Genomic DNA, 137,612 nt, shown 5'->3' with positions numbered 1-137,612 from the left:
GACTCTGTGCTGATGTTGTGACGTGGATAAGTCCCTAAGACCCAAGTTTCTGTTGACAGTTAGTGAAATAAGTTGCTAACCCAGAGATAACCCCAGAGAAATGATGAAACTGATGCAGTAGTGAAGAAAACAGATTTGTTTTCACAATTAGCCTATGATCTGCAAAATATATTTGTCAGTAGACGGAATAATTATTTTCTTCCAAAATAAAATGATAAAAATTTGTCATTTCATCATTTCTGGTAGCTACCTTCACTTTGTATTGCATGTGAACTGACACAACCAATATAGCTATGCTGTCCACCAACGCATTCCAGTGTCTCCTGAAATACATGTAAAAGTTAACTGTTGTCCTAATTTAGTAAATCCATTTAACTCGTTTCTATGAAGAGCATCTAAAAAGGAACTCAAGCGGGCTGTAATTGTAACTGTTGCAACTGTGGTTGGCTTTGGGCCTTTGATAAAGACAATGGCTGCCAGCCAGGATGCCTGCAGTAGGCCTGGTGGTTCCATGGCAAATTCAGGCTACAATTAGGCTTGATTGGGTGCTTCTGAGCTCAGATTTATAGCATCAGCAACATTCCACTGCTTGGCAGCATACTCATTTTACATGGATTTTTCTCTGCCCTCCGTAGCAGGACTGCAGAATGCGTTAGTGCATGATTTGTGTTATGATTGAATTTCATAGTTCTTAAACATACACTTTAAAATATATACAGTGCTATCCAAAAGTTTGGACACACCTACTCATTCAAGGGTTTTTCTTTATTTTTACAATTTTCTACATTGTAGAATAATAGTGAAGACATCAAAACTATGAAATAACACATGTAGTAAGCAAAAAAAGTGTTAAACAAATCAAAATATATTTTATATGTGAGATTCTTGAAAGTAGCCACCCTTTGGCTTTATCACAGCTTTGCACACTCTTTTTTTGTGTAATTTCTTTCCTTCTTAATGCGTTTGAGCCAATCAGTTGTGTTGTGGCAAGGTAGGGGTGGTATAAAGAATATAGTCGTATTTGGTAAAAGACCAAGTCCATATTATGGCAACAACAGCTCAAATAAGCAAAGAGAAACGACAGTCCATCAAGGTCAGTCAATACTGAATATTTCAAGAACTTTGAAAGTTTCTTCAAGTGCAGTCGCAAAAGCCATCAAGCTCTATGATGAAACTGGCTCTCAGAGGACCACCAATGGAAAGGAAGACCCTGCTGTAAAGAATAAGTTCATTAGAGTTACCAGCCTCAGACTTTGTAATTAACTGCAGATAGCACCTCACAGAGTTCAGGTAACAGACACAGCTCAACATCAACTGTTCAGAGGAGACTGCGTGAACATTGCTGCAAAGAAACCACTACTAAAGGACACCAATAATAAGAAGAGACTTGCTTGGACCAAGAAACAAAAGCGATGGACATCAGGCTGGTGGAAATCTGTGATGAGTCCAAATGGGAGATTTTTGGTTCCAACTGTTGTGTCTTTGTGAGACACTGAGTAGGTGAACGGATGATCTCCACATGTATATTTCCCACTGTGATGAATTGAGGAGGAGGTGTGATGGTGTAGGGGTGCTTTGCTGATGATTTATTTTGAATTCAAGGCCCACTTAACCAGCATGGCTACCACAGCATTCTGCAGCAATACTCTGTCCCATGTAGTTTGAACTTAGTGGGATCATCATTTGTTTTTCAACAGGACAATGACCCAACGCACCTTCAGTCTGTGTAAGGGCTATTTGATGAAGAAGGAGAGTGTTGGAGTGCTGCACCAGATGACCTGTCCTCCACAATTACCAGACCTCAACCCAATTGAGATGGTTTGGGATGAGCTGGACTGCAGAGTGAAGGAAAAGCAGCCAACAAGTGCTCAGCATATGTGGGAACTCCTTCAAGACCGTTAGAAAAGCATTCCAGGTGAAGCTGGTTGAGAGAATGCCAAGAGTGTGCAAAGCTGTCATCAAGGCAAAGGTTTGCTGCTTTCAAGAATCTCAAATATAAAATATATTCTGATTTGTTTAACACTTTTTTAGTTACTACATGATTCCAAATGTGTTATTTCATAGTTTTGATGTCTTTACTATTATTCTACAATGAAGAAAATAGTAAAATAAAGAAAAACCCTTGAATGAGTAGGTGTGCCCAAACTTTGTACTGGTACTATATATCTTTATTTTTGAGAGTTACGGTAATGAAAGCTGATGTTTATAGTTTATTAGGCTGTTAAGTGTCATTTTGTGTAGGAACATTTGAGGGCTTGAAGTCATTTGTGGGCTCCCAGATTGGGGTAGAGAGGAAATCCGCTGAGAGAGTGAGGAGGGTAATTAAACAAGCAGGAGCAGTGTCTTTACTTTCCCATAGTCATGTTTGCCAGAACAAAACCATTGCCAGATTTGCTCTGAGTAAAACATCGGAAATTATTCAAAATCCCTTATGAGAAATATTCTATTCCAAATCGTATCTCTTTTTATATTTAATGAGGGAATGTATGGCAAGATCATAATAGTTTTACTCATTATGTTGTGCCCCTCCAATCAGCATCAGGCTTCTTGGTGCTTTGTTCCTGTATTGAATTCTGGTTCTTAGCGATGTTGAGTCCTCTCAGGTTGGAAATCTATTCCTAGGGGTAAAAGTTCTCTCATGGTCTGTCAGAGAGATGGCCGATATAAGATGACTATGTTTCCACAGTCAGTGTATCATTGACCTTAAACTGTAGTGCGTGTGTAGTGTTTATGTGTAAGAACTAAGAACAAAGCCAACAGTCGTGCCTCTGATGTCTTCACAGGGGCTGAGTCACTGGCTTACTGGGGCTCTCTCATACCGTCCCTGGAGGGGGTGCGTCACCTGAGTGGGTTGATTCACTGTTGTGGTCATCCTGTCTGGGTTGGCGCCCCCCCTTGTGTTGTGCCGTGGTGGAGGTCTTTGTGGGCTATACTCAGCCTTGTCCCAGGATGGTAAGTTGGTGGTTGAAGATATCCCTCTAGTGGTGTGGGGGCTGTGCTTTGGCAAAGTGGGTGGGGTTATATCCTTCCTGTTTGGCCCTGTCAGGGGGTGTCCTCGGATGGGGACACAGTGTCTCCTGACCCCTCCTGTCTCAGCCTCCAGTATTTATGCTGCAGTAGTTTGTGTCGGGGGCTAGGGTCAGTTTGTTATATCTGGAGTACTTCCCCTGTCCTATTCGGTGTCCTGTGTGAATCTAAGTGTGCGTTCTCTAATTCTCTCCTTCTCTCTTTCTTTCTCTCTCTTGGAGGACCTGAGCCCTAGGACCATGCCCCAGGACTACCTGACATGATGACTCCTTGCTGTCCCCAGTCCACCTGGCCATGCTGCTGCTCCAGTTTCAACTGTTCTGCCTTATTATTATTCGACCATGCTGGTCATTTATGAACATTTGAACATCTTGGCCATGTTCTGTTATAATCTCCACCCGGCACAGCCAGAAGAGGACTGGCCACCCCACATAGCCTGGTTCCTCTCTAGGTTTCTTCCTAGGTTTTGACCTTTCTAGGGAGTTTTTCCTAGCCACCGTGCTTCTACACCTGCATTGCTTGCCGTTTGGGGTTTTAGGCTGGGTTTCTGTACAGCACTTTGAGATATCAGCTGATGTATGAAGGGCTGTAGAAATACATTTGATTGGATTTGATTTGATTCACACTCAGAATGTTTTCTGCCACTAAGGGCTTTCACAGTCCATCCTAAAGCAGATGAGCCATAGAGGGTTTGCAGGCTCCCTAAGCACACCGCTTGCATTGCACAACCCAGACTCACAGGAGCTTGCTTTTAACCACTGAAAACCACTTAATCACCAAAACAAAAATGTCAACACAATAAACTCCACCAAAGGCACAAAATGTCAACGATTTATAAACATACTATTATTAACTAACAAACCATTCTCAGTAGCTTCATAACCATATCCATTGCAGATGTACAATATTTACTTTTGTTAGATTTGGGGATTTTAATCTGACATCTGAAAACCACATGTTACATGTCTTGTGTAACTTGGTCTTGCTGCACTGAGATTCATGTCTAATCCAAATAAAAGTTGATCAATAATGATGTTTCATATGATATTTTGTGACACAAAAAAAAACATGTGACTCACCTGTCACCTCACACATTCTGTTTGGGCCACCCTAGAACAAGAACATGTCTCAGACAGTTTTTTCATTGTTCAGCAGTGCTTTGCTGCCCTCCCCTGGTGCCTCTGTCTGCGCCCTGTGCCTGCCTCCAATACTAAGTCAGAATACCGTTGTGTTGTGTGCTCAGCTACTCCATTGTAATTGTAAGATTGTTTTAAATAACCTTTTGAATGGAATGGATTACTGATGGGTCAGTTATTTTCAAAACAAACAATCATTCCCTTACGTATAATGATCTATGAACTGCTCCAAATACAGGTAAATGCCACCAAATCAAAGGGGTTGGGTTAAATGCGGACACATTTCAGATGAATACATTCTGATGAAACTGACCAGGCTGACCAACTGACCCTTTCCCTTTCCCAAAATGTTAGGTGTTATTGTACACTGCATGACCAAAAGTATGTGGACAATTGCTTGTTGAACATCTCATTCCAAAATCATGCCCATTAATATGGTGTTGGTCCCCCCTTTGCTGCTATAACAGCCTCCACTATTCTGGGAAGGCTTTCCACTAGTTGTTGGAACATTGTTGCGTGGACTTGCTTCCATTCAGCCACAAGAGCATTTGTGAGGTCGGGCACTGATGTTGGGCAATTAGACCTGGCTCGCAGTCGGTGTTCCAATTCATCCCAAAGGTATTTGATGTCAGGGTTCTAGACAGGCCGATCTTGACAAACCATTTCTATATGGACCTCACTTTGTACACAGAGGCATTGTTATGCTGAAACAGGAAAGGGCCTTCCCCAAACTGTTGCCACAAAGTTGGAAGCACAGAATTGTTTAGAATGTACCCCCCCCCCCCCCCCCCCCCACCACCCTCTCTTCAATCTGCTATGTCTAGTGGGGTTGCTGTATCATTAAGATTTTCCTTCACTGGAACTAAGGGGCCTAGTCCGAACCATGAAAAACAGCCCAAACTATTATTCCTCCTCCATCAAACTTTATAGTTGGCACTATGCATTTGGGCAGGTAGCGTTCTCCTGGCATCCGTCAAACCCAAATTTGTCCATCGGACAAACGTTGAAAGTCACTGAGCTCTTCAGTAAGGCCATTCTACTGCCAGTGTTTGCCTATAGAGATTGCATGGCTGTGTGCTCGATTTGATACACCTGTCAGCAACGGGTGTGGCTGAAATAGCCGAATCCACATACTTTTGTACATATAGTGTTTTTTTGTGTTGTTTGTCTTAATTGGCTACTTTACCATGATATAGTCCTACAGTAGTTAATAGATCACCAGTTAACTTCATAATGTTTATATCAATGATCTAAGCTGCAGGTGTATCAGTGATACAGGATGTTTGGAGTTTGCAGTAAATGTGATAAGCAAGCCTAGTCTGGTTTCCAGACAGTGATTAAGCCTAGTCCTGGACTAAGAAGCTATCTTCACTAAAGGTGCATTTTAGTCCAAGACTAGGCTTAATCTGGGACCAATATATGATAAGCTTACACAGTAATAACACCATACAGTGGCCTGGGAAAGTACTCACCTCCCTTGGCATTTTTCCTATTTTGTTGCCTTACAACCTGGAATTAAAATAGATTGTGGGGGGATTGTATCGTTTGATTTGTCAAGATTTACACAACATGCATACCAATTTGAAGATGCATGCATAACTATTCACCCCCCCCCACCTTTTGCAGCAATTGCAGCAGCAAGCCTCTTGGGGTATGTCTCTATAAGCTTGGCACCTCTAGCCACTGGGATTTTCGCCCATTCTTCAAGCCAAAACTGCTCAAGCTCAAGTTAGATTGGTCCCGCTGGTGTACAGCAATCTTTAAGTCATACCACAGATTCTTAATTGGATTGAGGTCTGGGCTTAGACTAGGCCATTCCAAGACATTTAAATGTTTCCCCTGAAACCACTCAAGTGTTTGTAACGGTCGTCGTAGGTGGAAGAAGGAGAGGACCAAGGTGTGGTGTGGTAAGTGTTCATGTTATAAATTTGATCAAAAACTGAACACTAAACAAAATAACAACGAGGAATAACGAGAATGAAACAGTTCTGACAGGTGATACACACAAAACAGAAAACAAATACCCACAACTCAAGGGCGAAACCAGGCTGCCTAAGAATGGTTCTCAATCAGAGACAACGATTGACAGCTGCCTCTGATTGGGAACCATATCAGGCCAAACACTTAGAAATAGAAACATAGAATAAAACATAGAATGCCTGCCCACATCACACCCTGACCAAACTAAAAATAGAAACATACAAAGCAATCTACGGTCAGGGCGTGACAGTACCCCCCCTCCCAAAGGTGCGGACTCCGGCCGCAAAACCTAAACCCATAGGGGAGGGTCTGGGTGGGCATCTGTCCACGGTGGCGGCTCTGGCGCGGGGTGTGGACCCCATACTCCTTACCATAGTTTTAGCCCACTTATAATGTTTACATCAATGTGGCGCCTTTGGAGCGGCAACCCTGGTTTCGCCGCCGACCTCGGACTGGGGACCCTTTCAGTGGGCCCCCCTTGGCATTTTTCCTATAGATGGGAGACTCTGGCAGCGCCGGCAGTGAAGGCGACTCTGGCAGTGCCGGCAGTGAAGGGCGACTCTGGCAGTGCCGGCTCAAGTGAATGGCGGCCCTGGCAGCACCGGAGTGAAGGGCGACTCTGGCAGTGCCGGAATAACGTGAAGGGCGAAAACTCTGGCAGTGCCGGCTGCCTAGTGAATGGCGGCCCTGGCAGCCATATCAGGCCAAACACTTAGAAATAGAAACATAGAATAAAACATAGCCTGCCCACGGAGGTGCGGACTCCGGCCGCAAAAACCTAAACCCATAGGGGAGGGTCTGGGTGGGCATGAAGGGCGACTCTGGCAGCACCGGAGTGAAGGGCGACTCTGGCAGCACCGGAGTGAAGGGCGACTCTGGCAGCGCCGGAGTGAAGGGCGACTCTGGCAGTGCCGGAGTGAATGGCGGCCCTGGCAGCACCGGAGTGAAGGGCGACTCTGGCAGCATCGGAGTGAAGGGCGACTCTGGCAGTGCCGGAGTGAAGGGCGACTCTGGCAGCACCGGAGTGAAGGGCGACTCTGGCAGTGCCGGAGTGAATGGCGGCCCTGGCAGCGCCGGAGTGACGGGCGGCTCTGGCAGCTCCTGACTGACGGGCAGCTCTAGCAGCTCCTGACTGATGGGCGGCTCTGGAAGCGCTGGACAGGAGGAAGACTTTGAAAGCGCTGGGCAGGAGGGAGAATCTGGAAGCGCTGGACAGGCAGGAGCACCTGGAGGCGGAGAGACAGCCTGGTGCGTGGGGCTGCCACAGGAGGCCTGGTGCGTGGAGGTGTCACCGGATGGACCGGACCGTGGAGGCACACTGGAGGTCTCGAGCACCGAGCCTGCACAACCTGTCCTGGCTGGATACCCCCTGTGCTGTGCTGGCGAACCGGGGACACCGTGCGTAGGGCAGGTACCACATAACCAGGGCCGAGGATACTCACTGGAGACCAGATGCGCTGAGCCGGCTTCATTCCTTCTGGCTCGATGCCCACTCTAGCCCGGCCAATACGAGGAGCTGCGATGTAGCGCATCGGGCTATGCCTTGGCACTGGGTGCCTGCCCGGTCAACCTCTCTCCACGGTAAGCACGGGAAGTTGGCTCAGGTCTCCTACCTGACTTAGCCACACTCCCCGTGTGCCCCCCTCCAATACATTTTTTGGGGCTGCCTCTCGTCCCTGTTGCGCTGCTTTCCTACCTCCTCATATCGCCGCCACTCGGCTTTATCTGCCTCCAGCTCTTCTCTGCGGCGGCAATATTCCCCAGCCTGTGCCCAGGGTCCCTTACTGTCCAAAATCTCCTCCCATGTCCAGGAGTCCAGAACCATCTGCTCTTGGTTACTACGCTGCTTGGTCCGGTTATGGTGGGTAGTTCTGTATGGAAAACACAGACACAGAAAACAACTACCCACAACTCAAGGGCGAAACCAGGCTGCCAAAATATGGTCCTCAATCAGAGACAACGATTGACAGCTGCCTCTGATTGGGAACCATACCAGGCCAAACACATAGAAATACAAACATAGAACAAAACATAGAAAACACACCCACATCACACCCTGACCAAACTAAAAATAGAAACATACAAAGCAATCTACGGTCAGGGCGTGACAGTGTTGCTTTAGCAGTATGCTTAGGGTCATTATCCTGCTGGATTACACACCCCTACACTCCACATTATAGATAGATTATAGATATAGATAGATTACAAACCTCTACACTCCACATTATAGATAGATTACACACCCCTACACTCCACAAGTGGCACCTTAATTGAGGAGGATGGACTCATAGTAATGACTGAAATGGAATGGGATCGAACTCATCAAAGACATGGTTTCAATGTGTTTGATACCATTTACTCCATTCAAGACATTATTATGAGTCGTTCTCCCCTCAGCAGCCTTCTGTGCTATACTCCTCTGACACTGGCCTCCTCACCATCTAACATTACTATGTTAGATGGTGAGTGATGTTCCTGAACCTTTGTGATGTTCCTGAACCAGTAGTTGTGTATGACTGTTGTTCATGACACTCTGTTATATCATTGAACTGAACAAGCAACACATGCAGAGCTGATGCAGATTTTATCCTTAAACCACACAATACACAGACTCCAGTCTTTGAGACCCTGTGGGGGTTAGGCACCCTGATCAGTGGTGTATGTATTAGTTGGACACTGTAGCAAAACTTTTAGAAACGGAAACCGTTTGAAATTAAACGTTTCTTTTGGACAAGTTAAGGTAGATTCTGCCCTGTTTTGTTCCGTTTGGTTATGTTTACTTCTGTTTAGTTTCTAGTGAATACACCCCTGTCATGTGGTGTCGGCAGCAGGGCACCATGGTTCAAGTTGTGATGCAGTGGGGAAATCAGATCATTCTCTGTGCTGAAGCAACGGCAGATTGATGCTTTAGAATGTCACATGGAGCCGTATTCACAAAGTATCTCACAGCAGGAGTGCTAATCTAGGACCAGTTTTAGCTTTTAAATTATAATGAATAATAGAGGGGAGCTGATCCTAGATCAGCAGTCATTCTCAGAGAGGCTTTGAGAATAGGGCCCTGGGCTCTGATTACCATGGCTACATAGACCAGCTTCCTGTTCATACAGCACAGAGAGACAGCAGAGCAGACTATTCATTCACAACACAGCAGAGAGAGAGACAAGACACACACAAACCCTGGAAAAGAATAGATCTGGGAGAAAAGAGGCCTCCAACTGATTGCTTTTAATTTAATTTGATTTGTTGAACATTGAGGACGACGCACCTTCCATTTAGAGAACCAGGCGCTGCTAAGCACTGTCATCAGACCGTACTAGTACGAACTGATACACTTACTATCTAATGGACTATTTTAAAGAGCAACTCAACTGGAGTATTTTGGTTCTACTCACTACAATTTACAGAACCTCAAACAAGATAGATGTTGATGTGAAATGTAGGACTTGTTTGCAAAGGAACCACTCTACCACTCTGCCTGCTAAAAGCTCAGATAGTCTCCTGGAGAGAATGAGTTTGAAACCTTAGAGTTTGAGAAGAAGACTAGCCAGACATCCTGTCCTTTCCTCTCCTCTCCATGTACACCAAAGACAGTAAAGGTCGAGTCCAATAGTTTGTCATTCCTGCAGCCTAAACATGTCTCCAGTGGTCAGTCTGTTGCTGTTCAGTCCTCCAATGTGCAGTTCATTGCTAGTCAGTCTATGGAACCTCTTCCCAGGGGGCAGTCTGTGGCTGTTCAGTCTGTGGATGGTCAGTCTCTCTTCACTGGGCAACAGTATATGCCTGTTCCTTTTCTGTCCAGTCTGTCTATTGCTGGTCAGTTTGAGCCTGCTCTTCTGTCCATCTCCTTTTCTGGCTCTGGGTTCCAGGTCACATACCAGTTGGGTGTGGCCGAGAGCATGTTGGACTGGGCCCTGTGGGTGCTACAAGGGGCCCCAAATGTCATGGGGGCATCGTCGGCTCCATAGTAGCTGCTGCCCTGGTCTGTAGATCCAGTCTGGGTGAGAAGGTTTATTTGGTGATGAGGTTTTAATGTTGGATGAAGGTACATGTAATGAGAGATGCAGTGATTCATGTTTGAATCATATTGCAAGTGTAGCCTACATCTGTGCCATACCGACTGTGTGCCATGCTAACTCTGTCTGTGTCTCTCTGTGTGTGCCATGCTGACTGGGTGATGCAGACATGGTGATGAGATGCTGAGGTTGGAGCGGCTGATCAGGGAGCGTGTCCTGGGGCTCCTGCATCTGGCGAGGAACGTGTCTGTGTGGATAGAATGTCTGCTGCGCTGCTCTGTAGGATAATAATAATTGTAATACACTTTCACTTAATACACACCCTCAAACATCTTTACACCTGTATCCAAGACACACTCCAGTCAGGCTATCAGCAAACGTTTTATGATTTTGTTTCAGCCCTGAACTAGCACACCTGACTCAAGTAGTCGGGGGCTTAATTAATTTGTTAACAAGTTGAATCAGGTGTGCTAGCTCTGGAATTGTTCAAATTCATGGAACTGCTGGGGTCCCTGAGGAGAGGTTTGAAAGTGACTGCTATAAAGGTGTCTGTGTGTGTGTGTGTGTGTGTGTGTGTGTGTGTGTGTGTGTGTGTGTGTGTGTGTGTGTGTGTGTGTGTGTGTGTGTGTGTGTGTGTGTGTGTGTGTGTGTGTGTGTGTGTGTGTGTGTGTGTGTGTGTGTGTGTGTGTGTGTGTGTTACGTGGATGGTGGTTTGTCCAGGATCCAGCCGACCCGCTCCTACCCCTCTGTCCACACCCTCACTGTGTCGCAATTCGCTGGCGAGGCAGACATCTGCCCACCAGCCCATGCCTCATTGTGTGACATCGTGATAAGTGGAGCGCCCCTCCACTTCTGTCTGGTCAACGGTTACCGGATACTAGACACGCTCTAGCCCTACAACTGGGAGGTAAGACCCCCTCCACCCAGCACTCTACTCCTACCCCCTTTCCCTAAACCTCAAAACAACCTCTACCCCCTCCACTCAGCCCTCTACTCCTTCCCCTAGACCCCGAAACAACCCCAAAGCCCCATCTTAATCTCAATATCTTCCTCTGGTGCAGGACTTAGTTTGCTATAGTCTGCAGATCTGAATTGTGGGGCTCGGTGGAAACAGTATGGTGAAAGCTTATAAGCCTATCAGAAGGCTAGGAGAACCATGGAGCCACTTCCTACAAACCAGTGGTGGGTCATGTCATCTGATCTCTGTATAGATGAGTCTCTTTATGATGGAAATTGTCTCTTTTGGTCTCTTTCTTTCTCTTTATCTCTCCACTTCTTGTCTTTTGCCTCTGTTTGTCTTGTGCTCCCGCTCTCTCAATTTCAATTCATTGACATTTTCATTAAAAACAATTATTTCACCTTTATTTAACCAGATAGCCCAGTTGAGAACAAGTTCTCATTTACAACTGCGACCTGGCCAAGATAAAGCAAAGCAGTGCGACCAAAACAACAACACAGTTACACATAAACAAATGTACAGTGAATAACACAAAAGAAAAGAAAAATAGACAAATCTATGTACAGTGTGTGCAAATGTAGAAGAGTAGGGAGGTAGGCACTAAATAGGCCCTAGAGGCCTATTTAGTGTGCAGATGATGAATGTGCAAACAGAGATACTGGGGTGCAAAATAGAAAGAGGGTAAGTAATAATATGGGGATGAGGTAGTGGGGTGTGCTATTTACAGATTGTCTGTGTACAGGTGCAGTGATCGGTAATCTGCTCAGACAGCTGATGCTTAAAGTTAAAGAGGGAGATATAAGACTCCAGCTTCAGTGATTTTTGCAATTCGCTCCAGTCATTGGCAGCAGAGAACTGGAAGGAAAGGCGGCCAAAGGAAGTGTTGGCTTTGGGGATGACCAGTTGCTATGGTGACCAGTGAATAAAAATATTTTACCTTTATTTAACTAGGCACTTTGGGGATGACCAGTGAAATATACCTTCTGGAGTGCGTGCTACGGGTGGGTGTTGCTATGGTGACCAGTGAGCTGAGATAAAAAAATATTTTACCTTTATTTAACTAGGCAAGTCAGTTAAGAACAAATTCTTATTTTCAATGACAGCCTCTGAACAGTGGGTTAACTGCATGTTCAGGGGCAGAACGACAGATTTGTACCTTGTCAGCTGGACTGGGGACAGCAAGGAGTCATCATGTCAGGTAGTCCTGGGGCACGGTCCTAGGGCTCAGGTCCTCCGAGAGAGAGAAAGAAAGAAAGAGAAAATTAGAGAGAGCATACCAGTCAAAGGTTTGGACACAACTATTCATTCAAGGGTTTTTCCTTATTTGTACTATTTTCTACATTATAGAATAAAAGTAAAGACGTCCAAACTATGAAATAACACATATTGAATCATGACGTAACCAAAAAAAATGTATTTTAGATTTTTGTAATTTAAAAGATATTCTTATCCAGAGCGACTTAGTGCATTCATCTTAAGCTAGTTGAAACAACCCATCATAATCGTCTAAAGTACATTTTCCCTACATTATGTATCAGCAAAGTCAGTTCTAGTAGGAAAGACAAGTTGTTATTTTATGGAAGAAAACAGTTTTATAGGAATTTCCCGTGCTGATACTCAACTGCTCTATGTACAAGACAGTCTTCACCAACATCAGCATAGCCTACTATTAGAGTGGTACTGACCACTCTAAACAACACAGTAGCTTCCTGCTCTTCCCTGTGGGCCTAATTCAGACTTAGGAAATCATGCCTTCTTTACCAATGCCTTTCCTACACACTTCTCAGTAGTTGGTATTCAGACTTACCTTATGAAGGTGCGTACCTGGATTTGCAGGCGTGGTTCCCTTGCGTTTTCTGAATAAAAATACCTCCCACTTGCTGGCCAAGAGATGTTCTTGTGGAATTTCCATTCAATAGGGTTTTCAGTACATTTTTCTTACGCCATCCCTTTAAATACGATGTACATTTTAATTCGAGAACGGAATATTAGGAATCAATTAAAGAAAGTAATCTAAATATAGGCATATTAGTCTGTTTCAGCACCAATTGGTAGATTTAAAAATACTCTCATATTTAGGGTTAGGAAAGTATTTACTCACAAAAGAAAGAAAATGGTTTGATTCATTCTGAAAATTGGCACATTCAGTTCTTTAACCCATAGTAATGTTGAAAGAGTAGTGTACATAGAATTATAATAGGGAGAATGGTGTACAATAGTAGACTATACACTCATCTATTGCCTGCACTAGCCATGGAACTGTGTGATGACACAGCAAATTATTGCACCATGTGTCGGGTTTGTGGCTTGGTTTGTGGTTTGTGCTCTGCTCCATTACGATTGAATTCTTTTTTATATTACCAACTGTTACTAACAATCCTCAGCAACAACACCATGGTCATGATGGTGTGTAAGGAAGAAGCAAATGAAGGTAAACTAAAAAATGGAATTGAATGATAATGTATGCTATACCAACTGAAGAGAAATAACAGGGTAATACAGTATTTAACATGATAGAAATAAGAAACAGTGAAAGTGGGGGTAACATAAATTAAAGATATTTGAGAGTGCCCATCCGTGCAAGTTAGAAAGCTGTACAATTTAAATTCTGCATAATGGCACAGCATTTCATAATCTTTACTGTGAGAAAGTTTATATGTTGAAATGCTTCAGTTTGCTGCAATATGACTGATTTCACATTTGTCTCCAGCAATTATAAGGTAAAATATAAATATATATATATATATATAAAGTGTCATTTATATTCAGAATTCCCTTATCCAAATCGATTACTAATTTACCTAGCTCTTATCAATAACTCTTAATACGCTGTAAATTACAGTGCATGGAGAATGTCGTTATTTCTATTGGAAAAAATGAAGTAGATGCTACCTGGGCTCAAACCAGGGACCCTCTGCACACATCAACAGCAGCCACCCTCTAAGCATCGTTACCCATCGCGCCACAAAAGCCTCTGCAAGGGTAAACAACTACTTCAAGGTCTCAGAGCGAGTGACGTCACTGATTGAAACACCATTAGCGCACACCACCGCTAACAAGCTAGCATTTTCACATCGGTTACACCGGCACACCTTAATCTCTTAGATCTCCACCCAAAACAAATAGCAGGTGAGTGGCACACTATTCTCATGCTTAAGTTCAAGGTCAGAATATGTGTAGAGGGAAAAGTGCATAAAAATACAATTACATTCCATTTACATGTGCTTAACTCGGGTCGGAATCGGGCCCTTGTGAGGTAATGATGCTTACTGATGGAAGCAGTTTGGTGCTGAAGCCTCCAATGTTCCCCTCTAACCAATAAAGAAACATTTTTAAATGCAAAATGACTCTCTTTTGTATCATTCTACCATCAGTGACATAAACATATTATTGGATATGTTAAAGTTTTAATTTGATGTATTATTTCTGTGAATGTGGGTGACCGTCTTAGTCAGTTGCAAAAATCCCCCAGCCAACTTCCCCTAAATATGACTCAGCTCAGTGGCTCTGTTTCCACAGTCTAAAATAGTTTAGCTAATGCTCTCTCTCAACATAGTCATAAGTCTCTGATAAACAGTGATATACCGTAGGTATAATAGCATCAGCCAACGTTCATAAATACCTATATTAGATCTTAACAGCATCTGCATGAGGTGTACTTTGTATGTTTGGAGAGCTTTTAATCCCCATTAACTCTGTCAGAAACTTCAAGTTAATTGCAGTTAAGAATGTTATTTACATGCCTGTTGTAAGGCTGCTTGTCATGTTATTTGTGAATTGCCATAAAATAACCCTCTTGGCTCGGAGTCTGGGTTCAGGAATTCCATTGTTATAGCAGACTGAAGACAACATGTGGCAACACAGATACACACAGACACACAGAAGCAGCAGACATACAAGTGACAGGGCATGACTTGACCTGCCCTGCCCCCAGTACTTAAACTCTGCTGCTATAAATTGGGACACAGGCTACTCTTATCCAATATAATCTAATATATACATTTATATCAGTGACCATATGTGAAATACATATCCTGTTCTAGGTACGCACATCCTGTTCTGCCAAGGTATGTGGTAAATCATATTAGGTTGTATTTTGAGTGGATTTTCCCTTTAACTGATTTCTCTATGGCCACCAACTGTCATCCTCTGTCTTACTCAAAATAAAATGGAAGTGTATCACAGTCATGGGTGTCTGAAAGTTTTACAAATAGCATGTGTACTCATCGACATGTATGCATGCACATTACCATTTAAAGATACCGTATTTAATTAACTTTCTTAAGTAAAGCTCAATATATTTTTTTAGTTATAGAGGAATTTAGAGATATATTCATCTTTGGAAGAACATAAAATAGTGTCACAAAAGTTCAGATAACTGGTCACTTGCCATATGTATTCATTGAATCTTTAAAAAAAATGTCATGAACATTTGGTCAAAACAATGTGACATCACTGCTTATTCAGGTGTGTTCAAAGCAGTTTACTAAACCACAAGCACTCTGTTTTCTGAACTACCAGCAGTTTTAGGCAGTCTGAGGAGGAAGTGGCATGAATCACAGACATTTAGAAAAAGAAACACTCAGTATAAAAACAGACTTGGCTCCTGGACCCCAGTCAGTCACTGTGCTGGATGCCACCAAGACAAGATGGAAATCACAGGTTTACTGCTCCTTGTGGTGATTGCTCAGTCATTTGCTATGCCTCTGTCATCACCGGTGGAGACTGACAAGTGGCTATTAGCCGAGGTAAGCCAATTAAAGCTGTGGTTCTGATGTCCTTTTGTTTATCAATTTCTGTTTGGTGCACTGAATATTTATGTTTTTAATATTGATTTTACAGTTATCCTCATACTCGAAATAAGGATAAATGCGATAATGTATAGTATAAACAAAATGAGGATTATTTTATTTAAACAAAATTATTAATTGCATACAATATGCCAGACGTTGCTGAAATAATATAACCCCTCAAATTGAACCCTGTGTTTCTCTTGTGATCTTGCTCCTTAAATGACCATATTTAAATGACATCCATTTCATATGACCACGCTTAAACAGCTACATATCATGAAGGTGTTAACTTACGTTATTGTTTCCTCTTCAGAAATACCTCCGCAGGTTCTACAACCTTCGAGCTGGACTTCAGGGAACCCCGACCCACAGGTCGTCAGACGCCATGCAGGCTAAGGTCAGGGAGATGCAGTCCTTCTTCAACCTCCAAGTGACGGGGAGCCTGGACACTAACACCCTGGAACTGATGAGCATGGCCAGGTGTGGTGTCCCTGACGTGGGGGAATACAACCACTTCCCCCGACACCTCAAATGGCAGAACACCAATGTGACCTTCAGGTGAGGCTTCTCAAACACTCTGGGTCATATTTATTTTATGGTATTGGTGTAATAATGTTAATTTACTCCACATACACCACATGACCTTGGAATCAATGGATATTATCAGCTTTCATTACTTTGGATAAAACTTGTCAAGTTTCTCTTAAATGAAGACATGTTTCCTCTCTCTTGAAATGCCCTTCAGAATAGTGAATTATACTCCTGATCTGATGAAGGCAGATGTGGACAGAGCTATTCATAATGCCTTAAACATCTGGGCTGATGTCACGCCTCTGACCTTCAAGAAACTGCACGAGGGGAAGGCTGACATCATGATAGCATTTGGGACAAAAGGTAGACCAATTTCTTTATTCTGGCCTACAGTTGATAGACTATACAGAATATATGGAGAATATCTTGATAATTTTTAAAAATAATCTTACTGTTGTTTTGTTCAACATTCAGTGAACATCGTTTAGAGTTGTGCAAGACCCTGTCATGGAATAAATTGATTGAATGCTGGCAACACTTACTGAAACCATCCTCAAACACATTTTTTCCCCTGGCCTTTCTTTGTGTTTAGAACATGGAGACTTCAACCCTTTGATGGCCCTGACGGTCTCTTAGCCCATGCCTATCCCCCTGGCAGAGACATTGGAGGAGACACACACTTTGATGAAGATGAACATTGGTCAATAGACTCAGACGGTAAATATTTGGTACATTTACGTGGGTGATCAAGGAAAATGTATGACATTTAATCAATGATTACTTACTGACATGTTTCCTCCCCTGTAGCCTACAACCTTTTCCTGGTCGCCACTCATGAGTTTGGCCATGCCCTTGGCTTGTCCCATTCTTCTGATCCTGGAGCTCTGATGTACCCAATCTACTCCTACAGCCAGGGTTATCCACTGTCTGAGGATGATATCACCGGCATTCAAGCTCTTTATGGTCAGTGTTCCACTTATTAACACAAACAGAAAATAGTTTCAGATAATTATGTCAAAAGAAAAGTCAAAAGTTTGGACACACCTACTCATTCCAGGGTTTTTCTTTATTTGTACTATTTTCTACATTGTAGAATAATAGTGAAGACATCAAAACTATGAAATAACACATATGGAATCATGTAGTAACCGAAAAAGTGTTAAACAAATAAAAATGTATTTATATTCGAGATTCTTCAAAGTAGCTTATCTTTACCTTGATGAGAGCTTTGCACACCTCTTGGCATTCTCTCATACAGCTTCATGAGGTAGTCACCTGGGAATGCATTTCAATTAACAAATGTGCCTTGTGGAATTTCTTTCCTTCTTAACCTCTCCGGGATCGCTAGCGTCCAACCCCGCCAACAGCCAGTGAAATTGCAGGGCGCCAAATTCAAAATAACAGAAATCTCATAATTAAAATTCCTCAACCATACAAGTATTTTACACCATTTTAAAGATACACTTCTCGTTAATCCAACCACAGTGTCCGATTTCAAAAAGTATTTTCGGCGAAAGCAGAACATATCATTATGCTAGGTCAGCAACTAGTCACAGAAAGCATTCAGCCATTTTCCAACCAAAGAGAGTTGTCACAAAAAGCACAAATATAGATCAAATCTATCACTAACCTTTGACGATCTTCATCAGATGACACTCCCAGGACTCAACGTTACACAATACATGTATGTTTTGTTCGATCAAGTTCATATTTATATCCAAAAACCTCAGTTTACATTGGCGCCATGTTCAGAAATGCCTCCAAAACATTCGGAGAAATTGCAGAGAGTCACATCAAATAACATAAGTACTCATCATAAACTTTGATGAAAGATACATGTTTTACATAGAATTAAAGATAAACTTGTTCTTAATGCAACCGCTGTGTCAGATTTTTAAAAAAGCTTTATGGCAAAAGCACAATATTCAATAATCAGAGAACAGCGTACAGCCACACAAGTAAGCCATGCAGTTACCCGACAAATTGTGATGTCAACAAAAGTCATAAATAAATAGCATTATAAATCTTCACTTACCTTTGCTGATCTTTGTCGGAATGCACTCCCAGGACTCCCAATTCCACAATACATTTTTATTTTGTTTGATTACGTCCATATTCATGTCCACATACCTCCGTTTTGTTTGTGCGTTTAGTTCACTATTCCAAAGGCACAATGCGCGAGCGCAAACTCCAGACCGAAAGTCAAAAGAGTTCCATTACAGTTTGTTGAAACATGTCAAATGATGTTTACAATCAACTTTAGTCTTTTTATAATAAATCTTCAATAATATTCCAACCGGACAATAACGTATTCATTACAGAGGAAAAAGAAGGAACGGCGTGACCTCGCAGTAAACAACTTATTGGCCTCAGCCTAGTCCACTTGTTGAAACAGCTCTTATTCGACACCCTTCCACAATAGAAGCCTCAAACAACGTTCTAAAGACTGTTGACATCTACTGGAAGCCTTGGGAAGTGCAATCTGGCCTCATAGACACAGCATATTGGATAGGCAATCACTTAAATGAAACTACAAACCTCAGATTTCCCACTTCCTGGTTGGATTTGTCTCAGGTTTTCACCTGCCATATGAGTTCTGTTATACTCACAGACATCATTCAAACAGTTTTAGAAACTTCAGAGTGTTTTCTATCCAATACTACTAATAATATGCATATATTAGCATCTGGGACAGAGTAGCAGGCAGTTTACTCTGGGCACCTTATTCATCCAAGCTACTCAATACTGCCCTCCCTGTCACCAATAAGTGTTGTGACAAGGTAGGGGTGGTATTCAGAAGATAGCCCTATTTGCTGTAGAGGATAAGTTCATTAGAGTTACCAGCCTCAGAAATTGCAGCCCAAATAAATGCTTCACAGAGTTTAATAACAGACACATCTCAACATCAACTGTTCAGAGGAGACGTGCGTGAATCAGGCCTTCATGGTCGAATTGTTGCAAAGAAACCACTACTAATGGAAACCAACATGAAGAAGAGACTTGCTTTCGCCCAGAAACATGAACAATGAGATTCTTCGAAGTAGCCACCCGTTGCCTTGATGACAGCTTTGCACACACTTGGCAAATTTGAGATTTTTGGTTCCAATGGCCTTGTCTTTGTGAGAAGCAGAGTAGGTGAACGGATGACTTCCGCATGTGTGGTTCCCACTGTGAAGCATGGGGAGGTGTGATGGTGTGGTGGTGCTTTGCTGGTGACATTGTCAGTGATTTTTTTTACAATTCAAGGCACACTTAACCAGTATGGCTATCACAGCATTCTGCAGCGGTACTCCATCCCATCTGGTTTGTGCTTTGTTGGACTATCATTTATTTTTCAACAGGACAATGACCCATTTCACCTACAGGCTGTGCAAGGGCTATTTGACCAAGAAGGAGCATGATGGAGTGCTGCATCAGATGACCTGGTCTCCACAATCACCTGACCTCAACCCAATTGAGATGGTTTGGGATGAGTTGGACCGCAGAGCAAAGGAAAAGCAGCCAAGAAGTGCTCAGCATGTGGGAACTCCTTCAAGACTGTTGGAATAATATTCCAGGTGAAGCTGGTTGAGAGAATGCCAAGAGTTTGCAACGTTGTCATCAAGGCAAAGGGTGGTTACTTTGAAGAATCTCAAGTATAAAATATATTTGGGTTTGTTTAACACTTTTTTGGTTACTACATGATTCCATACATGTTGTGTCATAGTTTTGATGTCTTCACTATTATTCTACAATGTAGAATGAGTAGGTGTGTCCATCTTTTGACTGGTTCTGTAATTCCACCCACTGGAGTCATATGTTGAAACGCTCATTATGCGGTTCAATCCTTTAGGCCCGAACTCCAATGACAGCAAAGTGAAGCCCAAGCCAGATGCCCCAAACAAATGTGACCCCATGTTGAGTTTTGATGCTGTCACTGAGCTCAGAGGAGAAACAATCATCTTCAAAGACAGGTAGGGAGTGTGTTCATTCATGAGAACTTTTCTGCACAAACTATAAGGTTAAAATTGACAAAATGTACGTGTTGATGTTTTCTATTTGATGACAGGTTCTACTGGCGTCTCCATCCTCAGTTTGCAGAGCCTGAGCAAACCCTGATCAAATCCACGTGGCCCTCCCTCCCCAACAAAGTGGATGCTGCCTATGAGTACCCCGAGAAAGACAGGGTCTTCATATTCAGTGGTGAATTACATGCTGGCAACACTGTTCGCATAGTCCTCTGTCATTTTGAATATGCAATTACAGTTCTACTTTGCTCATTCCCATCACATATACAGTAGATATCTAATCAAATTGATGTCGGTGCAAGAGTCATAGGTTCATTTCGTTGACAAATTTTAATATTTTTCCAGGTATTAGAATGTGGGCCCTGAACGGCTACAGCCTAGTGGAGGGCTACCCCAAATACATCCACAAACTGGGACTCCCCAAGACCGTGCGGAGGGTGGATGCTGCTGTGTACATCCCAGACACCGGCAAGACCCTTCTGTTCTCTGAAGAGCAGTTCTGGAGGTAGGACGGTATGGTCTGGACTGGTCTGGTCTAGTCTTGTTGAGAGATGATATCTGCAAACATAACCGTTCATTATAGGTTATAGTCTTGGTTGTGTCTTATTGACAGTTATGATGAGAAGACTAACACAATGGACAGTGGCTTCCCAAGATCCATTGAGATGGATTTCCCTGGAATGGGAGATGAGGTGGATGCTGCCTTATATAAATATGGTATATCACAATCACTCATTTCAATAATATTCTTATGTAGTTTCCGTTGCATTTGCTTTGAATATATAATAAATAGCTCTCTCTAACAAATTCATCCTTTCTTTCTCCTTGCAGGATATTTGCATTTCTTCCATGAACATACACAGTTTGAATACAGCTACAGTGCAAGGAAGGTCATTCAGATTGTTAGGACAAACTCCTTTCTCAACTGCTGATCCACTGGTGGAGAACTACTGTTATTTTATGGGAAACGTACCAATAGGTCATTTGTGCTGGACACCTGTGTGTTATTGTTATTTGTAACTCATCTCAAAGTACGCTGGAAAACTGCATGTAAAATGCATGTCTGAAGACTAAAGTAGGTGTAATATTTATTGGGAATGGGAAAACGGTTGGCTTATGCATCGAACAAATGAGGAAACCACTATGCAGGGTCTTGCTTTAGGGTATCAGAAAATGTGCATCATATTCACATGACTTGTTATAGTATTGAAGGGTGGGATAGAAACCACTCTGATATACTTTAGAATACTGTAATTGCATTTCTCTCTGTATGTAAATGTTACTTGGGGAAGTAATGTGTTGCAGATCCACCAATAGGTGGCATTCAAGGACACCAAATCTAGAGTACGAGCTAATGCTTTTTATGGACTGTGAATGTTTTTACTACTAATTTTAATGACACATTTTCATGAATAAAATAATACGTGCAAATGGCATTGTCTGAGTGTTTGTGATTTAAATACTCTAATAGCAACATTTAGTGTTCGACGTGTAGGCCCACATCATACTCAAAATACGCTTTTTCTGTAACAAGACTAAATGCATCTGTTTGGAAAAAATATGGTAAGAGACATGGGAAGAGATGATACGTTTGGTAAGAGATGTAGGAAAATAGATATAGGGATGGGAAGAGATGATACGTTTGGTAAGAGATGTAGGAAAATAGATATAGGGATGGGAAGAGATGATACGTTTGGTAAGAGATGTAGGAAAATAGATATAGGGATGGGAAGAGATGATACGTTTGGTAAGAGATGATAGGAAAATAGATATAGGGATGGGAAGAGATGATACGTTTGGTAAGAGATGTAGGAAAATAGATATAGGGATGGGAAGAGATGATACGTTTGGTAAGAGATGTAGGAAAATAGATATAGGGATGGGAAGAGATGATACGTTTGGTAAGAGATGTAGGAAAATAGATATAGGGATGGGAAGAGATGATACGTTTGGTAAGAGATGTAGGAAAATAGATATAGGGATGGGAAATAGATGTATAGATATAGGGATGGGAAGAGATGATACGTTTGGTAAGAGATGTAGGAAAATAGATATAGGGATGGGAAGAGATGATACGTTTGGTAAGAGATGTAGGAAAATAGATATAGGGAAGAGATGATGGGAAGAGATGAAAATAGATTAGGGATGGGAAGAGAGATGTAGGAAAATAGATATAGGGATGGGAAGAGATGATACGTTTGGTAAGAGATGTAGGAAAATAGATATAGGGATGGGAAGAGATGATACGTTTGGTAAGAGATGTAGGAAAATAGATATAGGGATGGGAAGAGATGATACGTTTGGTAAGAGATGTAGGAAAATAGATATAGGGATGGGAAGAGATGATACGTTTGGTAAGAGATGTAGGAAAATAGATATAGGGATGGGAAGAGATGATACGTTTGGTAAGAGATGTAGGAAAATAGATATAGGGATGGGAAGAGATGATACGTTTGGTAAGAGATGTAGGAAAATAGATAGATAGGGATGGGAAGAGATGATTTGTTTGGTAAGAGATGTAGGAAAATAGATATAGGGATGGGAAGAGATGATACGTTTGGTAAGAGATGTAGGAAAATAGATATAGGGATGGGAAGAGATGATACGTTTGGTAAGAGATGTAGGAAAATAGATATAGGGATGGGAAGAGATGATACGTTTGGTAAGAGATGTAGGAAAATAGATATAGGGATGGGAAGAGATGATACGTTTGGTAAGAGATGTAGGAAAATAGATAAGAGATAGGGATGGGAAGAGATGATACGTTTGGTAAGAGATGTAGGAAAATAGATATAGGGATGGGAAGAGATGATACGTTTGGTAAGAGATGTAGGAAAATAGATATAGGGATGGGAAGAGATGATACGTTTGGTAAGAGATGTAGGAAAATAGATATAGGGATGGGAAGAGATGATACGTTTGGTAAGAGATGTAGGAAAATAGATATAGGGATGGGAAGAGATGATACGTTTGGTAAGAGATGTAGGAAAATAGATATAGGGATGGGAAGAGATGATACGTTTGGTAAGAGATGTAGGAAAATAGATATAGGGATGGGAAGAGATGATACGTTTGGTAAGAGATGTAGGAAAATAGATATAGGGATGGGAAGAGATGATACGTTTGGTAAGAGATGTAGGAAAATAGATATAGGGATGGGAAGAGATGATACGTTTGGTAAGAGATGTAGGAAAATAGATATAGGGATGGGAAGAGATGATACGTTTGGTAAGAGATGTAGGAAAATAGATATAGGGATGGGAAGAGATGATACGTTTGGTAAGAGATGTAGGAAAATAGATATAGGGATGGGAAGAGATGATACGTTTGGTAAGAGATGTAGGAAAATAGATATAGGGATGGGAAGAGATGATACGTTTGGTAAGAGATGTAGGAAAATAGATATAGGGATGGGAAGAGATGATACGTTTGGTAAGAGATGTAGGAAAATAGATATAGGGATGGGAAGAGATGATACGTTTGGTAAGAGATGTAGGAAAATAGATATAGGGATGGGAAGAGATGATACGTTTGGTAAGAGATGTAGGAAAATAGATATAGGGATGGGAAGAGATGATACGTTTGGTAAGAGATGTAGGAAAATAGATATAGGGATGGGAAGAGATGATACGTTTGGTAAGAGATGTAGGAAAATAGATATAGGGATGGGAAGAGATGATACGTTTGGTAAGAGATGTAGGAAAATAGATATAGGGATGGGAAGAGATGATACGTTTGGTAAGAGATGTAGGAAAATAGATATAGGGATGGGAAGAGATGATACGTTTGGTAAGAGATGTAGGAAAATAGATATAGGGATGGGAAGAGATGATACGTTTGGTAAGAGATGTAGGAAAATAGATATAGGGATGGGAAGAGATGATACGTTTGGTAAGAGATGTAGGAAAATAGATATAGGGATGGGAAGAGATGATACGTTTGGTAAGAGATGTAGGAAAATAGATATAGGGATGGGAAGAGATGATACGTTTGGTAAGAGATGTAGGAAAATAGATATAGGGATGGGAAGAGATGATACGTTTGGTAAGAGATGTAGGAAAATAGATATAGGGATGGGAAGAGATGATACGTTTGGTAAGAGATGTAGGAAAATAGATATAGGGATGGGAAGAGATGATACGTTTGGTAAGAGATGTAGGAAAATAGATATAGGGATGGGAAGAGATGACACGTTTGGTAAGAGATGTAGGAAAATAGATATAGGGATGGGAAGAGATGATACGTTTGGTAAGAGATGTAGGAAAATAGATATAGGGATGGGAAGAGATGATACGTTTGGTAAGAGATGTAGGAAAATAGATATAGGGATGGGAAGAGATGATACGTTTGGTAAGAGATGTAGGAAAATAGATATAGGGATGGGAAGAGATGATACGTTTGGTAAGAGATGTAGGAAAATAGATATAGGGATGGGAAGAGATGATACGTTTGGTAAGAGATGTAGGAAAATAGATATAGGGATGGGAAGAGATGATACGTTTGGTAAGAGATGTAGGAAAATAGATATAGGGATGGGAAGAGATGATACGTTTGGTAAGAGATGTAGGAAAATAGATATAGGGATGGGAAGAGATGATACGTTTGGTAAGAGATGTAGGAAAATAGATATAGGGATGGGAAGAGATGATACGTTTGGTAAGAGATGTAGGAAAATAGATATAGGGATGGGAAGAGATGATACGTTTGGTAAGAGATGTAGGAAAATAGATATAGGGATGGGAAGAGATGATACGTTTGGTAAGAGATGTAGGAAAATAGATATAGGGATGGGAAGAGATGATACGTTTGGTAAGAGATGTAGGAAAATAGATATAGGGATGGGAAGAGATGATACGTTTGGTAAGAGATGTAGGAAAATAGATATAGGGATGGGAAGAGATGATACGTTTGGTAAGAGATGTAGGAAAATAGATATAGGGATGGGAAGAGATGATACGTTTGGTAAGAGATGTAGGAAAATAGATATAGGGATGGGAAGAGATGATACGTTTGGTAAGAGATGTAGGAAAATAGATATAGGGATGGGAAGAGATGATACGTTTGGTAAGAGATGTAGGAAAATAGATATAGGGATGGGAAGAGATGATACGTTTGGTAAGAGATGTAGGAAAATAGATATAGGGATGGGAAGAGATGATACGTTTGGTAAGAGATGTAGGAAAATAGATATAGGGATGGGAAGAGATGATACGTTTGGTAAGAGATGTAGGAAAATAGATATAGGGATGGGAAGAGATGATACGTTTGGTAAGAGATGTAGGAAAATAGATATAGGGATGGGAAGAGATGATACGTTTGGTAAGAGATGTAGGAAAATAGATATAGGGATGGGAAGAGATGATACGTTTGGTAAGAGATGTAGGAAAATAGATATAGGGATGGGAAGAGATGATACGTTTGGTAAGAGATGTAGGAAAATAGATATAGGGATGGGAAGAGATGATACGTTTGGTAAGAGATGTAGGAAAATAGATATAGGGATGGGAAGAGATGATACGTTTGGTAAGAGATGTAGGAAAATAGATATAGGGATGGGAAGAGATGATACGTTTGGTAAGAGATGTAGGAAAATAGATATAGGGATGGGAAGAGATGATACGACGTTTGGTAAGAGATGTAGGAAAATAGATATAGGGATGGGAAGAGATGATACGTTTGGTAAGAGATGTAGGAAAATAGATATAGGGATGGGAAGAGATGATACGTTTGGTAAGAGATGTAGGAAAATAGATATAGGGATGGGAAGAGATGATACGTTTGGTAAGAGATGTAGGAAAATAGATATCGGGATGGGAAGAGATGATACGTTTGGTAAGAGATGTAGAGCGTCTGCTAAATGACTTAAATGTAATGTAAATGTAGGAAAATATATAGGGATGGGAAGAGATGACACGTTTGGTAAGAGATGTAGGAAAATAGATATAGGGATGGGAAGAGATGATACGTTTGGTAAGAGATGTAGGAAAATAGATATAGGGATGGGAAGAGATGATACGTTTGGTAAGAGATGTAGGAAAATAGATATAGGGATGGGAAGAGATTATACGTTTGGTAAGAGATGTAGGAAAATAGATATAGGGATGGGAAGAGATGATACGTTTGGTAAGAGATGTAGGAAAATAGATATAGGGATGGGAAGAGATGATACGTTTGGTAAGAGATGTAGGAAAATAGATATAGGGAAGAGATGGGAATTTATGGGACCACATTCTACACTGGGTGCTTTTTTGCAGGCGTTGTCATACTACCACATAATTTGATCTTGGATCATCTAAGGTTATTGTGGTCAGGAAGTATACAACATAGATAGAGCAGACTGCATAAAATACTGCTTATGAATCACAAGTGCACACAAACCACCTACACAGCACCATGCCACGGTATTGAGTAACCAGCCACAACTGCCAAAATAATCCTCTTTGTCATCAATACTGCAACAGGGATGACTTGGCAGCTGAGTTGGCATAGCTCTGCCATTCTGTTGTAGGTATTGACTTTCCCAGCCCTCCCTACTTGTTTTTACATGGACACATCCTTGTATTGCCATTGGCCAAACTGCAGTTCTAAGTTTACACCACAAGAGGGTGCTACGTCAACACGGTTTCCTGCAAGCTCAGTCTGAATCAGAGGAGGCTGGTGGAAGGAGTTGTAGGAGCACAGGCTCATTGTAATGGCTGGAATGGAATTAATCCAACACATCAAACACACAGAAACCGCATTCCATTCCAACCATTACAATGAGCTAGTCCTCCTATAACTCCTTCCACCAGCCTCCTCTGGTATGAACGGTTGTTTACCATGAGCTCAGTCTGAATGGTGGTTCACTTTGAGCTCAGCCACCCAAACAAAAATGGGATACTCTGAGTAACATGAGTCGCTCATTAAATGCTATGATTCTTCCAAGGAAAGCTCTACGTTTTAAGATGCAGCCACAGACCCACATTTAATTTTACCTTTATTTAACCAGGCAAGTCATTTAAGAACAAATTCTTATTTTCAATGACGGTCTAGGAACAATGGGTTAACTGCCTGTTCAGGGGCAGAACGACAGATTTGTACCTTGTCAGCTCGGGGTTTGAACTTGCAACCTTCTGCTTACTAGTCCAACGCTCTAACCACTAGGATACCCTGCCACCCCGATACTATGCATCTTAGCTCAACTATGAGAAAATGTACAACCCTATCAGTGCCAAACTGTAGCAGCTTATGTCAAATGTTTTAGTTCGTTCTGTCAAGCCTTCCAAAAAGTATAAATCAAGTCCATTGATAAAATCATGTATGTTAGAGTGAGCAAATAGAGTAGTTATGTTCTTAGTACATGTTCTTGAGCTGAACTGATCAGAATGGTATCTATGATGCATCAGTGAGTCAGCATGAGGCTTCTGAGGTCCAGACAGGCTCCGAGACTCTCCAAGGTGGAGCAGTTGCGATCCAAGACTACCAACAAAAATAGCGATGAAGCTCGTGAGTTTAAGAAACTTCATCTTTGGGCCGGACAATGTGGATGCAATTACATGGCAGGCCCCTAGTCTTCTGGTTTCCTCGTTAGCTGCGTCACTGATTTCTCTGGAACAAGCTCTGTTGTTGGCCGGTGGTATGTCCCTCTCCCCCGACCATAGGTAGGAAGATATAGGAAAATATCCATAAGGTCTCAAAATGATACAAAACCGGGCAATGTTTCATATTGTTACCATCCTGATTCTTACTGATATTGGACATTTACTGTCTGTCAACGCACCCAATGTAGTGTGGAAATGTAACATGTAGCGTGATAACACAATGAAACACCTAAAGAAAATAACTTCAAATGAAGGAATGAGGTGTGTTAAGAAAATACCTCAGGCAGAGTAAAGACCCACAAATAGTTAACTGCATGGAGGTGCTCTATTGTGTCCTGCTGGAAGTAACTCCAGTCTTGGCACCTCTGATGGAAACCAGATGGGAGGAAAAGAGAGAGAGAGAGGCCATACAATCTCAGGATGTGTCCCTTTTCCTTAGGAAAAATCCCATCTCAAACCACCACTACTGAGAGTGATGCAAGCTCTTTAAACTTCAACCCCCTCCCCACAAACAACACAGTTGGTGGAACTGATTCTTTTGACAGTGAGTACGCATCAGGCCTGCAAGATTAGATAGGGTTTGGAAAGAGGGTATGGCTGAGTGTGAGGAATTCCTAGACAACAAACCAACATAACAACCACATAATAACATGACTCGCTTGTGTCATCCATTTGTCTGAACTATTAAATCACCCCCTCTTAAAATACAGTACATGTTTTGTTCACGTTTCTGTCGTCTATGTTGTTTAGTGTTTTCTATGTAACAATCTTTCACCACACATCAAGTTCCATATCAGGAACTAAATACCTGGGGTGGCAGGTAGCCTAGTGATTAGAGCGTTGGACCAGTAACCGAAACGTTCCTAGATTGAATCCCTGAGCTGACAAGGTAAAAATCTGTCGTTCTACCCCTGAACAAGGCAGTTAATCCACTGTTCCTAGGCCATCATTGTAAATAAGAATTTGTTCTTAATTGACTTGCCTAGTTAAATAAATAAAAATATTTAGATAATGGATTTGAATAAAGCCTGCCGGATTACAAGTACAAACATTTATGCACTCACTACTTTAAGTCGCTCTGGATCAGCCTCCTGAGGTTGTAGAGGCGCTGTTGCACCTTCACATCACTGTCTGTGCAGGTGGACCTGTCTGTGATGTGTACACCAAGGATAACTTTTTTTATAGACCGAGTCACTGGTGCTTCCTGCTTTCATTTTTGCTTGTAAGCAGGAATCAGGAGGATAGAATTATGATCAGTTTTGCCAAATGGGGGGCAAGGGAAAACTTTGTACGTGTCTCTGTGTGTGGAGTAAAGGTGGTCTAGAGGTTTGTACGTGTCTCTGTGTGTGGAGTAAAGGTGGTCTAGAGGTTTGTACGTGTCTCTGTGTGTGGAGTAAAGGTTGTCTAGAGGTTTGTACACGTCTCTGTGTGTGGAGTAAAGGTGGTCTAGAGGTTTGTACGTGGCTCTGTGTGTGGAGTAAAGGTGGTCTAGAGGTTTGTACGTGTCTGTGTGTGGAGTAAAGTTCGTCTAGAGGTTTGTTTGTACGTGTCTCTGTGTGTGGAGTAAAGGTGGTCTAGAGGTTTGTGCGCGTCTCTGTGTGGAGTAAAGGTGGTCTAGAATTCTTTTCCTCTAGTTGGACATTAAACATGCTGATAGAAACGAGGTTAAACTGATTTCGGTTTCCCTGCGTTAAAGTCCCCAGCCACTAGGAGTGCCGCCTCTGGATGAGCATTTCCCTGTTTACTTATGGTGGTATACAGCTCATTGAGTGCGGTTTTAGTGCCAGCATCGGTCTGTGGTGGTATGTAGACAGCTATGAAAAATACAGATGAAAAGTCTAGGTCGATAGTGTGGTCTACAGCTTATCGTGAGATACTCTACCTCAGGCGAGCAAAACCCTGAGACTTCCTTAGATATCGTGCACCAGCTGTTGTTCACATAGTGGGTCAAAAAAAGTATTTAGTCAGCCACCAATTGTGCAAGTTCTCCCACTTAAAAATATGAGAGAGGCCTGTAATTTTCATAATAGGTACACTTCAACTATGGCAGACAAAATTTGAAAAAAAATCCAGAAAATCACATTGTAGGATTTTTATGAAGTTATTTACAAATTATGGTGGAAAATAAGTATTTGGTCAATAACAAAAGTTTATCTCAATACTTTGTTATATACCCTTTGTTGGCAATGACAGAGGTCAAACGTTTTCTGTTAGTCTTCACAAGGTTTTCACACACTGTTGCTGGTATTTTGGCCCATTACTCCATGCAGATCTCGTCTAGAGCAGTGATGTTTTGGGGCTGTTGCTGGGCAACAAGGACTTTCAACTCCCTCCAAAAGATTTTCTTTGGGGTTGAGTTCTGGAGACTGGCTAGGCCACTCCAGGACCTTGAAATGCTTCTTGCTAAGTCACTCCTTCGTTGCCCGGGCAGTGTGTTTGGGATCATTGTCATGCTGAAAGACCCAGCCACATTTCATATTCAATGCCCTTGCTGATGGAAGGAGGTTTTCACTCAAAATCTCACGATACATGGCCCCATTCATTCTTTCCTTTACACAGATCAGTCGTCCTGGTCCCTTTGCAGAAGAACAGCCCCAAAACATGATGTTTCCACCCCCATGCTTCACAGTAGGTATGGTGTTCTTTGGATGCAACTCAGCATTCTTTGTCCTCCAAACACAACGAGTTGAGTTTTTACCAAAAAGTTATATTTTGGTTTCATTCACATGACATTCTCCCGATCTTCTTCTGGATCATCCAAATGCTCTCTCGCAAACTTCAGACGGGCCTGGACATGTACTGGCTTAAGCAGGGGGACAAGTCTGGCACTGCAGGATTTGAGTCCCTGGCGGCATAGTGTGTTACTGATGGTAGGCTTTGTTACTTTGGTCTCAGCTCTCTGCAGGTCATTCACTAGGTCCCCCCGTGTGGTTCTGGGATTTTTGCTCACCGTTCTTGTGATAATTTTGACCCCACGGGGTGAGATCTTGCGTGGAGTCCCAGATCGAGGGAGATTATCAGTGGTCTTGTATGTCTTCCATTTCCTAATAATTGCTTCCACAGTTGATTTCTTCAAACCAAGCTGCTTACCCATTGCAGATTCAGTCTTTCCAGCTTGGTGCAGATCTACAATTTTGTTTCCCCTTGTTAAGGATCAGCGTGGCATATGTGTTGTTCCCTACCCTTACCACCTGGGGGCGGCCCGTCAGGAAGTCCAGGATCCAGTTGCAGAGGGAGGTGTTTAGTTCCAGGGTCCTTAGCTTAGTGATGAGCTTTGTGGGCACTATGGTGTTGAACGCTGAGCTGTAGTCAATGAACAGTTAATTCTAATATGATGCTGACAGAGCCAATAGCTCTCTTTCCCATCAGGCCCAGACCAGCCAGCTGGACAGGTCATGCTCTCTGGAGGCAGTTGGAAGGAAATTCTAACAGCAATGTTAAACTCTGTCCCTGAATAAGACCCAGAGAGAAGAGCCAGAAAAGAGACATTGTGAGTTGTACATGACATTTCTTTCCCCAAAATAGGGGTTTGACTTTTGACTTGAACTTAAGAGAGTATTACAGACATCTCATTCAGAGGAAAAGTGGATTATTTTAATACATTTACGTTATCAGTTCTGCTTTATCATGCATAAATACATTATTATTTGATCACAGGCAGTAATGAGTCACCTGTGTAACAAACTCAAAGGGTCATGAGGGACATTCTAATTTGCCACTTTGCCCATGGTCAAAGTCGTAACACTACTGCCATTGTCTTGCAAATGGTAACATCCTGCATGAATTTGTTTCTTCAGAAATGCACTTTTTTAAAAGTTTTTAGTGAACAGTAGGTCAGAACAGGTTGGTTACCATACCCAAACAGTCTACATACCAGCCCGTTTGTTCGTACCCGTTTGAAGGCTAGAGCTTGGTTTAGACTGCTGATAGTGGCTCTGCGTTCAGGTTGATAAAGAAAACCTTCAGTGAAGGGAGAATTGCTGGCTAAAAACTCTGACACATTCTTTGACGTTCTTTGCATTTCCGCCACAGACACATCAATCAGAGATTATCGTGAACACAATGTTAACAAAGTGGTGAGTCTCACTGGCTCACTTACTCAAATCAGAGGGACATTCATAGGCTAGTGTACAATAGTTATTGTAGTACTTTTACTACAATGGCAAATCAAGTTTTAAATATACAAAGGAAGTGTCTGGCATGGGGATTTGTGGTTGAAATCCCTGTGAATTGCTCTTTGGCCTTTGGCTAATTCTCATCTGCGTACTCTTATGCAAAACTATATATAAAGGACATACAAAACAAAAAACCAAGATTGGATTGGAGGTATCTAACAGTGTGAGCTGCATTCCAACATGCAGCACTGGTCTCCAGACAATTTTATTTTGGAATAAAATATGATCAACATAATGTACATGTAGTGGCAGGTAGCCCAGCGGTTAGGAGCGATGGGCCAGTAACCGAAAGGTCGCTGGTTCGAATCCCCAAGCAGACTAGGTGAAAAATCTGTTGATGTGCCCTTGAGCAAGGCATTTAATAATGATTGTTCCTGTAAGTTGCTCTGGATAAGTGTGTCTGGTAAACTGTAAGCTGATGACTGGATACCATAGCCTACATTATATCTAATGTCACAGAAATTAACACCAGAAAGCAAAACACACAAGCCCAGTAAGTCTGTTGTAGTTGTCTGACACGACAATGGCACGTCCTCACAACCCGTAACATAGTGTGTCAGCTCCCTTTGTTGCCCTGCATAGAAGCCCTAAACATTGTGTTCATTCACCCACTGTTTCCCGCCAGGCAGCAAACAATATCAGGTTGGCCTGTGCTGTCTAAACAAACCCCAGCTTTATGAGGAAAGAAATATCCTTTTCCCTTGAACTGCGGCAATCCTCTAAGGCCAGACAAATCCTGCAGTTTACAGAGAACCATGAAGCAATAAGCTATGTGAGCTAAATGAATTAGCTGCTTCAATAACTCTCTGCTCTAGAGGATCTGTCCGTTTTAAGGTCAGATTGCATCTGTCTGATAGCGGTTCAAGCGAGCGTGGAGAAGTTAATAAAGACACCCTGGTCTTGCATGCCTGAACTAATTACACCCCAAAAGCTCCTTCCCTTTGTAGTAATTACATCTCAGAGCCAAACCACTGTGGCACAGGAGCCCGTGGACGACACAATTATTACCTCTCTGGCCTATTTCAATCAACCCAAATAACCAATAAGGATAATAAGAACCCTAACCTTATAAAAGTCTTATGAGCAAGTCAGATGTAGATGGAGATGTGCACACACCTGCTCGAGTGCTGTATCATTCCCACAGTCCGTGAGAATAAGGTTTTTGCAGCTTGTTTGCCAATCCTCCTCCCCTCTATTTTACCTCCCCTCCCTTGTTATAGCTGTATTATTGTACAAAAGGTGATAAACAATCATACATGAAATAGGGCAGTGTAACCAATTTCCCCACAGGACCTGCTACAGTGGGTCATTTACTGACTGTTTAGGGTCATGTCTGAAGCCTTGAGCTGGCTGATTGTGTTTCTGATCGTATCGCTTGAGCTCTCTCACTGGAAACAGAAACAACCCTTCATGCCTTACATGCCCCAATTCTCAACTCCAGCAGAGGTAATCATAAAAGGGCAAATGTATTCCTGTAGTTTCTTCTTCTACTGTACTGTATGTCATTGTAGTAGGGCTAAGAGATTCAAAAAGTGGGTCATCCATCAACACATGGGCTAGAGCGAAACAAAGAAGGCACTTCATGTGTGATTATTAATAGGCCAGCTCCTTGGATCTGATCTACCCGTGGGTTTAACATCATCACATTTCCTATTCACATGACATTAGAGACGGAAGAGGAAGCGAGATCTCAATCACTCCTTTTTTTTCTGGTTCGTATACAGTCAATGAACTAAGCAGACCAGACCCAGCTGCTAATGCATTGGTGCCTATGGGAGAGCCATCCCTTAAGCAGACGGGAATTGTGACAATTGTCTTTCAATCGTAAACGGCCTGAGTTATCCACCATCTTTGTGGAATGCTTCTCTGTCTCTCTTGCTGAGATTCCCTAAAAACCTGCCACTTCGATACAGCTACCACCAGAAGTCACTTTTTCGCAGCAGGTTAGGAGAATTAGGTTAAGGTTATGAAAGGGTTGGCGAAAATGCTCTACTAATCTGCGAGGAAAAGTCACTTCCAGTTGTAGCTGTATCGAAGTGGCAAGTTTTTGAGGAGTCCCCTCTCTTGTTAGCAATAGATGTACAGTAGGGCAAAAAGTATTTAGTCAGTCAACAATTGTGCAAGTTATCTCACTTAAAAAGATGATAGGTACATAGGTACACTTCAACTATGACAGACAAAATGAGAAAAATAAATCCAGAAAATCACATTGTAGGATTTTTAATGAATTTATTTGCAAATTATGGTGGAAAATAAGTATTTGGTCACCTACAAAGAAGCAAGATTTCTGGCTCTCACAGACCTGTAACTTCTTCTTTAAGAGGCTCCTCTGTCCTCCAATCGTTACCTGTATTAATGGTACCTGTTTGAACTTGTTATCAGTATAAAAGACACCTGTCCACAACCTCAAACAGTCACATTCCAAACTCCACTATGGCCAAGACCAAAGAGCTGTCAAAGGACACCTGAAACACAATTGTAGACCTGCACCAGGCTGGGAAGACTGAATATGCAATAGGTAAGCAGCTTGGTTTGAAGAAATCAACTTTGGGAGCAATTATTAGGAAATGGAATACATACAAGACCACTGATAATCTCCCTCGATCTGGGGCTCCATGCAAGATCTCACCCCGTGTGGTCAAAATGATCACAAGAACGGTGAGCAAAACTCCCAGAACCACACGGGGGGACCTAGTGAATGACTTGCAGAGAGCTGGGACCAAAGTAACAAAGCCTACCATCAGTAACAGACTACGCCTCCAGGGACTCAAATCCTGCAATGCCAGACGTGTTCCCCTGCTTAAGCTAGTACATGTCCAGGCCCGTCTGAAGTTTGCTAGAGAGCATTTGGATGATCCAGAAGAAGATTGGGAGAATGTCGTATGGTCAGATGAAACCAAAATATAACTTTTTTGTAAAAACTCAACTCGTCGTGTTTGTAGGACAAAGAATGCTGAGTTGCATCCAAAGAACACCATACCTACAGTGAAGCATGGGGGTGGAAACATCATGCTTTGGGGCTGTTTTTCTGCAAAGGGACCAGGACGACTGATCCGTGTAAAGGAAAGAATGAATGGGGCCATGTATCATGAGATTTTGAGTGAAAACCTCCTTCCATCAGCACGGGCATTGAAGATGAAACGTGGCTGGGTCTTTCAGCACGACAGTGATCCCAAACACACCGCCCGGGCAACGAAGGAGTGGCTTCGTAAGAAGCATTTCAAGGTCCTGGAGTGGCCTAGCCAGTCTCCAGATCTCAACCCCATAGAACATCTTTGGAGGGAGTTGAAAGTCCGTGTTGCCCAGCAACAACCCCAAAACATCACTGCTCTAGACGAGATCTGCATGGAGGAATGGGCCAAAATTCCAGCAACAGTGTGTGAAAACCTTGTGAAGACTTACAGAAAACGTTCAACCTGTCATTGCCAACAAAGGGTATATAACAAAGTATTGAGATAAACATTTGTTATTGACCAAATACTTATTTTCCACCATAATTTGCAAATAAATTCATAAAAAATCCTACAATGTGATTTTCTGGATTTTTTTTCTCATTTTTGTCTGTCATAGTTGAAGTGTACCTATGATGAAAATTACAGGCCTCAAAATCCTCATCCAGGCTGTATCACATCCGGCTGTGATTGGAAGTCCCAAAGGGCGGCGGACAATTGGCCCAGCGTCGTTCGGGTTAGGCCGGGGTAGGCCGTCATTGTAAATAAGAACTTGTTTTTAACTGACTTGCCCAGCTAAATAAAGATGAAATAAAAACCATGTGTTATAATCAGGCCATATCCAGAGGAAAAGAGATTCTGTAGAAAACTGGGCTATTGCTTTAAGGGTGCTGCTGTGGTCTTTAAAATATATTTTGCCAAAACATGACATTAGTTCAGTGCAATACAAATGCTAATAAAATGCTAATGAGATATATTGTATGTATGCAGATTGCCAAGTCGCTATCTGCTACAGTAGCTACTACTCTTAGACATCCAGGTTACAGTATGACCATTTTCTGTGAATTCCACATTATGTTACTCTATTTGTCAGATGAAGACACATTGTCATAGAAAGTGTAATGAAAATCTTCACATTTACTGGGAATCATTGATTTTTCTCAGCCAGTGAATCCATAATGCATGAAGCAAATGGCCAGCTGTGTGTGTGTGTTTGTGTGTATCTTATATTTTAGAATCCATTTATGAAGTGGCCTGGGGATGTTGAACATGTCTCCAGAGGATTCAGTAAGCAAATCACTGCTGCATTAAAACACCCCAGCAGAGTTGAGCCTTTGGCTCACTGATCTGTGCTCTATTGGGCTACCCTGATACAGTAGCTCTGAGTGTCATGACCCCTCATATACCTGAACCTTTTATATTGCCCTGGAGAGACATGTCGGTATCTTTATATTTCAAAACCAAAGATAAAGTAACAACCAAGGTACTCAGCCAATTGAGTCACTGGATTACAAACATGTAAATAAATGGTAAAGAAAAGTTCAAGACTCCTTTGTGACTCTTTTATGACTCATTTATGCTAAGCTGATTAGTTGTATTTGGATTGCAAATGTTTTTGTTGTTGTAATTTAACACCGTTCGGGTTGATCCTGGCAGGCTGACCTGAGGGAGGTAGCTGTGATTGACAGCCCTCCAACCACCCCGCCTCCAAATTCCTGCTCTCCAGGAGATGGACAAACGGCCCAGACATCTGGAACAGGTTTACTAAATGGGGCCATCCGCAGAGGGCCAAACTCTCAGAAAATCACATTTGCTCTTCTTCTCTCTCTCTCTCCCTCCTTGGTTGGCAAAAATATATCTAAAAGAGTATAAACTGAAGCAAAATCATAGCAAGCTTTTCCTACAAAGCTATACTTTTCCAGAGCAGGGTGTTGTAATACAGGAGATGTAATCTGGAGTAAACCTTCTTTTGTGGAGTCAAACTACTTTTGGCACTGTCATTGGCACACGGGTCTCTTAGAATTTCAAAGGACTGTGCTTTGGCAACCACTGCAAGGAGCTGAGGGGATATCTGAATGCTCTCTGTGTCTTTAAGGAGGAGCACACAATGGAACACTCTCAGAGCACAGAGATCTGTGGAGTTACAGCCAGCCGCCATTACACAAAGTCAGGCCGTTCTCCTCCTTTCCCTCTCCCTTTCTCTTTCCCTCTCACAGACTTCATACATCAGTCCACAGGATCATGGTTCCCTGCCTGGAACTAGTGTCTCTGACTGCTTCTGTTTAAGGACCTCTCGAGACCACTCACTAGTGTGGGTGCGTTTACAGGGGGAGTTTCAAGTAAATAAAGGAAGGATGTTAGGCAGCATGTGAAAGTAAATATAGTGCTGCGCTAGGCACTGAGGAAGACATAAGTGCTATTGTTACAGGACACACCCTGTGAGTCAGTACAGCAGACAAAGTGAAATCACATGAATCCAGCTCTATGAAATACAGGGAATTCTGTGAAATTGTGAAACCCTCTTGGAGTGACAACAGTGTGGTGTGCGTTGAAACCCAGACAATTTAATTATTTTCAAATACAGACACACCTAGCAATTGTGGAATGCAACAGGCTGTTGGGGACAAAGTTCAAAAATAATTACAAGTTAATACATTCATGTAAAGTACACAGATGTGTAGAATAATCCATCTATTTTACATCTATACAAAGTTATACACCGAATGTACAAAACATTAAGAACACCTGCTCTTTCCATGACAGACTGACCAGGTGAATCCAGGTGAAAGCTATGATCCCTTACTGATGTGACTTGTCAAATCCACTTCTAATCAGTGTAGGATGAAGGGGAGGAGACAGGTTAAAGAAGGATTTTTAAGCCCTGAGACATGGATTGTGTACATGTGCCATTTAGAGGGTGAGTGGGCAGAACAAGACATTTCAGTGTCAAGAGCTGCACTGCTTCTGGGTTTTTCACGCTCAACAGTTTCCCGTGTGTATCAGAATGGTCCACCACCCAAAGGACATTGAGCCAACTTGACATCTGTGGGAAGCATTGGAGTCAACATTGGCCAGCATCCCTGGGGAACTCTTTGGACACCTTGTAGTGTCCATGACCCGACGAATTGAGGCTGTTCTCAGGGGTGAAATTCAATATTAGGAAGGTGTTCTTAATGTTTTGTACACTAAGTGTATACACTATTGATAAAGAAATATAAAACATCTTTAAGCAGATGTTTAACATTGAAAACAGTCCAAGTGAAGTTGTCTCTTTCAGTCCATATTATACCACAGGAATAGAAACCAAGACAGTTATTCAAACATGCAGTTGTTGTTGCACAGAATATCGGAAGTATTTTGGCCAATGTAGATCCAAAGTTGATGCTGTAGAATAGCTGTGACATTTATAACATTTCAAAGTAGGGTGACTAATACAATGGATCAAATACATCACATATAGTGTTTCAGTTAAAACACACTTCTGTCAGAAGAGATAAGAAAATACAGGATGAAACATGTCTGTGTCTAAATAAACTGCCGGAAGCCAATTTTGTGTTTCGAAATAAATGGTCACGGTCATGGGAAACTGATTCAATAACAGAGCAGCGAAAATCCCCTAGGTGACGTTCAAGGATTTGTTTCTGCATTGATTTGTTCAGATCACATTTCAACCCGTTGTGTAACAGCTCTTTGAAACAGAACAGGCGATGTTGGCTTCCAGGTCTTAGGCCATGTAAACATGACTGAGGAAGATAGCAGGAGAATTTGTCCACAATAATATCTGATTGAAATGATAACTAGACATCCAGGAGGGTGGTGGGAGGAGCTATAGGAGGACAGGCTCATTGTAATGGCTGGAATGGAATAAATGGAACATGGTCAAACATGTGCTTTCCATATGTTTGATGTGTTTGATAACATTCCATATTTTCAACGCCAGACATTACAATGAGGCTGTCCTCCTATAGCTCCTCCCACCAGCATCCTATGCTAGACATACATAACTACATACTCTACATAAGATGTTTACCTTTTGGTCTGACATAAGAGTGGTCCTTGCACAGTAATGTGTATCTTTTTTTAGTTCCAGATCCTAAAATCTCCTTAACAATTGGAAGAGGAAAAGCTAAATGGTTTGAAGATAACAAGCTAGTAAATCGCTTGAAATACATGATTTATGCATAGCAAGCATGACATGATAGTGTATCAACAGTGGATTGAAATAAATACCTCAGGCCTTTGGAATAAAAGCAAAACACACATTTAATTTCAATTTAAACAAAACGGTTCAAATAGTAATTATCATGTTTGGCGGCAATAACAAACGTGTTCTTTGCATATAGTGATATAAGGCACAGTTTTAGCACTAATGTTAGATGATGTCCATACTGAAGGCAATAATCCCAACACAATCACGACACAATGCCTTTAACGTCACAGGTCAGCACCTCGTCATGTTTCTGTTCCTGTCCGAGCTGCCTGTGAAACTGGCCCTGCTTTTGAGCCCTCCAACAATGGATATTCTGGCCCAGGGTGATACTCTTGATGCTTGGCAAGTGACTTAGCATGTTATTTGGCAATGACGTTACTCCAGAGTTGGACAGATTGAGCTCCTGTAGAGACACAAGTCCACTGAACACAGCTGGGCTCAGTGCCTTTAGCTTGGCGTTGTTGGACAGGTCCAAGACCTGAAGGTTCTGAAGGCCTCTGAAACTGTTAGGCTGGATGTCAAAGAGCTCAGGAAGCGCACTGAGGGATAGGTGAACCAGGTCCTTGAGGTCCTCAAAGGCCCCCTCCTCAATGTGGGAGATACTGTTCCCATCCAGGCTTAGGTCCCTCAACGGGATGCCTTTGAGCTTAGGCACGGCCCTCAGCTGATTGGCTGCTAGAGTCAGGCTCTGGACATGTAGCAAGGGCCTCTTAGAGGAACTCCTGGAGACCACCGTCAGCTGGTTGTGGGACAGATCCACGTTGATTGGCTCTCCATGACCTTTAGTGATGAACATGTCGAGGTCAAACTCCCGGAAGTGGTTGTGGCTGAGGTCAACCTCAGCCAGAGGGAGGCCAGAGAAGCAGCCCTCATCCAGGCCCTCCAGGGAGTTGTGGCTGAGGTCCAGAGACTCCAGGTAGCGCAGCCTGGACAGGGCCTTGGGGCTGACCATGGATATGCGATTGTTGCTGAGGTCCAGGCTGACCAAGGTGGTATAGCCAGGTCCAGAGAGCATAGTGTCGGTCAGCAGGGACATGGAGTTGGAGGACAAGTCAAGGTGGGCAGTGTCCAGGGGGATGGGAATGGGACTGGTGCCCACTCCCCTGCAATCCACCCTGGTCAGGCTGAAGCTGTCGAACAAGCCAAAGCTCTCCACCTCACAGTGGCAGCTTGGGTGGCAGTTCTTCACAGCTCTACCCTGGCAGTGAACAGCCAGGAGCATCCACAGACTAACACACAGGGGGAACGCCATTGTGCGCTGTAGGGGACACAAATACAAAACAAAGATATTACTTCTAATGTATATTTGGGCTAAAAACAAATGATACATTGTAGTGACTAGCAGTTCTCTGAGAAAAGGTCAACGGAGAGATACATGGACTACGTGACTAGTAGTCTAATGTCTTCCATTCTTTCAAATGAAAAGGAACAACTAATTGGATATTATTCTCAGTGACTCAAAATAAACAAATACAGTATATGGGTCATTAACAGCACTCTGCATCATCCAGTGAACAGAGCAACATCCTGATAAACTAGAGGAGATTGGGGCTCCGTAGACACTACAGGGAGTAGAAAATCTGTGAGTCACAATGATATGCACTCCATTACAGGGGCACATTAAGGATATAAATACATACAGCTAGCGTTAAACACATCATGCATAAATATAATCTCTACATACATATTAAATACTAAATAAATATGACAAATGTGGTAATGGCCATAAGCGACTCATTTCTTTTTTATTTAGTAGACACACGTTAGCAGTATTCCTTCCCTCAAGCCGCTTCTATGAACAACGTAACAAAGATTACTCTCGGAACAGACAGTAAATGTAGTGTTAGAAAACTCAAATTTAGAGATTTTCCCTTTCAAAATGCCACCTGTTACCGGAAACACTTCAAGCTTTCCTTGCAACACACACCAACAGCCCTAATTTCTCTTTTCTTTGGGCTCCCAATGGATTGGACCTCATTTTCTTGATCAAAGAGCTCATTCCCACTTCTTTTTCTTAGTTTACAACACAAACGATTCATGGTTGTGAGGATGCAAAAGGAGACATCATCGCTCAAGGTCCTTATAATATCTGTGTCTCATCTCTAAAGGTGCTTACACTGGGAAGAAGGAAATGTCATCAGTCTCCTCCAAGCAGACAGTGCTGTATTAAGATGTCTGAGACACCAGTAGCTACTCAATTAGAAAGTTCACATTTACATCATAAGTACTGTGTGTCAAATGGCACGCAGTATCAAAAATAACAATGGAATGTCAGACAAAACAGTTAACCTTGAAAACATTTAAATAAGTTTAATAACCAAGCAATAACTAAAACAGAACATGCACTTCATACCTCTATGTTCTGTTGTCGCTAGTTTCCTGTTCACTCCACAGCGCTAGACATCTGACTGAGAAGAAGGCTGGTGGTTCACAGGACTTTTGTTCCCTAACCCACGTCCTTTGTGGAGGTAAATGATCGCTTTTAAACCTATTAGTGCACTTGGCAGCAACACTGGCATAGAGTACCCACACGCAACAAATGGAAATTGGGCAAAGGTTAAAGGGGCAATCAGCAGTTTTACTGAGAAATTAATGATATGTAACCATTGAGTATTTAAAAGAACATAACTTGGAAATGCCTCATGATCTTAGTTCAACTGTTGTACCGCCTCAGAACCCAAAATATAAGCTTGTTTTAATCCAATGTTTGTAAACAAAGTAAATGTAAACAAACACTGCATTGCCTAAAAACATGGGGAAAACTATCATTTTGATATCATGGATGGTCTGTCCTAACATCTATAGCTTAGTCTTTGAAATTTGAGAGAGGTAAACATTTTCTAGCCCCATCGCAACCGCTTTTTACCATAACAGTGGTGGGGAGAATGCTTTGATATTGTTTAAACGGCTCATTGCTGCTTTAACAATTGTAGTTGTATAACAACTGAATAAGTGTTCATTGGTCAGGAGGTGTATACCCAAGCATGACCCAGCAGAAAAGCCATTGAAGGATTGATCATTAATTTGTGCAGTGGGCCAAAGTTAGGTACTGTATAGTCTGTGGAAGGTTATCACATCAACCTTTCGTGCAGACAAATTACCCACTAGTGGCCTCATGGGTGGAAAGTTATTACTTAGCCAAGATAATGCATCCACCTGACAGGTGTGGTATATCAAGAATCTGATTAAACAGCACGATCATTACATAAGTGCACCTTGTGCGGGGCCTCTAAAATGTGCAGTTTTGTCATACAACAATACCACAGATGTCTCAAATTGAGGGAGTGTGCAATAGGCATGCTGACCGCAGGAATTTCCACCAGAACTGTTGACAGATAATTGAATGTTAATTTCTCTACCATAAGCATACTCCAATGTGGTTTTAGATCATTTGGCAATACGTCCAACCAGCCTCACAACATTTCCCAGTTATTCCATGGCCTGCATGTTTGGGATGCTCTGGAGCGTCGTGTACGACATCGTGTTCCAGTTCATGTCAATTTCCAATACAGTCATTGAAGAGGAGTGGGACAACATTCCACAGGCCACAATCAACAGCATGATCAACTCTATGTGAAGGAGTTGTGTCGTGCTGCATGAGGCAAATGGTGGTCACACCAGATACTGACTGGTTTTCTGATCCATGCTCCTACCCTTTTTTAATAAGGTATCTGTGACCAACAGATGATATCTGTATTCCCATTCATGTGAAATACATAGATTAGGGCCTAAAGAACATATTTCAATTAACTGTTTTTTTTTATATGAACTGTAACTAAGTCAAATCTTTGAAAATGTTGCATTTATATTTTTGTTCAGTATATTTAGTGTAATATTGGGATGCAAACTCAAAATTGAATACAGTACATACTATATTTGACATGGTACAGGTGTCTTCTTTTTTAAAAGGCTATAACCATGTGTGAGAGGTGTATACTTTTGTTTCAAATTAGATGTTTAAGACTACCAAGAAACACTGTGTGACCCTGATTTAGCCCACAGCAGTAAAATGTTTTAAGAGTTATCTGGTATGTTAATCCTAGATGGCCTGCAAAGGCTACAGAAGGTTATGTAACAGGGGATGTTGGATAATCAAAAATGAAATCTGTAATAGTTTAGAATCAACATGAAGAATGATGTGGTAAACTGCCCAGAAACTCTGATATACTCAACTGGAGCTGTTCATGTTGTGTGGCGGTTGAGTCAGTTTATTCTTTTAATCTAAAAAATAAAAAAGATCATGCAAATTTGTACAGAATTTCAGTAATGTAGCAAAATATCATCCCGCAAAGATCCAACTTGGATTTCCATATATAAACCAAAATATTAACGCAACATTCAATAATTTAAACAATTTTACTAAGTTACAGTTCTTATAAGGAAATCAGTCAATTGAAATAAATGAATTAGGCCCTAATCTATGGATTTCAGATGACTGGGCAGGGGAGCAGCCAATCAGAATGAGTTTTTCCCCACAAAAGGGCTTTATTACAGACAGAAATACTCCTGTTTCATCAGCTGTCTGGGTGGATGGTCTCAGACCATCCCGCAGATGAAGAAGCCAGATGTGGAAGTCCTGGGCTGGCGTGGTTACACGTGGTCTGCGGTTGTGAGGCAGGTTGGACGTACTGCCAAATTCTCTAAAATGACGTTGGGGGCGGCTTATGGTAAGGAAATTAACATTCAAATCTCTGTCAACAGCTCTGGTGGAAATTCCTGCAGTCAGCATGCCAATTGCACAATCCCTCAAAACCTGAGACATCTGTGGCATTGTGTTGTGACAAAACAGCACATTTTAGAGTTGCCTTTTGTTGTCCCCAGCACAATGTGCATCTGTGTAATGATCATGCTGTTTAATTGAGTCTTTATTTAACTAGGCAAGTCAGTTAAGAACAAATTATTCTTTACAATGACGGTCTACCGGGGAACAGTGGGTTAACTGCCTTGTTCAGTGGAACAGTGGGTTAACTGCCTTGTTCAGGGGTACAGTGGGTTAACTGCCTTGTTCAGGGGTACAGTGGGTTAACTGCCTTGTTCAGGGGTACAGTGGGTTAACTGCCTTGTTCAGGGGAACAGTGGGTTAACTGCCTTGTTCAGGGGAACAGTGGGTTAACTGCCTTGTTCAGGGGAACAGTGGGTTAACTGCCTTGTTCAGGGGAACAGTGGGTTAACTGCCTTGTTCAGGGGCAGAACAACATACTTTTATCTTGTCAGTTTGGGGATTTGATCCAGCAACCTTTCAGTTACTGGCCCAACACTAAGCAGCTTGTTGATATGTCACACCTGTCAGGTGGATGGATTGTCTTGGCAAAGGGGAAATACTCACAAACAGGGATGTAAAGAAATGTGTGCACAACATCTGAGAGAAATAAATGTTTTGTGCATATGGAACACTTCTTGGATATTTTGTTTCAGCTCATGAAACATGAGACCAACAATTGACATGTTGCACTTACATTTATGTTCAGTATAAATAGCTCAGCTTCCCCGTCTTGAGTTGAGCCACTCTGTCCTCAGTGTGTGAAAGAGAGAGAATGTGTTTTCTTTGGATTTGTTGACTCAAAGCCGGAGTCCCCCTACCATACAAGATAGGGCAGAAGATATCAAATGACAGTGAGTATTTCCCCATTAAACAAGATCAAGAGATGTATTGTGCTTCTGCCTGCCACAAATCCGAGACAAGGTACGTATCTTTCATAAGGTTTTGTTTTCACAATACTAGAATACTAACTTTTACTACTAATTTGTTTCCATTTTAATAAAAACAATTACTTCAACAGGGAATCATCCTCCCATCCCGCGTTTACAAGCCTGCATACTCCCCAGACACGGACTACACCCTGCCGCTATGACATGGCTTGTCCATATACGTATATATTCTTAATGTCATTCCTTACTTAGATGTGTGTGTATTGGGTATATGTTGTGAAATTGTTAGATATTACTGCACTGTCGGAGCTAGAAGCACAAGCATTTCGCTACACCCGCAATAACATCTGCTAAAATGTGTATGTGACCAATAAAATGTTATTTGACTTAATTAGAACACAGATGAGGGGGCAGTCTAAAGCCATGCAGTGGGAATCTGTGGCTAAAACTAAGTGCTCCTTTAGTTCACAAGTCTAGTCTACTACATTGGTGCTAGCTAGTGTATTTTCCCTCTCTCTTCATTGTCCAAGTATGTTGTCCATGAATACATCTGCTGCTCTTTTACTGGGGATATTGAACTTCTCCACACCAGGTGTTCCTCTCATCCTTTCACCAATAAATTACAGCAAACAGTAAATGGCTGTTAGCCCAGACTTACAATCAGCACACTATAATTACTTGACAACTACGGCTGTCCGCACCTCAACTCTCCTCAGGGGAAATTGTAGGCCACAAACACATCTCACTTTTAGGATCTTGTCTTTCAACATGCTTATATCCTCAAAAGACACCATATACATTTCATCTGACTTCCGGTATTCTTTACCACTCAGCATGTGAGGTAATGCTGAGCTATGTGGGAACTGGGAATGATGTTTTATTGCATTAACGGCTATTTTCCAGTGTCATTTGATGTCCTGGCATCTGAGGATGGTTTGAGCCTCATTAGAATAGGTCCAAGTAGGCCTTTGCAATGTTGCTCATACCTGATCTCTGCAGCTCAGACAGCAGGTCTATCACAGTTCAGAAGCATTATCCATGTGATGGAGAGTACACTCCCAGGAAAAAGGGTTCCAAATAGGTTATTTGGATGTCCTCATAGGAGAACCCTTTTTGGTTCAGATAGCACCTTTATTTCCCTAGGAGTGCATTTTACCAGTTAAATCCCAAAGTCAAAGCCTACAAACAATTTAATTAGGAGAGATTGTGTGGGCACGCTAATCCATTTAAGCCAAATTAATGCATGACATTAAGAGCCAGGTTTAATGTGAGCTTGAAGTAACAGTATAGGCTAGTCTCATCAGGACAACAGGACAAGTCCTCAGTTTCCATAATTAATAGGATTTAACTATTGCACTGGCTATATTTCAGTGTTGTCACTGTAGAGTTAAAGTTTACAAAGCATTTCAAGACTTAAAGTGATCTTCTCAAGATGAGTTCCATACCATCTGTTGTGAAGATCCAGCTAAATGACTCAATCCCAAATAAATGGAAACGATGGGAACAAATTTGATAATCTCAGACACTCATTTCATAATTTTCGATGGGCCTATTTTTTCCATTAATTTGGTATTGAGGAATACACAGTAGGGTGCATGGGTGGCATTGGGTGAGTCCCCTGTGGATGGTGGTCTCTGAGCCCTCTAGCTATGCAACAATGGGACGCCGGAATATCGCGTCCTGGCGTCATTGGACTGTGATTTAGTTTAAAACATATTATATAGATATGGCATACGATTACCCTCAATATTAAACCTATTTTGAGTCATGAAAACTTAGATTTAGAGTGAATTCTTCAAAAAGTAATAATCGTTAAGCCATGGCAATGTCTTGCTTGATTCTTTAAATAAAGTCTGACTCAAAGCCCTGTGCATGCATTTCCACATAGGCTGCCTAAAAAAAACGGTATTTAAGCGCAATATGAACTGGCCTCGGTGAGTAAAACAAGACTAGCAAATTGACTTCGTTTGCCGCTGAAGATCACATTTTCTGTAGCCGTGGCAAACCTCGCCTTACCTTGCAGCCTGCCGACTTTTCTGAGACCGTCAAACTCATCCGTGTGGTACCTGAGAAATGAATCATATCTCATATGTACCAGACTACTCCCAAGTCCCGCCACCCTCTTCTGTCAATTATCACTCGACTTGTCACATTTCCATGAAGCACATCACTCAACCAAGTTTGGCCTGTGAATAAGTATTCTTCATGGTTAAGTACATGATTACAAGTGTAATTAACTAATAGGCTATTATGTGCAAATTGTACCTATCAGGGGAACGCTGTTTTTCTGAGAAATCAGAAATATGATCTGACCTCCGTCGTTCCAAGGCTTGAAAACCTTGAAATCAAAATAAAAGTTTAAAATACCGTTGATAACAAGGACTATTCTAACTTACTCACACATTTCTGACATACCTTTACCATCAAATAGGAATTTAGACCGTGAGCTCTCCTGGACAATCCAGTTTACTTCACCACGCCAAGGAATCTTGCAAGAGACTCAACCTCCGCTCCCATTTTTGTAAATCCCATATCATTGTGCGGTTCAGGCAAATTAGAGATTTCTTGCGGTTTTATATTAACTGTCAGTGCTGCAACTATCTATCCTGAGTTGAGGTCGAGACGAAACTCCCCAGACTTCTTCGTAGAGCACTGAAGTCTAGTTAGGTTTCCGCCAGCATCACTTTGAAGTCGGACACGAAAGAGGCGCACTCTAGCGGCGAGACTGTTGCTTTGGCGACCGACATGAAATGATTCTATTGTTACTTACAGATACTCTATGAATAATGTTATGCAATATAGAGCCCCACAGTGGAGGTGTCATAGTACTCATAATACCTAGGGGTCAAAAAGGGGAATTGTTCCAAATGTTTTTCCACCATTAATGTTTCCAAAAGGGGATTTTAGAAACGCTTACAATAACGGCTGGGTTTCGTGTATGCTTACCCCGGTGTGACGTTGAGATAACCATGCAAATCTCTCCCAGGCAAGATGAATTTTTTCAATATTTTTGGCTCCATTTACTCTCAGATTCGAAAAGTAGATGACATGCAAAACAACAAATCCTTGCAAGCTCCTGCACATCATCTCTCGCTGACACATTTTCTAACAGGTATTACTTAAATTAAAAACTTTCACAAGACAGTTCACATAATTGTCAATTTAAAGAAATGTAGCCAATTTATTTATTACTCCATTTAGCTAACATTAGAGAGTTAATCTAGAGATGATCATCTATGGCTCGAATCGACAGTCTCGTCCAGATCATCTTGTCAAATGTAGTTCTCTATAATAGCCACATTAGCAGCTAATTAGTGTGTGTGTGTGTGTATATTGAGAAATGTCACCTTGTCCTAGAGAGAGATTTACACGGTTATCAAAACATCATGCAGGGTAAGCCTACACGAAACACAGCCCTTATTTGAAGTGCTTTAAATCACCTAGTAAAAAATTGTGGGAAAACGATTGGAACCATTTCCCCGATTGACCGCTAGGTTTTATGGGTATTATGACTCATACTGTGGTACTCTATAAGATGCCTGTTTTTACTCGGACAATGATGGGGTTCTTCTTTAGAAAATATAGCCCCTTTGGCTAAAATAAATTGAGAATATTTTTTGGTACTTACGCACCTTACGGAAAATGTGGCTGGTGATGAAAATAGAAAATAGGAAACCTCAAATAGATAATAGATACTGTAAGCTATCTAAATTCTAGAAACCCTCTATTAATAAGGGAATGCTCAACAGAATTTCACAATGTTATGTAGCCTTTAGCCTAAATCACAAGATAGCATTTTATTACTTAGATTTCCTAAAAGCTAAATGTTTAGTTTGGGCAATGGCAAACATCCCCAATAATGCAGACTAATGGATTCCATGCTTTTAGTTTTTTATATTTACTGCAGCCTCAATGTGGTGATGAAGGCCATCCATATCAATTCCCACCTCTTTAAGGAATACCTAGGATAGGATAAGTAATCCCTCTCACCCCCCCCCTTAAGATTTAGATGCACTATTGTAAAGTGACTGTTCCACTGGATGTCATAAGGTGAATGCACCAATTTGTAAGTCGCTCTGGATAAGAGCGTCTGCTAAATGACTTAAATGTAATGTAAATGTACAAATGGTTGATGTAGACATAAACAACAGGGGCTCTGCTCTGGGTGGTAACAAAGCTTTAAGATGAAGCGAGAGGGATGGGAAGGCCAAGTGGGAGAAATTATGATCAACATCTGCTGCAGCATAATACTGGGCTCCCCGCTGTCCACCTGTGGGTTCTGGGCTACATTCATTGTTTTCACAGTATGATGACAGAGAGTGGGCCCCAACACACACACACACACACACACACACACACACACACACACACACACACACACACACACACAGGTATGAAAAACATTGAAGTTGAGAGAGAAAACAATATGTTTATTCAACTGTGGGCTTACCTTTTTTTCGCAGAAGTGGTCTTGTCAGCAGAATTTGGGAACCTGGCCACATCTATCCTCTAACTGTACTTGTTCAGGTCAGTAAAAATAAACAGCTGAAGGTGAGATTAGAAGGTTGCCACAAACGGTTTGCTGACTGTGTCCTCAGAAAACATTGGCAGTAACACAGTCCCAAAACAATATCCCTCCCTATCTGTCACTTTCTATTTGGCAGTGAATAGTGAAGTGGCTGGAAGAGTTAGAATAGTTCCATAGAGAACTGTGTGATTTTGGAATCCTGTTCATTTATTAGGTGATGTTCAGTGAATGAGCCCCTTGTGTAGCTAATTATGCTATCTGTGGTGAAAGTTTCGCTATCAGAATCTGTAGGGATGGGGATTGCATGATTGTTAGACAGATGATGAAAAAAGTTTCTCCAGCTAAGGTATGGGGCTGGAGAAATGTAACCACACTGTATATAACCACCCTAACTATGGACTGATGGTCCATGAGATTGATAGGGTTTGAAACATACAGTATTTTGAAGCAGGAATTTGGCTCCATCTAGTGAATGTTAGAGTGAAAATGACTGCTCATTGGCTCAAATGGGGGTCCCACGAAGCTCGGCTTTATTAGTGTTAATAAGGGACCCACAAATGTTATATTAGTATTTTCCATGAAATACAGACCATGCATGTAGTTCCAACTTTTCTTTTTAATTAACAAAGGCTGCATTTGTAGAGTTCCATAAAGAAAGATGCCCTTTAACTCACATCAAGTAACACATCAACATTTGTCATTGAAAAATAGGTGTGGAAATTCAGTTTCATTGTCATGGTTGGTGCAGGGGAGGGGGGCTTAACCATCACAAGGGTTGGTAACTTTGTATGCATTCAGCTAGTCTGAGGTGCAAATGACTGGGAGGGTGAATACATTCACTCTACGGGATATAACATGTGCTCAGTACCAATGGTTCGTCTCTGAAACAGTCCATCGTTAGTACTCCATTCTTCATAAACTACTGCTAGTGAGGGAGTGTGGCCTAAATCTACAGCACTATAAATAGATGCATGGATTTGGTAAGTTCAGACAGTTTCTGACTATTGTTTTAATGTACTTCTCCCTCCACTCAGTGTGCAGAAAAGGCTTTTTGTGGTGCGGAGTGCTCACGAGCAAAGGGAGAGGGCACAAGAGCAAAAACTAAATAAACCGCAGAAACTTGGATATGTCTAAAAAAGGAACAGTACATCATAGACAGAGCAAGTGGCCAACAGTTGCAAGTTTACACATTTACACACTATTCACACTTGTACAATAGGAAATCAAAGGAGTCTGCCCACTTTTCAATTAGGCTTATGAGGCAGCTCTTCTTCTGTAATGGACTTTCTGATCACTGGCCTTTTGTATACCTGACGTGTGCAGACTCACTAACATTACTGCATTGCAAGCACAGCGGCTGCGTGGGGAGAGAGCGGAGAAGACTTGAATGGATGCTAGGCAGTGCCTTTCTTTACTTCCAACACAGTAGATTTGATCTCTCCACACAGAATCCCCATCCGGTATAGTATATGAACAGTCCTAGTAGAAAGAAGAGGTTGTGTGGAGATGTTTGGAGCAGCTGCCTTGTGATTGGCACATTCCTCTGTGCCAGGGACCTCTAGTGGGGATAGATTGACTTGAACCCGTGGCAGGCGTGGTTAAAAGTACATACAAATGTTTGTGCTCTTTGATCGAGAGGCAGGGCATCCAATGGCGTCGTCTTGCTCACTGACCCCCTAACTCTCTCACTGTGCTCTCTCACACACATTCACTCAGGAAAACAAAATCCCATGCACAACATACAAATATTTACACTTTTGAAACATCAATTCACTTGGAAATTAGTTACAGTTATTCATGTATGAACATAAAAAAGCTTGTTTCTGTATTATTTAGCGAAAACTACTCAAGTAATTTGACTGTTTTCTCTTGATTCACCCAGGAGAGGGGCGTTCCCCCTTGGTTAACTGATCAGGAACCCTTCCTCCCCAAATGCCTAGGGGCATGTGCTGGTCAACACTAAAAGTTCCATGGGCAAAGAAAACATACATTTTAGTCCGATTCTCTGTCAACCACAGGCTTTTTCTTGCCATACTATTCTAAAAGCCCACCAGTGGTGTGGGATGTGTAGAGACTGGACGTTTCTTACGACCCCTCACCCCATTTCCACGGCAACATTTAACAGTCAGAGTGTGCGAGCAGGTTGCGCAGCAATGAGAGGGAGAGCTGTGGCAGGGCAAGTGGTGTTGTGGGTTGAAGAGGGTGAGAGAACCCCCCCCCACCCCCATCCCTTTAACCAACCTGAGCTACAACTAACAGCCTTCACATTTCTCTTTCCTAACCTGTCAGGACAAAGTGTCCCCCCCACTTTTCACAATAAAGTGCTTCAGCTAACAAATGAAAAAAAAAAAAAAAGAAATCTAATTACAAATCTACATGGTTGTTTGCTCTTCAGGCTTCCTTCCCTGTGTATAAAACTGTGTGTTCTTGTTTGTACATGTATTGTAAAGTGTGTGTTTTGGCATTTGAGTGTGTGTATTTGTTACAGGATTGGCTAGACTGACTGCCCTTAAATTGACTAATCTCATATACGCCTTTAAATGGACTAATCTCATATACTCCTTCTTTCTACTTCAATACTAAAGACAATGTCAGACAGGCATCACAACAGCCTCCTATTCCAAAACAATAAATAATCCCAACAGCAATACTAATACAGAGTAAAAACCTTTACATTATAATAACCTCTGTGATTTGCATTAAAAAATATGTATTTTTCATGGGTGTATAAGTCTCTGGGCCCATGATAGATTGTCCTTATATCCATCTCTTTCTTCTAGTACAAAATGTAAAAATCCTGCAAGTCGGATACAAAAAGCTGGGTAGAGTTTGTGTGTCCCCGTCCCACTGTATTCGGTTGACAGACAGCACGCAAGAAGATGCCTGCGTCTTGTTCATGTCCTGTGAATGTCTCAGTTCCAGGATCATTTGATCATCTTTGGTAGTGAATGTGTGCATCATCTCTCACGCACTTCATCGTTCAGTCTGCGATGCCAAAGGAGGTGTTACACGATCTGCCGTGTTGTTTCCTTAAACTCAGAAAAAGATCCAAACGGAAAGGTGCTTGGACTGCTACGTGAGGGAACATTGGGGTTCCGTGCTTGTCCTCACTGTTCTATTGTCAGGGTAGAGAGTGGTCCCTCTGGGCAGAGAGGTCACAACTGACCCTGATATGTGTGTGTGGTCTGCTACTCGTACAGTGTGACGGTGCAGTAGCAGAGGGCAGAGATTCTCCGGTCCACACTGGCCTTGTCTGTTGAGGAGACACAAACGCACAGTCAGATCACAGTGACTGTAGCTGCTGTTCTATGTCAAAATGACCTGGCTACCATGCCACACACAGAGAAGCACAGTGCACTCTAAACCTCATCTGATTGAAGCCTCATCTGAAATAAGCTCAGAGCTGTACCAAGTGGTTCAAGTAAGCCTGTGAGTGCTGATTAAAGATAAGAGGTCAAAGGGATTTTTCACAAGAGACTCTAGTTAACACACTTGACTGTCCATATTCATATCCACTACACCAGAGTCTCTGCTACAATGTGATGAGCTTGTCTGGTCTCTGACAGAGCCTGTTGGGGGAGCCTGGTTGTCAGATGGATTTGTGCTTTGGCCATACATGACATAACAATGGCGTAGCAGAAACAGACTGGTCTTCAGTCTACAGTTCAGGACGGCACGTGGATACTTACACTTGGCCACATTTTGGATGTCTGCAGGGTCCTGGAGGATCTTGGACAGGCCATCTAGCAGCATGGCAGCCTTGTTGTAACGGTAGGCTATGTCCTCCGTCTGCTGAAACATCTCATCCAGAGCTGCAGACTGCACCGTTTCCACAGCGTGGTTATAGATGAGTTTCTCTGCGGTCACGCTGTTGATCTCGTCTACAAAGCGCTGCTTGTCTGAGAAGAAGTGGTTCAGCTTGTCTGTGAGCCGCCGACACAGGGAGATGCAGCTCTTGTAACGCTCGTTCAGACTCTTCACCACTGAAGAAGGGGGTGAGGGAGGGGGAGAGAAAGTTAGTTATGCTCAAATAAAAATGAATTATATCTAAGTATTATACATGTATATTTTAAGTGTTTTAAGTTCGTATGCAGTTTATAAATACTATAGTGTAATGCCACTGTACCGGTCTGGGGACATTTTTCTTACCCTGCTTGACGGCACTGGAAGGGTTGAGCTTGGCTGATTTGATCTGGGCCTTGGCCAGGTGGAGGGAGGAGGCTAGGAGCTGGGCAGCCTTCATGTACAGCACCAGCTGCTCCACCTGCCTGTAGAGGGTAGCACAGCACACATTACTAACCTATACGGCTTCCATGGCTTTTCTTTCTTAAAAACGTCATAATTGTCTTTTACAACAATCATTTAAATTGTGATGAAACTGATGTTTTTGTGCCTCACTATGATGAAATGCTACAGGTCTGGGTCCAAACTAAAACCAGAATACTTTCAGTTAAACTGTGAACCCCATCCCCCCATTTTTAGTCTCTCCCTTACCCCCACTCCTTGCTGAGCTGGCTGATCTGGTCCACTACCACACTCTCCTGAGAAGGGTAGAGGGAGGCAGCCGATACGCCCAGGTCTGCCCCTCCTGCTCGCACCGCTGCGATCTCCAGAACACAGTCGGTGAAGGACAGCATCATCCGTAGGTGCATCAGAGTGTCTGTGTGCTCTCGCTGTAGGTCACAAGCACATGATACAGGTCAGATATCCGTAGGTGCATCAGAGTGTCTGTGTGCTCTCGCTGTAGTCATAAACACATGATACAGGTCAGATATCCGTAGGTGCATCAGAGTGTCTGTGTGCTCTCGCTGTAGTCACAAACACATGATACAGGTCAGATATCCGTAGGAGCATCAGAGTGTCTGTGTGCTCTCGCTGTAGTCACAAACACATGATACAGGTCAGATATCCGTAGGTGCATCAGTGTCTGTGTGCTCTCGCTGTAGTCACAAACACATGATACAGGTCAGATATCCGTAGGAGCATCAGAGTGTCTGTGTGCTCTCGCTGTAGTCACAAACACATGATACAGGTCAGATATCCGTAGGTGCATCAGAGTGTCTGTGTGCTCTCGCTGTAGTCACAAACACATGATACAGGTCAGATATCCGTAGGAGCATCAGAGTGTCTGTGTGCTCTCGCTGTAGTCACAAACACATGATACAGGTCAGATATCCGTAGGAGCATCAGAGTGTCTGTGTGCTCTCGCTGTAGTCACAAACACATGATATAGGTCAGATATCCGTAGGTGCATCAGAGTGTCTGTGTGCTCTCGCTGTAGTCACAAACACATGATACAGGTCAGATATCCGTAGGTGCATCAGAGTGTCTGTGTGCTCTCGCTGTAGTCACAAACACATGATATAGGTCAGATATCCGTAGGTGCATCAGAGTGTCTGTGTGCTCTCGCTGTAGTCACAAACACATGATACAGGTCAGATATCCGTAGGAGCATCAGAGTGTCTGTGTGCTCTCGCTGTAGTCACAAACACATGATACAGGTCAGATATCCGTAGGTGCATCAGTGTCTGTGTGCTCTCGCTGTAGTCACAAACACATGATACAGGTCAGATATCCGTAGGAGCATCAGAGTGTCTGTGTGCTCTCGCTGTAGTCACAAACACATGATACAGGTCAGATATCCGTAGGTGCATCAGAGTGTCTGTGTGCTCTCGCTGTAGTCACAAACACATGATACAGGTCAGATATCCGTAGGTGCATCAGTGTCTGTGTGCTCTCGCTGTAGTCACAAACACATGATACAGGTCAGATATCCGTAGGAGCATCAGAGTGTCTGTGTGCTCTCGCTGTAGTCACAAACACATGATACAGGTCAGATATCCGTAGGAGCATCAGAGTGTCTGTGTGCTCTCGCTGTAGTCACAAACACATGATACAGGTCAGATATCCGTAGGTGCATCAGAGTGTCTGTGTGCTCTCGTTGTAGTCACAAGCACATGATACAGGTCAGATATCCGTAGGTGCATCAGAGTGTCTGTGTGCTCTCGCTGTAGTCACAAACACATGATACAGGTCAGATATCCGTAGGTGCATCAGTGTCTGTGTGCTCTCGCTGTAGGTCACAAACACATGATACAGGTCAGATATCCGTAGGTGCATCAGTGTCTGTGTGCTCTCGCTGTAGTCACAAACACATGATACAGGTCAGATATCCGTAGGTGCATCAGAGTGTCTGTGTGCTCTCGCTGTAGGTCACAAACACATGATACAGGTCAGATATCCGTAGGTGCATCAGAGTGTCTGTGTGCTCTCGCTGTAGTCACAAGCACATGATACAGGTCAGATATCCGTAGGTGCATCAGTGTCTGTGTGCTCTCGCTGTAGGTCACAAACACATGATACAGGTCAGATATCCGTAGGTGCATCAGAGTGTCTGTGTGCTCTCGCTGTAGTCACAAACACATGATACAGGTCAGATATCCGTAGGAGCATCAGAGTGTCTGTGTGCTCTCGCTGTAGTCACAAACACATGATACAGGTCAGATATCCGTAGGTGCATCAGAGTGTCTGTGTGCTCTCGCTGTAGTCACAAACACATGATACAGGTCAGATATCCGTAGGTGCATCAGTGTCTGTGTGCTCTCGCTGTAGGTCACAAACACATGATACAGGTCAGATATCCGTAGGTGCATCAGTGTCTGTGTGCTCTCGCTGTAGTCACAAACACATGATACAGGTCAGATATCCGTAGGTGCATCAGTGTCTGTGTGCTCTCGCTGTAGTCACAAACACATGATACAGGTCAGATATTACAGAATGCCACACACACACACACACACACACACACACACACACACACACACACACACACACACACACACACACACACACACACACACACACACACACACACACACACACACACACACACACACAAAGGGCCCTCTCTCCCACCTCCATGAGTGTCTCCTCAGGCAGCTCTGGGGCCTCAAAGGTGATGAATCCGTCCAGGCTGGGGGGAGAGGTACCGTAGGGGATATAGCGTAGGCTGCTGGGACCTGCCTCTGCACCCCCTGGGGGAGAGGCCCCGATGGCCATGCCCGGAGGAGAGCCCACGTACACCCGCCCACTGGTGGAGCACAGGGAGCCTGCCGAACTGTTGGAGCCCACTGAGAGAGAGGGAGAGAGAGCGCAAGGATAACTTTGTTGTTGATGTGTGTCAATATGTAGGCCTATCACTTTGGCATAATTTGATTGCTCCTTTCATTGGCTGAATTTGAATAGAGAAATTCAGATTAACAAAATTACAACATTTTCCAGAACAAAGTTCAGTCCACTGAGACAGAGTATTATTGATAGTACACACTAAGATGAACAGCACAAGGAGAGGGAGAGAGACTGCCCACTAAATTGCAGTTATGTATCTCAGGGCATTGGAACCACCACCACGGAGTCACTTCACTCCAGGTAGGAAACATTGAGTGGAGTCGTAGTAATTAGCGTTAGTAGGTTAGCTTGGAGGGTGTAGCTTTGGGAAGTGGGGTTTAGCAAGCGGTTAGCCTATCAGTTAGCCGCTGATGCAGTGAGTGGTCTCACCTGAGGTGGTGCGCGGCCGGGTGCCCAAGTGGCTGCAGGTAGGGGGGGTGCTGCTGTTGGGGGGCGAGCCCACGGTGAAGAGAACGGTCCGGGGACTCGCCGCCCCGCCCCGAGGCTGAGCCAGCCCAAACGGTCCTGCTGGTGCTAGGGAGGGAGGGAGGGGCGGTCATTCACACTAAGCCAATCAAGCTCTCTGTTACACAGGAAGGTCCTGTCAGAGCAGCCAATCCAAGCAGTTCATGCAGGGCGAGAATCCATAAAGCAGAGAGACTGTTGCGTGTTTTGTATTTGTATTTGTGTTGTTCTTTGGGACAACGGGTAAGTATTATCTACTAAACCATTGATGTCCAGGTCAGTTTACCAGCTAGGTTTTCAGTCTCCAGCTCTTTTCTAATTAATGGTAAAAACATCCGTTCCATTATTTATACCTGGGAGGATGAAACTAAAGACAGTGTGAGTGTGTGTGTGTATTTACCTGTATCCATGGGCCGCTCTGTGTTGAGGCTGTCTGTGCTTCCCTGGTAGGGCTGTCCCCCTAGAGTGATTCTGACTGGCTGTTCAGACAGACGGCCAGTACTGACAGACCTGGGGAGAGAAACACATTGATAAGAGATATATTACCCGCACAGAGAGAATGAGACAGAGAAAAAGACAACAGTGCACCGTTTACCTGCCAAATGTGGTCCTGCTGGCCTCAGGGGCAGACTGGCGTCCACTGGGATAGGGGGTACAGTGGAGGGCACAGATGTCCCGTGCGTCCGCCAGGGTCTTAGTGGGTGTGGGACTGTCTGCCAGGGCCATCAGGTTACAGGATGCCTGCGTCTTAGGTATCTTAAATGGGGCTGAGATGGGCTGAACAGGGACATAGAGGTTAACAGTTACTGGTTGTGGTAAGTAAGACACACCGTAGCGAAACAGAATTAGTTTAATGATTAAAATATGCTAAAATGGTTATCAACTCAACCGACCTTGGTGGGGGAGCCAATTATTGTGGGCAGAGGTGACTTCGTCAGCCAATCAGAGGAGCGGGGGGAGGTGCCCAGGTTGCCAGGGCGACCCAGGTGGGGGGAGTGGCTGGGGGGGTAGTTGCAGGTGGAGGGCTGGATGGGGTCTGACAGCTGCTTGTGGAGTTTCTGTCTAGTGTGGTAGACCTCAGTCAGGGTGGGGACACTCTGCAGGCGACCACCCAGGAACTGGGACGGCGGCACTGGAGAACCTAAAAGAGACACACAGAGTCATTCATACAAGTCATTTTTTATCACTTAATGTAAAAGTTTAAGTTTCACATTAATAATTGGTTTAGTGGCGATCACTAGTTACATTAGTGTTAGTATTAGTTACATTAGTGTTAGTATAGTGTCAGTGGCGTTAGCACATACTGATCTAGAGAATATTTAACATTTTCCACTAGATGACTCTACAATCTTGAAATGTGTATTTTTCCACTGTAAACCAAGTCAAAAATAGCAGCAGTAAAGGGCCACTAGGTTCCTGGTTTTATGAGAGTCTTGTTCATTCACAGAATTGCTGCTGAGAAGTTCAAAAAGACCCCTGAAACTTCTGTTTTTTTCTTTAGTAGGTCATCAAGTTTTCTAAAAGGAGACTAAGTACTAACTGTATCTGCACTGGTTTGCTCAGGGTAAGTCCCACCTATGTCATGGAGGTTGCCATGGATATTGGCCTCTTGACTCAGATAGTGACACACTTGTGAAAACTGTGTGGATGGGTGAAACTCCCATACACACAACCTCCCTCCCAGAGCGTTAATGGAACACCTGTTACTCAACAATAACCTGACTCATGGCATAAACATCCGCCTCAGGAGGAGGGGAGAGAGGGAAGAACATGTAAACACTTCTGTAGCTGGCTTTGTCTCCTTAAAAAGTCATCCTGGGCTGTGTTTCCCCAGAGCATAATATCACTAAGATCAGATTTAGTTTCAGTGGAATTAAGATGACTTTAGTGCCATGATTCTTTTGGTAAACCCAGCCTTGTTCTGTCTGTCTGTATGTCTGCCGGTCTACTGAACTCACCTCCTGAGGAGCTGCGGCTGCGGGACTCGTGGCCCTGAGGGTGTCCACAGCAACAGTGACCCAGCTGCTCTGGGATGGTGCCCACTTAAAGAGAAACACAGACGTATTAATGCAGAGAAAGTTTCAAGGTGAAATTAATTGTTATGCCAGGAGTGTTGAATGATAAGAGATGGGGACATGTTGGGGCATGTTCTTACCCAGAGGTGAGGGGGAGTATGGGCGGGAGCTGCCTATAGAGAGACGTCTGCCTGTCATCTGAGGGCTGCAGTCTGCAGAGCTGGGGGACCCAGAGCCAACCTTAGGGAAACCCATGGGACTGGTGTTGGACCGCCTCACTGTACCAGACCTGCATAGACCACAAGCACACACAATGGAGGTTTAGATATCACAAATATACAGAACATACATACCAACATTTTTACACATTCATTGTTAGTCCACCAGAACCAACACCACCAAGCTTCATTACTTGTCTAACAGTTCATGAACACCCTTATTTTCAGCGAAGCTCTAGTTTCCAACCACTATCCTTCATGTTTATCATGAAATAACACTTGAATAACCTTTCTGAAACACCTGAAAACATTAACATTTAATAAACCTTTTGGCAATGAGCTTAGCTAGATTCCATTCCCTCAGCTCAGTGTCTAACGGTTGCCTTTTTCACTTGGTTCTAATGTAAACTTCCTGAGTTATTCAGTGCCCGTCAGTTTGCTGCCAAGACAACCCTCTGTCACGCTGCAAGCACAGGACTTCAAAACACAGCTATTAGCCTATCCTCGCCAAAACTGTTGTACTGATAGCGAGTACTCTCCCACTCTTTCTCCTGCACTTCCTCTCTTGAGATGTATGTTTTTTTTTAAGATGGCGAACAGAGAAAGCGTAGGCAGCAGCCGGGCACATATAGAAGCCAGTCTTCCCCTGAGATGTCTGCACACTGTCTTTCTGCTAGTCTGCTGTCCTAGCTCTCTGCATTCATCTCTTCTTGTTAGCGCTAACTTGTTAACTAGCCCAGACAGGGTCAAGGGACAGGGTAGTCGGTCTGTGACAGAGAGCTTAATCCTCCTTGGTGGACTCCGAGTCAGACCCAGGGCCAAGGGTCAGCAGTTGGAGAGGCTGGCTACTCAGTACCTGCTGCCCAGGCTTTGGGGCCCTGTGGTGAGGGTAAGTAGGGGGTGTAGAGTTGAGGGTTCACTGTGGAGCTAGGCTACTCCAGTGCCGCATGTCCATTGAGGATTTACCCCAGTAGCTTACCCAAAAGGCTCAGACTTTTCTGTTTCCATCTATGTGGGCCGGTACCCATTTCTCACTGGGACATGGCTCCCGGCGGGGTGGGCCTGCTCTAACTTGGAGCCAAGGTAAGACCCTGGGTACTTTTCAGCATGCATTTACATAACACTGAACATTAACACATTCTTGCAAAGCAACAGTCTTGATTCTTCTCACCACCTCTAGTGTCACACTCCTGATGGAAACACAATAACACTCGAGCTCACATTAACATAAAACCCTGGCTGCCCACTGGTGTGGGGGTAAGTCTCATTGGGAAAAACACCACATGAACTTTATACTAATCCCTGTGGCAATGTTCTTATCTCCTCTCACAACAGTCAATAGAAGCACAACAATAAAACTAATTTGCCTCGAAAGGAGATTCAAAACCTTTTCGTATTCCCTCCCTTTCTATATATGCCTAGGGGCGGCAGGGTAGCCTAGTGGTTAAGAGCGTTGGACTAGTAACCGAAAGGTTGCAAGTTCAAATCCCGAGCTGACAAGGTACAAATCTGTCATCCTGCCCTTGAACAGGCAGTTAACCCACTGTTCCTAGGCAGTCACTGAAAATAAGAATTTGTCCTTAACTTGCCTAGTTAAATAAAATATATATATATATATATAAAAAAAAAAAAGCACAACACACAAGCAATATCCACTGACTGAACTGATGAAACTTAATTGCCTGATGCAATAACTGACAGAGTTGAAGAGGAATTTTCCAAACCCAAAGGTTAGTCATCAGATATCAAACAACAAGATAGACTAGTCTCAGGTGTACTTCAGGGAACCCCCCAGGAAAGTGGCACCTCCCCAGTCTCTTACCTGTGTGAGCCATATAGCGTGGTGGTGGGGCTGTTGGAGAGGTTCTGTTTGATGCGCTGGTAGTTCCGCACCTGGGTGGGCACAGGGATGGGTGTAGTCTCTGCCCGGGGGGACACCATGGGGGTCTGTCCGGTGGTCTGTGGCTGCCTGGAGTGGTGAAGGGGGAAGAGTAGGAACATTAGCCAGTCTGTCTGCTGGTTCTGCACCTCTGTTCAGGAATGATGGCACCCATAGAAATTAATGTTTAAAAAAATACTTCAGTCCTTCTGAGACAGCATTTGTATAAATAGAACATGAAGACTGACTAGAAGTTTCTAGCTAGGCTATGTCTTGGAGTTCTTTTTATTTTATTTTTTACACATATGCCATTTTCAACTGAGGCTGGGGGAGGAACTAAACTTCAGTCCTGCAAGAAGGGGGCTGGCCCAACCCAGAGGGGGCAGGGCCATTGCACACATGCGCGCACGCACACACACACACGTGTCTGCCCAATCAGTGGGGAGCAGTCAGTGCTAAGAGGAGGAGTTATGAGAGCTCAGCCAATAGCACGTGCTAAGCCCACCTCCTTTCTATCAGACAGAGGGACAGGAGGAAAGAAAGCTGGCCTCATTTACATGCCTTTGTTATTCCATTGGTCCAAAATGTTCCCTGAGCTAAAGTCATACACGGGTCAACCATAGGGGGTTGACTTGGGTTTAGAATGAAAAAGGGAAAAAGAGAGGAAGGGGAGGAGGAATATAAAGGTTATAGAACAGGGCAGATTTAACAGTAGCAGCATTATGTAATAAGATGGCTAGTGGGGGAGGGTGTAGACCAGAGAAAGGGAATTAGACCGAGGGATACACGTGAGGCACACGACCATCCATCTGTCCTGTACAGCAGCAACACACAGACAAAGACAGAGTGTTTTCTTTGTCTGCTTTCCACTCCGAGAAGCAAAGAAACCCATTTTAACACAACACACATTGACAAAGCTTTTGGTAAGACATTTCTAGTTCCAACCAAAAGTAAAAAGGGCCATAAAGGTTCATGAAAGTGGCATTTAAGAAAGTGACATATCCGTGGTTTATTCTCTAACCTCAGTGCACTGCATTACCCCATGCAGTCATTCAGTTTAACACATTAATTTCTCCCCAGAACAGGTTAAAAGCTGATGTGTTCTAACAAACGAAGCTAATGGGGACACTGGAGCTACACACGATGCTCTCCCTAACAATAGGCAGTGTGTAGGTCAGTCATGACCATCTTCTTTGAGAGGAGAGGGAATCGGTTTGTCTTTACTGCATCTACCCAGAGGGGAATGGAAACACAGCACTGTCTTTTCACTATCCTCTGTGTGCACTCCCTCCATCTCTCTCTAAATACTCTTTCTATTTTCTTTGTCTCTGCTCATTGCCCTCTCCTCATTCATTTTGGGCAGCTGCTCTCTTTCTTTCTCCTTATCTCCCTTCTTTTCTCCATATTCATCCTTAGTAGTGGCTCTGTCTCTCTGCACTTTCCCTCCCCCCCTTGCATTCCCTGGCCCAGGGATCAATTAAGGACAGACAGAGCACAGGGGAAAAACAAGTGACTGTGGGAGGTAAGGGGAGCTGAGGTGATGTGAGCCGACTGAGGGGTGGGATCCTCCAGGAATAGAGAATGACTCTATTGGCACTCATACAGACTAGCTCCTCACCTCACAGCAGAAAGACAGGTCACAGAAGGACAGGCTGAGTGTTAACCACCCGGCAGCACAACCAGGGAAAGAGAATGAAGAGAGGGGAGGGTTGGGAGAAAGGGACAGGAAGAGAGAGAATTAAAGACGCAGTCCAGGATCTTAAGGACAAATTCGTAACATATTTTTAAAATGTATATTCTTAACTTTGGAGGATCTCTTTACGCGTCAGGGTGATAGGGAAAAGAGAAACTATCACCCCAAAGATGAATATAGATAGATGGTGAGAGAGGAGGAAAGCAGCTATATGATTGAGGAGAGAGTGACAGGGGGAAACAAGCAAGGAATAGACCAAATGAGTGTGGATACCAGACAGGGAGAGAGACACAGAGCATTAGAAAACAGTATTACTGGAGGTTATTTACAGAGAGAGAAACAGAGCATTAGAAAACAGTATTACTGGAGGCTATTTACAGAGAGAGAAACAGAGCATTAGAAAACAGTATTACTGGAGGCTATTTACAGAGAGAGAAACAAGGAGAAAACAGAGCATTAGAAACCAGTATTACTGGAGGCTATTTACAGAGAGAGAAACAAGGAGAGGAACAGGGGGAGCGAAAAGAAAAAGAGTGATAGATGATAGATCATGCTGCAGGTTATTTACAAACAGAGACAGAGAGTGTGGGGTCACAGGAGAGGAGGAAGTGACTTTGGGGAGAAGTGGTGTTTGGGTCTCTGCTCTGTGTGTATGAGACAGTCATTTGAGGCGCTGTGACGTTTGCCCACAGCGATTTCCTGTGTGTCAGAGATCTATTCTTCTAACCCAGACTAGGCAGGTCTGTGGTGTTAAGGATACACAGTAGCCATTTATCTGAGACATCTACACAATATAAGCACAAATCAAATCAATTTTGACATGAATATATTGCTTTCAGACACCAATATCATGTAGTTTATGACTAAGGGGTATAAAATTAACAAAACACAGCTGCTCTGCAGACTGACAGATGACACCAGTAGAGTTCTACATTGAAATGTCCATGTGGAGTAGACAGAATGCACTTACTCATGCAGAGCCCGTTCACAGCTGACGTACACATGTCACTGCACACACACAAACCTGATATCTGGGCCTGAAATACCAGTATGCAGACTGGCTCATATCTCCATCAGCTACTTAGTCTTTTTCTAATCTTGGTCCTTGTCAACATCCACCACATATATTTATTATGTTACATTTACATTTACATGTTTTGTGACAATCATTGTTAGATCTGTCTAACATGCTATAAATCTAATTGCTCAAATACATTTTAAAAAACTTGCCCATTTCCTGAAATATCCCAGTTTAGGGACACAGGTCAAACAGACTGTTTATGAATCCTTTCTGAGCTTAAGTTACATTTCCATGACGCAACAAGTCAACAGTGAAAACATGATAGATTTCCAATGAGCATGGTGCAACACAGTCAAGCCCAGGGGAGTCAACAGAGAAACTAGGTCAGGTCATCTAGATATTGTGCTCCAAGGATAACCAGAGGAGGAGGTGCAGGGACATGCTGTATGTTCCTTTCTGAAATGGTGGCCGGCCCAAATCAGACAACAAAGAGTTGGACAGCTTTAGAACACTTCTTTCTCATACATACATACAGTACCAGTCAAAAGTTTGGACACACCTACTCATTCAAGGGTTTATCTTTATTTTTACTATTTTCTCCATTGTAGAATAATAGTGAAGACATCAAAACTATGAAATAACACATATGGCATCATGTAGTAACCAAACAAGTGCTCAACGAATCAAAATATATTTGATATTTTTCAAAGTAGACACATTTTGCCTTGATTACACCTTTGCAAACACTTGGCATTCTCTCATCCAGCTTAATGAGGTAGTCACCTGGAATGCATTTTAATTAACAGAGATGTCTTGTTAAAAGACATTTGTGGAATTTCTTTCCTTCATAATGCATTAGGGCCAATCAATTGTGTTGTGACAAGGTAGGGGTGGGTATACAGAAGACAAGACAGCCCTATTTGGTAAAAGACGGAGTCCATATTATGGCTAGAACAGCTCAAATAAGCAAAGAGAAACGACAGTTCATCATTACTTTAAGACATGAAGGTGAGTCAATACAGAACATTTCAAGAACTTTGAATATTTCTTCAAGTGCAGAAGCAAAAACCATCAAGCACTCTGATGAAACTGGCTCTTATGAGGACCACCACAGGAAAGGGAGACCCAGAGTTACCTCTGCTGCAGAGGATATGTTCATTAGAGTTACCGGCCTCAGAAACTGCAGAGTTCACTAACAGACACATCTCAACATCTGTTCAGAACAGGACTTCAAGGTCGAATTGCTGCAAAGAAACCACTACTAAAGGACACCAACAAGAAGAAGAGACTTGCTTGGCCAAACAAACACGAGCAAAGGACATTAAACTGGTGGAAATCTGTCCTTTGGTCTGATGAGTCCAAATTTTATATTTTTGGTTCCAACCGTGAGATGCAGAGTACTGTAGGTGAACAGATGATTCCTGCATGTGTGGTTCCCACCGTGAAGCATGGAGGAGGTCTGATGGTGCTTTGCTGGTGACACTGTCAGTGATTTATTTACAATTCAAGGCACACTTAACCTGCATGGCTACCACAGCATTCTGCAGCTATAAGCGGAAACCGGATGGGATGGCGTAACGGGACTATCATTTATTTTTCAACAGGACAATGACCCAACACACCTCCAGACTGTGTAAGGGCTATTTGACCAAGAAGGAGAGTAATGGAGTGCTGCATCAGATGACCTGGACTCCACAATCACCCGACCTCAACCCAATTGAGATGGTTTGGGATGAGTTGGACCGCCGAGTGAAGGAAAAGCAGCCAACAAGTGCTCAGCATATGTGGGAACTCCTTCAAGACTGTTGGAAAAGCATTCCAGGCGAAGCTGGTTGAGAGAATGCCAAGAGTGTGCAAAGCTGTCATCAAGGCAAAGGGTGGTTACATTGAAGATTCTCAAATATAAAATATATTTTGATTAGTTTAATACTTTTGGTTACTACATGATTCCATGTGTGTTATATCATAGTTTTGATGTCTTCACTATAATTCGACAATGTAGAAAATAGTAAAAATAAAGAAAAGACCTTGAATGAAAAGGTGTCAACTTTTGACTGGTACTGTACATAAATACGCACACACACTGGCTGAATCTATGCTAAGAGCTGAAGTTGATGACGTTACACTCACCCTCCACACCACTCTCCAGACGGCCGATGCCCCACTGCTCCCATTGGCTGGTCATCTGAGGAAGAGGGAAGTGAGCCAACCAGACAAGAGTATAAACCATGGCACATAAGTGAATAAACCTACTACCCATACTGCCACTCAAAATGTGTTTCTATTTGGTCAACTGTGTGTGTCAAGTGTATGTAGGTGCTCAGTGTGCGTTTTATAGCAGGTGCTTAGTCTAAGAGTGTACGTAGGTGCACAATGTACATGTAGTGTTGTCAGTAGGCCTAATTGGTGTAATAAGGAGTAGCAAGTGTCCAGTGTGTGTGTGCATATCTGCATGTGTGTGTTCCTGCAGACTCACAAGACTCTGTGGAGAGGTGTGGCACCAGGACAAAGTCATCCGTGTCGCTTGAGGAGTTCTTGCTGCTGGTGCTTCCCCCAGACTCCTTAGACAGCTGCAGGTAGTTTGGAGGGCCCAGGGGGGGCGACGACAGACAGTCCTCAGGTAAGGTCTGCATGTCTGGGAGAGACTGAAGAAGGGAAGGGTGTTGTAATGAGCAAAAGGTGTGTTTATGTTGGTGGGGGTAGGTGGTGTGTGTGTGTGTGTGTTAGGAGGATAGGGCAAGAGAAAGAAATTGAGAGAGATGGCTTGGGCTGTACAATACAATTAGTGTCAGACTGGGCTATGTAGACTGCCAGAATAATGCAATCACAGTGGACAGAGAGAAAGAGTACATCCCTGGGAAACTCAGTTTGTCTATTTTCCCACTGAGCTACTGTACAAAGTCTAGATTGTTAGGCGCTGAGTACTGAGGTGTGGTGCTATGCCTTGAGGTACGGATAAACCCACTGGGTGTGGAATGCAACTATGAGGTGTCTAGGCAGTCATGATTAACTTACGGCAGGGGAGTTGTAGCGAACAGAGGGTGAGCTACCACATATGATGTCGGTCACAGCGCTAGGGCAGTTGGGTACTGGAACAGGACATGCTGGAGAAAATAACATACAAATACACGTTTTCACACAAGACCTAAGTGCTCTCAACATCAATGCCACCTCACAATACAGCTCTGACACCACAACAGGTATTTCCTCGTTATTGACGAAGGAAGTTCTCATCCATCTACTCACATTTTTTGATGGCAGAAGCTGGATCTAAGAAAGGATGACTGAAAAACGCATCTGAAACAACAAGACAGAAGTGTGAATGTAAGAGAAGTAATGTACAATTTATAGATAACACATTAAATATTAAATCATTTATTTTCTAGAAGGGACTTGATGTCAGAACTGACCGAAGTCCATCCTGTCCTTCTGGTTCCTCTGCAGCAGGCCTAGCAACAGGTTGCAAAGGGAAGGAGACGTCTCCCTCGGGATGCTAAGTAATAGAGTAACAGACACACATTCTAGGTAAAAACATGATTTTCAGCCCAAAAGGCCTCGATCAGATAGGATTTAACTATCATCTGTTGACTTACATGGGTAGCAGCGACTTGTTCTTCTCATAGAACATCCTCAGGTCTTGAGGACTGTTGGCCTAAAGACAGACAGACAGAGAGAGAACAGAGTGACATGGGGTTTGTATACTACTTCTATAAACACACATCATGGGTGACATATTTCATATTTAATCTGTGGACACAGATCCACAGATGATGCAATCTCTATTGCACTCCACACTGCCCTTTCACACCTGGACAAAAGGAACACCTGTGAGAATGCCCTCAAAGCTTATCACTAAGCTAAAGAACCTGGGACTAAACGCATCCCTTGGCAACTGGATTCTGGACTTCCTGATGGGCTGCCTCCAGGTGGTAAGGGTAAGTAACAACACAGCCGCCACTCTGATCCTCAACATGGGGGCCCCTCAGGGGTGCGTGCTCAGTCTCCTCCTGTACACCCTGTTCACTCACGACTACACGGCCAGGCACGACTAACATCAGTGGTAGACGTGATCACCAACAACGATGAGACAGCCTATGGGGAGAAGGTCAGAGACCTGACCGTGTGGTGCCAGGACAACAACCTCTCCCTCAAAGTGACCAAGACAAAGGAGATGATTGTGGACTACAGGAAGAGGAGGACAGAGCACACCCCCATTTAACTTCAACGGGGCTGTAGCGGAGCGGGTCGAGAGTTTCAAGTCCACATCACCAACAAATTAACATGGTCCAAGCACACCAAGAGAGTCGTGAAGAGAGTACGACAAAACCTATTCCCCCTCAGCAGACTGAAAAGATTTGGCATGGGTCATAAGATCCTCAAAAGGTTTTACAGCTGCACCATCGAGAGCATCCTGAAGGGTTGCATCATTGCCTGGTATGGCAACTGCTCGGTCTCATGGCACTACAGAGGGTAGTGTGTACGGCCCAGTACATCACCAGGGCCAAACTTCCTGCTATCCACGATCTCTATACCAGGCGGTGTCAGAGGAAGGCCCTAAAAATTGTCAAAGACTCCAGCAACCCTAGTCATAGACTGTTCTCTCTGCTACTGCACGGCAAGCGGTACCGGAGCGCCAAGTCTAGGTCCAAGAAGATTCTAAACAGCTTCTACCCCCAAGCCATAAGACTCCTGATACAGCTAATCAAATGGCTACCCATCCCTTCTACACTGCTGCTACTCTTATTATCTATGCATAGTCACTTTAATAACTCTACCTACATGTACATATTACCTCAATTACCTCGACACCGGTGCCCCCGCATATTGACTCTGTAGTGGTACCCCCTGTATATAGCACTGCTATTGTTATTTACTGCTGCTCTTTAATTAATTGTTATTCTTATCTCTTACTTTTATTTTTGAGGGGGGGGGATATTTTCTTAAAACTGCATTGTTGGTTAAGGGCTTGCAAGTAAGGATTTCTCTGTAAAGAAATACCTGTTGTATTCCGCACATGTGACAAATACAATTTTATTTGATATTTCACACAGTTTAATGCTGCTATCCATCCTACCTGGAAAGGGGGCTTCCCTACGAGACACTGGTAGACGACAGTTCCAATGCTCCACAGGTCTGCCTTGGCGTCATAGTTCTGAGACATGATCACTTCTGGGGCCTGGTTAGAGGACAGAGGTTAGAGGTCATTCACTGAAAGGACCGTTCCAGCTGCAGGTTGCCGGAGAACAAGAGACTACAGACATGACACCCTTACACACACAAACACACACGCACACCTGCACTCACCATGTACATGGGGGAGCCACACAGCGTGGCGGCCATCATGTTGCTCTGGAGGTATCGTGCGAAGCCAAAGTCAGCTGAAAGAGAGAAGGCCGTCAGTCTGTGTTATTAATAGCTACTATTGTCGGAGTGTCACGACTCCCATTACCAGGCCTATCAGACACTAGGAAATTGGGAACACAACACACACCATGAGTCACCACACCTTGAGGGAATAGCACTGTGAAAACTAAATATAGCTGTAGGGTTCAAAACAACTAATCATGACCGTAGCTAGCTGTCATTGTGGTGCATCGTGATAAATGACATTTGATATATGACACTTGTGAGACAATAAGACAAATCATATGATGGCTAACAGTTCATGGATAGGCCATCTCTATATATACACAGTATTTATATCATAGAAACATTATGAAGAATTAAAGGGATAGTTGTATTTTTGAAGTTTTAGCTGAGTTTTAACTGAGTGTGTGTTGCGTTTGAGGGGCTGGGTTGGTCAGTCACCTATTTTGATGCGGATGCCGTTGATGCTGGATCTCTTGCGGCTGGTGTATGACAGCAGGATGTTCTGTGGTTTCAGGTCTCGGTGGATGATGCCTTTACTGTTGAGGATCCTCATTGCTGCTGATATCTGCTGGAGGAACACCCTCAGAGTGTCTTCTCTCAGTGTCCCCTTGGCTAGGGAGAGCAGAGAGGAGGGAAAAACCACTTACCCACAATCCTTCATTACACAGTAGAAATGTATTGGCACATAATGTATGATGACCAGGGATGTAGTGGTAAAAGACTACTACACCCACACTGGCTATCAGCATATTTTATTCATACAAAACTACAATAGCCATAATGCACAGAAACTCTATAAAGGACATTATCCACCCACTATGCACTAGTCTTGAGGCCATAGAGACAACTTCTAACAACTATTTCACAGACTAATGTTTCACTCACACCAATCATTACACTTTCAGATTGAGATTTTAGTAATTTAGCAGACATTCCTATCCAGAGCAACTTACAGTAGTGAGTGCATCCATTTTCATACGTTCCCCCTGTGGGAAATGAAACCCACAACTCTGGCATTGCAAGCACCATGCTCAACCAACTGAGCCACATGGGACCCATACCAAACATTAGCCAGCAGTTATACACACTCAATGCCTCCATCTCCCTAATGTATTGCATTAATTACGGATTGCCTCAGCTTACATTTAAGTGATTTAGATGCACCTATATCAAAGAGAGAAATGCATTAAAACTTCTACATCAGGATGCATTGGGAGAGCTCTGTCACCACAACTGCACACAGAATCCAAGGGAAAGCAACCTGTACAAATGGCTTATTCTGCAAGTAGTCGACATCTTCTATGCAAAAGCACAACCGATTAGGGTAGTAATTGTTTGAACATTAGCAGCCTCAGTAATAAAAGTATTAACAGTGACGATTACTGTAGTTAGCATAAGAGGTCGGGCAAGTGGAGTGTGTCTGGTCCTGCATGTACTGGTTGCAGTGAAACAATAACATTAGCTAATCCAGTGAGCTGCTATCTTAGAGGATTCCTGAGTCTCTAAAGAGTAAACCAAACCATTGTGATCACAATAGATCGTGTCAATCTAACCATGCTTACACACATTAAATCAGGGATAACAACACTCTCTAAAGTACAACTTCTTCTAAACGCAGCAAAGTTGTGTAATTAATCAAATAACATGGTTGTGTGACAATATTATACAATGAGGGTTTAGAGAGAGAGAGAGAGAGAGAGAGAGAAAAAGAGAGAGAAGGCAGACAGAGAAAGACAGAGAGAGAGAGCTAGAAAGGCAGAGAGAGAGCGAGAGCGAGAGCGGGAGCAAGAGAGAGACCGCAACAGAAAGGGGGAGAGTGTGACTGTGCACGCTAGAAGAGAGGTACAGACACTGTATCATGCCTCGAGGTGATGTGAGAGCCAATAAAATCAACGATATACCATGCAGACCTCCACAAGCAGCATCCTATTAAGACGTTCAGTGCTTGGTGCTTTCTTGGGAAGCATTATGAGAGAGGAGTGACCTTTGAGACTCAGCTATGCTGACCTTGGTGCTAAAGAAGGAACCCATTGTGTCATATCACTGTGTTGGCTCCTACACACAACATTCCCTCGCATTGGGAACACACAACATTCCCTCGCATTGGGAACACACAACATTCCCTCGCATTGGGAACACACAACATTCCCTCGCATTGGGAACACACAACATTCCCTCGCATTGGGAACACACAACATTCCCTCGCATTGGGAACACACAACATTCCCTCGCATTGGGAACACACAACACACACACAGACAGACGGCAGATAGAGACGTACACAAAAGTACCCACACTCCTCTCCACCGCTGTTTTGATGAATAATACTCAGTGTCTGTTGAGATTAGTGTGATGCTTACCTTGCAGATAGTCAGCCAGATCGCCACCGTTGCAGTACTGTGGGGAGGAACAAGACAAACAAAACTATTCTATTAGCAGGCTGTGTAAGAACAACACAGATTAGCAGTATCAAGCTGTGTGTGTGTGTGTGTATGTGACCACAAAGCCCAGATAATGAAGGGTCTCATCAATTAAAATCTGATGAATGGCTGTGCTGTTATCAGTACTAACAATCTCTGTTAATCCTGGCATTAGTCAACACAGAGAGCAGGAAGGACAGAGTGTGAGGGAGAGTAGTCCAAGAAAAAGAATGAGAGAGTTAGAGAAAATGTGCAAGGGCGCAGGGAAGAGAAAAGTAGAGAAACAGAGGGGAGCTAAGGGTAGGCTAATTTATGCTAGCATTTAACCCGTCTGTCCGCCATTTTCCAGTTTAGTTAGTTTAACCGTAACAGTAAAAGCCTTGGTTTCATGCATGTTAACATTAGAAGCCTCCTCCCTAAGTTTGTTTTATTCACTGCTTTAGCACACTCCGCCAACCCTGATGTCCTAGCCATGTGTGAATCCTGGCTTAAGAAAGCCACCAAAAATTCAGACATTTCCATCCCCAACTACAATATTTTCCACCAAGATAGAACTGCCAAAGGGAGTGGAGTTGCAATCTACTGCAGAGATAGCCTGCAGAGTATCCTGGAAGGCTATTAACCTCACTCCGTCAGTAGAGGATGACTGGTCATTCTTTAAAAAGTGCTTTCCTAACCATCTTAAACAAGCATGCCCTTTTCAAAGAATGTAGAACTAAGAACAACTATAGCCCTTGGTTCACTCCAGAACTGACTGCCCTTGAACAGCACAAAAACATCCTGTGGCGGACTGCAATAGCATCGAATAGTCCCCGCGATTTGCAACTTTTTAGGGAAGTTAGGAACCAATATACACAAACAGAAATAGCACAAACTACAAAATGTTCTGGGACACTGTAAAGTCCATGAAGAATAAGAGCACCTCCTCCCAGCTGCCCACTGCACTGAGGCTAGGAAACAGACACAACCGATAAATCTACGATAATTGATAATTTCAATAAGTATTTTTCTACGGCTGGCCATGCTTCCCACCTGGCTACCCCTACCCCTGTCAACAGCTCTGCACCCCCCACTGCAACGTGCCCAAGCCTCCCCATTTCTCCTTTAACCAAATCCAGATAGCTGATGTTCTTCTGAAAGAGCTTCAAAATCTGGGCCCCTACAAATCAGCCGGGCTAGACAATCTGGACCCTCTCTTTTTTAAATTATCCACCGCAATTATTGCAACCCTTATTACTAGCCTGTTACAACCTCTCTTTCGTATCGTCCGAGATCCCTAAAGACTGGAAACTTGCCGCGGTCATCCCCCTCTTCAAAGGGGGAGACACTCTAGACCCAAACTGTTACAGACCTATATCCATCCTGCCCTTACTTTCTGCAGTCTTTGAAAGCCAAGTTAACAAACAGATCACCGACCATTTCGAATCCCACCGTACCTTCTCCGCTATGCATTCTGGTTTCCGAGCTGCTCATGGGTGCACCTCAGCCACTTTCAAGTTTCTAAACGATATCATAACGCTATCGATAAAAAGACAATACTGTGCAGCCGTATTCATCGACCTGACCACGGATTTTGACTCTCAGTCACCACATTCTTATTGGCAGACTCAACAGCCTGGGTTTCTCAAATGACTGCCTCGCCTGGTTCACCAACTACTTCTCAGATTGTCAAATCGGAGGGCCTGTTGTCCGTACCTCTGGAAGTCTATGGAGGTGCCACACGGTTCAATTCTCAGGCCGACTCTTTTCTCTGAATACATCAATGATGTCGCTCTTGCTGCTAGTGATTCTCTGATCCACCTCTACGCAGACGACACCATTCTGTATACTTCTGGCCCTTCTTTGGACACTGTGTTAACAAACCTCAAGACGAGCTTCAATGCCATGCAACTCTCCTTCCGTGGCCTCCAACTGCTCTTAAATGCATGCTCTTCAAAGTAAAACTAAATGCATGCTCTTCAACCGATCGCTGCCCGTACCCTCGTCTAGCATCAGTACTCTGGACGGTTCTGACTTAGAATGTGTACTAGAGGTCGACCGATTATGATTTTTCAATGCCGATTCCGATAAGGATTATTGGAGGACCAAAAAAAGCAGATACCGATTAATCGGACAATTTTTTAAATGTATTTGTAATAATGACAATTACAACAATACTGAATGAACACTTATTTATTTAACTTTAATCAATAAAATCAATTAAGCCTCAAATAAATAATGAAACATGTTCAATTTGGTTTAAATAATGCAAAAACAAAGTGTTGGAAAAGAAAGTAAACGTGCAATATGTGCCAGGTAAGAAAGCTAACGTTTAAGTTCCTTGCTCAGAACATGAGAACATATGAAAGCTGGTGGTTCCTTTTAACATGAGTCGTCAATATTCCCGGGTAAGAAGTTCTCGGTTGTTGACTATTTTTCTTTATACCATTTGTATTTCATATACCTTTGACTATTGGATGTTCTTAAAGGCGCTTTAGTATTGCCAGTGTAACAGTATAGCTTCCGTCCCTCTCCTCGCCCCTACCTGGGCTCGAACCAGGAACACATCGACAACAGCCACCCTCGAAGCAGCGTTAACCATGCAGAGCAAGGGGAAAAACTACTCCAAGTCTCAGAGCGAGTGACATTTGAAAAGCTATTAGCGCGCACTCCGCTAACTAGCTAGTCGTTTCACATCGGTTACACCAGCCTAATCTCGGGAGTTGATGGACTTGAAGTCATAAACAGGGCAATACTTGAAGCACAGCAAAGACCTGCTGGCAAAACGCACGAAAGTGCTGTTTGAATTAATAATAAATATTTTTTTTTTTTTATAAAATCGGCCAAATCTGTGTTATCGATTGTTATGAAAACTTGAAATAGACCCTAATTAAATTGGCCATTCAGATTAATCGGTCGACCTCTAATTTGGACATCTACATATACCTAGGTCCTTTACTCATGCTGCTAACATACCCTCGTAAAATGGACTATCCTACCGACTCTCAACTTCGGTGATGTAATTTACAAAATAGCCTCCAACACTCTACTCAGCAAATTGGATGTAGTCTACCACAGCTCAGATCCTTATTGACATGAGAAGATGGATGCTCTGTGTGTATGTCCATCCTTTTACTGCAAGCAGCAGAGGCATTGAGCAGGGTTTCAATAACACATTCTTAGGGGTCCGCTATAACCATAGAATTGTAGGGTAACAATATATTTCACTATTATGGGGGTGTCCACATTGATTGCTGTAAAGTTTGGGATGCCATGAATGGTTAAGGGCCCATAATTCTATTCTAGTGAATCTATCCGATTAAGTTCTGTGTGAGGACAATCATTTGTGAGGTACACTGCACACAAATAATGTTTGTTCAAATAAAAAGCCTGCTTTGCTTCATACTGAGAGTCAATTTTGCAGCTAAATGGGCATTGTTTCCCTTAAAACAGTATTATTTTGAATGTGTTCCAACTGCTGACAAAAGACTGGAGTGTGAGCCCTGCGCGCTGATTGCTTAATATGTAATCTGCTCCCTCCTTTAACCATTGCGTAAGACAAGCCTTTCTTACTAAGCAAAACAGGCAGTCTGGCAAACACCAGCCAGATTAGTATTCATGCTAGCCTAGTATTGATACCATCTATGCCCATCTCTCTTGGAGTGATATAGCATTGATTAAGCAGCCTTTTATCTATAAGACCAAGGTTGAATGGTGTTCAAAAGCTACAAAGCCAGATTTATGTCTGTTTCTTCTCTTGTGCCAGGAGACCCTGCCTCAATGTCAGCGTGGCTCTCAGAATAACAGCCCTGTTTACCACAACCAGCTAGAACACCCCAGGCAGGCCAGGGTAACAGGTACCAGGGTCCCAAGACACCTTGCACAGCCAGTTATCTTAACAACAGCTTGAATATGAGAAGGGCAGAATAAGTATTTCAGGGCTAAATATAAGGCAAACAAACACAGTTTGTTCTTGGATAACAGTATTCCTCGAAAGCGGGGTGTGAGTGTACAGGTATGTTTGAGGGCGGCAGACAGTTTTTTTCTTCCCTTCAGGCAGTTTGTGGAATTTTGTGGCCTTGAGTAACGAGAGGGAGGGGGAGAGAGAGAAAGAAGGGGAAGGAGAGAGGAGAGGCAGAGCGAGGACAGAAGCACACTGGGTTTGCAGCCTCTCATAGGACTGAGGAAATGACCATGGGAACATGGAGAGAGTGAGCAGTTAGAGAGAGGGGAGAGGTATCAACACAAAGATAGAGACCCTGGCAGCTTCTAGGCAGCTCAGCAGAAGAGGTTGCATTCTGACATTGTGACACCACCTACCTCCATGACCAGGAACACAGAGTTGGGAGTTTCCTGAATGAGAGGAGAGAAACAACATGGGTTAGTGATCTCTCACAACACCTGTCACATCCACTACTGTAGAGGACCAGCTTCATCAAACAGACTGACATGTATGTACAGATACAGATAGTCTACATACTGTACAGATGGATCATGTGTACAGTACAGAGAATAGGATTCCCTTGCCACCAAGCATGAACTGAAGCCCATAGCACATAACGTATCTGGATTAGATCTGTACAGTAGAGTAGCTGGCTCCAATCTACAGACACATTGACACCCTCATCCTTCATCGCACACTGTGCGACTGACATGGGTTTAAGATCAAATTGGCGCACCTCAAAGAAAAGGTGCCGTCCTTAGTGAACCCCTCACCTCAAAGCTGTGTCGTGCTACAGTCTACATTCTTGAAGGGAAAGGAATAGAGTTCATTACACAGCAGGGTCAAGCTGAGATTGTTGGTGTGTGTGTGTGTGGCTATTGGGTTCAAGGGAACTGGGCAGATATATAACAGATATAGGGGACACCTTGCCAACATGGTGATGGAGGAGCTAAGAAGATGCTGGACAGGAGCCAAGTAACACAAAATCAGGCCTCCAGGTTAGCAAGCTCACATGTTTTTGGAGGAGTGTGCGCGTGTGTGTGTGTGTGGTGTCAGGTTGAGGGTACTGCATCATGTGGCTGATCGAGCAGCTTGCCATGTGCATGAAGTTAACAACAACCATTAAAAAAAACAACTGTCGTCACACATTTTCCAATCCCTTCAGCGCCATTCTAAGTAGGCTATCTATGATTAGATCCAGAAGTGTTTCTTGTGACAAGACCATGCAAACCCCTTTCCATGATTGATTCTCGGTGAAGGAAATAGCCTGTCACATGAAAGGCTTCTTTAATCTCTAACGAGTGTATGAGTTCAAAACAATTTAATGTAATTATTTTCTCTGTGCCTTACTAACAAATCAAAGGGTCTCAGAAAATCAATTCCTTGACTACCAACAGCCATACTAGTCAGTTATTGGACTGCATTACTCTGGTTCTAATCATCTCTCAGCCAAGGTCTCCAGTTGGAGAACAAAAACCACTGCCTTCGCTCCGAAAACCAGCCATCCATTAATTCCACTTCAGCTTTTTCCTGTCAGCTGACCTGTCAGCCTGCACCAGGCTTATTGGCTGGGCCCCTTCCTCCCTGACCAATTCCATTGGCTCATGCCTGTGGATACTAGGAAAATGGATTTCAAAGATGTTGCTGTTGGGTTGTAGCAATGGGGGAGGGGAGACTCCACCATTATCTACTCTGATCGGTCATGGTGTGTATGTGTGTGTGTGTGTGTGGTGGCTGGTATTGGCCTGGGGACTAGCCATTTTCAGCCCCTGCACTATAATGGTTGATGGGGGGGGGGGGGACGGGGACTGGGGACTGGGAGAGGAAGAATAGGAGGAAAGGAAAGAAGGGAGTTGGCCAGGCTGTACACGGTCCTGGAGGAGGAGGGTAACATATGTGAGAGGTACAAATACAGGACAGCCTCACCCCCTTTAATCTCCACTCCTCAGTAGGTTGAAAATGAACTGTCTATGTCACCATAAAATCTATCCTACAATAGAGTCCAAAACCTCTTCCATGGTGCAAATCTAGACTAAGTGACACTCTGTATTTTCTAAGGCAGTGGTTGGTTACAGCTGTTATCATCAACATTTTTACCACAAGAGAGGAGACACCCAATAAGTCAGAATGTAATGTTACTCAAAACACTATCTGTTAAAGAATTGGACTTTGGACACATACAAAACCTGCCAACAGGGTATTCTACATAACCCTCCTTCCTCAAAAGGAATACACCAAAACAAAAACAGCAGCACAAACAATTCTGCCTCCGGCTATCTAACATCAGCAGCCCCACACGCACAGGCAGTCATATTCCACTTATAAAAGCATTTCACAATCCTTCTATTCCCATCCACTTGCTAGATGGAAAACCACTGAGTCACCAGGCGATCCAGCCAGAGTTATGCCACAAACAAGCTTTGATCGATGCTCTTCTAGGAAACACTGGAAGGAAGTGTACTACATCAGCTCGAAGAAATGTTGCTGTCTTGAGAGAAACTCAAAACATCCCCCAAGCATTTTCCACCGCTTCAGCCCTCCACCTCAGACATTTTTAGAATGCCAGCTACTCTAGAGCTGGGCCAAAACAACAACGTATTCTCAGTGTGTCGGTGGAGTCAATCGTGCAGGAGCTTGTTGCGTCACACGATTGACTCCATGAGTGCTGGGCTACATAAGAATTAAGGGGGGGGGGTAACAGAGGGAGAAGAGATGGGAGGTGGGCCAGCTTGGCTCAGTTTAAAATTGCTGAAGACTGTAGAGAATAGGGTTCCATATGTGGACTGGAAATCCACCCGGGACGCATCTGTTACGCAAAGAGTATTCTGAGAACCAAGTATCTAGCCTCGTCTAATATTACTGCACGCTAGATACATGTGTCACACCCTATGACAGACACTGTAGTGATATGACGCACGCTATGATGATTAGAACTTGAAACTGGGTGAACCCTTAGGGCAGCAGGGGACCTACTGCTTTGTTAGAGGTGGCACGGGACCCGTTGGCGTTTTCATCACACATGTGCACAACAGACACACACACACAGGTGATCTAGTCACAGTGGAAGGGCACAGACTGTCCCTGTGGGAGAAGCTAATGTCCTGCAAAGGCATCACATCAGACACAACCTGGCAATGTCTCTCTATGAAATCACCGTTTTAGGTCACGAGTATCCAGAAATTAGGCCAACTAACAAGAGGTATCATGCTCCTCTTCCCTCTCCTTCGGCCAAAACAAGGCAGAGGAGTATAGAAAAGACAGTACTGTACAATAAAGAATGTCAGGAAAATATTGACTAATGAAATTAGATGCCTCTAGCACAACACCTCCTTGCTTGGTGCATACGGAACCAAACACACATGTTTGTGTGTTATTTCGCCTCACTTAGGGAGAACCAAGCACAAACTACAGCACTATAGTTTACCATCCCGTCAACCTTTCCCCACCTTTTCTTCAGATCTGAAAGGTATTACCGGTATCAAAGCCAAACGACCTAGTTGCTGTAAATGAGAATGTGTTCTCAGTCAACTTACCTGGTAAAATATGGGTTAAAGAAAATAAATAAAAAAACATTTCTGTAAGGTTCTGCCTAAGGCTTAGTATAAAATGTAGCCACAATGCTGAGGCGGCATTGGCACACACTACGCTCTTAAACTCTTGCTAGGCAGCGCACTGTTACCATCCTCCTCTAAACTTTGCAAGGCATCTAGCCCATCTCTTGGCATAGCCCACCACTAAGCACACACTGTTTTCTTAACCACAATGGGATGGATCCAGAAATAATGACAGTGGGAATAAATATGACTGAATTATGAAAATACTGGAATGAAGTAGGCTAACGCATCTGAAGGCATGTATCAAACGGTTGCTTACTGAAACTCCCAAAGTCATCCTTGAAATATATTTTAAGCAATAGCCTACCTGCATGTGGTCAACTCGATGATAATTTCAGCACCATTTTGATTGGGACAGCTCCATCGCTCTGATTTGAGACAAGTGTGGGGGCTCATCTTGATAGATTCATCTATGTCAGACATCTATGTCAGACTGAACCTTCGTTTGGATATTGGTTAGGCTACAATTAGGCTAGGGAAATGTCATCTAAGTTGAGGGGAATGCTGCTCATCATCATCATCATCATCTTGTCTAGTTGCCGCATTTATTACAACATTTTGCCATCGTATCTAGTTTGCGAGTGAAGAGAAAACTAATCCACTTGTTAGTCGCTTAGTATCCTAGGCCTACTCCCAACCAAAAATCTGCGACTTCACTGGCTTGTCTGATAATCAATCAATGTGATTTAGGGTCACTGAATCATCATTACTATAGGCTATTTGGTTAATTGGTTTGTGGATAGGAAAATAAGGGGAGGTGGTTAGCTAATCTATTTGTTTACGCATCTATCACTGATCAGAAACATTTAGCATGCAATGATATTGCCTAAATCAAGAGTAGGCCTATTATTTTGCTCAATCGCGTATAACCAACTCCAAAAGCCTGCATAGGTTCTGAAATATGAACAGACTTGCATGCTTTTGAAAATAGGATTGATTTTTTTTTAGCGGTATGATGAAGACCCTATACCTGTTCCCTAACAAAGTGTAGTGAGGGTAGGAAAGAGATGAAATGTGGATAAAAAAAGCATGCAGCAGCGGTTCCACATGTTCCCATGATCTAAGCTGTGTGGGAAGAATATTTTATTTATTTATATTATATTTTTCTTAAAATAAAATATAAGTCTGAGACTGATCGGGTAAGTGTGTCTTCAGTTTAACTGAACAAAATAACAAACTACTGATTTCATTTGGATGGCTCAGCCATGGCTGCACAGACCACTAACACTGGCCTAATTAAACTCAAATTAGCTATTCTATTCCTTAGAAAATATATTTTATTCGTCTTATAATGTTTCTTAGGACCTGCCTAAACAAAATAATAAAGGATTTCCTTTTGATAGTGTATATTCTCATTGGATTTCTGAAAATAGATGCCCACCAAGATCTCCACACCACTACTACCACTCATCCCTGGCATGCGCACGGGAGGTATAAAGGCTATGCAGGCAAGACTGTGGTAAAAAGGGGCTTGTTTGTAAGGTGGTCTTAAACATTGCCCACTTTGTTTTACACACTAAATACCATAAATCTTATGTAAAAGCAGTATGTGGGTGGGAGATTTGAGTGTGCTGGGAGGGAGTTGCTAACTGCTACAGTATGGAGAATGTTCTAAGCCATTTAACATGCTGTAAAGAAAAGCCAGATGATGAAATAGAGAGGGACAGACAGTTAGTTTTCTAGGAAGGCCGACAGGATTCCTGAAATCTCCCATGTGCGCCAAGAACAAGTTCTACTGCCCAGAGCCGACCCCTTATTTTATCAAGTCAGCCCCCCCCACCCAGTTTACCTCACTTTACCTCCCCTTCTTTCCACACACACACACACACACACACACACACACACACACAGTGTTCTACCAGAGTTCAGAAGAGGTTTTGAAATCTTCCACCACGGGACTGCCTCACAGAAGCATGACTCTTCAACTTCATAATCAAACCCGCCTCCTACCCTGCCTCTCTTCTTTCTTGGGATGCACATGTTGGTCAATTTAACTGCTCACTAACTGACCCTCATTAACCAGTAAAAATAAATAATAATCCAAACAGTAAAATGACGTGACCGACAGAAAATACTATCAGAGATCTGTATATAATGACGAGATGCTAATGTTTCCGCCCTAACAATGGTAATCGTCCCAAGGCAAGAAGGCAGACGACAAGCTTAGGCCCAAAATAACCCCATAGAAACCCAATGGACTTATTTTGAAGAGATTTTGGTGAGAGTGAAACCTCTCGCGTCACCTCTTCCTCTCTAAAACTATGCATGCATACAAAGAAAGACCGGATATTTTTCATTAAGAGCTTAATAGAGCATATATATCAAGCCTATCGTCTTCCAGTCAAAAGACTGGAGCTTAGTATTCAACATGCAGCTCCTGTAATGAAGCAGCTAATAAAGTGTCATTTTCAAACATTTACCAAAATGCATTATGGGAAAGACAGTTGTAAACATCACACCTAATGCGAGCAGTTCCATATATGACAGAGATGAACATCTAATAGCAACTAGTATGATGGGTTGCTAATATGACTAAGATTGTGCTTCTGGACAACGAAAGAAAGTTGATATGAAAACCAATACAGGAGGAGAGAAATGCAGATTAATGGCATGAGGAAGTCTTTATAAAATAATTGCCATCACGTTTCTGTGGCTGGATTTTCGCAAAGCTACTTTGAAGCAAGGTAAGATATGCCTCATTATTTGAAGTAAAGTAAACAATTACACTGCCTCAAGCTGACATTGCAAAGTGGTGGGTCACGTCTGATAGTCAACGGTCGACAGGCATCCATCCGAATGGCGAATGGGAGGCACGGTTTACCAGTTGAGATTAAGAAATAAAAATAGATCCTTTTTAATCTTGGCACCAAAGTTAACACGCGATTGCATTTAGCATTTGTTATTTGTTGCACAATGACTGGGCTTACAAAAGCAGGTTTCACTCCAGTAGCCTGCAGTCTTTTTGAGGAGCTACTCTCTTGCTGACTGACAGGTTGTAGGCTATTCCGCTCCTCAAACTAGGCTCTGTATGCTGTGCGCGTGTGATAAATAAAAATGTATGACGACTAACAAAAATAATGCAAATTAACATGTAGACCTACTTCTTTCTATTTTCGTTGTGCCTCTTATTGGTCAACCTCTCCCTCTCCAGTTTCATGTCTGGTGAATCAGTGTGGGCTGTACAGGCTCGTGTCAAAGATGCCAATTCAAGATAGTCTCGAATCCATTTCCATGCCTTATGGGTCTACCACTTACACACACTCTCTGCAGTGAACCTTTGATGAAATAGCAGGTATGTACCGAGCCATGCTGTACAGTCTGGGCTGTGTCAGCCTGGAGAGAGACTCTGTGATTACTGTTCTCTGCATCACACTGCTGCCTCCCTCCCACTTAATGCTAATAGCTCCATAAGGAAGAGCAGGGACAGACGTAGCTTAGCTAGTGTTGCATAGACCGGTTATTATGAAAGAAGCCTAATGAGCAGAACACCTCAGGATCAGAATACGCTCTGAAACCTTCCCGTCACCCAGCCCTACTCCTATACTGGCTTTATAAACATGACTCCTTTCTGAAAACACTCTAATTAATGAGTTATATTGAGTCATTAATCAGACGTTGGTTTTATTTCCACAGAGACTTCCAATACGTGCAGAAGGAGATAAAAACAGTTGGAAATCTCACACACACAGGGGTTCACAAAGAATATGTGTGAAACTAGTCAGTGCATGGTTAGAGACCACATTCACACTAATGTGTCACTGAGGTATTAGCACACAGTGGTGTAGGCCAGAAGACCAGGAATAGCAACAGTGTGATTGTGTGAGAGCACGCGTGTGTGTGTACGTGATAGAGTAGTTGTGTGTGTGTGTACTAGTGATTGTTGTGTGTGTGTGTGTGTGTGTGTGTGTGTGTGTGTGTGTGTGTGTGTGTGTGTGTGTGTGTGTGTGTGTGTGTGTGTGTGTGTGTGTGTGTGTGTGTGTGTGTGTGTGTGTGTGAATGAGAAAGTGAGAGTGAGGAGGTCTCTGCATAGCCCTCATAGGGTATACTGTATACTACACATAAATGATTGCTATCACAAGGTCTGTGATGTTTGTGTCTATAGGCTATATGTTTTGCCAACATTTCAATCTAAAGGAGACCTTACCGTGAAGCGGGCCTTTCAAGCAGCCTTCTCTAAACGAGGCACCACCTCACACTCTTACAAACACGCAGTGACAGTCCTCCTACCCTCAACTAATGACTGTCGACTGTAAACAGACCACACTTGCTTAATTGGCCTTTCAGGGGTGTGGCATCGATAACCACTAGCGGCCCGCCACCTTAACTAAGACTGAAGAGTAGGAGTAAGGACAGGCTAATATCTAGGCCTATATCTGAATCCAGATGTCAGGTCTAGTTTTTGTTATTTTACTATTTGGACAAAAACATTTTTTTTTAAATTCAGCAATACCACGAGTTCAGCCAAAAAATATATAAATTGCAGAAATCCCAATTATTCCCACAAATAAAAAATACATGTTCCAGAGTATTCCCACGAATAAAAAATACCTGTTCCAAAGTATTCCCAAGAATAAAAAATACCTGTTCCAAAGTATTCCCACGAATAAAAAATACCAGTTCCAAAGTATTCCCACAAATAAAAAAATACCTGTTCTAAAGTATTCCCACAAATAAAAAATATCTGTTCCAAAGTATTCCCACAAATAAAAAATACCTGTTCCAAAGTATTCCCACAAATAAAAAATACCTGTTCCAAAGTATTCCCATAAATAAAAAATACCTGTTCCAAAGTATTCCCACAAATTCAAATAAGGTATGAAATTGTTATTTTCAAATAAAATCTCTTTTTGGGCTTAGTTGTGATCAATTTGCAGTGTCAAATTAATGTAATTATGTTCCGCCCCCTCCACACAAAAAAATCAGCCTGTGGCTGAATCTCGTTGCCTACCCACGTGCTAGGCCTTGCTAAATGTTAAAGCTACAATATTTAACGTTTTGGGCAACCATACCAAATCCACATAGAAATGTGAGTTATAGATCTGTCACTCAATAAAAGCAAGTCTAGGAAGCTGTATAAACGGTTCTGCGTGTTCTTTTTCTATGTTTCCTATTGTTGAGTTACATTTTACGTCTTTTACTATTGGTTTTGAACACCAGCTTCAAACAGTTGAAAATACATTATTTTTGGTTATTGAATTATTATTTTTTACTGCGTTTGAGATGAAATGGAGCGATTTATGCATATTGCACCTTTAACCGGGGCTCCATAAACATCCACAGGAATGAGGGCAAAGATGCATGAGCACCTGCTATCTTCTATTGGAAAGATAGGGTGGCAGCTGTCTTAGGTATTTGTCTCACAACAGCGACCTTGCCGACAATGGCAACTATTTTCCTTGTCAGTCAGAGGGAGGGGGGAGGGTGCCCCAATGCCCCCACCAGGACAATGCTGTAACTCTGTCTGGTGGTTGTTGCACAAGCCCTATCATTTACAGCTCTCTGGGTAAACTGAGTGACCCGGTGCATGTAGTGCAAGCCAGAACAGCTGAAGAGGCTGGGCAGAGGCCCACACAGAGAGAGAGACAGAGAAACAGGAGGGAGAGAAGGAGAAATAGGAGAGGGAGAAAAAAGGAGGAAGGGAAAGAGGGAAGAATGACAGGGAGAGAGAAACCCAGCAGTCACAAAGCCAGGAGCCAGTGTTCTCCCACACTTCTCCATTACAGTCAGGCTGCACATTCAGACGGTCAGAGATTGGAATAAACATCATAACACCAGACAGACATACAGAAAGGCCAAGATTGTAACTGGTGACTGGAGAGGGGGAACCATGACCAGGGGAACAAAACAAAGGAGAGAAATGAGAGAGTGCAATAGAAAGAGAGACAGAGTGAAAAGAAACCCTAGAATGAGAGCGAGCGCTTGGAGGCCTAACACCCATCAATAACACTGCAACACTATCTTTGTCTCCCTCTAAAAACGCCAAAGCTGCAGTCTCTCCTCTCTTCCCTTTCAGACGGCATCTCTAAGCCCCACTGCCTGTGTGCCAAAAGTGACAGCTGCAGAGGGGAGAGATGGCCCAGGGAGGGTACTGCCAATGGGGGGAGAGGAGAAGAGAGGGGAGAGAAAGAAAGAGACTGACTAAGACACTACACACAAAGCCCAAACCAGTGTCTTCAATTATGGTTAGTGTTCTATGGCATTCCTACTCACTTTCAGGTAGAACTTGCCCGCTCCCCTAACCACATCCCCTCAAATTAGTGGATTCGGTTATTTCAGCTACACCCGATGCTGACAGATGTATAAAAACGAGCATACAACAAATGCAATCTCCATAGCCAAACATTGGCAGTAGAATGGCCTTACTGAAGAGCTCAGCAACTCAACATTACACTGTCATAGGATGCCACCTTCCCAAAAAGTCTGTCAAATTTCTGCCCTGCTAGTGCAGCCACGGTCAACTGTAAGTGCTGTATTTTTTGAAGTGGAAACCTCTAGGCGCAACAACGACTCAGCCGATAAGTGGTAGGCCACACAAGCTTACAGAACGGGACTGCCGGGTGCTGAAGCAAGTAGCGCGTAAAAATCATCTGTTCTCGGTTTCAACACTCACTACAGAGTTTCAAACTGCCTCTGGAAACGTCAGCACAAGAACTGTTCACCGGAAGCTTAACAAAATTGGTTTCCATGGCCGAGCAGCCACACACAAGCCTAACATCACCATGCGCAATGCCAAACGTGGCTAGAGTGGTGAAAAACTCACCACCATTTGACTCTGGAGCAGTGGAAACACATTCTCTGGAGTGATGAATCACGCTTCACCATCTGGCAGTCCGAAAAGGAATCTGGGTTTGGAGAATGCTTGGGTTTGGAGAACTCTACCTGTAGAGTAGTGCCAACTGGAAAGTTTGGTGGAGGAGGAATAATGGTCTGGGATCGTTTTCCATGGGTCGGGCTAGGCCCCTTATGTTCAGTAAAAATGGAAATCTTAACACAACAGTATACAATGACATTCTAGACAATTATGTGCTTCAAACTTTGTGGCAACAGTTTGGGGAAGGCCCTTTCCTGTTTCAGCATGACAATATAGAAATGAATTGTCGAGATCAGTGTGGAAGAACCTGAATGGCCTGAACAGAGCCCTGATTCAACCCCATCAAATACCTTTGAGATGAATTGGATACCTGGTCTGCAAGCCAGCCCTAATAGCCCAACATTGGTGCCCAACCTCACTAATGCTGTTGTGGCTGAATGGAAGCAAGTCCCCGCAGCAATATTCGAACATCTAGTGGAATGCATTCCCAGAAGAGTAGAGGCTGTTATGCAGCAAATGAGGGGACCAACTCCATTTTAATGCCCATGACTTTTGAATGAGATGTTCGACGAGAACGTGTCCACATACTCTTGGTCAAGTAGTTATCTATGATCAGACTCCCTGACCCCCAATCATAACCTTAATCATAAGGGGTATGAAAAGATATTGGCACCTCGTGCCTGTATTAGTGGAAACCCCGTACTTCCATCCACTCAGTCCATTCAGTATTGATAAGGGGATTTTCAAACACATTATACATCACACGCTACATTAGTATAATGAAAGGTCTGACAATAAGTGGTGATCACATCAGGGGTGCGGATAGAGGGATGAAGGGAGGAGGGCCGGATGGTTAGAGCAGCAGGGTCCCGGTGGGAGGCTTACGTAAACAAAGAAAGTGCCTCACCATGTGGGCAGCGCTGCTTGATCATGACTTCAATAACTCTCTCTCTCTTTACAGCTCTTTCCATCTCTCCCTATTGGCTGGAACCCTACTGGAAAGGCTTTTTATAAATAGAGAACGCAGAGCGACTCATAGGACTACCTGCTAACCTTGGAGTGAACAATAAAACCCACACACAGAGAGCTCTCGGACTGAGGGCTGAGCTAAGCTGATTTTCAAAGACTTTCCTGCTCTTTTATAGACAGCTCTCAGTGATTTCCATGGTGAACCAAAGCTACAGGTCCAGTAGTCACCATGAAGTAAGGTCATGGTGAGTTAGACTAAAACCTGACCTTTGGTGGCAGCCATTTTGTCACCCACCTTGAAGTGGACGACCCTGCCCCCTGGCCCCGTTACATCACTGAGGACTGTCAGCGGTGTGTGCTGATTGACCACCAGCGGAGGTGATGGGCATGATGCTGGAGTAACCATGGCCAGTCATGTGGTGTCATGTGACTGAGAAGCTCCACCAGTCAATCAGTGGTCACAGCCTTGGATCACCAGTCAGAAGTCTTATCGGAGTTAATGGTTTACACATGAATGTCCACTAACATTACACACATACTTCTGCTCTGGTAATCTGCAGCCAGCTCCGCATGGACCGGGCAAACAGAGAAAAGTCCTTCTCAGGAGCTTGGCAACTCATTATGTGTCTGTCTGTCTGTCTCACTGGTGATCTAGTGATTGTGAGTGTTCTGCTTGTGTACAGTTGCACTGCACTGCCCATGCACTGTCCCATTTGGCTGGTTATAATGAATAAAATAATTGGATTCTAGCCATATAGGTCTAATTGAGCACTGTTGAAGAGAATGGCTAGTTGAATCGAAGAGCGGTCATCGTAAAAAGCACCAGAGTGCATGCAGCTTTAGTGAAGTTAGGCTAACTCAAATGCAGTAGACACACCCAGTCTGCCTGCAATCAGCTGAGCTCGACCTTACTTCAATGGAAAACCAGATAAGGACTTACCTGGACATCGTAAAGTGCCACAATGTTCTCATGTTGAAGTTCCTGGGAAAAGTAATGAAGAAAGAAGCACATTAGTGATGCATTAGCTACTGTACTGTTGACGTGACGACTGGCTTCTATTTACATTTATAACAAGGAAGTCAAGGCCTTTCAATCAAACCTGCTGACTGATGGAGGATTGATGTCAACTAATTCTCTAAATACGTTTCCAAGATAAATGACAAGCAATTAGGTTAAGCATACTACTCACCTTGAGGATTTTGATTTCCTTGCCAAGCAGGATCTGGGACTTGGAGAGGTTCTTCTTGTTAATGCTCTTGATGGCCACCTCCCAATCTGTCTTCTGCAGATGGAGCAAGGAGAGAAATAAAGAACAATTAGTTAAAATCCCTTTAGATGTGTTCAGTTCCCCCATCACTCACATGTGTGTGTAAAGCCTAGGCCAGCTGGCCTTTAATTGCTTGGTGTGCACTGTGCATCATTGTTTGTGAGAGAGATGTGGGGGAAGAGAGAACAACTTAGACATAAAATCAACACAGGTTTCTCGGGTTTCAATCAGATAGGCCTCTGACACTGAATGACAAAACAGTCAAAAGAATACTAGAACACTGAGTTATCATGCGAGGTAGCCCACTTCCACTAAAACCTGAGCGAGAGACCTTTTTTCTACTCAAGTTTAGAGACCGTTTCCATGCTTTCTTCATTCACATGAGCCCTTAGTGTGACGGAGTAGCTTATTAAAATAATCACTATTCAAGCTCACATGACACAAAACACTTGATTTATTTGCCCTTGAGCTACAGAGACACTGAGCTTGGACAATGACCACAACTAGCCTACATTATTAGGCTAGGTGGAATGGATGGTGCATTGTAAGACTTTCCGAGAGGAATTCTTTGAATAAAAAGGGCTGCTGCTTTCCAAACAAATCTAGGTTAATAGGAGAGGTTTTAATTCTGTGTTGCAATTGGATCTGCCACTAGACAGGGTTCTACTGGTAGTAGCACAGGGAGGCAGCACGTGACAGCATGCCCCAGCCAACCGTGACATATACCGAGGCAGTGCAGCAAACAGAAACCCCATACAATAGAATCACCCCATCGGCCTATGGTGTAATGCTGAGCAGAGGGTGGTGGGTATTGTTTGCACCAAATCAAGTTAATGACCAGGCTCCTGCTATGATGACACAGAGACAGTCAGAGAAACTGAAGGGAAAAGTAAGCACTTTCCATTGGACGTTTTTTATTAGTTAGATGTAAAATTGCACAACTAAGATCTCCTCTGACAATTTCTTTAGTTCAATTATTTTGAGGAAGTGCATAATGGCTAAGGTGCCTCAAGATGGACTATTGATGTTTTTTTTCTTGTTTTTCAAGTGAAGTTCTTTTAAGGGAGTATGTGAGCAACGATTAGGTGCCAGCCGAACAAAAACATGTGGAAGCCTTTAATGTCAGCAACATAGGAATGGGCATCTCTCCCTTTCAAGGCGATTCGATACACATCTAGACACATGGGCTCCGATACGGGAACAATATGTTTTAGTTTGAAATGATTTGGTGCGATTCGGTTTGACTAGAGAATTAATTGATGTCATTCAGTTTGATGCGATATACGATGCACAAACATACATTTTCCATTCTAAATTAAAATCTTCTGCTGATGGAGCTCATGAGCTGGGCCTCTCTTAGCTGGATCCGTCTGAGCTGGGCCTCTCTTAGCTGGATCCGTCTGAGCTGGGCCTCTCTTAGCTGGATCCGTCTGAGCTGGGCCTCTCTTAGCTGGATCCGCTGAGCTGGGCCTCTCTTAGCTGGATCCGTCTGAGCTGGGCCTCTCTGGGCCTAGCTGGATCCGTCTGAGCTGGGCCTCTCTTAGCTGGATCCGTCTGAGCTGGGCCTCTCTTAGCTGGATCCGTCTGAGCTGGGCCTCTCTTAGCTGGATCCGTCTGAGCTGGGCCTCTCTTAGCTGGATCCGTCTGAGCTGGGCCTCTCTTAGCTGGATCCGTCTGAGCTGGGCCTCTCTTAGCTGGATCCGTCTGAGCTGGGCCTCTCTTAGCTGGATCCGTCTGAGCTGACTAAATCACCATCACCTACTAATTAACTTGTTGTTTTTGCAGATTCAAAGTTTGAGCTAGTAATACATCAATATTTATCGTTTACACAAATTAGCTATGGCATTATCAACTTTATCTTAAAATTACCATATACACTGATTGTTTAAAGCAAAACTGCCAAAACTATTGCTGACGTTGAACCAGAACAATCCAAATAAATCTATTGTTAGCCCCTTTCAGCAGGTATAGCCCGATGAGGCTCCCGAGTGGCGCAACGGCCTATGCACTGCATCTCAGTGCTAGAGGCGTCACTACAGACCCTGATTCCAGGCTGTATCACAATCGGCCGTGATTGGGAGTCCCATAGGGCGGCGCACAATTGGCACAGCATCGTCCGAGTTTGGCCTGGGGTAGGCCGTCATTGTAGATAATAATTTGTGCTCAGGATTTGAACCTGCAACTTTTCAGCTACTGTCCCAATGCTCTTAACCACTAGGCTCTGCCGCCATGACTACACTGTGTAAGACAAAACCCACAAAGAAAAGACAACAGGCAAACGCATATGCGATCTCAATAGTGACGGCATGGCTGCAGGACTTAGTGAATAGATCACAGGAGACAAAGAGACAGACAATAATGAATAAAGATGTTCATATCTGCACCTGTAGTGAGTGATCTCACTACAGATTCTACATTATAAAATGCACTAGACCCTGTAAGACAAAATCCAGAATAGAAAAGACAATAGGCAAACGCATACAATGTCCCAATGTCAAAATCTGGGATTTGCAAATGGCAGCCAGTGGGCCACATGCAGGCCCTCGGATCAATTTAGGAACTCATTTGGGGTCTCAACTATACTGTTGCAAGTTACAATACATCAGGTGCCATTTCTAAATTTGGATGTGCATTAGCATTTTCTCTTGTTATGTACAGTGTCTTCGGAAAGTATACACACCCCTTGACATTTGCCACTCGAAATTGAGCCAGGCCTCTCTTAGCTGTCCATCCTGTTTCCATTGATCATCCTTGAGATGTTTCTATAACTTGATTGGAGTCCACCTGTGGTAAATTCAATTGATTGGACATGATTTGGAAAGGCAGAAATGTCTGTATAAGAGCCCACAGTTGACAGTGCATGTCAGAGCAAAAACCAAGCCATGAGGTCAAAGGAATTGTCCGCAGGATTGTGTCGATGCACTGATCTGGGGAAGGGTACCAAAAAAGTTCTACAGCATTTAAAGGTCCCCATTATTCTTAAATGGAAGAAGTTTGGAACCACCAAGACTCTTCCTAGAGCTGGCACCTGGCCAGACTGAGCAATCAGGGGCCTTGGTGAGAGAGGTTACCAAGAACCTGATGGCCACTCTGACAGAGCTCTAGAGTTCCTCTGTGGAGATGGGAGAACCTTCCAGAAGGACAACCATCTCTGAAGCACTCCACCAATCAGGCCTTTATGGTAGAGTGGCCAGACAGAAGCCACTCCTCTGTAAAAGGCACATGACATCCCGCCTAAAGACTCTCAGACGATGAGAAACAAGATTCTCTGGTCTGATGAAACCAATAATGTCAAGTGTCACGTCTGGAGGAAACCTGGCACCATCCTGACGGCGAAGCATGGTGGTGGCAGCATCATGGTGTGGGGATGTTTTTCAGCGGCAGGGACTTTGAGACTAGTCAGGATCGGGGCAAAGATGAACGGAGCAAAGTAAAGAGTGATCCTTGATAAAAACCTGCTCCAGAACGCTCAAGGCTGGGGTGAAGGTTCACCTTCAAACAGGACAACAATGGGGGATTGAAAGTGATAAAGACAATTACATTGATGGAAGCTACAATATTAAAGCTGATCTACCCCCCCAAGAAGACACAATACTGTAATCGCTGACAAAGGTGCTTCAACAAAGTACTGAGTAAAGGGTCTGAATACTTGTATAAATGTGATTTCATTTTTTTATTTGTCATAAAATTTGCAAAAATGTCTAAAAACCTACTTTTGCTTTGTCATTATGGGGTATTGTGTGTAAGTTTATGGGGGAGAAACAATTTCATCAATTTTAGAATAAGGCCATAAAGTAACAAAATGTGGAAAAAGTCAAGGGGTCTGAATACTTTCCAAAGGCTCTGTACGTCACTGACAGTCAGTCATTTAGCCAATTTCAGCTAAAATAGTTTTGATAGCTAACTGCAAAACTAATTTAGCAATCTAAACTTGTTATTATGTTCGAATTATCTGCAGTCTCCACTATCAAACCAAGAGGGGGGGACAAAACTGTTTGCTGTCAATTTGGGGGGGGGTTACGGATGCGGGTACACAGACCAGCGAGTAACTGTGGTCCCTCATGATGAGTTCAGATTTTTTGGTGGTCCCCAACCCATAAAGGTTGCCCATCCCTGGTCTAAACAGTGACCGCAGGGCTAGTTCAAACTACAGTAGGATGCTTAAAATATGAGGCAATTCATCAGCCCTGTTAAAAGTGGACCTGGCATCATGTGATTGGAATATTTATAACCCTGCATCGGCATGCCTTATATTTATAGGATTATTTCCACCTAAGCTAGGAGATGGAGGACAGACAGAACGGGATGTTATTGGTTCTTGCATTCTAACCAGCTCAAGAACATCACTGGAAGGACATCAGGTCACATACCAGTACACTGGTAGTATACACAGCTTCAAATGTACACTAAATTTAGCTGCTATGTTCTGGTCATAGGAAAACGCATAGGGCTAGTCTTCTACCGCTGACCTAATCTTCTACCAGACTGAAAGTTTAAACTGTTGTAGGCTAAATGTCCATGCCAAGTGTTGGTTCTAACAGTCCATTGCTGTAGCACACAGAATTTTAACTTGGTTGTCAAAAAGTTACAAGATAAAGGATTCACACGCGGGTATAAGTTACTACTAAAGGATAATAGGACACACAATGAGTATAAATGAGTCAACAGTTGAGTCATCTACTTTATGAAATTACAGCCTGATGCGCTTGCGTCAATGAATTGAAAGTCAATCGCGCTGTGTTCGTGTGTCCACAGTGGAGGGAAAGTGTACAGACACATGCCACAGTCCTAGCTAGGCTACTACACTGAACAAAAATATAAACGAAACATGCAACAATGTCAAAGATTTTACTGAGTTAGTTCATATAAGTAAATCAGTCAATTTAAATAAATTCATTAGGCCCTAATCTATGGATTTCACATAACTGGAAATACAGATACGCATTTGTTGATCACAGATACCTTAAAAAAAGGTTGGGGTGTGGGATCAGAAAATGGGCCTCAGGATTTCTGTCCATTCAAATTGTCATGAATAAAATCCAATGGTGTTCAATGTCCATAGCTTATGCCTGCCCATACTATAACTCCACCATGGGGAACTCTGTTCACAAGGATGACATCAGCAAACCGCTCGCCCACACGATGCCATACACACTGGTCTCAGACACTTCCGCAGGTGAAAATGATGCGGAGGTCCTGGGCTGGCGTGGTTACACGTGGTCTGCAGTTGAGGCCGGTTGTAGGTACTGCTAAATTATTTTAAAAAACGACGTTGGAGGTGGTTTATGGTTGTGAAATTAACATTAAATTCTCTGGCAACAGCTCTGGTGGACATTCCTGCAGTCAACATGCCAATTGCACGCTCCCTCAACTTGAGACATCTGTGGTAGTGTTGTGTGACAAAACTGCAAATTTTTGAGCAGCCTTTTATTGTCCCCAGCACAAGGTGCACCTTTGTAATGATCACGCTGTTTAATTAGCTTCTGGATATGTCACACCTGTCAGGTGGTCACTAACAAGGATGTAAAAAAAATCTGTGTACAGAATGAGAGAAATACTATTTTTGTGCCTTTTGGAACATTTCTGTGGTCTTATTTCAGCTCATGAAACATGGTACCAACACTTTACATGTTGCGTTAATATTTTTGTTCAGTGTTAAATGTTGCAGTCTGGCTTTGGTTTTTAAACGTTTGACAACTAATAACCAAAAAACAAAACCTGCTACAAAACGCCATGCAGATGCAAAACATGAAGGCCTATTACAAAAACATTTGAGCAGTAGCCTAGGCTGGATACTCAACAAAGTAATACATTTTGAGTGTACCATACATCAATGCTGCATTCAACAGCACTGGTGATCCATGCAGTGCAAAAAAAAATTAAAACATGTTTCAAGTTCACATGTTACAACAACCTAGCAACGTTTTTGTTATTTGGAGTTATTCAAAACTTTTTGATTAGGGTCACAGCATATTATGCACATCTGTAAGCATAGCAGCAAAGGCTGGAGAAATGTTATTTACCACCACAAAGCTCACTCTACCAACTCTATAAGGCCATAAGCAAAGAAGAAAATGCTCACCCAGAAGCGGCGCTCCTAGTGGCTGGGGACTTTAATGCAGGCAAACTTAAATCAGTTTAACCAAATTTTTACAGCATGTCACATGTGCAACCAGGGAATTTTTAAAATCGTAGATCACCTTTACTCCATTCACAGAGATACATACATAGCTCCCCAACACCCTCCATTTGGCAAATCTGACCATAATTCTATCCTCCTGATTCCTGCTTAACAAGCAAAAACTCTAGCAGGAAGTAGCAGTGACTTGCTCAATGTGGAAGTGGTCAGATGACGCAGATGCTACAGGCCTGTTTTGCAAGCACAGAATGGAATATGTTCCGAGATTCATCCAATGGCATTGAGGAATACACCACCTCAGTCATCGGCTTCATCAACAAGTGCATCGATGACGTCGTCCCACAATGGCTGTACGTACATATCCCAACCAGAAGCCATGGATTACAGGCAACATCTGCATCGAGCTAAAGGCTAGAGCTGCCTCTTTCAATGAGCGGGAGACTAATCCAGATGCTTACAAGAAATCCTGCGATGCCCTCAGATGAACCATCAAACAACACAGTCTCTGATGTTCGTTGGATGTTGCAGGGCTTGGAAACTATAAACAGACTGCAAAAGGAAACTCAAATGCGAGCTTCCCAGTGACGCGGGCGTACCAGATGAGCTAAAAGCCTTTTATGTTCATTTCAAGGCAAGCAACACTGAAGCATGCACGAGAGCACCAGCTGTTCTAAGTGACTGTGCGATAATGCTCTCGGTAGTCAATGGGAATAAAACCTTTAAAACAGGTCAACATTCACAAAGCCGCTGGGCCAGACGGATTATCAGGACGTGTACTCAAAGCATGTGCGGACCAACTGTCAGGTGTCTTCACTGACATTTTCAACCACTCCCTGACCGAGTCTATAATACCTACATGTTTCAAGCAGACCACCATAGTCCCTGTGCCCAAGGAAGCAAAGGTAACCTGCCAAAATGATGGCTGGTCATGGCTCACATCAACAGTATCCTCCCGGACACCTTAGACCCACTCCAACTCGCATACCGCCCCAACAGATCCCACAGATGAAGCAATCTCAATTGCACTGCACACTGCCCTTTCTCACCTGGACAATAGGAACCCCTATGTGAGAATGTTCACTGACTACAGCTCAGCGTTCAACACCATAGTGCCCACGAAGCTCATCACTAAACTAACAACTCTGGGACTAAACAGCTCCCTCTGCAAATGGATCTGGGACTTCCTGATGGGCTGCCCCCAGGTGGTAAGAGTAGGCAACAACAAGTCTGCCACACTGATCCTTAACACTGGGGCCCCTCTGGGGTGTGTACTTCGTCCCCTCCTGTACTCCCTGGTCACCCACGACGCATAGCCAAACACAACTCCAACACTATCATTACGTTTGCTGACGACACAACAGTGGTGGGTAGGCCTGATCACCGACAACGAGACGGCCTATAGGGAGGTCAGAGAACTGATATTGTGGTGCCAGGACAACAACCTCTCCCTCAATGTGAGCAAGACAAAGGAGCTGATCGTGGACTACAGGAAAAGGCAGGCCGAACAGGCCACCATTAACATCGACGGGGCTGTAGTGGAGCGGGTTGAGAGTTTCAAGTTCCTGGGTGTCCACATCACCAACGAACTATCATGGTCCAAACATACCAAGACAGTCGTGAAGAGGGCACGATAAAACCTTTTCCCCCTCAGGAGACTGAAAGGATTTGCCATGGGTCCCCAGATCCTCAAAAGGTTCTACAGCAGAACCATCGAGAGCATCCTGACCAGTTGCCTCACCGCCTTGTATGGCAACTGCTCGGCATCTGACCGTATGGAGCGACAGACGGTAGTGCGAACGGCCCAGTGCATCACTGGGGCCAAGCTCCATGCCATTCAGGACCTATATAATAGGCGGTGTCAGAGGAAAGCCCATAAAATTGTCAGAGACTCCAGCCACCCAAGTTATACTGTTTTGTCTGCTACCGCACGGCAAGCAGTGCCGGGGCGCCAAGTCTAGGACGAAAAGGCTCCTCAGCAGCTTCTACCCCCAAGCCATGACTGCTGAACAATTCATAAAATCGCCACCGGACAATTTACATCGAACCCCCTCCCTTTTGTACATTGCTGCTACTCGCTGTTTGTTTGTTATCTATGCATAGTCACTTCACCCCCACCTACATGTACAGATTACCTCAACTAGCCTGTACCCCCGCACTCTGACTCAGCACCGGTGCCCCCTGTATTTAGCCTCGTTATTGTTATTCTTATTGTGTTACTTTTTATTATAGTCTACGTGGTAAATATTTTCTTCTTCTTGAACTGCACTGTTGGTTAATTAAGGGCTTGTAAGTAAGCATTTCACGGTAAAGTCCACACTTGTATTCGGCGCATGTGACAAATAAAGTTTGATATGCACAGTGGCAATAGGGTACCATGATGATATCATCCCTTTTATGTAAAATGTCTGGCCCGCAAATTCCTTGTGTTTTATCAATATGGTTTGTGTGTGAATTTGAGTATGACACCCCTGTTATTGTATCCATATTGTCTTAATGTTGACATACCTTCACCATTGGAGTAGCTACCTATGGTATTATGAATCTTTGCATACTGATGTTCTGCTCTCAGAATAAATTAATACAATACTGTACACTACACAGTGGCAATAGGGTAGCATGGTAACATAATCCCTGGATGCATCACACAGTGAGATAGATGTGGAGCAGGCTCAGAAATATCTAACAGTCTCTACTCTCTGACCGTCCTTCAGCTGCACCTGGATCAACAGAACACTGTTTGGTCCACATCCCCATCATGGACAGTCACCACAGTCCTGTCAGTCAGTCAAGATGCTTTATCATCACTGTGAGTGTGTGGGCAATCAAGCTAATAGGATGACTATCATCGCATTCCATTGTTGATATTTAAAAAAAGGATTACATTGAGATGTAGACTATTGCTCATATCATGACTGAAGATGGAGAAAGAAGACCTTAAGGAGGAAAAACAAGCAGACATGCTCCCTTTCCACCTTATCTAGGCTGGCTGGCTACGTCAGTGAGCTATTCACTGCTGCTTGAGTCATCCGTTTCATGAATGAACGGCTCGCATCTCTCTGCACCCAGTGCCAGACCATAACGCAAGATTGCACAACATCATCACATGATCGAGGCTTATGAAACACAATAACATGCATGATCAAACATGTATATAACACTGCTATATTTGAATACAGTGAAGACTATGAATGGATTTAACTGCAATTTTTGCATCACTATCGTAACTAATATTTATGTCTAGTTAGTTGAAGGAAAACTAAACAAAATTATGCCATTATGCCATTTTATTTACTGCAGTGCAATGCCACTGACCTAGATGTATATAAACGTCACTACTCTCACATAACATCATAGAGAAAAAAAAGAGGAGAGGGAGGGTGCAAGCAAAGCAATGGGAAAGATTGAGATGCAGACCTTCTATGTTCCAGATAGTTACCTTTCTGTGCCTTCCTTTGAACACCACAGCGAAAGCCCCATGTCCCACCAGGTCCTTTCTGCTGTATTCAAAGTCTCCAACCGTCTCCATTGTCAAAGTAACTGTCCAATTTAGGTCATGTGTCTTAAGGTTCTTTCTTTAGTGAGGCACGTTGAAGGATGCTCTCTTTTGATATCAGAACCCTGGTGCAACAATGTATCCACCTAAACGTTGCTTTAACTGTCAAGCAAACTGGTGATTGTGGCGTTTACGCAATACAAGTCAGTTTTACAAGGACAAGCGTGCATTCCATTCCACCTTTGATATTGACTGAGACTGCAAAACTGGAGCTAGTGTCAAAATATTTCCTGTCAGAAGCCAACTACAACAGATTCTGTAATGTTTGACGTTTAACTATTTCCACAATCAGACAATGCAGTCAGCTTTATGCATGGCTGGACACAATCCCAAGGTACACAATGTCAGTCCCTACTGCCAGCTGTCATTTTCTGACCCCAATTGCTAACGTTATACACTGGCTAGCTACCTAGAAATATGTGCATTTAGTTAGCTCAAAACTGCTTTGATTGACATTCTACATGATGTCAGGTATTCTGGATAAATAGATTGCACGCTTCAAACACCCACAGACACTTCTACTATATAACCATAGAGTGACATGCTGTGACATACGTCATGTTGCCCATTGTTGCTGGCAAACAACCATGCTAACAGCATCTTATATACAGTAGCTAGTTAGCTTTAACGTTAGCTTCATGCTACCTAAACAGAATATCAATTGAATTGACGGATCACAACTAGCAATGATCCGATTATCGCAGGTTATTGTAAGAACATCTCAAATACAGGCCCATATATTTTCCTGAAAAGCTATGAAATGCAACACTACTGAGTTTCAATATAATTCGTGTCAGTCAATTTACTGTCATACTAGTCCTCTGGTGAGATGTTCTATCCAGAAGACTTCTTTCTCTCTGCTTGGAAAACATTGACGTTCGTGCGATTCTCTTCAATGTTATCCAAATCGCATCTATTCAAATTCCTTGATTTTCATCATTGGTCATCAAAACTCAGTCACAGGGCGAAAATACTTGGGTCAGCAAGGACATGGCAACCGATTCAAATTCACATTTACCGTACGACAATTAAAACCATTGAATGTATGTCCCTTAATACAGTTAATCTGCTCAATTATTTTGGCTTCGTCTTTCCCCTTCCAATCACATTGGCCAGGTACAGCCTTGTCTACTGACAAATTTAACCTATGTCAATACATAACAAATGACGAAGTGAGTACTGTGACAAATCTTTTATTCCATATCCTTCCGCGGACCACATCAATGCGCAATATGCCCTCCGCGACGAAGGATAGTTCCACGATGTCGTAATATAGGTAATATTGGGATAACCCAGAACTAAAACCTCGTGTTGTAGCTTTGATTCGATTTGAATAAAAACATATGACATATTTCGTTGTTATTAATGAAGTAAAACATGCAATTACTTAGCTCGCTCAAAAATACCTTCAGAGTCACCCTCATAAACAATGTGTATAAAAGTTCCCCCTACTCCTACTTAATTAATAGTTCATGTCTTTATTTTCTCTGGTAAATTTTACATACACAAAATAAAATAATTAAAATCTGTTCCCAAAAATCTCTAGATTTAGTCAGTGACAAAAAGCTAAACAATTCATTCTTACAACTATACCATAGGTTTATACAAATGTAACCCCTGGCCTTTTTTGTTTTATTATTTGATTTGGTTTCAGAAGAATAAAATATAATTGTAGTGATGTGCTGTTTATTTGTTACTGTAATTTGAATAACACAAATATATATATATTTTTTTTTACTAAAGTCTCGTGTAATTGGTCATATGCTCGATGTACGTAGTCTGTCCACGAAATATTATAATTTAGACTACACATTTTTGGTTGTTCATTTAAATGGTATTTATCTACCAGTATCGAGGTATGTTTGATTTACAAAAAAATGAAACTTTGCAATTGTTTGACTATGACACCCTTAAAATAAATGCTGCGTTCATGTGCTAGTTGGAACTAGGAAACTCGAAAATGCCCGACTTGCTGATTCGTTGAACGCGGCACGTGTATAACGACAACATAATAATTTCCAAGTGATTAGCTACTTAAAATTATTGGGATATATGAATGCAAGTATTAACCTACATCAGAGGTATTCAAATCTTACATAGGTCCGGAGCCTGCTGGTTTTCTGAAAATGAATTGCACCCACCTGGTGTCACAGGTCCAAATCAGATCCTGATTAGAGAGGAACCATTCACAAAAGCAGTGGATCTGGTTTACAGGTCCAGAGTTGAGTTAATGGGCCTACAGTATCATTAACAAATATAGCCTATCGATTGTCATCCCAAAGTGGACAGTAATATGATAGCCCAATCTCACTATGTTTTGAAATTATATTTCAGAGCCCGAAACCCACGTACCCCAATGATGTATGTATTGGTACCCCATTGCATGTTCAGCCCCATCTAGCGTTAAAGTACTAGAGACAGTGATCGGCTACCAGAGATTGACATTATGGTCAGGCCTCTATTTGTAGCTCAAGACTGATCCGTCATTCCTTTGCTTTGAAAATGTTGCCCCCTACTGGATTTATTCAGGTATGACATATCCATTGAATGTGTTTGAAAAATAAAAACAGCTGACTCCCTTGTCACTGAGTGTCCTGGATCCTTTATTATTTAATTAATGTATAAACCAAACAGACCTATAGTTTATTAGTGTGACTTGCTCTAGATATTGCACTTCTTATTCATGTTTCTTCACGGAGATTCGTTAGCATTTTACATTTGTTTATGCTAATTTGATTTCTGCACTGGAACGGATATCAACTTAACAGGAAAACGAAGGCAGTAAGGCCATCAATGCAATTATATTCAATCAATTGGCCAATACATTAGTTGGGTTACTTGCTCTTTGGGGACCGTTGTAATTACTTGGATAGCCCTTTGGTGATGGTGGAAAATATACAGTGCCTTGCGAAAGTATTCGCCCCCCTTGAACTTTGCAACCTTTTGCCACATTTCAGGCTTCAAACATAAAGATATAAAACTGTATTTTTTTGTAAAGAATCAACAACAAGTGGGACACAATCATGAAGTGGAACGACATTTATTGGATATTTCAAACTTTTTTTACAAATCAAAAACTGAAAAATTGGGCGTGCAAAATTATTCAGCCCCCTTAAGTTAATACTTTGTAGCGCCACCTTTTGCTGCGATTACAGCTGTAAGTCGCTTGGGGTATGTCTCTATCAGTTTTGCACATCGAGAGACTGACATTTTTTCCCATTCCTCCTTGCAAAACAGCTCGAGCTCAGTGAGGTTGGATGGAGAGCATTTGTGAACAGCAGTTTTCAGTTCTTTCCACAGATTCTCGATTGGATTCAGGTCTGGACTTTGACTTGGCCATTCTAACACCTGGATATGTTTATTTTTGAACCATTCCATTGTAGATTTAGCTTTATGTTTTGGATCATTGTCTTGTTGGAAGACAAATCTCCGTCCCAGTCTCAGGTCTTTTGCAGACTCCATCAGGTTTTCTTCCAGAATGGTCCTGTATTTGGCTCCATCCATCTTCCCATCAATTTTAACCATCTTCCCTGTCCCTGCTGAAGAAAAGCAGGCCCAAACCATAATGCTGCCACCACCATGTTTGACAGTGGGGATGGTGTGTTCAGGGTGATGAGGTGTGTTGCTTTTACGCCAAACATAACATTTTGCATTGTTGCCAAAAAGTTCAATTTTGGTTTCATCTGACCAGAGCACCTTCTTCCACATGTTTGGTGTGTCTCCCAAGTGGCTTGTGGCAAACTTTAAACGACACTTTTTATGGATATCTTTAAGAAATGGCTTTCTTCTTGCCACTCTTCCATAAAGGCCAGATTTGTGCAATATACTACTGATTGTTGTCCTATGGACAGAGTCTCCCACCTCAGCTGTAGATCTCTGCAGTTCATCCAGAGTGATCATGGCCTCTTGGCTGCATCTCTGATCAGTCTTCTCCTTGTATGAGCTGAAAGTTTAGAGGGACGGCCAGGTCTTGGTAGATTTGCAGTGGTCTGATACTCCTTCCATTTCAATATTATCGCTTGCACAGTGCTCCTTGGGATGTTTACAGCTTGGGAAATCTTTTTGTATCCAAATCCGGCTTTAAACTTCTTCACAACAGTATCTCGGACCTGCCTGGTGTGTTCCTTGTTCTTCATGATGCTCTCTGCGCTTTTAATGGACCTCTGAGACTATCACAGTGCAGGTGCATTTATATGGAGACTTGATTACACACAGGTGGATTGTATTTATCATCATTAGTCATTTAGGTCAACATTGGATCATTCAGAGATCCTCACTGAACTTCTGGAGAGAGTTTGCTGCACTGAAAGTAAAGGGGCTGAATAATTTTGCACGCCCAATTTTTCAGTTTTTGATTTGTTAAAAAAGTTAGAAATATCCAATAAATGTCGTTCCACTTCATGATTGTGTCCCACTTGTTGTTGATTCTTCACAAAAAAAATACAGTTTTATATCTTTATGTTTGAAGCCTGAAATGTGGCAAAAGGTTGCATAGTTCAAGGGGGCCGAGTACTTTCACAAGGCACTTTTTATTTCACCTTTATATAACTAGGTAGGCTAGTTGAAAACAAGTTCTAATTTACAATGGCGACCTGGCCAAGATAAAGCAAAGCAGTGTGACACAAACAACAACACGGAGTTACACATGGAACAAACAAACATACAGTCAATAATACAATTGAAAAGGTCTATATGCAATGTGTACAAATGAGGTAAGACAAGGGGGTAAGGCAATAAATAGGCCATAGTGATGAAATAATTACAATTTAGCAATTAAACACTGGAGTGATAGATGTGCAGAAGATGAGTGCAAGTAGAGATACTGGGGTGCGAAGGAGCAAAATAATAAAAAATAATAACAGTATGGGGATGAGGTAGTTGGATGAGCTATTTACAGATGAGCTATGTACAGGTGTAGTAATATGTGAGCTGCTCTGACAGCTTGTGCTTATAGCTAGTGAGGGAGACGTGAGTGTCCAGCTTCAGCGATTTTTGCAGTTCGTTCCAGTCATTGGCAGCAGAGAACGGGAAGGAAAGGCGGCCGAAGGAGATGTTGGCTTTGGGGGTGACCAGTGAAATATACCTGCTGGAGCTCGTGCTACGGGTGGGTGCTGCTATGGTGACCAGTGAGCTGATATAAGGCGGGGCTATAGCTAGCTAAGACTTATAGATGACCTGGAGCCAGTGGGTTTGGCGATGAATATGAATCGAGGGCCAGCCAACGAGAGCATACAGGTCGCTGTGGTGGGTGGTATAAGGGTCTTTGGTAACGTAACGGATGGCACTGTGAAAGACTGCTTCAAGTTTGCTGAGTAGAGTATTGGAAGCTATTTTGTAGATGACATCACCGAAGTCAAGGATCGCTAGGATAGTCAGTTTTACTAGGGTAAGTTTGGCGGCGTGTGTGAAGGAGGCTTTGTTGCGAAATAGAAAGCCGATTCTAGATGTGATTATGGATTGGAGATGTTGTCATAATGACTGTGTAAGTCTATGGAAGGGGGTGACAACCATGAGCCTCCTAGATTTTGTATTGGATTCCTTGTACCCAGACGAGGACGGAAGCTATCTGTTCTTCGGCTACACCATGGTGCTACCCTACAGAGTGCTGTTGAGGGATCTGCCGACCTTTATTGCAAAATAGCGTATTTTCATATATTTTTTGGTGACCTGTGATTGTATTTAGTATAGTTTATTTATCATTTTTATGAAATTCACTGAGGAATTCACTGAGATGGTCCTCCCTTTCCTCCTTTGAGGAGCCTCCACTGATATATACAGTGGGGCAAAAAAAGTATTTAGTCAGCCACCAATTGTGCAAGTTCACCCACTTAAAAAGATGAGAGAGGTCTGTAATTTTCATCATAGGTACACTTCAACTATGACAGACAAAATTAGAAGAAAAAAATCCAGAAAATCACATTGTAGGATTTTTAATGAATTTATTAGCAAATTATGGCGGAAAATAATTATTCTCAATACTTACAATAGGCTGACAAGGTACAAATCTGTCGTTCTTCCCTTGAGCAAGGCAGTTAACCCACTGTTAACCCAAGGGATGGGTTAAATGCGGAAGGCAAATTTTTGTTAAATGTATTCAGTTGAACAACTGACTAGGTATCCCCTTTGCCCTTTCCTTTCCTGTTATATTTTACATTTTTTACTGCAACCGCCAACAACAAGAGGATTCAGGAGCCTGCTCTCAATGAGTGTTGATAGCCTGCTGCTGCCTGCTGCCGCTCTGCTAATTGTCAGATGGGGGGAGGAGAGGAGCTAGGGGGCCCACGTGATTGGGTAACTGATTAATAAAAAATAAACTGAATAATAAATAATAATAAATAATATAACAGGTCAATTGTGTGAGTCAGGGGCCTGGACCAAGCCTATACGGGGCCCAAGAGTGGAAAAAACAACAACAAAAACAATCACTTTTATTATTATCATTACTGTTCATTTTCTATCCAACCGCAGAGCATCATTTAGCCACAGAGGATCAATAGTTTTAAAAAACAACAGCATGTGAATTACATTTTATCACAAGCACATACAGGTAACTGCCAGAATAAAGAAAATACCAACATAAAGTGTCTTAAAAGGGTGTTGGGCCACCACGAGCTGCCAGAACAGCTTCAATGCACCTTGGCATAGAAAACATCCACCTGACATAATATTAACTTTGTATCCCTCATTTACTCAAGTGTTTCTTTATTGTGTCAGTTACCGGTTTCCTAGCGTGCCAAATATACAGCTTGTTGTGTTGTGGCAATAGACATATAATCCATATAACTTTTTTGCAAACCTCTTACGCTTGAAATGTAGTGTTAAACTCATGGGTACGCTAGCAATGACTATATTGACTATATTTCTATGGTTTGGTTGTGGCTGTCTGTTTGCCTACTCCATTTTTTTTGTTTTTCAAAGTAGCTCATTTTGAGATAGGCTATTGCCAAGAGGAGTGCATTGGCCTTCACCATCAGTAGTCATGGCTCCAACTTCATCATTTGTTGAGTCAGTGTGCCACTGTAAATTGTATTTAAAAATCAAAAACCTTTGGTCAAAAAATGATGCTGAAAAACTAATTCATGTTTTTGTCACTTCTAGATTAGACTACTGCAATGCTCTACTCTCCGGCTACCCAGATAAAGCACTAAATACATTTCAGTTAGTGCTAAATATGGCAACTTCACTAGAACGACATTTTTGTATCATATTACTCCAGTGCTAGCCTCTCTACACTGAATTCATGTTAAGGCTAGGGCTGATTTCAACATTTTCTCCTAACCTACGAAGAATTACATGGGCTTGCTCCTACCTATCTTTCCTATTTGATCCTGCCGTATATACATACACGTACGCTACATTCACAAGACGCAGGACTCCTTACTGTCCCTAGAATTTCTAAGCAAACATCTAGAGGCCGGGCTTTCCCCTATAGAGCTCCATTTTTATGGAATGGTCTGCCTATCCATGTGAGAAATGCAGACTTGGTCTTGACCTTTAAGTCATTACTGAAGACTCATCTCTTCAGTAGGTCCTATGATTGAGTGTAGTTTGGCCCAGGGGGGCGAAGGTGAACGACAAGGCACTGGAGTGGCAAACCGCCCATGTTGTCTCTGCCTGGCTGGCTCCCCTCTCTCCACTGGGATTCTCTGCCTCAAACCCTATTATGGGCGCTGAGTACCTGGCTTACGTGGGCTATACTCAGCCTTGTCTCAGGGCAGTAAGTTGATGGTCTGTTGATATCCCTCTAGTGGTGTTGGGACTGTGCTTTGGCAAAGTGGGTGGGGTTATATCCTGCCTGGTTGGCTCTGTCTGGGGTATTGTCGGATGGGGCTACAGTGTCCCCCGACCCACCCCTGTCTCAGTCTCCAGTATCTTTTTGTTGTTGTTTAAAACGGTTTATTCAGTTTTACACACATAATAAGGCAACACAATAAACAATATAAATAATATACTCAAGTAGAAAACAAAAAAATAAGAATAAAAATAATACATACGAATAAAACACTGTACTTTAGACAAGTTAAACACACTGAGCAGACGGGTACAGAAATTAAATGGCAATCTGTAGTCATGAGACGCGGGATAGGGGTGGAGAAATGCAACTACTCACAGACGGTCAGGTCATAGACTGATAATCCACTGGACCAAAATTGAAGTTTACAATGTTTTTTGTAGTTTGTTTTGTGTAAACAAAATAAGAACATGGTAAAACAAGCTCACATTTTAGGCTCTGACAGGGAAAGAGGAATAAGGCATCCACAAGCCACATTCAATAAGAATCAATAGGCACATCACCAACCTCAATGTCCTCGCAAAGACCCACAAAGATATTATCCTCCAACCAGTAAGTCACATGGGTGTCAAATACAGACTTCTTTTTGTTTTTATAAGAATGCCATCAGAGGGTGAACTGTTCAAAGGAAGACCGGAATGGAGCACAAACATTATTCAACAGTGTGTAGTTTCCACATGTATTGAATTTGTTCTAATTTCAGAGAGCACAACCCATCTCCCAACCAATATTTAAAAGATGGGGTTCTCCAGTTTTGGAGTATTAGCCATCGAGCTAAAAGAGTTGTATAAGCAACAGTGAGTGTCCAGTATCTATGCTGCAATAGTCTATGTGCCGGGGGGCGAGGGTCAGTCTGTTAAATCTGGTGTAATTCACCTGTCTTATCTGGTGTCCTGTGTGCTCACTCTAATTCTCTCTCTCCCTCCCCTCCTGGAGGACCTGAGCCCTAGGATTATGCCTCAGGACTACCTGGCCTGATGACTCCTATCTGTCCCCAGTCCGCCTGGTCTTGCTGCTGCTCCAGTTCAGTTTCAACCTTTCAGCCTGTGGCTAGGAAACCCTGACCTGTTCACCGGACGTGCTACCTTGTCCTGGACTTGCTGTTCATTTTCTCTCTCTCTCTCTCTCTCTCCCTCTCTCTCTCTCTCTCTCTCTCTCTCTCTCTCTCTCTCTCTCTCTCTCTCTAGCTCTCTCTCTCTCTGCCTTTCTCCCTCTCTGCCTTTCTCTCTCTCTCTGCCTTCTCTCTCTCTCTCTCTCTTTCTCTCTCTCTCTCTCTCTCTCTCTCTCTCTCTCTAGCTCTCTCTCTCTCTCTCTCTCTCTCTCTCTCTCTCTCTCTCTCTCTCTCTCTCTCTCTCTCTCTCTCTCTCTCTCTAGCTCTAGCTCTCTCTCTCTCTCTCTCTCTCTCTCTCTCTCTCTCTCTCTCTCTCTCTCTCTCTCTCTCTCTCTCTCTCTCTCTCTCTCTCTCTCTCTCTCTCTCTCTCTCTCTCTCTCTCTCTCTCTCTCTCTCTCTCTCTTTCGCTCTCTCTCTCTCTCATGTAGACAGTGGGGCAAAAAAAGATTTAGTCAGCCACCAATTGTGCAAGTTCTCCCACTTAAAAAGATGAGAGAGGCCTGTAATTTTCATTATAGGTACACTTCAACTATGACATTCAAAATGAGAAAATAAAATCCAGAAAATCACATTGTAGGATTTTTAATGAATTTATTTGCAAATTATGAAGTTTGCTAGAGAGCATTTGTATGATCCAGAAGAAGATTGGGAGAATGTCATATGGTCAGATGAAACCAAAATATAACTTTCTTTGGAGGACAAAGAATGCTGAGTTGCATCCAAAGAACACCATACCTACTGTGAAGCATGGGGGTGGAAACATGCTTTGGGGCTGTTTTTCTGCAAAGGGACCAGGATGACTGATCCGTATAAAGGAAAGAATGAATGGGGCCATGTAACCTTCCATCAGCAAGGGCATTGAAGATGAAACGTGGCTGGGTCTTTCAGCATGACAATAATCCCAAACACACCACCCGGGCAACGAAGGAGTGGCTTCGTAATAAGCATTTCAAGGTCCTGGAGTGGCCTAGCCAGTCTCCAGATCTCAACCCCATAGAAAATCTTTGAAGGGAGTTGAAAGTCCGTGTTGCCCAGCAACAGCCCCAAAACATCACTGCTCTAGAGGAAATCTGCATGGAGGAATTGGCCAAAATACCAGCAACATTGTATGAAAACCTTGTGAAGACTTACAGAAAACGTTTGACCTCTGTCATTGCAAACAAAGGGTATATAACAAAGTATTGAGATAAACTTTTGTTATTGACTAAATACTTATTTTCCACCATAATTTGCAAATAAATTAATTAAAAATCCTACAATGTGATTTTCTGGAGAAAAAAAATCTAATTTTGTCTGTCATAGTTGAAGTGTCCCTATGATGAAAATTACAGGCCTCACTCATCTTTTTAAGTGAGAGAACTTGCACAATTGGTGGCTGACTAAATACTTTTTTGCTCCACTGTATATACTGTATATACTGCTGTCTCAACCTCCGAAAGCTATGAAAAACTCTTGAGCTGTTGACCTGTTGTACTCTCTACAACCACTGATTATTATTTGACCCTGCTGGTCATCCATGCATGTCTTGAGGAACAATCTGGCCTTAATGGCCATGTACTCTTATAATCTCCACCCAGCACAGCCAGAAGAGGACGGGTCACCCCTCAGAGCCTTGTTCCTCTCTAGGTTTCTTCTTAGGTTCCTGCCTTTCTAGGGAGTTTTTCCCAGCCGCTGTGCTTCTACATCTGCATTGTTTGCTGTTTTTTTTGTTGCTGTGTTTCTATATAACACTTTGTGACATCTGCTGATGTAAAAAAGGACTTTATAAATACATATGATTGATTGATTGATTTGACCTCTCTTTACTTAGCTCCGTTCATCTTTACCTCGATCCTGACTATTCTCCCAGTACCTGCTCCTGAAAAACATCCACCACCATGCCACCACCATGCTTCACCGTAGGAATGGTGCCCGGTTTCCTCCAGAAGGGACTCCTTGACATTCAGGAGTGCTGCAGAGATGGTTGTCCTTCTGAAAGGTTCTCCCATCTCCACAGAGGAACTCTGGATCTCTGTCAAAGTGACCATCGGGTTCTTGGTCACCACCCTGACCAAGGCCCTTCTCTCCCGATTTCTTAGTTTGGCCGGGCGGCCAGCTCTAGGAGGAGTCATGATGGTTCCAAACATCTTCCGTTTAAGAATGATGGAGGCCACTGTGTTCTTGGGGACCTTCAATGACACAGAAATGTTTTGGTACCCTTCCCCAGATCTGTGCCTTGATAAAATCCTGTCTCAGAGTTCCATAGACAATTCCTTCGAACTCATGGCTTGGTTTTTGCTCTGACATGCATTATCAACTGTGGGACCTGAAACAGACAGCTGTGTGCCTTTCAAAATCCTGTCCAATAAATTGAATCTACCACAGGTGGACTCCAAATAAGAAACATCTCAAGGATGATCAATGGAAACAGGATGCACCTGAGCTCAATTTTGAGTCTCATAGCAAAGGGTCTGAATACTTGTGTAAATTTCTATTTTTTCCATTTTAAAATTAGGCTGTAACATAACAAACTGTGGAAAAAGTGAAGGGCTCTGAATACTTTCTGAGTTATTGTTGTTTAATAATAATTTTGAAATACTCCTATCATTCTAGTATTGTCACGTCTACTTCCGCTCCCCCTCTACGGCGCTCGACGTCGCCAGTTTACTCATCATTACGCACACCTTCCACCATCGTTATACGCACCTGTGCCTCATGAGACTCACCTGGACTCCATCAATTCTATGATTACTTCCCCTATATCTGGCAATCCCTTTGGTTCTTTCCCCAGGCAATATTAGTTATGTTTTTCATGTCCAGATGCTACTCTTGTTTTGTATTGTTCCATGTTTATTGTATTATTAAATTCACCCCCTGTACTTGGTTCTTGACTCCCAGCTTCTGGGTTGCAAGTATTGAAAAGATGAGAGCTGTTTGAATGCCCAGCTTGTGTGTAAAGATGAACCCTGCTCCTTTATGACCAGCAGTAGGAGGGGCAGGCACACACAAACACACACACACACACACACACACACACATGCACATACACACTACACACACACAAGTGTTTACATTAGCAAGCACTAGCCGGCTTTTGGCTGATGAAAGTGCAGTATGCATTTTGAAAACATATACTTAATTGTGCGAAACCCGAAAGTTTACTTCATATTATGAGGCATGTCTTGCCTTTCTTCAAAGTAGCTTAAGCCAAAATGAGTTTCTATAGGTAAACGTGGATGAAATTATTTTATAAATACTTCCATATGCCACTAAAATAAGTAGCCTATTTCTCTAATATTCTATTCGTTTCAATTAAATTTTCTTTCATTGTCCAGTAGTCAAAGACACAATCCTAGTCATATTTGCAAGCAACCCATGCTAGTTGTTGCATCTTTAGATCTCCCATTTTTCAAAATTTCTAAGAATATTTTCATCTCTTTCACACGAAACTGCTGCCATGTGCAGTGCACTTTTGACATTGGTGTTTTCCCGCTAATTGCATTAAGGAAAGAACATTCCTGTGTAGCATACTGACATGTGTGCATTTCTGCGCTTAAAATGTGAACAATAATAGTTTATCAACATTTTAAGCTAGATGTTCAGATCTGTTGCATTACCCTCATTGCTTATTAAAGTTTTTGTTGATGTACTGGTTGTATAAATTTGGGATCTATCATTCCACAACTGTCCCAGAGTCTGCATGTTTGGAATAGTGGATCTCTCGACACAACTGCACGAGTCTCATTGTGTACTTTTAAAAAAATCTAAGGACAGGTTTTGTGTCAACAACAACCCACACAAGTGAGTAAATGATGGAGAGATGATTTTTCCTGCTTTCTTTACCTATAGTGAGCCTACCGTAATCTCTTAAAAGCCAAGATGAAAATATAACTTACATTTATATTTTACTCAAAAACGATATTTTAGTATTTTGTTTACTAGTCCATTTAATATGATCCCAGCATGTTTTCCAGGTCATCAGTCACATTTTGAAGATAGAGCACTTTAAGTATAGAGAAAAAACTGTGATGATAAGGCAAATTATATGCACTTGATTACAAATATTTACTCAAAGGTGTTTTGTAAAATATCCCTTTAAACTAAATGCATGCACATATGTATACAGATGTCATGACATTGGCCTTTTTGGGTATAGCAAGCCCATCCCCCTCTCCCTGCCTCCCCCTTGCCTCCTTCAACTAGGCTGCAGTGGTCAGAGGTCGTAAATTCCTGAGAAGACCTCATGGACACACAGTTATAGAGAGTAGTTTTTCATGGAGAAAAATGAAATCCTTCCACCTCACAGAACTTGAGGTACAAACAAATTCCATGTTCCGGGGAAGGTGTAAAAGATCGGTGAAGAATCCAGCTACGAACTTGTCATGTATTGTATTGTCATGTCTTGTCCCTGTGCTTTCTCTTCTCTTCGTTTCCCCCTGCTGGTCATATTAGGTTTCTTTCTCTCTCTCTATCCCTCTCTCTCTCTATCGTTCCGTTCCTGCTCCCAGCTGTTCCTCATTCTCCTAACGACCTCGTTTACTCTCTCACACCTGTCCCCTATTTTTCCCTCTGATTAGGTCTCTATTTCACTCTCTGTTTCTGCTTCTGTCCTTGTCGGATTCTTGTTTGCTTTGCCCTTGTTCCGTCCTGTGTGTTCTGCCTCTTCATCAGATGCTGCGTGTGAGCAGGTGTCTCTGTCCTCTACGGCCCGCGCCTACCCTAAGGGACCTGCAGTCTGTTGCCGCTAGTCCTGCAATTCTCCTCTACAACTAGAGGATTTATGTTTTCCCTGTTTGGACATTAATAAACTCAGTTTCTGTTAAGTCGCTTTTGGGTCCTCACTCATCAGCATAACAGAACTGGTCCGTTTGTCACAACTTGGGGAAGCTCATGGGAGACGGTGTGGCCACATTACCATAACGCTGTTTATATAATAGCCCCAGATATAAGGTTTACATCTAATTGTTGTATAAGATGAATGAGTGAGTATGATACTGTTTACACAATTTTACAATGTGCTTTCGGACTGTTTAATGAAGGAAAACTCAATTGGATTTGAACTAAATCAGAGGACGGCCCCTGAGCCCAGTTAGGGTCAGATATCCTGGGACAGCCCTCTTCTGCCATTCCGAATACAACCCAACTTTGAGAAATTATCACTAGACCATGTTTTTCTCCATTAGGAGGGGGACAAAGGTTGTAGAATATTTTAACCATACCACGTGGTTAAACTCTTAGACTATCGATACCGACAGAATGAGATCAAGTCTTTGATATTAATTACTAGTCTGCAGTATTCGGTATCATTGAACGTGAAGAACGAGAACCGCCGAAACATCCATTCCATAACAAATGTCACTTTGAACTATCCCCTCCAACCAAGACAGAGAGAGAGAGGGAGAAAGACGGACAATTCTACGAAAGACACAAACTTTTCACCAGCGATCAAGACGACACACTGAGCGTAAATATAGATATTGATTGCAATTGTTCCCGAATGAGTGAGCGTTCATGTGTAAAGGATTAGCATTTTAATTGTTATAATTAACTCTGTAGTGACTTCTTAGTCGACTCCCCCATTTCCCCTTTGTCTAACAAGCCGCCATACCGGTTCAGCCCACTAGGGCACATCCTTCTATCATTACATTTACCTTTGTTTGTTTGGTTATGCATTTCTGTGAATTAGTTAGTAATAAATAAATGATTTAAGACAATTGATGTATGGATGACTCATAGTGAAGACTGGGTTCGTGCAGATAAACAACAATTTACAACGTTTGGAATGAGACTAACGTGAGGTAAAGTAAATAATTAATTAATTCGAAGACTAATTGATCAGATAAAATATCTGAAAAGTTATTTTAGGAAATGATAACTTTGTAATCTGAATATTTTTCCTTGGTGCCCCGATTTCATAGTTAATTAGTTACGTGATTAATCAGTTGATCGTATAGTAACTAATTTCAGAGAATCTTTGATAAAAACTATCAGTCTTCAGTTAATGATAGTAAAGACACGACACAGATTAGTTGGTATTAGGACGTACAAAACCATCCTTGACACTTTTCTAAAGCTGGGTTTGTTTATTCCTGCGGTCTTGCTAGCTGCCTGTTTCCTTTGGTCTGTCTAGATATAGCTGCCACCAGCAGTCTGAAGTGCAGTTCTTGTGTTCTATCTCTGGATGTGTTTACTAAACCAGCCACAACTCCATGTGGACACTTCTGCATGGCCTGCATCAGTGGATACTGGCTCAAGGCCTGGAAGCTCAATTCGGAAGTTCTGATTGGTGTCTGACCTCTTGCTGTGAGACTCACCCGTAGCCTCATCAGATATCCCCAGCCCTAAAGAGACACACGCTGATTGACCGTGGACAACCCGGAAGAAGACAAGATGTGTAAGAAACACAACACATTCCTAGAGCTGTTCTGTAGGACTGACCAAATATGTGTGTGCCAGTTCTGCATTGAGACAGACCACAAAGATCACCACACTGTTCCTCTATGGGAAGAGAAGAAGGCTCAGCTGGGGAAGACATAGGCAGAAGAGCAGCATCTGATCCAGAATCTGATCCAGGAGCGACTGCAGAAGATTCAAGAGATGAAACACAGTAGATCTCAGAAAGTAATACACAGAGAGAGAGAAAGCAAAAACCATGGAACCCTTCACTGAACTAGTGCGCAGATTTTTAGAAAAGCCAGACTTACTACATGGAGGTGGACTAGGTACCGGAGTGCCAAGTCTAGGTCCAAAAGGCTTCTTAACAGCTTCAAATTGCTACCTGGACTATTTTCATTGTCCCCACCCCATCTGCCATTTTTACGCTGCTGCAACTCTCTGTTTATTATCCATGCATAGTCATTTTACCTTTATGTACATATAACCTAAATTACCTCGACTAACCGGTGCCCCCGCACATTGACTCTGTATCGGTAGGGTTATTTTATTGTTACTCCTTAACCACTTCCACCTTGGTCCTTCTGTAGCTCAGTTGGTAGAGCATGGTGCTTGTAACGCCAGGGTAGTGGGTTTGATTCCCAGGACCACCCATACGTAGAATGTATGCACACATGACTGTAAGTCGCTTTGGATAAAAGCGTCTGCTAAATGGCATATATTATTATTATTATTATATTATTCTCCAGAGCTCTGCATCCCTCTGTAGCTTTCCTCCCACCACGGACTAGTCCTCCCACCATGGACTAGATCAGTATTTACACTAAGCTCTGTGTAGGAAACCTGAGGAGAGCTCTGTATCAGCTGGCGGAGGCTCTGAGAACCAGGACTACATAAGTCATTGTGTGATTCTGAGCAACAGAGGATGCATCAGTATGCAGTGGATGTGACTCTGGACCCTGATACAGCAAACTGCAAACTACCTGTGTGAGAATGGGAAACAAGTAAGACTTGGTGATATAAAACAGGATCTTCCTGACAAACCAGCAAGGTTTGATACTACTTCCTTTTATGTCCTGGGAAAGGAGGGTTTCTCTTCAGGGAGATTCCACTATGAGTGGGAGGTTAAGGGGAAAACTGACTAATCTATATTTATTTCATTTACATTTATTTAACTAGGCAAGTCAGTTAAGAACAAATTCTGATTTTCAATGACGGCCTGGGAACAGTGGGTTCGTTTAACTGTAATATGAAGGCCAGAGTCCATCAACAGGAAGGGGAAGATTACATTGAGCCCTGGGAATTGATTCTGGATTCTGTCACTGAGGAATGGAGATGAGTACAGCACTGGTGTGTCCATGTTTCTCCCTGAGAGAGAAGTCACAGAAGGTGGGAGTGTTTGTGAATTATGAAGAGGGTCAGGTCTCCTTCTGTGATGTGGAGTCCAGGTCTTTCATTGACTACACCTTCACTGAGAAACTCTATCCATACTTCTGCCCTGGTAAACATAATGGAAATTCTGCCCCTCTGATCATCTCTACTATCGTTGAAATTGAACTTTTTCAGGTCAGCTGATAGTCATTCCTTATTGGGGTTGTTCAAAGAGAGTGAACATTCCCAGTAACTTTGGAAATTTACCAGTAATCAAGAATCTGGGGATTTCTCAATAAAATGTAAGATAAAGAAAAATGATAAAAATATAAAGGCTCTGGAATTTTGGTTACTGGCCCAACACTCTTAACCGGTCGGCTACCTGACGCCCTTATGTTAAAAATACAACCTCAAAACTGTCAAATATGAACCTAAATATAACCTATCAATCTAGTGAATACAGTTGCTGATGATTTCAACACGGAAAAACCTTTATATTGTTAAACTTTCTTTCTCTTTTATATATCTTTGTGGTTATTTTGGGGGGCGAACTGATGTCAGTTGACTGCGTCAATACTTCAATTGTTGCAGAGTTGCTTTAAATGCCATCATTGTTGAAAATAGTTTTTGTTTAATGAAAAAGGCAATTTTCTCCTGAACCATATGGTCTGTCCACTAGACTATTTAAATTTGACTCTGGTTTCATGATGATCTTTTAGACTGGTTCAAGGGAACACCTTACAGATACAGGTATTGCCCTTCAGAGTTTCTGTATTCTGGACAAAACCCTGGGAATCTGTGCATTGAGTCTTCTATTCACATTCACGACTATCACACTCTGCATCTGTCTGTCATGCAGGTGATAGAGGACCCAAAAGCGACTTAACAGAAACAGAGTTTATTCAAGTCCAAACAGGGAATAACAGAAATCCTCTAGTCTGTAGAGGGGAATAACAAGAGAAGCGGCCACAGACTGCAGGTCGCTTCGGGTAGGCGCAGGCCGTAGTTGACAGAGACACCTGCTCACACGCAGCATCTGATGAAGGCAAAAACACGACAGGACAGGGCGAAACACAATCACAGCACGGTGAATACTAAACAAGGAACCGACGGGACAGGAACGGAACACAAGGGAAGAAATAGGGACTCTAATCAGGGGAAAGGATCGGGAACAGGTGTGGGAAGGCTAAATGATGATTAGGGGAATAGGAACAGCTGGGAGCAGGAACGGAACGATAGAGAGAAGAGAGAGCGAGAGAGTGAGAGAGGGAGGGGGAGAGAGAGGGATAGAAAGAGGGAAAGAACCTAATAAGACCAGCAGAGGGAAACGAATAGAATGGGGAGCACAGGGACAAGACATGATAATAAATGACAAACATGACAGTACCCCCCCACTCACCGAGCGCCTCCTGGCGCACTCGAGGAGGAATCCTGGCGGCAACGGAGGAAATCATCGATGAGTGAACGGTCCAGCACGTCCCGAGACGGAACCCAACTCCTCTCCTCAGGACCGTAACCCTCCCAATCCACTAAGTATTGGTGACCCCGTCCCCGAGAACGCATGTCCATGATCTTATGTACCTTGTAAATAGGTGCGCTCTCGACAAGGACGGGAGGGGGGAGGGAAGACGAACGGGGGTGCGAAGAAAGGGCTTAACACAGGAGACATGGAAGACAGGATGGACGCGACGAAGATGTCGCGGAAGAAGCAGTCGCACAGCGACAGGATTGACGACCTGGGAGACACGGAACGGACCAATGAACCGCGGAGTCAACTTACGAGAAGCTGTCGTAAGAGGAAGGTTGCGAGTGGAAAGCCACACTCTCTGGCCGCAACAATACCTTGGACTCTTAATCCTGCGTTTATTGGCGGCTCTCACCGTCTGTGCCCTGTAACGGCAAAGTGCAGACCTCACCCTCCTCCAGGTGCGCTCACAACGTTGGACAAACGCTTGAGCGGAGGGAACGCTGGACTCGGCAAGCTGGGATGAGAACAGAGGAGGCTGGTAACCCAGACTACTCTGAAACGGAGATAACCCGGTAGCAGACGAAGGAAGCGAATTGTGAGCGTATTCTGCCCAGGGGAGCTGTTCTGCCCAAGACGCAGGGTTTCTGAAAGAAAGGCTGCGTAGTATGCGACCAATCGTCTGATTGGCCCTCTCTGCTTGACCGTTAGACTGGGGATGAAACCCGGAAGAGAGACTGACGGACGCACCAATCAAACGACAGAACTCCCTCCAAAACTGTGACGTGAATTGCGGGCCTCTGTCTGAAACGGCGTCTAACGGGAGGCCATGAATTCTGAATACATTCTCAATAATGATTTGTGCCGTCTCCTTAGCGGAAGGAAGTTTAGCGAGGGGAATGAAATGTGCCGCCTTAGAGAACCTATCGACAACCGTAAGAATCACAGTCTTCCCCGCAGACAAAGGCAGACCGGTAATGAAGTCTAAGGCGATGTGAGACCATGGTCGAGAAGGAATGGGGAGCGGTCTGAGACGACCGGCAGGAGGAGAGTTACCCGACTTAGTCTGCGCGCAGTCCGAACAAGCAGCCACGAAACGGCGCGTGTCACGCTCCTGAGTCGGCCACCAAAAGCGCTGGCGAATAGACGCAAGAGTGCCTCGAACACCGGGATGACCAGCTAACTTGGCAGAGTGAGCCCACTGAAGAACAGCCAGACGAGTGGAAACAGGAACGAAAAGGAGGTTACTAGGACAAGCGCGCGGCGACGCAGTGTGCGTGAGTGCTTGCTTAACCTGTCTTTCAATTCCCCAGACTGTTAACCCGACAACACGCCCATAAGGAAGAATCCCCTCGGGATCAGTAGAAGCCACAGAAGAACTAAACAGACGGGATAAGGCATCAGGCTTGGTGTTCTTGCTACCCGGACGGTAAGAAATCACAAACTCGAAACGAGCGAAAAACAACGCCCAACGAGCTTGACGGGCATTAAGTCGTTTGGCAGAACGGATGTACTCAAGGTTCTTATGGTCTGTCTAAACGACAAAAGGAACGGTCGCCCCCTCCAACCACTGTCGCCATTCGCCTAGGGCTAAGCGGATGGCGAGCAGTTCACGGTTACCCACATCATAGTTGCGCTCAGATGGCGACAGGCGATGAGAAAAATAAGCGCAAGGATGAACCTTATCGTCAGACTGGAAGCGCTGGGATAGAATGGCTCCCACGCCTACCTCTGAAGCGTCAACCTCGACAATGAATTGTCTAGTGACGTCAGGAGTAACGAGGATAGGAGCGGACGTAAAACGTTCTTTAGAAGATCAAAAGCTCCCTGGGCGGAACCGGACCACTTAAAACACGTCTTGACAGAAGTAAGAGCTGTGAGAGGGGCAGCAACTTGACCGAAATTACGAATGAAACGCCGATAGAAATTAGCGAAACCTAAAAACGCTGCAACTCGACACGTGACCTTGGAACGGGCCAATCACTGACAGCTTGGACCTTAGCGGAATCCATCTGAATGCCTTCAGCGGAAATAACGGAACCGAGAAAAGTAACGGAGGAGACATGAAAAGAGCACTTCTCAGCCTTTACGTAGAGACAATTCTCTAAAAGGCGCTGTAGAACACGTCGAACGTGCTGAACATGAATCTCGAGTGACGGAGAAAAAATCAGGATATCGTCAAGATAGACAAAAACAAAGATGTTCAGCATGTCTCTCAGAACATCATTAACTAATGCCTGAAAAACAGCTGGCGCATTGGCGAGACCGAACGGCAGAACCCGGTACTCAAAATGCCCTAACGGAGTGTTAAACGTCGTTTTCCACTCGTCCCCCTCTCTGATGCGCACGAGATGGTAAGCGTTACGAAGGTCCAACTTAGTAAAGCACCTGGCTCCCTGCAGAATCTCGAAGGCTGATGACATAAGGGGAAGCGGATAACGATTCTTAACCGTTATGTCATTCAGCCCTCGATAATCCACGCAGGGGCGCAGAGTACCGTCCTTCTTCTTAACAAAAAGAACCCCGCCCCGGCCGGAGAGGAAGAAGGCACTATGGTACCGGCGTCAAGAGACACAGACAAATAATCCTCGAGAGCCTTACGTTCGGGAGCCGACAGAGAGTATAGTCTACCTCGAGGAGGAGTGGTCCCCGGAAGGAGATCAATACTACAATCATACGACCGGTGAGGAGGAAGGGAGTTGGCTCGGGACCGACTGAAGACCGTGCGCAGATCATGATATTCCTCCGGCACTCCTGTCAAATCGCCAGGTTCCTCCTGAGAAGTAGGGACAGAAGAAACGGGAGGGATGGCAGACATTAAACACTTCACATGACAAGAAACGTTCCAGGATAGGATAGAATTACTAGACCAATTAATAGAAGGATTATGACATACTAGCCAGGGATGACCCAAAACAACAGGTGTAAACGGTGAACGGAAAATCAAAAAAGAAATAGTCTCACTGTGGTTACCAGATACTGTGAGAGTTAAAGGTAGTGTCTCAAATTTGATACTGGGAAGATGACTACCATCTAAGGCAAACATGGGCGTAGGCTTGTCTAACGGTCTGAAAGGAATGTTATGTTTCCGAACCCATGCTTCGTCCATGAAACAACCCTCAGCCCCAGAGTCAATCAAGGCACTGCATGTAGCACCCGAACCGGTCCAGCGTAGATGGACCGACATAGTAGTACAAGATCTAGATGAAGAGACCTGAGTAGTAGCGCTCACCAGTAGCCCTCCGCTTACTGATGGGCTCTGGCCTCTTACTGGACATGAATTAACAAAATGTCCAGCAACTCCGCAATAGAGGCACAGGCGGTTGGTGATCCTCCGTTCCCTCTCCTTAGTCGAGATGCGAATCCCTCCCAGCTGCATGGGCTCAGTCTCAAAGCCAGAGGAGGGAGATGGTTGCGATGCGGAGCAGGGAAACACCGTTGATGCGAGCTCTCTTCCACGAGCCCGGTGACGAAGATCTACCCGTCGTTCTATGCGGATGGCGAGAGCAATCAAAGAGTCCACATCTGAAGGAACCTCCCGGGAGAGAATCTCATCCTTAACCACTGCGTGGAGTCCCTCCAGAAAACGAGCGAGCAGCGCCGGCTCGTTCCACTCACTAGAGGCAGCAAGAGTGCGAAACTCAATAGAATAATCCGTTATGGACCGTTCACCCTGGCATAAGGAAGCCAGGGCCCTAGAAGCCTCCCTACCAAAAACTGAACGGTCAAAAACCCGAATCATCTCCTCTTTAAAGTTCTGGAACTTGTTAGAGCAATCAGCCCTTGCCTCCCAGATAGCTGTGCCCCATTCTCGAGCCCGGCCAGTAAGGAGTGAAATGACGTAAGCAACCCGAGCTCTCTCTCTAGAGTATGTGTTGGGTTGGAGAGAGAACACAATCTCACACTGCGTGAGAAAGGAGCGGCACTCAGTGGGCTGCCCGGAGTAGCAAGGTGGGTTATTAACCCTAGGTTCTGGAGGCTCGGCAGGCCAGGAAGTAACAGGTGGCACGAGACGTAGACTCTGGAACTGTCCAGAGAGGTCGGAAACCTGAGCGGCCAGGTTCTCCACGGCATGGCGAGCAGCAGACAATTCCTGCTCGTGTCTGCCGAGCATGGCTCCTTGGATCTTGACGGCAGTGTAACGAGCGTCTGAAGTCGCTGGGTCCATTCCTTGGTCGGTTCCTTCTGTCATGCAGGTGATAGAGGACCCAAAAGCGACTTAACAGAAACAGAGTTTATTCAAGTCCAAACAGGGAATAACAGAAATCCTCTAGTCTGTAGAGGGGAATAACAAGAGAAGCGGCCACAGACTGCAGGTCGCTTCGGGTAGGCGCAGGCCGTAGTTGACAGAGACACCTGCTCACACGCAGCATCTGATGAAGGCAAAAAACACGACAGGACAGGGCGAAACACAATCACAGCACGGTGAATACTAAACAAGGAACCGACGGGACAGGAACGGAACACAAGGGAAGAAATAGGGACTCTAATCAGGGGAAAGGATCGGGAACAGGTGTGGGAAGGCTAAATGATGATTAGGGGAATAGGAACAGCTGGGAGCAGGAACGGAACGATAGAGAGAAGAGAGAGCGAGAGAGTGAGAGAGGGAGGGGGAGAGAGAGGGATAGAAAGAGGGAAAGAACCTAATAAGACCAGCAGAGGGAAACGAATAGAATGGGGAGCACAGGGACAAGACATGATAATAAATGACAAACATGACACTGTCATACAGATGTAGGATCTTAATTCGAGCCAGTTTTCTACAGCAGGAAAATAACCCTGCAGAAATATTTGAATTATTATGTGTATTATAATTAATGAACATTATTGTAGGGGTTGATGCATTTTTCGTAAAGGACAATCTAATCTGAAATGTGGAAGTGGAAACCGCAAACTTCCGAAACCTTTTTAAACCTCAAAAACACTACATATTTTAAATTAAGATTCTACATCTGTAATTGGAGTATTCTCACTGAAGTAATATTTAATAATACTAATGATAGTTATTCTGCTGTACACGATTTACGGAGATAATGTCGTCAGAGTGCATGATTTATCCAATGCAACAAAGTTAAAACACATCACATGTTCAATTTTTAATATTTGTGGCCCATGTTGGAACTACCACATTTTTGGTTGGCGGAGACAGCATATTCCAAGCATGCCAGACTGAGCGGCCAGACGGTATTTAATGATGAATGGATATCAAATGGATATCTGTCGTTGAATGATATCCATCAAATGGATGTCAAATACATGCCCACTGCTTTGAAGTCTCTTAAAACAGTAAGTGGTACAAACAGTTCATACGTGACCTCACCAGCCCCCATCCCGTTATTACTTACACACTATACATCCAAGAGTATCAATACTGTCCATGGTGCTGAATCTTTGATTGCCTCAATTGGCGCCCAGCCTCCATAGGCGCTATTTGCTTGTTTGTTTACTTATACCGTTCCTAATATGAAACACACACGCACACACACCATCCCCTGATTCCTGGTGTCTAAAGAGATGTTGGCCTATAGCATAGAATGGCATATTATAAATCAAATTTAATAGGATCTCTGTGGCCTACAGTGGGTTATCAATCCTGCACCATGGTTCATGCACCTTTGTGTAAGTGACCCATCTTTCCATCTGTCCTCCTCAACTGTTGCCTAGAAACCAGCAGTGGATTAGAGTTGGAACATGGACGATACAGTAGATCATTACATTCAGATGCACCCAACCCCCGGGATACAACCTTAACTGTTCTCCCCAAGGTGTCAGGACTTTGCCTTATAGGTTACCATCTTGTACTGCTCTTATGTCTCAGTGTCTCAGAAAGCAAGATGCATCCTGTTACACTTTTCATCCGTCCCTTTGTGTTGAGGACAAAGAGCCTTAAGGCCCGCATCATTCCCGATCAACCGCCACCTGGTTTGATAATAAAATGCTGCAGGATTAGGTGGAAACGAGAAGCCGTTATTATGGTGATCCTCACACTCAGTGATGTAATAGCACCTTGAAAATGGGCACGTAATCTGGGGATTAGCCACATTAACATGCTTGAAGTAAAGTAAACCTAATTTCCATAGAGCCACCCAACAACCGCTGTTTCAGAGGTGGCAGTTAGCCAATGTCTGCTGCTGCTCACATTATGTCATATAGGCCTATAATGCTGAACAGTGGAGGCTTCTGAGTTGAGGAGGGCTCATAATAACACCTGGAATGGTATCAAACACATCAAACACGTGGTTGATACCATCCCATTGACTCGATTCCAGCCATTGTTATGAGCCATCCTCCCCTCAGCAGCCTTCACCGGTGTGGATGTGTAGGTATTGGATGTGTAGGTATCCGGCGCCGACAGAGATGGCCACCTCGCTTCGCGTTCCTAGGAAACTATGCAGTTTTTTGTTTTTTTTAACGTGTTATTTCTTACATTAGTACCCCAGGTCATCTTAGGTTTCATTACATACAGTCGAAAAGAACTACTGAATATAAGATCAGCGTCAACCCACCGTCAGTACGACCAAGAATATGTTTTCCGCGACGCGGATCCTGTGTTCTGCCTTACAAACAGGACAACGGAATGGATCGCATGCAGCGACCCAAAAAAACGACTCCGAAAAAGAGGGAAACGTAGCGGTCTTCTGGTCAGACTCCGGACAAGGGCACATCGCGCACCACTCCCCAGCATTCTTCTTGCCAATGTCCAGTCTCTTGACAACAAGGTTGATGAAATCCGAGCAAGGGTAGCATTCCAGAGGGACATCAGAGACTGCAACGTTCTCTGCTTCACGGAAACATGGCTTACTGGGAAGACGCTATCCGATGCGGTGCAGCCAACGGGTTTCTCCACGCATCGCGCCGACAGAAACAAACATCTTTCTGGTAAGAAGAGTGGCGGGGGCGTATGCCTCATGACCAACGAGACATGGTGTGATGAAAGAAACATACAGGAACTCAAATCCTTCTGTTCACCTGATTTAGAATTCCTCACAATCAAATGTAGACCGCATTATCTTCCAAGAGAATTCTCTTCGATTATAATCACAGCTGTATATATCCTCCCCCAAGCAGACACATCGATGGCTCTGAACGAACTTGATTTAACTCTTTGCAAACTGGAAACCATTTATCCGGAGGCTGCATTCATTGTAGCTGGGGATTTTAACAAAGCTAATCTGAAAACAAGACTCACTAAATTTTATCAGCATATCGATTGCGCAACCAGGGGTGGTAAAACCTTGGATCATTGTTACTCTAACTTCCGCGACGCATATAAGGCCCTGCCCCGCCACCCTTTCGGAAAAGCTGACCACGACTCCATTTTGTTGATCCCTGCCTACAGGCAGAAACTTAAACAAGAGGCTCCCACGCTGAGGTCTGTCCAACGCTGGTCCGACTAAGCGGATTCCACACTCCAAGACTGCTTCCATCACGTGGACTGGGACATGTTTCGTATTGCGTCAGATAAAAATATTCATGAATACGCTGATTCGGTGTGCGAGTTCATTAGAACGTGCGTTGAAGATGTCGTTCCCATAGCAATGATAAAAACATTCCCTAACCAGAAACCGTGGATTGATGGCAGCATTCGCGTGAAACTGAAAGCGCGAACCACTGCTTTTAATCAGGGCAAGGTGTCTGGCAACATGACCGAATACAAACAGTGCAGCTATTCCCTCCGCAAGGCTTTTAAACAAGCTAAGCGTCAGAGACAAAGTAGAATCTCAATTCAACGGCTCAGACACAAGAGGCATGTGGCAGGGTCTACAGTCAATCACGGACTACAAGAAGAAACCCAGCCCAGTCACGGACCAGGATGTCTTGCTCCCAGGCAGACTAAATAACTTTTTTTTGCCCGCTTTGAGGACAATACAGTGCCACTGACACGGCCTGCAATGAAAACATGCGGTCTCTCCTTCACTGCAGTCGAGGTGAGTAAGACATTTAAACGTGTTAACCCTCGCAAGGCTGCAGGCCCAGGCGGCATCCCCAGAACATGCACAGACCAGCTTGCCGGTGTGTTTACGGACATATTCAATCAATCCCTATACCAGTCTGCTGTTCCCGCGTGCTCCATTGTTCCTGTTCCCAAGAAAGCTAAGGTAACTGAGCTAAACGACTACCGCCCCGTAGCACTCACTTCCGTCATCATGAAGTGCTTTGAGAGACTAGTCAAGGACCATATCACCTCCACCCTACCTGACACCCTAGACCCACTCCAATTTGCTTACCGCCCAAATAGGTCCACAGACGATGCAATCTCAACCACACTGCACACTGCCCTAACCCACCTGGACAAGAGGAATACCTATGTGAGAATGCTGTTCATCGACTACAGCTCGGCATTCAACACCATAGTACCCTCCAAGCTCGTCATCAAGCTCGAGACCCTGGGTCTCGACCCCGCCCTGTGCAACTGGGTACTGGACTTCCTGACGGGCCGCCCCCAGGTGGTGAGGGTAGGCAACAACATCTCCTCCCCACTGATCCTCAACACGGGGGCCCCACAAGGTTGCGTTCTGAGCCCTCTCCTGTACTCCCTGTTCACCCACGACTGCGTGGCCACGCACGCCTCCAACTCAATCATCAAGTTTGCGGACGACACAACAGTGGTAGGCTTGATTACCAACAACGACGAGACGGCCTACAGGGAGGAGGTGAGGGCCCTCGGAGTGTGGTGTCAGGAAAATAACCTCACACTCAACGTCAACAAAACTAAGGAGATGATTGTGCACTTCAGGAAACAGCAGAGGGAACACCCCCCTATCCACATCGATGGAACAGTAGTGGAGAGGGTAGCAAGTTTTAAGTTCCTCGGCATACACATCACAGACAAACTGAATTGGTCCACTCACACTGACAGCGTCGTGAAGAAGGCGCAGCAGCGCCTTTTCAACCTCAGGAGGCTGAAGAAATTCAGCTTGTCACCAAAAGCACTCACAAACTTCTACAGATGCACAATCGAGAGCATCCTGGCGGGCTGTATCACCGCCTGGTACGGCAACTGCTCCGCCCTCAACCGTAAAGCTCTCCAGAGGGTAGTGATGTCTGCACAACGCATCACCGCGGGCAAACTACCTGCCCTCCAGGACACCTACACCACCCGATGTTACAGGAAGGCCATAAAGATCATCAAGGACATCAAGCACCCGAGCCACTGCCTGTTCACCCTGCTATCATCCAGAAGGCGAGGTCAGTACAGGTGCATCAAAGCTGGGACCAAGAGACTGAAAAACAGCTTCTATCTCAAGGCCATCAGACTGTTAAACAGCCACCACTAACATTGAGTGGCTGCTGCCAACACACTGTCTGGGGGGAGGTTTATGACAGTCATAAATACCTCTTCTCCCCTTTTTCCTCTCTCTACCCTACTGATGTTACATTTGCAAACCCCTTTGGTTAACATAGAGATTCTGGGAACATCAGAAGGTGGGGGGAAATGAACAATATTCTGGTAATCAGACCAATTCAACATATGCGGCGGTACTTAATGAATATGATGTCAGTTCGTTTGTCATCTGAGACATTCTCAACAATGATAAGATGACAAACTCTACAGTGGAAAGTCTACACATCACAGTTATCAGATTCACATGAAATTGTTGTTTATTTTAAATGTTTGACTATGAAATTATTCGTTATGGGATGAAATGTGATTTTAGCTTCTAAAATGTGAGATTTGGGTTTTCATAAAATAGGGCTCTGCTCTATCAGTGGCCCACCCCTGTGAAGGGACATGGGCTATAAAACTTTTCAAACACGCCCTTCCTATATAAGCCCTTGACGACAATATAACCTCCTGTTCCGAGGATGTAGGGACGACGGTCAGATGTCAGAATGGTTCAAATAATAACTACAGAACGAAGCCAACATCAGCGTGAGCTTTGGTTGCGAATGGTATGAACTTTGAACTCTTATTCACTACAGAAGTGATACCTCCTAGCCATTGAGTTAGCAACAGCCGCTGCAAACGAGGGTTAGGAAGGAACAGACAGAGTATCCCATCTATCACACAACGACGTTACTTCAACGTATCCAATTGACAACTAGAGATATTCTTCATAGGACAAAGGACTCGGTTGGACAACACGGCCTTCCATCACCAACCTACCGAAGCGCAACTCAGAGTAAATATTTATTGCATTTTCCTTTTCCAAATGGGTAATTTAGAATGCAAAACATACTGTATTTACGATAGCACAGCTTTGCCCTTTGTTCCTCAGTCTTCCCGCTCTTTCACTCAAACCCAGTCCCTTTTCCTTTGTGTAACCAGCTGTCATATCTGTTCCACCCGCTAGGGACTTTTTCCTTAATGACGTAATTTGTAATCAAGTTATGATTTAAATATGTGTATGTGTAATTCTGTGTGATTAGTTAGGTATTTAGTAAATAAATAATTAAACCCAATTTTGCATTGCTTATTCAACTTGTTAGCCAGGGTTCGTGCAGACACATGTAGATACTTTTGTACCTGTTTCCTCCAGCATCTTCACAAGGTCCTTTGCTCTTGTTCTGGGATTGATTTGCACTTTTCGCACCAAAGTATGTTCATCTCTAGAAGACAGAACGCGTCTCCTTCCTGAGCGGTATGACATCTGCGTGGTCCCATGGTGTTTAAACTTGCTTAGGATGAACCAGACTTGGATGGATGAACTAGACTTGGATGGATGAACCAGACTTAGATGGATGAACCAGACTTTTGGAGGATGAACCAAACTTGTGGATGAACCAGACTTGTGGAGGTCTACAATTTGTTTTCTGAGGTCTTGGCTGATTTCTTTTGATTTTCCCATGTTGTCAAGCAAAGAGGCACTGAGTTGGAAGGTAGGCCTTGAAATACATCATGACATCATTTTCTGGAATTTTCCAAGATGTTTAAATCACAGTCAATTTAGTGTATGTAAACCTCTGATCCACTGGAATTGTGATACAGTGAATTATAAGTGAAATAATCTGTCCGTAAATTTTTTGGGGAAAAATTACTTGTGTCGTGCACAAAGTAGACGTCCTAACCGACTTGCCAAAACTATAGTTTGTTAACAAGAAATTTGTGGAGTGGTTGAAAAACAAGTTTTAACGACTCCAACCTAAGTGTATGTAAACTTCCGACATCAACTGTAGCTATGTGTGAAGAAAGTGACTGCATTGCCAATATGACATCTCCCACTGGGCACACACTGGTTGAATCAACGTTGTTTCCACATCATTTAAAATAAATTACGTTGAACAACATCGAATTGACGTCTTTTCTCAGTGGGCTGGTTACAATTCAGTGAAACATTCTTGGCCACTCCCTCATTCTACATGAGATGGTCTTGTGTAATTACTCTTAATTTCATCTGGGAAAATATTCAAACTCAATGAGACAGAAAGAATCCCACAGTCTATCAAAGGCAATCACATTGTCTTTTTCTCACTCGCATATCACTCTCTCTATCTTTGTGTGTGTCTGTGTGCGTGTGGGTGTGTTTGTGTGTTTGAGTATCTGAGTGCGTGGCTGTCAGTCTGACTGTAGTTAAAATAGAGGGTTTCTTCAGACTGAAGTTGCTCCTACTGTATACTTGGCAACAGAGTGGGTAGCCCTACTCAACACAACAGGCGTATGAAGTGACATGTGGAGGAGAAATCAATTTGTTGCACTCTACTAATAAAGATGTGTATTCTGTAAGAGTGGATTATACTCAACACTCAAGAATAGGGAGGGATTTTATTGAAGTCCAAAACCTCAGACATGCACATTTTGGTGACTGGTTGATTAGCTAGTGAGGTGTGTTATAGCAGGGCTAGCACAAAAATGTGTGTTCCATGGTGTCCCCTACGAATGAATATAGAAATACTGGTTTACACAGTAATGGTACCCATGTTGGTTTGCAGTTGTGCAGTACTTCTATTTGACCACATGATGGCAGTGTGACTCAGCTGCTCACAGTAACGTCAATGCTTCTTTCTTTGTTCTCCTGCCAATTTTGTGCTATTCAGTTTTTTCCTATAATGCCTATTAAAGAAAAAGCTAACACATTCTGGGGTTAAAATAAATAGCCTTTCACAGTTCATTTAATTGACTTTTTTGGTACATAATCAAGGTAATTCCGTCTAACACCAACAAGAATAGCACTGCTTGTGAGATTGGTTGCTAAATAAAGCAAGCACTGTCTGACAAACTACTGCTTTAGTCCAACAACTATGACACCTGTTTTCATTAACATTTGTATAACGTTGTCAGTAGCACTTCATTTAACGGTGCCCTTTCCTCTATTTCCTGGTAGGAGATGATGTGGTAACAATGGCTACATTCGGCTAATTCAAAAGAAATACAATTGTAACTACCTGGTACAGAACAAGTACATGTTTTGATGAATTCCAAAGAAATGAAACAGTAATTAATAAGTTATTATTATGTAATACATTTTCACCATGTGTTCGTGTTATCTATATGTATTTTGTTGCTACTGTGTATGGAGTGGTAATTGAGGTCTTAGCCGGACTTTGGTCCCCTTCTCAAGGTATCTTCTTAATTATCCTGTCCCCACCCCTGTCTGGTGTATGTGTGTGTTTGTGTGTTTGTGTGCCTGGTCTGTCCGAGGTGCTGCTGTCCTCACCCCCTGCAGGTGTGGTGGGTTACCCCACGCTGATGTGTTTAATTGTGTACAAGTCCCATGACTCGCTGGCGACTGTCCCTCCCCCGCTGTGCCAAGGAGGACAAGGGCGACACACGGCCCAGACGTGCTTGGCTGTGTATAGTTTTATGCTTTTGATCAATATTACCTTCTCCCTTGTCCTATTAACAAATGAATGAGAAAAGGTCCCACCCACAGCCAAAATATGCCTATTTTAGGAAACATTATATCCACCCCTCACTCCTTCAGCCCAGGCCAGCTGAACTGTCTTTCTAGGCAGTGGGGTGGATATTTTTTATTTATTTATATAATTGTGGAGTGAAGCAGGCTGGCTATGGCCTTCCCCTTCTTCTTCCCCTCATCCTCCATCTCTTCCTCTTTCCCTCCCTTCCTCTCTCTCCAGCATTCTCTCTCTTCCTCCCTCCCTCCATCGTCCTCACCCATCTGGGCTGGTAAATAAGGCAGGGTGTGTGAGAATCTCATTACCGCGACACAAAGCAGCATTTCCTCTGAGGATTCAGTATGTGTGTGTGTGTGTATCAGAGTGTGCCGTGTGTGTGTGTCATGTGTGTTGTCTGTGTGCTGTGTGTGCGTCTGTACCGTGTGTGTGCCGTGTGTTTGTTAGCCAGGTTCAATCACCACTCCGCTGATGGGGAGGGAGGGAGAGGCAGCTGGGGCCTCCCTTGCCCAGGCCTTCAATTTCCCTCCCAGTCCAGCCACTGGAGTGTGTAATTACTATGGGGGGGCTGGCATGGAGGTGTGATCCCTTGTCCTGGTAACACCACCCCCCCCACACACCCCACCATTCCTCCCTCTACCCTCCATACAGGCACCCCCTTCCACCCCGCAAGTCACAGACTGAGCACCCATGATCTCCAACTGAGACCTCCATGACACACTCCTCCATGACACACTCTTCCACGCACGCACGCACGCACGCACGCACGCACGCACGCACGCACGCACGCACGCACGCACGCACGCACACACACACACACACACACACACACACACACACACACACACACACACACACACACACACACACACACACACACACACACACACACACACACACACACACACACACACACACACACACACACTTCCTAGTTACAGTGTATTGGTGTGTATTCACTTGTACAGTGTACTCTGCAGTATGCTGGCTCCAAGTCCTTTGTTGGCACCATTTAGCATTTTCACACTGTCGTCTTGCTGTATGACACTTCTCACAGGTACAGTGTGCAGAGGAGAAGGGTCTAAAAGGTCAATGCAGCTATGGTTTGAGGAAACTGGTTGATAGGATACAAACCTATTATATTGACAGGTTATGTTTGTTTGATGTATATGGCTGTTCCTTTGTAAAACTCCAACCAAATGCAATGCACCATAAAATGTGTTTTCTGAGATCTCCCTGCAAGACCCATAAATGAGAAGATACAGGACGCTCGCTCGTGAGTCACTCACCATACACACACAAACACTTACTTATATGTACGCACATACACTTCCCTATATGGACTGCATAGATCTAACCAACCCTTGTCTATAATGTTGGCTATACATGCAATTCATCATGAAGCCAGCCCTCTCTGTCTTTCTCTCACTCTCTCTCACACACTCTCTCACACACACTCTCTCTCTCACACACACACTCCCTCTCATACAAGCGCTCTCACACACTCTCTCTCACACACACACTCCCTCCAACACACACACTCTTTCTCACACACACTCTCTCTCTCACACACACTCTCTCTCTCACGCACACTTTCTCTCTCACACACTCTCTCTCCCACACACTCCCTCTCACACACACTCCCTCTCACACACACTCTCTCTCACACACACACTCCCTCCCACACACACACTCTCTCTCTCACACTCTGTCTCTCTCTCATTCTCATTATCTCTCTAGTGTGTGTGTGTGTGTGTGTGTGTGTGTGTGTGTGTGTGTGTGTGTGTGTGTGTGTGTGTGTGTGTGTGTGTGTGTGTGTGTGTGTGTGTGTGTGTGTGTGTGTGTGTGTGTGTGTGTGTGTGTGTGTGTGTGTGTGTGTGCGGGGGGGGGGGTTGTGGCTGTGTGACAGAGGCTGGCTCTTTGAGGATCCTGTGGCACTTGCCTGCATTCCTCTTTGAAGCGGTTTGATGACCGCACAGGGCACTCCACCACAGGAGGCAGTGGAGGGGTGTGCTGCATGGCTGTCATTTGTATACAGCTGTTTCTTTCATCTAGTCCTGCCTGACCCCCACCCCACACCCTTCCCTCCTGTCTCCCTCCACTAAACACAGATTCTGGCCTTTCTAGAGTTCTGTGCTAGTCGTGAAAAATAATGCTGCTTGGCTGGATGGAGAATCTAGAAATAAAAGTGACAGCTATAGATCTAGAAGGAAATAGAATGTCCATGATCAGTTCACAATGCATCAATCAATCAATCTTCATCATACTGCATAGGCCACCTAAAACAAATATCAATGAATGTCCCATACACCAGAGTTGGTGGCTGGTCCTGTCTCAGAGAAACAGGCTGAGACATGGGCCAACTGGGGGCTGACAGGGTCCACCTGGGGCATCTCTGTGTTACACCACACCACACACTCCTGTTAACATGGCCCAGATACTAGCGCTACACAGGTGCTCCGCGAGCCAGTGTTAATTGCTGCTAATTAATGTAGCGGCGCATTGAGGCATATGTGGTTTCTGTGTGTATTCTAATGAGAGGAAGGAGGTCTGGAGGTGCTGTATGCCAGCATGGCAGACAAGTCATGACAGTACACTACTGTACGTGACAATAGATGTTACTAGTTTTGGTACCAAACATAGAAATGGACAACTTCACAGGGGTATCAGCATTGTCTCCATGATCAGAACATCTAAAATCTAACTGTCAGAATCTAACTGAATAATTGAAACTCCCTTCTCACTGTATTTCTCTTATGTATTGTGTATCATGATACCTTGACAAGATGCAATTCTACCATAACTAAGTTAGAACACGAGAACAGAGTGATAGGCAGCTAGCCAAAGTGATACTAGTCTCTCTCTCTCTCTCTCTCTCTCTCTCTCTCTCTCTCTCTCTCTCTCTCTCTCTCTCTCTCTCTCTCTCTCTCTCTCTCTCTCTCTCTCTCTCTCTCTCCCCCCCCTCTCTCTCTCTCTCTCTCTCTCTCTCTCTCTCTCTCTCTCTCTCTCTCTCTCTCTCTCTCTCTCTCTCTCTCTCTCTCTCTCTCTCCCCCTCTCTCTCTCTCTCTCTCTCTCTCTCTCTCTCTCTCTCTCTCTCTCTCTCTCTCTCTCTCTCTCTCTCTCTCTCTCTCTCTCAGAACTTTGAAATAATTACTCTTTTTGATTGTAATTCTGCCTCAAAGAAAATATGCTTGATTTCCACTGTGAATTATTCTAGCCTTAGTGGCTGATTTATCAAAAAAGGAGGGTTGCATTTGTAATAAAGCAGAATAAATGATTTATTGGTGTTAATATTGGATATTTGATTGAAAAGGATACAGGAGCAGTGTAAAATTGTCCAGTAAATTATTGTGTTGCAGCCAGGCTTGCTATTCTGAGGCGGGTGGGCGGGCTCAGAGGATATTGACAGATAATGGCTTTTCTCTTTGCTAAAGATTGGTAATTACAGAGCTCTTATTGTCATTACCAGTCCATTTTCATTGTTCTGTGTTGAATGAGGAGACTTGATTTCCTTGGATTTTCTTATTTTTGCTACGTATATGTTTGTGTGCATGTGGGTTGACATGGTGTGTGGGTGTGTTTGTGTGCGTGGGTGGACACTGTGCGTCAGTGTGTTTGTGTGTGTGGGTGGACATGGTGCGAGTCGGTATGTTTGTGTGCGTGGGTGGATATGGTGCGTGGATTTGTTTGTGTGCGTGGGTGGACATTGTGCGTGGATTTGTTTGTGTGCGTGGGTGGACATGGTGCGAGGATTTGTTTGTGTAGGTGGGTGGGCATGGTGCGTGGATTTGTTTGTGTGCGTGGGTGGACATGGTGCGTGGATTTGTTTGTGTGCGTGGGTGGACATGGTGCGTGGATTTTTTTGTGTGCGTGGGTGGACATGGTGCGTGGATTTGTTTGTGTGCGTGGGTGGACATGGTGCGTGGATTTGTTTGTGTGCGTGGGTGGACATGGTGCGTGGATTTGTTTGTGTGCGTGGGTAGACATGGTGCGTGGATTTGTTTGTGTGCGTGGGTGGGCATGGTGCGTGGATTTGTTTGTGTGCGTGGGTGGACATGGTGCGTGGATTTGTTTGTGTGCGTGGGTGGACATGGTGCGTGGGTGTGTTTGTCTGCGTGGGTGGACATGGTGCGTAGGTGTGTTTGTGTGCGTGGGTGGACATGGTGCGTGGGTGTGTTTGTGTGCGTGGGTGGACATGGTGTGTGGATTTGTTTGTGTGCGTGGGTGGACATGGTGCGTGGATTTGTTTGTGTGCGTGGGTGGACATGGTGCGTGGGTGTGTTTGTGTGCGTGGGTGGACATGGTGCGTGGGTGTGTTTGTGTGTTGTACATCACAACACGACATGTCAGTATCCATCTAATTTTACCAGCTTGTTAGTGACAGTGGGAGACACTACTGTTTAGAGCAGTTTTGTTTGGTGTGTATTCACAATCCTGAGTTTTGTGTTTTTGCTAATAATGTATGGTCCTCCACACCTTGGAAGTGTAGATACATATTTACCATGTCAATAAACCAGTTTGAATAGAATTTAATTGCCTGAGAGAGAGGGGGAGAGAGAGCAAGACAGAGTGAGAGAGGGAGAGAGAGAGCAAGACAAGGTGAGAGAGGGGGAGAGAGAGCAAGACAGAGTGAGAGAGACCTATGGAGAGAACATTAATTGTCCATGACTCTGTGACTGTGTCCTCCCCTGTTTGCCTGCCACTAGCCAATCAATAGTTAACGTACTCTGATTATAGAGGGAACACCCCCTCTCTTAAAGAGGCATTGTACACAACATCAATCAATAAGGCCACTGAAAGGCAGCTCTCCATGGGTGCTCTATGAGTCAGTGTGGGAAAACATGTATTTATGTGACGGCTAGTGACACAAACAAAACCACAATTAACGTAAACACAAATCACTGTTTTATGTTGTAACGTAAATGTTTAGTCTGGTTACATGTGGAGCTAATTTGAATTACCATAGATTTTCAGCTTGCATCTTTCCTATAGTACAGTACATAAAATGTTATTTATGACTATGGTAGTATTATGTAGTAAATGTAGGATGATTATGGTAGTATTGTGTAGTAAATGTAGGATGACTATGGCAGTACTGTGTAGTAAATGTAGGATGACTATGGCAGTATTGTGTAGTAAATGTAGGATGACTACGGTAGTATTGTGTAATAAATGTAGGATGACTATGGCAGTACTGTGTAGTAAATGTAGGATGACTATGGTAGTATTGTGTAGTAAATGTAGGATGACTATGGCAGTATTGTGTAGTAAATGTAGGATGACTACGGTAGTATTGTGTAGTAAATTTAGGATGACTATGGCAGTAGTGTGTAGTAAATATAGGGTGACTATGGTAGTATTGTGTAGTAAATGTAGGATGACTACGGTAGTATTGTCTAGTAAATGTAGGATGACTACGGTAGTATTGTGTAGTAAATGTAGGATGCCTATGGTAGTATTGTGTAGTAAATGTAGGATGACTACGGTAGTATTATGTAGTAAATGTAGGATGACTATGGTAGTATTATGTAGTAAATGTAGGATGACTATGGTAGTATTATGTAGTAAATGTAGGATGCCTATGGTAGTATAGTGTAGTAAATGTAGGATGACTACGGTAGTATTGTGTAATAAATGTAGGATGACTATGGCAGTACTGTGTAGTAAATGTAGGATGACTATGGTAGTATTGTGTAGTAAATGTATGATGACTATGGCAGTATTGTGTAGTAAATGTAGGATGACTACGGTAGTATTATGTAGTAAATGTAGGATGACTACGGTAGTATTATGTAGTAAATGTAGGATGACTATGGTAGTATTATGTAGTAAATGTAGGATGACTATGGTAGTATAGTGTAGTAAATGTAGGATGACTACGGTAGTATTGTGTAATAAATGTAGGATGACTATGGCAGTACTGTGTAGTAAATGTAGGATGACTATGGTAGTATTGTGTAGTAAATGTATGATGACTATGGCAGTATTGTGTAGTAAATGTAGGATGACTACGGTAGTATTGTGTAGTAAATTTAGGATGACTATGGCAGTAGTGTGTAGTAAATATAGGGTGACTATGGTAGTATTGTGTAGTAAATGTAGGATGACTACGGTAGTATTGTCTAGTAAATGTAGGATGACTACGGTAGTATTGTGTAGTAAATGTAGGATGCCTATGGTAGTATTGTGTAGTAAATGTAGGATGACTACGGTAGTATTATGTAGTAAATGTAGGATGACTATGGTAGTATTATGTAGTAAATGTAGGATGACTATGGTAGTATAGTGTAGTAAATGTAGGATGACTATGGTAGTATTATGTAGTAAATGTAGGATGCCTATGGTAGTATTGTGTAGTAAATGTAGGATGACTATGGTAGTATTGTGTAGTAAATGTAGGATGACTATGGTAGTATTGTGTAGTAAATGTAGGATGACTATGGTAGTATAGTGTAGTAAATGTAGGATGACTACAGTAGTATCGTGTAGTAAATGCAGGATGACTATTGTAGTATTATGTAGTAAATGTAGGATGCCTATGGTAGTATTGTGTAGTAAATGTAGGATGACTATGGTAGTATTGTGTAGTAAATGTAGGATGACTATGGTAGTATTGTGTAGTAAATGTAGGATGACTATGGTAGTATAGTGTAGTAAATGTAGGATGACTACAGTAGTATTATGTAGTAAATGTAGGATGACTACGGTAGTATTATGTAGTAAATGTAGGATGACTATGGTAGTATTATGTAGTAAATGTAGGATGACTATGGTAGTATTATGTAGTAAATGTAGGATGACTATGGTAGTATAGTGTAGTAAATGCAGGATGAGTATGCTGCCTTACCAAGCAAAAAGGCAATAACTGCTAATTTGGTTGAAAATGAGTTAATGTCATTTTTGCTATGTTAAATACATACTTATACATGTTGACAAGTATCCTGCCTATATTGTATTGTGTTTGGAGAAAACGGGGGGTCATGTTAGCAGTAACTGCATAAAGTTACTGTTCAACCAAGGCAAAGAAAAGCCTTTTTTCTCAGTTCCACGCTATGAACACTTACTGCCTTTTTGCTTGGTAGGGCAGATTTGTAGTATTGTGTAGTAAATGTAGGATGACTATGGTAGTATTGTGTAGTAAATGTAGGATGACTATGGTAGTATTGTGTAGTAAATGTAGGATGACTACGGTAGTATTGTGTAGTAAATGTAGGATGACTACGGTAGTATTGTGTAGTAAATGTAGGATGACTATGGTAGTATTGTGTAGTAAATGTAGGATAATTATGGTAGTATTGTGTAGTAAATGTAGGATGACTATGGTAGTATTGTGACAGAACTGTGGGGGTCATCTGAAGGTCTGAGAGTTCTGTGAATCCTCTTCTGTCCTCTTTGACCTGCGACCGGTATTTCTGTCTCAAGCTCCTGTTTTTCCATTACGGCCCCCAAACCCCTGCCTCCCCATCTGCCTGCCTCCTGCCTAACTCTCTGCATATACTAAATGGAAAAAGATGAGGGTCGAATCTAAACCTAAATGATGAAGGCTTTTGCACTTTGTTCTCCCCCTAAAATTGCTTTCCCCACAATTTCCAACACTCTGCAATTTAACCCATTTGGGAAGGGAAATTTACCATTGCTAAATGTTTCATTTCCCTTTTGGTAGATTGGAGGAAGTATGGTTCAATTTCCGACATCTCAAATTCATAATGCTTCCTGAATAAGAAATAATAGCAAAAAAATGCAGCTAAATTATGTTATGTATTCCAATGTTCTTTGGAAATGCTTTTTGGGTTCAAGAACGGAGGCAAAGTAAAGCTAAGACTTAGGGGATGGGAGGAGCGGTGTAGCTGACCCTGACCCTTCATCTTTGACCTTTGATCTTGCTGTCATAAAGCCTGGGGGCCTGTGGGGGCCCCCACTTAGTGAACCCCATAAGGTATGGCAACGTTGAGAGAGAGAGGGGGCAGAGAGGACTGACTCTACTCTCCAAAATGTTCTTCTCTTTGCCATGCAGGGTTCTTTGCGTATGGCAAAGGGTGCAGACACTGAGTTAAGAGGATTAGTGACTTGAAAAAGGTAGCCGTCATTTAATTGAAGGCTTACAGGCTGCAGCAGAAAAGATGAGCAGTCAAAGTGAAGGTAACCCAGCCCAGAACATCCTGAAGAGACCACATTTGCCAAAGTCCATGTTTCCCTCCTCTCCTCTCGCCTCGCCTCCTCTTCTCCCTTAGTAGCAGCACATCATGCTTTATCGCCAGGCCCCAGCTTCTTAAAAGACGTTTACACATTTCACAATTTTAATCTCTTCCGCTGGTGAAAAAGGTGCCTTCAACTCGATTTATTCAAATGCTGTGATCTCTGGGGCTGCCTAGGCTGATTCCCTCCCAGTGTAGCTGGGACATGTTGGAGGTTTATGTTACATGAGCAACTAACTCTGCTGCCTGTAAAACACTTTGATTATGATTATGTGGCAGTGCGCTGTTGTATATTTCTAGGCAGGGTAAAGCAGACTTAGACCTCTCTGAGCCACAACATGTTTTGTCTGGTGGTCAACTCTCCAATGCGTGCACTTGTGAGACATCTCGGGCTCTATTTGATGTCTGTGTCCGGCGCTGTGGAAGCCAAAGAGGTTGTAAACTCCTCCTTA

The 137,612-nt window shown here is 43.3% G+C and overlaps 3 protein-coding genes across 9 annotated transcripts; 1 reads left to right on the top strand and 2 right to left on the bottom strand.

The window, feature by feature from the left end:
* Nucleotides 1-15,706: 15,706 nt before the first annotated feature.
* LOC123993906 (collagenase 3-like) lies at nucleotides 15,707-21,879 on the top strand. The gene is given in 11 exon segments (XM_046296380.1): nucleotides 15,707-15,862; nucleotides 16,221-16,465; nucleotides 16,653-16,801; nucleotides 17,031-17,042; nucleotides 17,045-17,155; nucleotides 17,246-17,401; nucleotides 20,271-20,391; nucleotides 20,487-20,620; nucleotides 20,791-20,950; nucleotides 21,059-21,162; nucleotides 21,277-21,879. Coding segments are annotated over 11 exon segments (1,392 nt in total). The 5' UTR covers nucleotides 15,707-15,763; the 3' UTR covers nucleotides 21,378-21,879.
* Nucleotides 21,880-37,693: 15,814 nt separating this feature from the next.
* On the bottom strand, nucleotides 37,694-47,722 carry LOC123992642 (tsukushi-like). Of its 4 annotated transcripts, none has more exons than XM_046293963.1 (2): nucleotides 47,411-47,722; nucleotides 37,694-40,619 (listed from the first exon to the last, which is right to left on the bottom strand). In XM_046293963.1, the coding sequence occupies exons 1-2, from the start codon at nucleotides 47,432-47,434 to the stop codon at nucleotides 39,564-39,566; spliced, it is 1,080 nt and encodes a 359-aa protein (XP_046149919.1). In that variant the 5' UTR covers nucleotides 47,435-47,722; the 3' UTR covers nucleotides 37,694-39,563. The 4 variants fall into 4 exon arrangements, with proteins under 4 accessions (XP_046149919.1, XP_046149920.1, XP_046149918.1 ...); XM_046293964.1 differs by having other exon boundaries at nucleotides 47,426-47,719; XM_046293962.1 differs by lacking the exon at nucleotides 47,411-47,722 and adding an exon at nucleotides 47,027-47,163.
* Nucleotides 47,723-50,134: 2,412 nt separating this feature from the next.
* Nucleotides 50,135-99,252, bottom strand: LOC123992640 (serine/threonine-protein kinase ULK2-like). 4 transcript variants are annotated; one of them, XM_046293958.1, is made up of 26 exons: nucleotides 97,946-99,249; nucleotides 88,293-88,385; nucleotides 88,043-88,084; nucleotides 76,086-76,118; nucleotides 71,727-71,763; nucleotides 69,805-69,978; nucleotides 69,301-69,374; nucleotides 69,071-69,172; nucleotides 67,590-67,648; nucleotides 67,407-67,489; nucleotides 67,243-67,293; nucleotides 67,012-67,100; nucleotides 66,473-66,641; nucleotides 66,127-66,181; nucleotides 61,226-61,372; nucleotides 59,326-59,474; nucleotides 59,129-59,212; nucleotides 58,064-58,311; nucleotides 57,766-57,947; nucleotides 57,571-57,680; nucleotides 57,096-57,239; nucleotides 56,454-56,668; nucleotides 54,033-54,211; nucleotides 53,688-53,806; nucleotides 53,228-53,521; nucleotides 50,135-52,791 (listed from the first exon to the last, which is right to left on the bottom strand). In XM_046293958.1, exons 1-26 carry the CDS (start codon nucleotides 98,033-98,035, stop codon nucleotides 52,727-52,729), a joined length of 3,087 nt encoding a protein of 1,028 aa, XP_046149914.1. In that variant the 5' UTR covers nucleotides 98,036-99,249; the 3' UTR covers nucleotides 50,135-52,726. The 4 variants fall into 4 exon arrangements, with proteins under 4 accessions (XP_046149914.1, XP_046149915.1, XP_046149916.1 ...); XM_046293959.1 differs by lacking the exon at nucleotides 97,946-99,249 and adding an exon at nucleotides 89,671-89,717; XM_046293960.1 differs by lacking the exon at nucleotides 57,096-57,239 and having other exon boundaries at nucleotides 97,946-99,250.
* Nucleotides 99,253-137,612: the final 38,360 nt, after the last annotated feature.

The sequence above is a fragment of the Oncorhynchus gorbuscha genome, linkage group LG13 (assembly GCF_021184085.1).
Source record: "Oncorhynchus gorbuscha isolate QuinsamMale2020 ecotype Even-year linkage group LG13, OgorEven_v1.0, whole genome shotgun sequence".
NCBI lineage: Eukaryota > Metazoa > Chordata > Actinopteri > Salmoniformes > Salmonidae > Oncorhynchus > Oncorhynchus gorbuscha.
This window is presented reverse-complemented; position numbering and strand designations above follow the sequence as displayed.

Bases quoted from the DNA above. Each gene is read 5' to 3' on its own strand.
- LOC123992642 (XM_046293962.1), bottom strand. From the start codon at position 47,092: ATGATTCATTTCTCAGGTACCACACGGATGAGTTTGACGGTCTCAGAA. The intron at 40,620-47,026 runs GTAAGGCGAGGT...TGTCCCCTACAG, and splicing joins AAAAGTCGGCAGGCTGCAAG to CGCACAATGGCGTTCCCCCT.
- LOC123992640 (XM_046293958.1), bottom strand. From the start codon at position 98,035: ATGGAGACGGTTGGAGACTTTGAATACAGCAGAAAGGACCTGGTGGGA. The intron at 67,294-67,406 runs GTCAGTTCTGAC...TTGTTGTTTCAG, and splicing joins GAAGGACAGGATGGACTTCG to ATGCGTTTTTCAGTCATCCT. The intron at 59,213-59,325 runs GTAAGAACATGC...TTTCTCTTTAAG, and splicing joins ATACTCCCCCTCACCTCTGG to TGGGCACCATCCCAGAGCAG.